Raw genomic sequence first — 144,179 nt, forward strand, 5'->3', positions numbered from 1 at the left:
CTGTGCTTTGGCACTTTATCTTTATCCAACCATTGTGCCAAATGCTTGTGATTGTCAAAAAGAATCCATTTTTCATCACACGTAACAATACAGTGAGAAATGGTTCACCTTTATGTTGTGACAGCAAAGAAAGGCAAGCTTGGAGATGATTTCTCTTCTGACATGCATTTAATTCATGTGGAACCCATCTGTCCAGATTCTTTACCTTGCCAATTTGTTTCAAATGGTCCAATATTGTTGGAATAGTAACATCAAACCTTGCTGCTACTTCATATGCAGGCTGAGGTGGATTCAGCCCATCATTATCCACCTTGGTCTCAGGCTGTCCAGGTGGCTCATTTTCAAGATTAAAATCACCAGAACAGAACTTCTCAAACCATCCACACACTGTGTGTTCATTAGCCACATTGTTCCCAAACACTTTGTTGAGACTTTGAGCTATCTGTGCCTAACTGGCTCCACAATGGAACTCATATTCAAAAATAACACGATTTTGGACTTATCCATGGTTTCACGAAAATTGCTCTAAAAACATTCTGAAAGACAATCACAAGCCAACACATGCATTTGAAAGACTGAGGATGCACCTTCACAATAAAAATAAAACAAGATGTGTCAAAGTGAAATGTCAGAGAGATCAACTCTCAAACTTAATACTTAAGGAAACTGGTCACTTCATATTTAATAACTTTTATAAATTCTGAGAAGTGACAGAAAGTGTAGGAAAATGAAGTTTTGATAGGGGAAATACTTACTTAAATAGAGGAACACAGTAGATAGAAACAACCAAAATAATAGCCGGATTATTGAAATATTAAATAATAAATCATCACCGGTTTTGGAATGATTATCTCTTATAATAAGAAAATTTTTACTGCATAGTAGTAAAATAACTAAAGCAAATAATTATTGAACATCCACTTTGCCACAAAGTAGGTGATAGCCTATTGCTGCAGGTGCTGGAAATGTAGCAGTGAAAAGATAAAAGTCCCTGCAGTCTCGAATCTCCCATTCTAACTTCATGCACAGACATACATACACACACACACACACACACACACACACACGGGGCACAATGTGGCTGAGTTTCAGAAAGATGCTGCATTCAAAGGAGGACATTCCAACAACAAAAATTAACTAACCTGGGTCTGTACTTTCAGATTTCCCATAATCCTTTTTAAAGTCCCGGTTTTTCTCCTTCACAATCCTCTTGAACTCAACACTGTTCTAGTCTCTCATTCCTTGACACCTTCTCTCCATTCTGTACGCCAACTCATCCCATTTTTCCAGCATGGGTGAATTTTTTATTTCCTTCTTCTCTTATCCTTTATTCCAGCTCTTCTCTGGAATAATGAATGCACCGTTTTCGTAGAAGTGATATAATATCACATCTTCTGCATTCTTGAGATTCTCATTTTGATTCAACTATTGCTTGACTGGAGGATTTGTGAGAATGCTGAGCAGGAGATACACTTCCTGAGCTGTTTCATATTTCGGGATGTGCCTTTATATGTGAGAAACTGGCTGCCTATAATATCTGATGACCACCCACCTGTTCCTCAAGAATTTATACCCATTCACTTGTGCAGTGTTTGCTGAGCATGCAGGACGCGCCCGCCTGCCGTGTGCAGCGGGAACGAGGCACGTCTGGCTCTTGCTGTCGGGGTCCTGGGTGCCCTTTGCGGGCAGAGCTCGGTGCTCACCGCGCTGATGGTTACCATGGAGCTGTCTGAGATCAAATAGATTCTTCCTCTTTTGAATTTCTTGCTTTATTCAGATTAAATGCCTGAATAATTGCATTTTCATTCTTATAAAATTCCACAGTTTTACTGAAATAAGATTTAGTATATGACTTTTCAACTTTCAGATTTATCATTTCTTCATTTCAGGGAAATTTTTCTGCACCGTTACATTTAATATTTTCTGCATTTATGTGGGTTATCTATTTCCAAGACACTAATTCTTTTTAGGCCAGATTACCTCGCCTGTCTTCCCTAAAATGGTCTCTTTTTGCTTTAATCTTCTTAATATTTTCCTTCTGCCTTTACTGCAGTTATCTCCATCTTTTCTTCTATTTCAACAATTTAGTGCTTGGCGGGGCTGTTCTCCTCTTTGGGGTCCCATTTGTTTCATAGGTTGCTATTTTGGCAGCGTAGTATTTTGCTGGATTATTTCTTGTTATATTATATTGCTCAGGCATAACTTGGAAGGCTCTGCTCAGAATCTCTAATTATTTTTTTATAAAGTATGGCAGAACTTTACATTTTATGAGGTTCCATTTCTAGACTGAGAACTGCTGGTCTTCTCTGGCTACAGAGTTTGAGGGCTTAGCCCTAGGTTATATTCATCTGGAGAGAAAGGGGGAGCTGAACCAAAGCTCCTTGGTTACTGTTGGTGATTGTTGCTCACTGCACCCGGTGAAAGGTACATCCTGTTTCCAGGATGGAGGAGACCCTTCAGTTTGTGGCGCTCCTTTCTTATTCATCTCAGAAGCTAACGTTTCTGTGTAAAATGCCAGCTCTACTTTTGTACAAAAGGGCAGCCCACTTTACATGAGTCCTTTTCACTTATCTCTGTAAAACTCACATTTCCACCAACAAACAAAAGAGAAATTATATGTGCATAAGCTTGCCTCTTTTCAAAGTTGAAAACATTATTGGAAGTTCTTACATCAATCATCACAACTGCCTGGTGCAGGAGAGGTAGTTTCTGTAACTACCTCCCCCATAAATGCCCTAGATCATGAATTAATACTTTTATATAAGTTAAGACCTTTAGCAATGAAAACAGAAAACTCTAAAAACAAGAAAAGAATTGAAAACTTAGACCTACATATATATAGATATATATGGTAACTTCCCACCAAGTTGTAACTTTGTAGATGTATACCGTAACTTCCTACCAAGTTGTAACTTTGTAGATATACATGGTAATTCCTGCCAAGTTGTAACTCTATAGATATATATGGTAATTTCTGCCAAGTTGTAACTTTGTAGATGTATATGGTAACTTCCTACCAAGTTGTAACCTTGTAGATGTATATGGTAATTCCTGCCAAGTTGTAACTTTGTAGATATACATGGTAATTCCTGCCAAGTTGTAACTTTGTAGATATACATGGTAATTCCTGCCAAGTTGTAACTTTGTAGATATATATGGTAACTTCCTACCAAGTTGTAACTTTGTAGATGTATATAGTAACTTCCTACTAAGTTGTAACTTCGTAGATGTATATGGTAATTCCTACCAAGTTGTAACTTTGTAGATGTATATGGTAACTTCCTACCAAGTTGTAACTTTGTAGATGTATATGGTAATTCCTGCCAAGTTGTAAATTTGTAGATGTATATGGTAATTCCTGCCAAGTTGTAACTTTGTAGATATACATGGTAATTCCTGCCAAGTTGTAACTTTGTAGATGTACATGGTAATTTCTGCCAAGTTGTAACTTTGTAGATATATATGGTAACTTCCTGCCAAGTTATAACTTTGTAGATGTATATGGTAACTTCCTACCAAGTTGTAACTTTGTAGATGTATATGGTAATTCCTGCCAAGTTGTGACTTTGTAGATGTTTCGGTAACTTCATTAGGAGCGGGAAGTCAGTGTGTCTAGGGTCTGTGTTATGGTTCAGGGTCAACAACACAACTGTGGAGAGACACAGTCAGTACGTCCTTTCAGTTGTACATGGAGTTTTGAATGAACAGCACTGGGGAGCTTGCCAAGTTTTTACCACGTCCTCCAAGTTCTACAGAGACAATATGAGGGGCTGCTTTAGTCACTTAGATGCTGCTAGAAAGTATGAAAGACCAGAAGCACCAACTCAACACAGAGCAGCTGCTGGGAGCTGTCACGACTGCCGAGCAGGACTGTCCCCGAGAGCTGCTGCTCTCTCAGCAGACTCCGTAGCTGAGGGAAAAGCCACAGCCAGGATTTGCAACAGTTGTTAACAGACAGTCTTCCAGCCAGGAGCTCTCAAAGATGGCAGGCTCAGGGTCAGCTGACGCAACATCACCCCGTGATGGATTAAGATATGATATCAGGATAGAGAGTATGTATCATTGATTTTTTTCTCTCCTTATCTGGAGAGAAAATAAGATGTTTCCTCAAGGACATTTTGTGGGTTCCAAGGCTTCGTGACTCTGGGTACGGTTTCAACCAAACTATGGAGAGTTTGATTTTAATCTCTTCCATCACATCCTAATATAGAACATTGACTAGGAAAATAAAGATACGTTAAACAAAGGAGCCAACTAAGTAAATCTGCAGCCTGTCGTGGAGTCTGTCTCTGAGTCCACATGAAAGAGATGTTGGCAGGTGAAGCAGGTCGGCCCCCTCAGCCTTCAAAGCAAGGTGTCACCTCTGCTCCTGTCCATCCGGAAGTTGTACCACAGGGAGCTTCCACAGTCCGCAGGGAGCAAGCGCTGCACGCGGGCGCCTGTCGGAGGATCCGGCCACAGACCGACCACAGGGTCGCCCTCGCCCAGGCACAGTCTAGGGACACATTAGCACTTTGGTCCTCCAGTTTCTCCAAACACCTTCCCTGTTTGTATCGAGGCAAACATCAGCTTACACAAGGGAAAACCATCTGGACCAGATTCCCTGTAATTCCCTGTAGAAAGAATTGTAGCGAGCTAAGATTTTAATGTTATTGTCTCTATCTTATTCAGAGTCATAACTGAAGGAACTCCAAAATTAAAAAGAATTACTTTCCATCTTATAGGACTGAATTGAAAAGGTAAGATAACTTTGATTAAAACATTCACAATCCATTTTTCATAGACTTTGAGGCCGATAACATGCTTGTTTCTCTAACTCAGGTTCCACGATGCCGTACGCCATGGCAGGAGCCTGCTGGCCAGGGGCTTAGACGGCAGCCCCTCTGCCGATGGGCACTGTGATGCCGGCACGGAAATCAGGCCAGCCGCAGCGCTGGCCTCCTGGGATGAGGGGTCAACAAGTCCATTCACATGAGGAGCCGGGGTGACCGGCACACAGAGAGGAATCACAGAAGGGCAGGGGACGTGACCGTGACTTGCACTCGAGGGGCAGAGCTGAGAGATGCAAGAGGTAACGTGGACAGGGCTGGGCATGGAACTAGACGTGGAACGTGCAGAGGAAGGATTTCTGCGCAGCACCGAGGTCAGGGCTCACACAACTGGCAGGGACATGGTCCCGTTCCTGGAGACACTGCTCTGGAAGAGAATCACACCGTGGGAGATGAGATCCTGACTCAGTTTAGACGTGTTGGGTTTGAGTGTTTCTGAAATAGCCGGTTGCTGGCCTCCTTCGCAGACCTGGATCATGAAGCCACCTGACCCAGCCACACGCACGTGGGAGGAGCAGTTCCAGAGGACGGAGGACAGGGAGGAGTTTCAAGGGAACATGGACCTAGGCCTGAGGCCCGAGGCCTCCTTGTGACACTATCCCTGCCAGACGCTGATCCGTCCTTGGGTACAAGCTAACACATCCACCCCACACCTGCGTAGGTCAGCTCTTAAAAATCCACGTTACCAGGATGCGAGGATTGGAACCGAATCTGAAGCACACAGACGCATGGGGCATACGTTCAAACCAGTGTCGATCAGTTTGAATTATCTTAGTTGCTGTTATTTATTGCAGATGTAAGTATACTCTGAAAATTTCATAGCTGGGCAAAAGTAAAATGCTGGATAACTAATTTCCCAGCTATAAGGGCAATACAGACAGAACAGGGCAAGGTCAGAGGGATGGTGAAGCCGTTAGCTTGTATCCATACGAAACTATGCATCATTACGCAGCAATTTCACCACTGACTCACATGCTTCCGCCGCGCAGCGAGAGAAACGCGAGACCTGCTGCCAGGACCCTCCGTCCGCCGCCTTCAGGCTGCATCTTGGCTCCATCCGTCTCCTCTTTCCAACTGCCTTTCAAATGTATTTCCACCTACGTGTACTTTAAAGTTAGAATTAATGTTTATTGTATTCATTGTTTCCTTAAAATGCTGGATGAGAGGGAAGTGAGATGTGCTCGGGGCCCAGTAATCCCTTTGAAATCACCTGCGTGGTCTCTGCGCAGGGCGGCGAGGCCGGAACGTGGGCAGGGTCAGCACACTGGGGTGGGGCAAGTCAGGCGGTTTGAAAGTTGGACAGGAAAAAAGCAGACGTCCAAAGAAAGCCTGGAGACTAGTAATACTCTTTCACAATGTATCAGAGCCAGCGTTTCCATCACTTGTTCCCCAAGCTAACGACAGCTTCTAAATTTTATAACAATGACATAAAAGACCGAAAGCTAAATATTCACTGGAAACCAATTACCACTCATCGAAGCATAAAAGGCTTCAATTTATTCATAGACCACCTTTTTCTTGGATAAGTTGATACTGCTTGTTTGTTCTGGTAAAATAGAAGACATTACTGCAATTCAAATTATAAATCTTTGGGAGGTAATTATGTTTTTTTCTGTTTTCCGCCTCCTGAGCCAGATTTAACAAGGGACATCAAAGGTTTCCCAAGAGCAAGTCTTGTTCCCACTGTCACTAAACAAAAGTTAGCAAATGTTTTGATAACTGTATTAAGTAAAAGTTATTTTCAATGTCACACCTGGTTATAGTTCTTCAACATCTAAATGAAGATGTGATTTAGTGTTTCTTTTAAAAAGTAACTTTTAACCTTATAAAGAATAAAATTAGCCATTTGATGCTTTTAGAGATTTTTCTATATTGCAGAACTAAATTTGGTATTTGAAGCTTCCTGCCAAATCTACAGCAGTGATAGAAACCAAATAAAAGAGACCATGATCTTTTAAAACATTGAACAGAATTGGAATCTGGTACTGGGATGTGCTAAAATTACTTCTAGGTAGCAGAAGCGCAGCCGACACAGGCGCGGGACATCGGAGGGCTTCGTGAATGCAATCACTGCCGCTCATCCACCTCTTGACTTGTCTGGCACAGCTATGTCAAGTCAGGATCTCTTCAATAAACTAGAGTGATTTTCAGAATTGATTTTTAAAAATAATTTAATAAAATCAAGTGAGAACAGTTATTTTCTGTGCATAGTCAGCGAGAAAGATGAGAGTTAGAACTTCGGCAAACAAAAAGACAACCAATCTATTGATGTAGGGGTTGAAAATAATTTACAAACTTAATTTAATGAAGTGGAACAGTAACAAATATTAACAAAACAACAACGAAGCTGTCTGTATTTTCATTTAACAACACATTTAAGGCAAATGTTGTATTAATATAAAAATAATATGCAGTAAACTGATATCTGACATGAGATACAATAAAAGTGAATGTTCACGGCGAAGACCTAAGTCACGACATCTCTGAGTGCTGCAAACACCTTCCCTGACTTCTCGGCGGTGCTGGGCACACTCGCCGGGGCCTGAGCAGATGGCAATCGGGACATCCGGAATCTTCCTCAGCACAGGGTACTGCAAGTGCCCGACCAGACCAGGGAAAATAATTTAACATATTTATTTTAACAGAAGGCCCACAGTAACTCCAAACTACAGTTTGCTTTTTAGTTTCTAGTACTAATTCTGGTTTTCAAAGATAACTATCATTGTTATTCTAATTCTCATGCTGTTCCTGGGGAAAAAAAAAATGTTCATCCTGAAGGTTTTTCTGTTAAGTCACCCCTAAAATCGACTTTACGTGGAAAAGTTTCATCATAAAAAAATCTATTTATATACTCTGAGATTGATTCTACTACGTTCTGTAGAACAAGCACAGACTTTGCTATCAGACAAACTGGGTTTCAATGTCTAACTGTGACCCTGGGGAAGTTAAGATAACGTCTCTGAGCCTCAGTTCCTGAACTATGGCATGAGAACATCGTGACAGTGCTGAGGCTGGCCTGGAGGGTACAGAGCCCATGCACACGCCTCGCACATGGCTGGGGGGCGCAGACCATGACAGGGTCCATGTGTTTCTTCTCCTCACTTCCTCACTCCTGACACATTTTGACTCATTGGAGATTAGTGGAAACATATGGAAGAAGCTACTGGAATACAACAGCTTCACGGACAGGCTCATGGACGTTGCAGGCAGCAGTGACACTTTCCAAAGTAACATTCAGTAAGATCAAAACATTGGTTTTAAAAATGTATTTACATTTCACAATTTATATGCAAGGAAAGATTTTTTCAGAGCAACAATGAGAGAAGAAACAAATAAGCTACATCTGTCTGTATAGTTTACTTTCGTAAAAACGAAGACTAGACCCAGTTATATTAAATGTGGAATGTTCATGGACAGGTAACAGAATCTGCATCTACATCCAAAAATACCAAAACAGTTTCCTTAAAGGGAAGAACCCTTCTTTATGGGACTGATAATAAGCAGAGGTTCCCATCACTCGTCCATGAAACCTAGGAAGGTGCCGTCTGGAATGGGATTCTACCAGAACCTGGCACAGAATTTCTACTTTCAACCACTCATTATTTTTCATCCCTTGCAGCCTCCCTCACTCAGACAATCTCACACATACACACATTAACATGAAAAGTACACAAGCCTTGAAAGCAGAAAATCCATCCAGAACTGACATTGTCTACAACAAAACCGGGTCACCATACTTGTATCCAATGTCTCAGTCGTGGATATGGGTGTTCCTCACCGGCTGTTAATTAGCACACACGGTCATGCTCCACCTCCCAGCGGGTGTCTCCAGGACTTGCTGGGCCCCGTGCAAGTGTTCTAAGGCATCGTAAGTGGCTGCTCCGCAGGACAAGTGCTGCTCCTGCAATGACACACTCTTGATACATTAACGGGTCTCCAGGTTTCAAGTGCCGCCAGCCAGACATGGCAGACATTCACTGTCTACAGGTGGTTGGCTCAAAGGTCAAAAACTTGTTTAAAAAAAAGTGTATGGAATAGCACCGTAGGAAGTCTTTCAGACACAAATCTTTTTTCCAACTTTGCATTTTTTTTTAAACTGAATCCCCGGGGGGAAAAAAAGAGAGAGATCTTTCAATTTTCACAAGGTCTACTTCCACTTGATTTCATTTTTAAAAAATACATTAACTGTGACAACATCCACAATAATAACAGATCAACAACCAGAGGAAAACACAAGGATAACAGCAGCAGCAGTGACATGCGTGAGAACCACCCATCAGTCGTTCGGAAGAATCCTGCCCTCACCTCCTGGGAGCGTCCTCGTAGGCTCCATGAGACCTCACGGGCTTCCTGGACTGGGTGTGAAAACACAGCACTTCCACAGCAAGAACTGAGCTCACCAGTTAAACGGGCATTTTCCAGTACTTAAATAAATGACGTCTAGAGTTTAACTGCAAAAATAGACACTATTGACATTTCAAACTCATCACAAAGTAAGTACAAAGAAGTGGTGTCAAGATCGTTTGTGTTTCCGAGAGGTTAAACAGCCTGCAAGTGAAAGTAACGAAGCTGAAATATTCCAGTTTCCAAACACCAGACACACACGCACACGTTCCAAGCACAAAACGCCCTCCATGGTTCCCGTTTCAACCCCCTCTGGGTCTGAGACACGCAGTCAGAGCAGTTACCCAGGACACAAGGAGAGGGCTTTCCAGCTTATGACCTGCAGTATCATTTCCTGCCCCCAAATCTTGAAAAATTGTCAAAAGGATCCCTCTGCAGGATCACAGCTCCCAAACTGCCCTGTCTGAATTGCGAGGCATCCATTCCAGGCTGTGAACCAAAGCTCGCTGCGTCTTCCGGAAGCGTGTGACGCTTTCACCAGCACCACCAACGCTGTCAGGCAGGGCGCTCACATGTCCCTGCGACGCTGACCAGGGTGGGCTGGGAACTCCCCTCTCCGTGGAGAGAGAATTCTGGCCTTGCACTTGTCTTGTGTTCAAACCCACTAGACAAAACATTTGTGCCGACACCTTCATTCTAAAAAAAATATGTCTTCTCTGCATTACGCACATTGCTTCATGTTCCCACAGAGGTCCTGGTGTTATTTTTTGGTATGCGTGGTATCTGGATATCTTACGCTTTTGTATCTTATATGAAATCCCTTCTTGTTGATTGTGTCATCAGTGTGAAAATGGATTAAAACTGCATCCCCAATGGAATAGATCTCTTCTGGTGGCTGAAGGGACAAAAAAAAAAAAAAAAAAAAAAGTAAATAAACATCAGAATGAATCACTTTTTCTTCAATGCAATGCATGTTTGGGAATATTTTTCTCTGGAACGTAACTCAATCCTCCCGACAACCTTGAACAGTAGATATAATTGACTCCTTCATTTCACAGGTGAGAAAATGAGACTCAGAGAAGAAAGTGACGCTAGTGATCGCACGGCTCGTCCGTGATGACGCCGGGGTCTGAACACACACCAGTCTGTTTCCAAGTGCTGGCACTTTCCTCGCTAAGAACTTGGTGTCTCCCCCAACCCTTACGCCAAGTTCTCTAGATTTACAAATAGGTAGAGTGAGCTGCAAAGAGGGTAAAAAGATAGTAAATTTGTTTCAGAAGCTGCTCTGAGGCAGAGCCTCTTCCAGAATCCAAACTTCCATTATTTGTTGTTTTAATAATCTCAGCACCAAGAAGCTTTTTTGTTTGGCCTCAGTTGCTGTTTGGGCGGAGTCCAGTGGTATTATTTAGGCAACAGACACCAGTGGACATCTGGAAAATTGAGAATAATGTCTTCAGAGCAAATTATGTGTTCACAAAACTATTCAGTATTAACACAATGAGTCCTGGGAAAAAGCATTGAGAAAACCTTAAGTTTTTCTTCTCTGGTTTCTCACGGTGACCTCTAGCTTGCACCTGGCACCTGCACCTGCACGGTGACACTCTGCAATGGGACGGCATTCCCGCAACACTGGCTGAGCCCACGTACCCGTGGGTGACCCAGCCACCCCCACCAACTACACATGCTGAGAAGGGAACGTGAACTAGAATGGTGTGAGTATTTTTTTCCCTTTATGCTTTAATTTAGGAAGGTGACAAAATGTTTACGAGAATGTGTCTAAATATATTGATTTTATATTAATAAGCATTAAATATTCATTGCACAATAGAATGTTAGAATGTGGAAACGGATTATAACTGCTGAATTCATCTGATTCCTCTGACGCTACCAGGCAAACTAATTAGGGGCGGAGAAGGGGAGGGGTACGGAAAGAGCGAGGTGTTACATTGTGTCAAGCCATTAATAAAACTATGTCACTTTTTTTTGCAAAAGCTTTGCCAGCTTGTAAATGCTACACCGATCGATGGATGAAGGATCGATAGGCATTTGGAATCACGCACGATGTCCTGTCCGCGGCGTACTTACCCCAGAGCCGCAGAATCGACCGAGCCCCACGGCGGTCGGGTCGAGGCCGTCGAAGAGCTGCAGGTAGTCGTAGCCGCAGTCGGCCTCCTCCTCCACCTCGAAGGTCTGGAAGGACAGCGCCAGGCGGGCGCCCGGCTCCGACAGCAGCAGCCACTCGCAGTCGGCCTGTCCCGGGTAGTTGTTGTCGCCGAACTGGGCGTGGGAGTACAGGTCCCTGGGCTTCGGCTCCGCCCTCAGTCGGCCGCCACACTCTGCGCAGGGCGGAAAGAGGAACGAGTGAGCTCAGCGAGCTGCGGAGGGTCCACCCGCAGTTTCAGCGCAGCCCGACCCCCCGCGGCCGCCTGTCCCTCTCCAAGACACCCGCCTCTTCTGGCTGAGCCGACGTGCCCCTTCCACGCACTGACACGATCTCACCCGCAGTTCCTGCCCTGAAATGCGTCAAATCAAGCCGCAGCCGGACTGTCTCGGGATCACTTACACACACAGCCTCTTGGTGTTGTGTCTTCCCGGGCTGCGGTCAGTCATGTCGGCTCAGGATAAACCTCTTTCAATTATTTTACAGTTTGGGTTTTCCCCATTAACAATAGAATATGCAGAGCAATACCATTTTACTTAGGTAGAAATATTTAGCTAACTTGATCAGGAAAAATAGACACACAGCTTTGATTATAATTATCTTTGTAATTCCAGAACCTACCCAATTGTAGTATGTGTGGTTTGTTATAATTAAAAATTTTAAATGCTCTTTATCTCATATATTGATAAGCATGTGCCCTGCCAGTTATTGCAGGGAAAAAACTTACTGCTAGTATAATTTAGATAATAAAGAGTTTCAAAAAAATTTCTCAGGAACCCTTTGTGGTCAGAACCCCCAGATTGTAACTGACTGGATATTCAAAAGACAGAGAGAGCTGAGCGGAGCCGAGCCACGCCCACGGGGAGAGCCGACCACGCCCACGGGGAGAGCCACGCCCATGGGGAGAGCCGACCACGCCCATGGGGAGAGCCGACCACGCCCACGGGGAGAGCCCACCACGCCCAAGGGGATAGTCACGCCCACGGGGAGAGCCGGTCACGCCCACGGGGAGAGCCACGCCCACGGGGACAGCCGGTCACGCCCTCCTGCAAGTCCAGGGTAAAGAATGGGACGTGGAGAGTGTCAGGAGAGAGTCAGTTTCTTTCTGTCGCTGTCTGCCGAGGACTCGTGGTCTCCTGGGAAGAGGAATTTCAGGGCTAAAATGAAGAAGTCCCAGGGACACGCCAGTGTGGTAAGAGCTGGGGAAGCACAGCTGTGACACTGTCACTGTCGTCTGTGAGCCACAGTCCTTAGTGAATGAAGGTGGTTAGGCAGCGAGGCTCTCACTGGGATTTTTCAGGTTTGTGTACGGTTTACCTGTAATGCGGCTTGGTGATTTTAAATAACACTATTTCTGAATTCCCAGGCCTGGAGCCCCATTCAGGCGCGTAGGAACACACGTGGGCTCAGCCAAACCCACAGGCTTGTCAGGGACAAGCGCACGTGCGCAGACCCTTGTGCAGACCGACACACGCACGAGCTTCCACTCAGGTTCCAACCACAAGGACGGCCTCCCGCAGGGCTGTGCCACACGGCGAACCTCAGCGTGCCCTGGTAGGTGGGAATCTCACAAGCTCCTGGCACAGGTGACACTGTTTCCACGGCGCACACATGGGGACACACCCCCAAAGCCGGAAATAGCGACTTGCGATTTCGTCTCCCAAGTCCCACAGACTGGACGCCGAGCATCCTTTCCCACACGGCACTTGTCTCATCCCTGCAACTCCAAGAATCACCGCCCTCTCTCTGCGACAGACCCGAGTCCAGCTCTGCTCTTCCCCAGCTGGAGGACTCAGTCCCACAACTTCGTCTCTAGAATGCGAATCGCACCAGTGCTCACATTACGGGGTCTGGATGAAGCGCAGGCAAAACGTCGACGGGTGCCAGCACAGCAAACGCCACCTAAGTTTAAGCTGCTGTTATTGCTGCTACTACTGAGAACATCCAAATCCATCACCTGCACTCTGTGATCCGCTCAGGTGTGAAACGAAAACACCAGGAAACTTGAACAACAATTTAAAATACTATTAATCTGCTTGCGGCAGGGAAAGCTCTGTTTTTGAAGGCCAGTAAAATATTTTGTGAAAAATATTTCTGAATTCAATATATAAATATGGAAACCTGTGTCATCTCATTTACAGATTTTAAAAAGTTCTGCCTGTTCTCAGAGTCTGAGAATCAGCCGATCTGTTTCATTTCCTGCCGTCTGCGTGCCTGTGTCACAGGGACAAGGACCCGGAGACGGTGGCCTCTGCCAGCCCCGGAGCAAGCGTCAGGGGACTGAAGCTAAAAGAGGAAGAGAGACTCACAGAGGCTTTGGGAATCTGACAGTCTCAGAAAGGTGTCATTATTTTATTTTATTAAAAACTTCTAGAAATGTAGCCTACAAGTAAGAACAAATGCCTTAAACTGTGCATAAGGACAAACTGCCGCACAAAGTTCCGTCTTCGCTGACCAGCTTTGGGGCACACCCTGTTCCCACGATCAGGGCTCAAACCAATAAATCTAGACTCATGCTCCAACCATGAAAGAAACACAAGAGAATTTAGCCCACAGGATGAATTTTCGGAGGATGAACCTTTGAACATTATATGCACAAAAGATGTGATTTTAATATGCCCTGGGAGAAGTTCCAGGAGTGTAAAATCACAGGCAGCCAGAGGGCAGGTGTTTCCGGGTGTTTCTGAGAACCCTCAGGGCCATTTGAACCGTGTCACTTACAGGTCACTTGGACACATTATTTTGTGCTTCCTTTCCTCATCATGTCTGTGGGACTCATCCGGGGTGTTGTGTTCAACAACAGTTACATTTTCTCACTGCTCTGTAATAGCAGTGTGGTATTTCCAGTGTATGTTATATCCCAAGGTATATTCCTGTATAAATATATCACAATTTTCTTTATCCATTCTCTTGTTGGTGGACATTTAAATTGATGCTAATTTGGGGCTATTATGAATAAAGCTTCCATGAACAACAGCAAAAAATAAAATACAATAAACTGGAAAAAAAAGATGACTTTTAAATAAAGACATTTTCAGCAAATATGCCTATTCATCTATGAAGTCAGAAAAACATAAAGCCAGTTACATAGTGTGTCCCCAACACTGTGGTTCGTCAGCTGTCTGAGGCCCTGCATCGGGGGCCAGGCAGCTCACGCGAGTCGGGGATGGTAAAGTGAGGCTGAACCAGACAGACGGCGGGAGGGGAGAAGCCTGGAGTGGTCTCTGCCGTGATTCAGAAAGACGCGTTTGTTTGTTTGTTTCCTGGTAAAGTATTAAGTTCCAGGAGAGCTCCTGCAATTGGAACTATAAATGCTTTTAGCAGGGCATTCAAGTTTAATTGATTTAGATCAAAACAATTTCCTGTCTGAGAGTTTAATAATATATTATCTGATTATTAAATGTCACTGACAAATAGCAGGTTGCTTCCCACTCCAGAACAGCAGGCCTGAGGCCAAGGGATGACGTCATGGTTTTAAATTATTTTCTCTCCGTGTTTCTCCTTTCTGTCTGCTTTATAGCCACATCCTCTGGGAGCAGACACAGGGTTTTTACTAAAAGATTTGCTTCCTTCACTTAATTTATTTAAGGCAGGAGTAATATTATTTGTTACCTGATTAAAATACATTTGGATTTAGAATTTGGACCAACTGTCAGAAGAACAAAAGGACTCTTTCCAATAAAATCCACTTTCCGGAACTTGGAGAGTATTGCAAAAAACAGCCATAAATCCATGGCAGCAATATTTCTCATCAGCTGGTTTTAAAATTCACAGCATTAGAAATTTTTCTTATGGATAAATTTGAAGCTGTATACAGAAATATAAATTTACTTAAGCAAACTAAGGTGTGTACTTGAGGGCCTGTCAAAGATGGTCGCCCACATTCTAGAATAAACGCTCTGTGGGTGCAGTGACAGCTGGCAGGCTGGGCTGTGGACTGGGCTGTCTCGTCAGCAGAAACTGAAAGATGAACTGAAAATCGGAAGTTTAACTTGCGGAGTGTAAGCTGCCAACAGGCAGGACTTCCTTCTATTGTCCCATAATTTCCACAAATTCACGCTGTCTACCCAAGCAGACGCCAAATAATTATTTGATGAAAGGCTGTAGAATAAGTGAACTTGTTAGAGAGAATGCTTTGGAGACAAACAGCAGACGGTGGCTGGGAATATTCCAGCGTGTATGGCCACTATCACAGAAAGTGACAGTAGAAAATAAATCTACCCATAAAAATTCCAAAATAGCTGACTAAGTGAGAGCAAAAATTTGTATTAATACATAACAGAAAAAACAAACAAATAATGTAAAAAATATTCACAAGAGGAAAGCCAGGCCTCTAATTTTAACTGTCACTAACTTCTTGTGCTACTTTGGTTGCCATTGAAGTTTTTAGCTCAATTTCCTCACATCAGGATGGAATTAAACAACATCCAAAGTGCAAGTTGCCTAATAAAATGGGACTGGGGCTCTCACGCGGGTCTGTGAGTGGATGTGAACTGAACGGGGAAATGAAATGAGTCTCATCAGCTATATGTTTTGAACAGAAGATTTGCTTAAGACTTACATGAGGAAGCAATGCAGCTTTGCCTGCTCCTCCCAGTGGTGATACAGGTTTGCACTGGTTTTCCTCCCAAAGGTTGTACATTGAGAAAATATACTATAGTGGAAAGTACATTAGCTGTGGAGACAGAATTAGGATAAAATCCAGGCTTTGACACTATTTTAGAAAACGTCACAAATGAAGATGAAAATATCTGTCTCATACAGTTCTCCTGAGGATTCAGTGTATGTAAAGAGTATGTGTGCGTGTGTGTGTGTGTGTGTGTGTGCTCGCACACCTGAAACCCGAGTGCCATCTGTACCACTGGACCTCAACACAACGTAACTACGACATAATTAGATCCTAGCGACGGAATCTTCATCAAAATATAAACCCTGAAAATGGGGTGCATGGGGGGAAGTCAACCACATTAGGGAGCCGTGGAGTTTTACAGCTGTGAGTCACCTTGATATTATTATTTCACAGGTGAGAAAACTGAGATCCAAAGGAAAGTCTTCTCCAGGGTTCCCTGCCAGGTAAGGCACACCTACTCGTGCCAGGAACCCAGATGGACTGGCACACGGCACATACTCTCAGTCCTCCCACTTACAAAGGACAAAAAGAGACATTACAGAAGTACATTTTTATAAAACTAAAAAAGAAAAAATTAGAGGTAGGTAATTTTAGAATACTATATCATCAGCTATTTGAAAAGTTCTGACAGCACATTTCACACGGCATTCTTGGAACCTGTGATAGCCCGAATAGTAAACAAATATGCCGTGAATTCTGTGCTATCAGAAAATACTGATGAAGTCATAGGATTTGATTTTTCCACCCCTCCAATGTTTGAAAAGTCATCAGGCAAACATTTAAATAGTAAATGACAAATGTCTGAAAAAAGTCTCTCATTAGTATGAAATTTTTATGGTCCATGCAAGATTTTTCTCAAACTGTAATATTTATGTTCATATTGATTGTGAGAAACAATTAATGTGTATAATTTATAGAAGTACAGGCATTACTAGTAAAAATCAGATCACTATCCTGACAATTACTATCTACTTTCTCACAGACTTTGATATAAATCTAATGCCCATAATAAAATATACTAGAGTGAAAAATAATATTGGACAATCGGTTACTTAAAATTCTGATCTCCATAACAAAGTCAAAGAAAAAAACCAAAACAATCAGCAGGAAACCACGACAAAAAACATACACTGTAACTATTTCATGGGTGGATTTGCAAGACACCCTCAGTCTAGCAAGTGTCTGTGCATCACTAAGGCCACCAGGTGTCACCATAAGCTAAATGACTTGAGCAAACAGCTACAATTAGCTGATTTTTTTTTTAGCTGAATGAAAAATGGACATTCTCTAAACATTATATGGAACATATCATTAAATTGGCTCCAAATTATAAATAATTTTATTCTGCATTTTGTCCTAAAATGTTTTATATTTTTCTAAATTAAATTTTGCTTCTTAAATATTCTCAGAACAGGTGAAATCTATGGAAGAAAAATTAGAGATTAGGATTGGGGAAAAAAATACTTATTGCATACCAAATAAAAGTAAGAAAAAAAAATCCGGTTCTCTCAAACAGATAAATCCCAGACTTATTTACAAATATATATTACTACAAAAGTTAACTGACCAGGTAGGTTGTTAGATGAAACGTAAGTTTTTAGTACCGAGCTAGAGATTTCTGCATGAGACGTATGGCGTGTGAGTCAAACTGCCAAAGCTGGCATGACCTGCGGTCACACCAACACGTAGGGACGGTTTTCCCTGACTGCACTGCACCCATCCCAAGTCAGACTACGACTACCGGGTCTTTCCTAAACGCCCAGGGGTGCAGGGTGTTAGGCAGGATGCCATGTGGCTCTGCAGGTGCTTCCCGCAGTGCTTCAGGGAGATTTCACCTGCCAGCCTCGGGGATTTATTTACAATCCTGTTACGGAACCAGATACCTTCACCAGAAGAGAGACCTGGATTTTAGTCAGAAAAGAGAAGCGTGACCCTCACGTGCTGACCTGTGGAATGTGTGGCTTGGAAGCCTTTTCTCTGAACAGAGGCGTCGGAAACAAACCGCACAAACATTCTGTTTCCGGAAGCCACCAGAGGGTCCGGGATCTTGCTGCCGCACAGCCGTCCAAGAATTGGCGACTTCTCTGTTTCTCCATCAAACACTTCCAAGTGGTCATAGGCGCACTCCTGGTGCTGCTCGATCTCAAACTCACTAAAAGCCTGTTTTAAAAAAAGAAAGAAAAAGTTAAAAACCACAAATCACTCAAAATGCATTCCTTTCTTTGGGGCAGAAATGTACATAAATAAAATGTGTTCAGGGCTTCAAATGGTCTAATCCATACACTGCAGTACCGAGAGGGGCGTGAAATCTGTAGAATGTGTCATCTCCGGAAAAAATATGACGAGGAAAACAATGTAAAAGCTTCACCTGAAATTCTACTATTCGGCTATTGCAACTGATGCTACTATTGCAACTAAGTCTATACAGAATTTGAACATTATAATAACAAAACGGTATCTTATTTTGAATTGAACCCAAAGGATCCATCAGAATATCTTCAGCAATCAAATGACACGGCTGATTCTTTGTGGGCTTGACGATGATGAACTACAGATCACCATCCTACCTTGGGCACGCAGACTAAGAAGAAAACTTCACAAAGTGATTATTGCATTTCCACAAAACTTAAATGCAATCGATCCTCATAGAGTAACTAAAACAGAAATGATTTTCACTGTAGATTTATTTATTTAGCTCTTATGAACCACTTGATTAGAAAATACTAGTATGAAGTGAGGCTAGAGTGTTTTTAATTTACTTTTCAGCTAGAGAGTGGGCTCACTTTACTATTCGCCGCCTTGGAAAGTTTGGCTGCTGTGCTCTTGTTTACGCCATTTAGAAATCATGCTAATTTACCTGTGTGGTAATTTTTATGTGTGAGTCTCAGCAAATTTAAAATAAAAATTTGTTAAATATGTAACAAATTAAAGATCACAAAGGAAAGTTTAATTGAGATGAACTGAAAATAACATTGTTCAACTATTACTAATTCCAGAAATTACAGGTCATTGACTCTAGCCAATTAAGTCTCTTTTCTTTTCCCAGAAAAGTTATCATGCACTGAAAGAAAGGGAAAGCTCTTTCCTTTCCGCAGAAAAACTATTGTACATGACATTCCTACTTAAGTCTACAGAGCTAAAGAATTATAAAGAAAGTAAATATGAAGAAATGTGGAGGGCTCGGTGGATGAATCTGTCCGTGCGTCTGCCCGACCCCCTCTCTCCTGCTACCACCACCCTCAAGTATGAAATGCCACGGACGTGGTCGACCAAACTTCTCACTTTCACCTCCCGTGAGATGCAGCTTTTGTTGCCCACTGTGTACACACACATTCCTAATATCAGCTACAATGGATAAGAAACCACTAAGAGAACATTGGTTTAACTGCACACAGAGTTCTTTATTAAATATGAAACCAAGTTTCTGAATTACAATAATAATTTTATTTCAAAAGGAAAAATACCGTTTCAGTAAAATAATATCTGAGAACCACTGTGTGTGGAGTAACTACCTCTGTTGACTGTGATTCACAGTCCACATCTATAGACATGAAGAGCAGGAAACCTACTGTGTGGAAGAGGAAATTCTAAGAAAGAAGGGGGTACAATGATGTTCTAAAGTATTAGGTCATTAAATATGAGATGTCCAACTTCGAATCAAAAGTGTAGTTTATTATATCTCAAACAAGAAGCAGAAATTAAAGTGTGCGCCTAAGCTATCAACACAGTGTTGCCATCTTAACAGTAACTTATTTATACCAGCAGCGAAGAAGCCTGGAGAGCGAGTAGCAATGAAATTGCAAAAGGTGTTTTCCAAAGCTTGTTGAGAATTGAATATTTTTCCTTGCAAGAAGTGGTCCAAAGCCTGGAAGAAGTGGTAGTCAGTTGGTACAAGGTCTGGTGAATATGGGGGGTGACAGAGTTTCCAAGTCCAGCCTCTGTAGTTTGGGCAGGATTGTTTGTGCGACATGGGGTTGAGCATTTTCTTGCAAGAGGATTGACCTGTCTCTGTTGACCAATCTCAGCAGCTTAATCTCAAGCATCCTCATCATTTCATCCAGTTGGCTGCAGTAGACATCGCTGTCATGGATTGACCAGGTTTCAGGAAGCTGTAGAGGATCCCAGCACTGGACCACCAGACAGACACCATTGGGTCTTTTTTTGTTAATATTTGGTTTTGGACTGTGCTTCAACACTCCATAGAAAAAGAATCATTACTTACACAGAAATAAAGATAAGATTTACATCAGAATTATAAGAATCTATAAAAGGCAGAAAGCAGCAGAGTCAGGTGTTTCAAATGCAGAAAGAGAATTCCATCCTAGAATTCTGTGTACATGAAAATGTCTTTCAAAAGTGCTGACAGACCTACGCTGGACACATTACAGAAGGAAGTTCTTCAGAGATAAGGAACATGATACCAAACAGATTTCTGATCTGCACAAAGAAATGTCCTCACTGAAACCTGTTTTCCCAGCTCCCCTGGCCGCCTGCACTGCCGACCACAACGGAACGTGGCTCCACGCTGCAGCCGCGGGCTCAGGGCAGCGCTGACCTTTGCTCAGCCCGGACCCCAGACAGGACTGTGACCGGCGCTGTCCTCTCGCATCTCGGCAGTGGCCGACGTGAGTGACGTCTCTGCCTGGAACGTCTCTCGCAAGTCTGACGGCTGCAGGCAGCTCCGTGCTGGGAACAGGAATGGCCTGGCGGCTGTCTCTGATTTTATTATAAAGCTGTGTAGCGACAAGACCTCTTTGTTGACCAAAAAGAAAAGATTCACTGGAGATGAGGGTCCAAACAGAAAATTTTAAAAATAGCTTCACGGCTGGACTGGTCCCAAGAGCGGCCCTGAGCCGGAACCAGACTCTCACCCTGCAGAGGACGTCACCCTTCGCCGAGAGCTGCGGGTCCGGGCCTGGCAGCCGCTTTGCTTCCTGCTGCTGAGCACAGCACACTGCAGCCGACTGTTAGAAAGTCTGCAGTCCTGCATCGTTTCCTTAGATCATACTCTCCGAGCACCCTGTAGCCCGGAATGAGATTTGACACTCGCGATCAAACGACCAGGCCACCGGGCAGGACTCAGAACGCGGGCGGATGGCCCACGTCACGCTCACACGGGAGTCACTCGTGCAAAGCGAAACGTGGGGCACCTGAGGACACCGGAGTCCCTCTGCAGAGGGCAACGCGTCACACAAAACACGAATGATATTCCACAAACCACAGGCCAAGATGGATTTTGTTATGAGAAACATGCATGCTCTGTGTCTGAGGCACACAGACCTGGTGCCCCCAGCAGAATATACGCTGCTGTGTTTAACACACCGTCTACCACAAGGGAAAAACATTTTTTGCGTGGGGCCACCGTGTGTTATTACAAAAATAGAATAAAAACTTCAAAAACAAAATGATCCTTTCTAATTTAATGAAAAAATTGTTATTTTTTATTGTTTTCTGTGTGTTATATGCAACTTGAAAGATGATTCATGCAGCTCCCAAGGTGAAGAGACATGTCAGTTACATACACTTCATGAGGCCCCGGGCCAAAACTAGCGTGAGTTAAATACAACTCACATGGCAGTTAATGTGTTAAGTGAATTATTATTCTATTACTGTCTAGCTAAATTTCCGATTTTTCTTTTGTTACTTCATTTATTTTCCACATTTGGAAACATCATTACCAGTAACATGCTGGGAGGTACAGCCTCCTGTTTGCAGTGACTTTGCTAACTCCTTTCAAAGCATCCAGGATCTGCCTGGCGTGGTGGCTCATGCTGGGAGCCCCAGCACTTGGGGAGATCAAGGTGGGAAGATCGCTTGAGCCCAGGAGTTCAAGACTAGCCTGAGCAAGAGCGAGACCCCGTCTCTACTAAAAATAGCTACTCAGGAGGCCGAGGCAGGAGGATGGCTTGAGCCCAGGACTTTGAGGCTGCAGTGAGCTGTGATGACACCATTGCGCTGCACCTGGGCCCACAGAATGAGACATTGTCTCAGAAGAACACAAAAAGGGCTCCAGGATGAGAAAATCAGGAGGGCAGTGCAGTGTCACCTCGACCCAGGAAACCAAGGGTCTGTTTGGTGTGGGCAGGACAGATAGCACGAGAGGGAAACCTCCTCCAGCCATCTGCCGGCTCAAGTCAACTGAACAAACACTCCTTTTCTAATATTTCTGAGTGCACGACAGATGGGCAGTCAGCTCAAGGGACGGGAGAGGCCGCGCTCACGTACCAGTCTGACGCGGTGGCCAGGGGTGGCGCTGAGGTCCCAGGTGCACTCCTTCCTGCTCGGGTACTTGTCCGGCCAGTTGGGGCTGGTGATGAGGCCACTGGGGCTGTGGATCCTCTGCTCACACTCAGCTGCGCCAAGAACCAGGACACAGTCAGTGCAGACCCACGCGGGGCCAGGCCAGGGGCACGCAGCCCGTGTGCCCCTGTCCCCCGAAAGATCCCCCAACACCAGCGATCATCACCCCGTCTCTGCCACCATGTTTTTGCACTTGGGAAACACTCGGCTGACCATCACCAAGCTACGTCTGTGGCTGCCCCACCTGAAATTTAGTGTCTACCACGAATCAGATAAACGCCTGAAGGAAAATGAGCTCCTGCTTCACACTGCAGGATCTGTGGCTCAGACTCTAGCAGAGCAATGTATACTGACAACCAAGAATGTCAGCACTGGGTATGTGCGAAGTGTTTAATGGAATGCCATAAAAAAAAGAAAAAATCAGTGGGCCATGCCATTTTCAGTTCTTTTTTATTCCTATTCACGGAAACATCATTTACAGCTAATTAACACCATTAAGGAACTCTATGAATCATGTATCTACATTTGCTGTCTCCCTTAGCTAAGTATACATTTGAATACATCAGTCACAATTTTAGCTGCTAAGACAAACTAGCCCTAATTTCATTAAAGCAAAAGGTAGCACTAAAGGAAAAATAAGCGAACAGCTACTAGCCTTCGGGGTAGCTTCTGAACTAACTTCAAAGAATATCTCACTCAGTTAGCATAAGTTTTTTAGTTTCTTTCACAACTAAAATAACCTCATTTTAGACAAGACCATTCCACATTGTTAATATCAGATTTCAAAAATATTTAATATCCTCAGGCTGTGTTCATTCCATATACCTTAAGAAGCTACACCCTATACATCCCTATTTATACTGGGATTATTTGTTACATATTATGTATTCTAAAGCACATTTGTACTTTTCTAAGGTTTTCCAAGCAATCTACTGGGGACAGTACACCTGTCACCCTGCTGCGAACACGCAGCTGCTGCTGCCACTGCTGCTGTCCTTAACACTGGCTCTGCCTCAGCTGTGCCGGGTTTGCAGAGAGGTGTGAATTTGCCACAGGGGAATACAAAAGAGAGGAAGGTGAAACTCAGCTCCTGTCAAACAATCTAGGATTGCATAGCAAGAGGACAGCCTTAACAGTCTGATTCCAGTGATGACAAGGGTTTTCTGAATCCCCTGCCCCTGCCCCTGCCGTGCCACGTGCCACGTGCCACGTGCCACGTGAAGTCTGCGGAGTCTGAGGAACAGCCCGAGAGAAAGGTCAGAGGCTGCCGCCAAGCGTACAGAAGCACGTGTCAACATTGCAGCGCAGGTGAAAGATGGCCCAGCCCGTTCCCCAGCGACAGGAATGACCTTTATTCAGGGGTCGCCTGGATGTCATCACTTCTAGAAGAAAGTTTCCTATAAAATCATTTATGGAAAAGATCTGCTTCTGTAACGGTCAGAGATGTCTTTGCTACCTGTGGGCCATGGTCTACGTATAGAATCTGCAAATGCTGTCTCATTTTTCTTTTCTCTGAATTACCTTCCATGTTTGCAAAAAAACAAAATGAACCAACAAAAAAAAGCCCCAAAACCTGGACCTAGTGCCCAACCTATTGATTTAACAGCACATCTTACTAAGTTACAAATATCCTGCTCATGCACGAAGGTAGAGACAGAAAAAATTCTGCTTGCCTGTGATTCTGCACAACGCCATTATCTCAATGAAAACAGAGAAAAGATCACGAACGTGACCACAGTCGAGTGGAACAAGGGCCAACTCAGAATATTCTCTAATTATTTGATTATTAGAATATTATATTCATTAGAATATCATTCTAATCTGTACACAAAAAGCTGTTATCTAACTGTGGTTCTATATGCTGATGACTAAGGTTATAAAATTTGCCTTTGCGATTCTCCTTTCAAAAGAGGTATAAACCAAATTTAAGTAGAAAATTCAAGAGCAGACCCTCAAAGGAAGAAATAAGAACTGAATACGTGTTTTTTGTTTCCATCTAGCGCACACTGGCTGAGGGGGTTAAGATAGTTGTTTTTAAGAAACCCTGGAATTTTGCAAGGCCTTGGGGACACAATCTGGCAGGCACCCTTGTGCTACCAGCGCACATTTGTGGGCCAAGACCATGACTTAAAACTTTAAATGGCAGAGCAGCTACATTTTCAAATGTCTCTCTGCAGGCATTTGAGTGTGATGCTCTTGGTATTTAAAGGGACGCTGCTCATGCAGCACGTGTACAGGGTATTTTGGGGAGGGACATTACACGGAACGCGAAGCATTTAGCAGAAGTTCGGTTTGCACACGGATGGTGTTGCAAGGTCTGCTCGACAAAGACCTGGGCACAATGTGCAACCTTTCTGGGGACCAGACGGCACCGCAACAACGTCTGTGTCTGTCATGCAAGCTGCTCTGATGCCACCTACGCGGGCAGTGCCCATCCAACAGCACGCCCTGGATCTCTGAGCACTGCACAGAGGTTTTTTTTTTGACATTTTGAATAGTCAGCCATGGTATCACTCATGGAAACAATTAACTTTACTTAGAAGCCGTGCGTTACCCAAAGCACATGACATTCCACGTGTCATACCTTCCTTGCAATCGTGCCTGTTTTCGTGCAGCACAAATCCATTGCGACACTGGCACACGTAGCTTCCCATGGTGTTGACACACTCGTGCTGACACCCGCCGTTGTCCTTGGAGCACTCGTCCTTGTCTAGCAAAGAGATAAACCCCAGGCTTTAGCAAGTAGCTTTAAAAACAAAGGACATCAAAGGAGAGTCATTAGTGGTGGTTAACAACGGCAAAGGGTAAACCAAGTCACAGCTTTTCCTGTTCCCAACAACAAAAATTTGTGATTTCTTAGTTTTACCCTTTCCTTGTTTAGCTTGAAGCCTCGTGCCACGGCTTGAGTGTCCACGACACCTGTGCTACTCTGACAGACCGCAATCCTCTCCCACCCTACGCTGCAGGAGAAGTTTTGAACAGAAGAAAAGGGACATCAACAGATAATTTTCAAATTAAATCTAAGCGTTTACTGCTAGTTTTGAAAAAGAAATTTAAAATGGGGGTAGTTTGAATAAAGGCGAGGGATAGGACTTAAGTAGAGAGAGATCATCCAATATATCAACCACGGTGTATAGACAGAAGCTAAACAAGGTTCCAAGATTTGTATGTCATCACTTTAAAAAATCACTCACGTAACTACTGTAGTTGATCTTTTTTTCATTGACTTTGCAGTTGTGCTTAGCATTAGTGAATCTGGACATTTCACAACATTCCAAGACAGAAAAAAGCATCCTTAGGCTATTCTAAAGAAGAAACTTCTATACGTCAAACACATCTACTCTGGAAGACCAGCTTATTAATAAGTGATCCCCTAAAGGGCTTCAGTCTGCTGGAAGTGGGGGTTAGGGTGGGACCTGAGCTGTGACAAGTAGCCGACAACATCGCTACAGGGAAAATGCCAAGCGAGATCAGCGAGCGTCACCCAGCGCAGGCATCATCTGTCACTACATGTCACCCCGCTGTCATTCCCCCCGTGGCCGGCTTGTCCACTGGAGTCAAACCTGGCAGGCTGCTCCCGACACGCACTTGTGACGGCACGTCACCCAGACGCCCGTCACTCCCACATGGAGAGCAAAAAGGACAATTCCCAGTCCCAGAAGGTAGGCTGAATTCAAATTTTACCCTCAGCTTTTGTGCCCAGTGGGCGCTGGTGACTCACGGTGGCACACAGAGCGTGCTGTTCTTGCTTTTTTATCAAATCCATATTCATTCTATGGAAATAGGTGTAGGGAAGATATTTTTATCAAAGAATCTGATATTAGTTTTTAAAGATGCACCTATTTTTCCACTTTGGGAGACATGACATAGCACAGACGTGCTTTAAGGAGATATTCACACATTGGCTCTAGTAGAACGTTTTAAGTACATAAGGGCGATCTCAATTTTTAAAGAATAAATCAGTATCAGTATATTTGTGATTTATGTGTTCTCTGCCTATCCCTGAGATTTCCACCACTCTCTCAACACATACTATGGAGACTAAGCAAAAAACAAACAAACAAAAAACATAAAAAAGTAGAATAAAGAAAATTATTCTTTAAAAGAGCATCAAACACCAAAATGTATAAAAATCAGAAGTTAATAGAGAATTAGCTTTCTAAAATTAGTTTTAGATCAATTTATCACGATTTCGAACCTGTATTCCCTCAACTGTATCAGCAGTGAGACCAGCAGTCTATAAACCATGAGGGGCCCACACAGAACGGGTGGGTGGAACCCGCAGTTCTCCCACCTGCATGTTCTAATTCTGACAGTTAAGCAGTAAATTATTTGAATTTACCATTTTACTATAACTTTTCAAAGACTATTTACTTAAGAAGCGTCTGAGAAATGCTTCCTCGTGAGTGAATGTAGAAATACCCCTCATCTTTGTTAAATGAAAAGAGCCAATTAAAAAAATTCTGGCACCAGAATTACTGTGAGGCAGACCCATGCTCCCTGCGAAATGCTCCCACGATGGTGGTTCTGTGTACTTAAGGTGAGACCCGACAGCACGGCTTTAGCTGTGTTCCAGCTCAACCAGGGTTTTGAGAGCTGCTTGGAAACCTAGCAAGTGTAGGCAACGCAGCTTAGGGAAGATTGGTCACCTCTGCCACTTCTGGTAAACAGGTGGCTGCTCAGAGCAGCCCGTGAGGCAGAGGCCGCCTGAGTCACCCTGGTCTCGGTGGCTGTGGAAACTGCCTCGCGTGAGAGACACAGAAGTGTGAAGACACAAACATGGACACACGCACTAGTCAACAGCACATGCATCACTGCTGGGTGTTTAAATGCACGATCTTTCTATAGTGAAAAATTTCCCCAAACATAAAATACTCCTCACATCTGAACTTCATTCCAGTGGGAATATTGAGTCCCCAGCTTATACTTCCAAGTTCAATTAGTTTCAAGGTTTGATAGAACATGAACTGACCTATGGTAAGGCCACTAAGAGGAATAAAATCTAAAGGAAAACCAATCCTATGTGGCCAATTATTCATAGGTTTGGCTTTATTGTCACATAAGGTAAATAATTATTGTTAATGTAATAACAAATTTTATTCAGTCCAGGAAAATAACAGCAATATACTGTTGGATGATATTATCTTCTAGAAAATGCCTAGGTCACTACAGTATTAATTAGTTAAAAGAAGAAATAGACAAAATGTTCAAATAGTCCTATGTTGATATTTCTTATCTCTTTATTTGCTGTACTATTATTTGCTTTAATATTACTTTTATATATTTTCTTCTGTCAAATCCAATAACCTCCCAATTTTCAAGCTATGGCATCTTTATGACTAATTCATGATATTCAATCAGAATTGATGTATGAGAGTTTCTTAATTTTATGAACACGGAAGTAATAGAAATCACTGATGTTAATTATTCTGCTAATAAGTTCTTAGAGTATCCTTTCAATTCCATTTCTTAAATCTCAAAAAATGCTTATTTAAAAATCTGAGACTATGTGCAAGAACAGCAAAAATCTCTTATGTGATTATTGTATTAGATATTGTTATATAGGAAATAATACTACAAATGCATTATTTCACTGTATATATTGAGATTTAAATATATTTCTTTACCTTTTTTACTGCTATATCACTTAACTGCATGAAACCTAGAATTTATTTTTAAATAGCTTTCCTTTCTAAATAATATGAAATCACTTATTAGCAAATGTTTTTCATTATTATTGAATTTCTTGAAAATTGTTAGATGCTCTTGGAAAAAGCATGTGGAAAACAATAACTGAACCTGTCATATTCCTTGTTAAGTTTTTATAAAGCCAAAACTACTGAAATTTTTAGAACACTGGCTATAAACATAAGCATTTAAAACTGTCTTCATAAATTATCTCTTGACTAATGTATATAATACATTAACATATTTATTTGATTGTCTGTAATAAGATAATTGGAAACTTAATTCAATATTTTATTAAAATTACCTTATGTTAATATTTATCAACTAATGAATAAATAGATGGATTTAAAAATCCCTTTGTTTGCAAAGAAGAGCAAAGTCTATCAGGCAATGTTTGCAAACTAGAAATACTTTATTTAGGCAACAGATAGGAGGAATATGATGTAAGTGTTTTTCTTCTGACGTTATTTCTATATTTAGATCAGAGGAAAACTCTTTGGCAAAGGTTGGAGAAACCAGGAGGCACCGTCTTTGCGGGAGCGTCTTCGTGTTCTTACAGAGCAACTCCCAGGTGTGCTCCCCGACACGCTCACCTGTACGCACAGCGCACAGAGAGTTTACACCTAGATTTCCACTAATATTCCGTCATATACAACTTTTTACGCCATGGAATCACTGACCCGTCTTTATGGTGCAGGAGAGTCCACAGAGGGCATTTGCTGTGAGTTATTTACAATTTTCCTACTGTCCTGACATTAGGTTGCACCAAATTTCTGTCACTGCCACATAATACTGAAATCCTTCTTCCAGATTCTGAAATGTTGCTTTATGCCAGAGTCCCAAGAATGGGATTTCTGAGGCAAATGGAATCGTCACTTTAGTGACTCTTGATTCCTATGCTAAATTTCTTTCAAAAGAGTTTGTGACAATAAACCCAGTAACGTGCCATATCCAATCCCCAGTGGTGAGTTTTGACATTAAAAAGTATCCTTCTGCTTTGTTTATGAAGCCCAATTTGACTGTGATTTCCACACTTATTTTCTAACCAATACAGTTACAGAGAAATACCTGGCTTGTAGCACACGCTTGTACAGGATGATGCTGAAAGCATGATCAGAACTCGGCAACGGCACTTTCAGTGCCAACAGACATCTACTAACATGGATAATGGCCTGTAGATTATGACTTTGTACAGTCATCGTACTCAGGACATTTAGCCACCAAGTCCGTACCTGCTGCCATCTCTTGGTAATACTACCACAATTTATCACAAATACAATGTTTTTCCTTCTCGTTTCCTGAGCAAACACCTTTCCCACTAACAGAAACTCCCAGGAAATTAAATGTGAAATAGATTTAACTACTCTTCCAAAACCACAGTATTTTAAATATGAATCTGACAAACTGCCAAGCTGGTTCCATGCATCAAAAAGGGAACACAGAAAGTTTATCCTTAATGACAATTGTCTCTGACTTTACAGAAAAATAATCTAATAAAGACGTGAAAAGCTATTTGCTGTTGTTTTTCAGGTTGTCAGGATGCTGGAGGTTACACGTAACCAGCATCATTGCAAAGGCCGTGATGAGCTCTCATGGCTAAGACAGCGTCTGTGCACCAAGGCAAACTAAGGGTTAAGTGCTTTGTGTCCCTGAGCATCTTAACTGCTCAGCTGCCTCATCTGTCAGATAAACGTATATAAATGAATATAACCACATAATATGGAAGTCTGGGGTTTAATGTACCCTTGAACTTCAGTTGAGTTAACTACCTACACTCCACCAAACCATCTAGGCTAGACATTTTTTAAATGAAATGTTGCCATGTAATTGGTTTATGTATTTATTTAAACGCACTGATAAATACTAAAAGCAGAGATGATGTCTGGAGATGAATATATCAGTGAACGCGATTTACAGCAAATCAGCTGTTACAAGCTCAAGAACTACCAAGGTGCTCGGTCGAGTTTAGGGAGCACAGCCACGGGGAGACAGAGGAATAGAGAGCACACACGCTCACTCGGGGGGGCACACACGCTCAGGTGGGGAGCACACACGCTCTCTGGGGGGGGGGCACACACGCTCACGTGGGGAGCACAGCTCTTTCCACACGCGCTTCCGCACCCGTGTGGTGAGAACTAAAGACGCACAGCTTATGTTTCAACAGTGCTGTTCCAAACACACAAATACATAACCTGTCTTTAAGATCTGGAAATTTTTTCCTGGCCAAAAATATTAGAAAGTGAATTTTAAATGTTTTGAGTAACTAAATTTAATCACACTTTCTAGCCAGTATTTATAGCCTGTATTTTTTTTTAAAAATTTTAAATGAAATATATGACTGAGGTCACATGAAAAGGATCCTGAATACTTTGAATATTATGACAGAATTAATTTACTTCATAATTTTCGTGTTTAAAATAAATATTTAGATGACTCTAAGATAAGTATCCTTGTCTCTACCCAACTACTGGATTGCTTAAACTTCGAAAAATACATGACATATATAAAATAGTGAAGTTTAAAAAGTCTTCCTTTCATTAAAATAGGTTATTAAAATTGTAGTTTGAATAATATAGATCTTAAATGAATGCCTGAAAAGAATTTTTAAAAGGTAATTAAATCTGGGAGAAAGAAGGGAACAAGAACAAGGAGCTGAAATCCATTGTGTTTGGAGGCACTTTTGTGTGAACTGGAACTCAATGGAGCTCGTGAACCATTAACTTCAATTACTCTGAAAACCCCAAACAAACCCTGGACATGGTAAATCTCATTAATTTTAAACACATGGGGACAAGAATAAATGGATTTTGAATTAACTCAATCCAAATTACCTAATATTAAAACATAATTGGAATTCAGTGGCTTTAAGTTGTTTGCCAGTTGCAAAGGCAGAATGTATTGCTACATTAAGGTTTATTACAATTTTATCTAGTTTTGAAGTCTCAGAATAATGTTCTTTTTTTAAATTTTTCTTTATTTAAATTTCAGAACATTATGGGGGTACAAACATGTTGGTTACATTTATTGGTTTTGCATCACCCAAGCCAGAGCTGCAAACGTGCCCATCCCCCAGAGCGTGCACCACAGCCATGAGTTACGAATTTGCCCATCCCCTCCACCCCCTCCATTCTGAGATCGAGAAAATAAGGACATTTCACTGATGTTTTCATATAGCTTCATAAAATCTGGGAAGCTGTTATCAAATTTCAGCTTTTTAAGAGAGAAATTTACTTCGAGTTGGTTAAACTAAATGTTAAATTCCAAACACAGACATGCAAGCCATTAAATATACCTGATGATATATTATCCTTAGTAAAATTATAATTTCCATATTTCCAAGTCTCTTACTGCAATCATTTTTATAGCGATGAGGCAAAGCATGATTTAGTTTTTTATAGTGATGAGGCAAAGCATGATTTAGTATTAGCCTAATAATAATGAAAATATAAAATAAGAGGACATATGTTGCTAAATCATAGGAATAAAAAGTATGTTGCTCAAATAAGACCACATTTTCCAAAAACGAAGAAAAATTAGGTTGAGAAATTAACCATTGTTTGAAGTCTGGGATTGTTATTGCCATTCACTTGTAGAGAGTAGTCACCGTATGAAAATATTGCTATGCTTATTTTTGTGTTATTTGTATCAGCCTTTGTAATGTTTAATTAGATTTTCTATAAGATCTAATTGTTTGAGGGCAACATGTCATTCATTAATATTAGAATATTCTAATTTCAAGTACATATTTGCTAAACCTAGGGTCAATGGCCACGTATTCTTTGTACCTCCAAGTTGCATTTATAGAAAACTGTGACAAATAGAAAACATACAATTTAAGCCAATACATGCTGAAAATCTGTCACACACACACACAACACATGAATGCTTATACCTGAGAAGAAATGTGCTTTGAAGCCCTTCTTGGACACGGTGTTGTCGGACTTGAACTCGATCCTCACGTTGTTGAACTGCGAGGTGACCACCTCGGGCACGTCGGCCCCGCAGAACCTGCCGTGCAGCTTCGCCTCGGAGGAGAGCCCGCTCCAGATCTCCACGTAGTCGTACTTGCAGACCTGGAAAAAGCGTGGTTGTCACGGTCACCAGCTCTGGCAACGCCAGACAACTGACAGTTAGTTTTGAAAAATGTATCATGTTTGTCTGTCTTTACTTCCGGGCAGTCAAACTGGAATTAACATGTAGAGAAAAAAAATCAAGAAAAGGATTCAGCTATGAGGCAGAGGCTTGAAAGAAAGACAGATTGGAGAAGAATTTTGCTCTGAATACCTGAGACAGGTGTATACAAACGCATGCTTGCCTGCACGTGTTGATAGTACACATCCTTCCAGAACACAAAGAGAGAAGGAGAACTGAGGTGAATATTTGTTGAGATAATGGTGCTGATGGTCACAAGAGCAACAATTGCCACCTTTTTAAAAAAATAGTTTAAATTGTCCGTGGGAACTATGAAAATACTTATCATTACTGTCGTATTCAGCACGGACAACAATTCCACGGAATTGGCACATCGGGCCTATGAAACAATCACTGGCGAGAGAAATAATCCTTTCCACTGTAGAGATGAAAAATCTGAGGTTCACAAAGTTTTATATAATGTGTCCAAAATTACACTTGTACATGGCACTGCGGTAACAGCATGGAATTTGGCTTAGTCCAGTTCTATCTCCCAGAAACACCGCATTCTAATCAGAACACCACCTTTAGTAACTTCCAAAGTGGAAGGCAGATACTTAGTGTATAAGAAAAAAGACCCTTTACCTTTCAGACTTGTTAAAAGGACTGACACTTAATTTCCTTGAGTTGCTAGGTGCTGTGACTTTGCAGGATTGCTGTGGGACCGCAAACACGTGGGACTATTCCGGGGATGGAGGCAGGAATCAACACTGAAATGAGCTCGGCTCATTCTGATCTATGTGTGATACACTAACAGCGCCGTAATGGAAGAAGCTAAATGAATGCCAGGTATTCTTAAGCAATTTTATGGCCACAGACAGATGTTTCCATCATAGGCCTTTACACAGTTCCAGAGGACACGTGCTAGAGAACACGTCTTGCAGGAATGACCTCATTACGTAAAGGTGTGATTAATTAGCAGGCTTTAACAACCCATATGACTGAACCCCGGGGCATGATCTGTCCTTTGAAGTACGTCACCTTAAATCACTGGTTCTTGTGATATTAATTAGCTGGTAAATAAGCAGAATGCTGCTGGGAAATGAAGTAACTTGCTATCCACTTTGTGACAACTGCCATTCGGTTGAGAGAGGGCACCAAGGCAACATAAAAGGACGATTCTAAGGCTAACGTCTTTTGCGATTCACTTTCCGTCAGGATATCAATGTAATAAATAATGAAGTTTTAAACTCATTAACTCATCATTCTGTAAATCACATTTGCTTAGGACTTTTATTTTAAACACCCAAGATACCAAACTATGAAAATACACAGAATTCTGCATCAGCTTTTCCCACGGTAACACCATTATAAATTAAAGAATTCTGGGCTGTATTAACAAAGTTTGTAAAGAGCCTTCTATGAATGAAGACTATTACTACAGCCTTTCAGAACACAGCACCCCATCTGTGTAAAACCGTCCGCCCTCCTCCTCCTGCATTCAAACCTCCAGCCTGCTTAGAAATATCTATCGATGAACGAATTGCAATGACACACCCAGTTTCAGAGAAAACTACAGGAGTGGAAGTCATACAACATGAAGTTCATATCAAATCACAGAACTGGTAGGGAAATTACCATTTTCAAAACCAGTGGCTCATATAAAAGTTTTTCTAGAAATATTATAGAAAGCATTATTTTCATTTCAATATTTCCTTAAAACTTGAAGTAATTATTAAAGAAAAATGATATTTCCTGTTGATAAATTATGTTAAAAGGATAAATTACCGCCTTTACCACCATAAAACTTACACATAATGTTAACAACAAAAAAACTCAAGAGGCCCATTGAGTTCTAAGATGCTACAATTCTCTGAAGTATGTAAGTTCATCACATTTCAGACTTTAATTTCCTTTAAGGGAACACAAAAGTCAGCTACCATTTTTTTAACCTCAAAGCCACCAGTAAAGATTTTTAAAAAATAACAGAAGTGCCTTGGCTACTACAGGCAGAATTAAGGAAAAAAATGTAATTAAAAGGAAAGAAAGAAACGTAGACAGAAAATCAGCAGGAGAAAGCAAAATTATGGCATAAAACCCACAAATATTACCAAAAATCGTTGCCCTGGGGGCACAGGTATATTACATTTCTGTTCTCACACTTCTTTGCAAGTGTTCAACAGATATACATCAAAGGTAAATAATTTTGAGTTAATTGTATCATATATAGAAGGGTTGAATCATGCTCATTTTAAAGTACACACAGAAAAAAAGTTGTTGGAGAAAGGATGCAAAATAAGTTAGTAAAATAAAAGAAAGTACAGAGGATTAAATAAAACAAATGTTTGTAGCCTTTTCTCTGGAATTAAACCAATGTCGACCAATCATACAAGGGACATTTTTCTAAAAGTTCTCATCTCAGGCTTGGCATTGCATTTGAACTTGGTGTGTGGACTAGTATACACGAATTTTCAAATAAATGATTTCCCTTGTTTAGATATGGCTACCTGACAGAAACTGTACCCTCAGCACAGTACAGTAAACATCTATACTAAGCTACCTTTTGTAAAGGAAAAATAACTTCAGCTAAATGCATCCTTTATTGAAGTTAAAAAAATTAATCTTTCTTTATGAACATGAGCATAATAAAAAACTACTTATCTAATGAAAATATACCCATTTCCACACGTAAAATATCCCAGGTTACCCCAAATGGATATTTTTGTTATGACTCAGCCAGTGGATTTTGGTTTATTTTTTCTAGAAAAGTCTATGTGTCATGAAGCTGACCCTAAATACTCCACAGTTCTTTAATAAATCAAGAAAGTGGCACATGTTAAATACCCTGAGTAAAAACTCCCCCTGGGTAATTTCCAGTCTCCCAAAAACACTCAGCTGTCACCTGACCCCACGAGAGCCACAGGCAGTGCTGGGGTCAGAAGAACAAGGGGCCGTCTGCACTGTCTCACTGAGCTCTTTCCTTGTTGTTCTCTTCTTACTCAGTTTGCCAGTCTGCCTCAGGGACTTCCTAAACATGACAAAAATTGCGCTTATTCTCTACTTACTTCATTGCCTTCCAATTCAAAAAACTCAAACTTCACAGAGATGCGGTATTGGGCCGGGGCCACCACCTGCCACACGCAGTTCTTGTTGGGCGGGTACTCCTTGGGCCAGCCTGGCGTGGTGACCGTGCCGTTGAGCTTGGTGAGCAGCCCACCACACGCAGCTGGGAGGAGAGGAAGAAAACGGTGGGTGCTGTTAACAAAGTCACCCCCTCTTAGCACCAAACCCCTCAGCATTTAATCTCAGCCACCTTCTGGATTTCAAAGTCTAGAAACTGCAGTCTCGTTCCTCATTCTTTACACATTATTTTAATAACCAAATCCCATTTATAAAGTGTGAGTCTGTAGCTTCAGAACCAAGTATATCATGGCTGTGCGACACTTTAGGTCGCGGTACAGCTGGGTAAGCAACAGGAAGAAAACTGGGTCTCAGTCTTCTCATCTTTTAAATGGGTATAATAACATCTTGCAGTTCCTGGCAACTACAGAATTAAGGGAAAAATAAATTTGTGAGACTTGATCGTAGTTTTGTGAGAATTAAGGAAAAGACACATGTAAAGCACAGTATAGTCTGATACAGTGAGAACAAAATTATTTTCTTTTTATTTCCTCAAACTCTTTTTCTTCCCGGACAAGGAACACTGTTACCAGCAGGCAAAATAAATTACGGTGAACAGAATGTATTTGTTATTCCTTACTCTAGTGAGGGAGACGCACCCACAGCCTGTGTCAGGAAGGCACAGACAGGTGAAGGGTGGAGGGAGGGATAAAGATCTAGATCTAGACAGAGAAATAGACATAGATATTTCAATATATACAAACACAGTGGCCTGGTACCATGGATGGATGAGTGGACGGATCTAGATCTAGACGGAGACAGAGGTAGAAGCAGATATGGACACATTAGTAGACTGATCTATCGATTTATCTGTCTGTCTGTCTTTCTATCTGTCTATCTATCTATCTGTCTGTCTGTCTGTCTTTCTGTCTATCTATCTATCTGTCTGTCTTTCTATCTGTCTGTCTGTCTATCTATCTGTCTATCTGTCTGTCTGTCTTTCTATCTGTCTGTCTGTCTTTCTATCTGTCTGTCTATCTGTCTGTCTGTCTTTCTATCTGTCTGTCTGTCTTTCTGTCTATCTATCTGTCTGTCTTCCTATCTATCTGTCTATCTCTCTGTCTGTCTGTCTTTCTATCTGTCTATCTATCTGTCTGTCTGTCTTTCTATCTGTCTATCTATCTGTCTGTCTGTCTATCTATCTGTCTATCTGTCTGTCTGTCTTTCTATCTGTCTATCTATCTGTCTGTCTGTCTTTCTGTCTGTCTATCTGTCTGTCTGTCTTTCTATCTGTCTATCTATCTGTCTGTGTACCTATCTGTCAATGTCTAAGCCAGGCGGCCTGGTGACCAGGGGAGGACAGGGCTGACTCTGCGACAAGGACCCGGGGAGGCTTCCCATGGGCTGTGACTGTGAGTTGAGCTCCCCGGCCGAGGAGAAGGTCACTGTTCCCGGGAGGGAAAGGGAGATGGAGCAGAGGATGTGTAGAAGGGGGGGCTGGGGCCCAGGCAGCGGGGGCCCTACCTTCGCAGCTCCTCCTGTCGGGGCCCAGCTCGTAGCCCGGCTCGCAGGCGCACTGGTAGCTGCCCAGCGTGTTCAGGCAGTGCTGCTCACAGCCCCCGCGGTCCGGCTTGGCGCACTCGTCTTCCTCTGTGAGAAGGGCGACAGTTACAGAAAAGCCATTTGGCTTTTGTACACAAGCCCATCAATCTTTTTTTTCTAAATATGATGCTTAATGGCTGTGGACACAATGGAGACAATTCACAGCTTCAGCAAAAGAGCAGGAGCGATGCGTAAGCCCCTGGTGAATACGCAGGAATTCACGTTGCTGCAGCCGCAGAACAGGGGGACCGAGAGGCAGACAGAAACCTGCAGGGGATGGACTGGAGGTCGCCTGTCTCAGACACGAGCCTGCTTCTCGTGAATCTGAGGTCAAATGGGGACAACTGGAGCCTAGAGATTTGTCAGAAATGACATAAAAACACTTACTGAAAAAGCATAATTTCACCTGATTTCACAGTATGGTCTTCCAGATATATCCCAAAAATGCTTTTTAAGAAATATCATTATTAAGAAATAGATTATAGTGAATAAAACTAAAAAGAAATAAAATGCAGAAATTAACTGGACCTCTTTAAATTGAAAACATTGTTTCTTATATAGACATTTTGGTCCATAAAATATAATAATCTCCTATTTTCATAAATGGCATATGTACTATATAATTGCATATGAAAACATGAAAATATATAAAATATATATTAAAATATATACTACTTTTAAAAATTTTATGATTTTTGTCATATGTCAAAAATATTATGTCATATAAGTTTATGATTGCAATTTATATGACAGTATACTCCATAGTCTCGCTTTTCAGGGATAAGCTAAGGTGAGTTAGGTAAGTAGTAAACACCTCTGGAGACATCATGCATCCGCAAAACACTGAGCATTGTTGATAATTAAATATACAAATATCACATGAAGAAGCTGGCCAGCATGTTTCTTCTACTGTGAAATACGACATATATAGCAAATGTTAACACGAGTTAACATACAACTCAATACATGTAGTGAAAGTGCCAAGTTCTTCCACCTCTCAGTTTCTGTGGTGAATAACTAAGCAACTGCCAGGGAGACACAATAGAGTGTTATTTGTTACATCAGGGAAATACGTGGACATCTGTCACTCTGAATTTTGACACCCACAATTGAATCCTTTATCCTATACCATTTATTCTATAAAAATCAGTATCAAGGAAAATTTTGTTTTTTCTTCCTACAGAAAAATTTTATTGTATAATAGTATACAAGTGCCTATGAATTTCCTACATACATAGTTGATACTACTGTTTGCACTAAAATTGCTTTCCTTTGCCTTCAGTAATACACACGAAATACGGGACATGAGAATAAACTAAAATATAATTATGAAATTGAAAATTAAAGCTAATCGGTAATAATTCTTTGTCAAAAAGACATTTTGGATACCATGTGTAGATACTCTGCTAAGGGGGTCACAGATTATGTCCAGTGTGGGTGAACCCTGGGCTGCCGGCTGGTCCCAGCCTGTGGTGGAAAAATTGTCTTCCATGAAACCGGTCCCTGGGGCCAAAAAGGTTGGGGACCGGTGAGGGATAGTTAGAAATGCTGGCACCTGGAAATAATTTGATGAACTACATAGTTTCTTCCAGTCTGTACAACCCTTTCTTGGTTTTGCTATTTTGACCATTTCATTTAAAAAAAAAAACAAAAAAACCAGATGGTAGAGTGTCCTCATGCAGTTCCTACCCTGTGCTACCAAGTTCCAAATTCTAGTATTTTACTAATAACTTTCCCATCAAAACCCACCAAAATATCCTTGTGCAAACTTCAACTTTCAGTAGAACTTTCTCTAGTTCTCCCTTAACTCAAAGATAGAAACTGCTTTATTCCTGACAAAGAAAATCTCACATTTATAAATTATCTCAAATCACCTTTGAAAAAGTTAGCAGCAAACCCCGCCTTGTTCACGGTCCCGTCGGAAACAAACTTCATCCACAAGGTGTTGGAGGTGGATCTTATGTCCCCAGGTCTGTCATAGCCACAGAAACGCCCTATCAAAGGGCTGTTGTCCCCGGCCCCGTCTCGAACTTCCAGGTAGTCGTAGGCACAGCTGTCGTGTCTTTCAATCTGCAATGGCAAAAACGTGTGAACGTGAATCTCGTTCACGAGTAAAACAATTTCCGCAGGGAGACACACGTGTTCTCAGCGACGCACTGCTGGCACTTAGTTTTTGCTGCCTTATTTACAAATAAAAGCTTATTCTTCGTGGAAAAAAAAAAAAAAAAAAAAAAAAAACCTGGGCCAGCTAGGCGACAAGCAAGGTATAATTGCTCTGAAACATAGTTATAAAAATTGCTCATAGTCTGGATAAAACCATCGTTTTATTCATAGAAAAGCTGGAGTCAAATTCTCTTGATAAATGCAGTACTGTTTTAGGTTATAAATCTCTTTTTGAAAGGGACACATGATAACATGGGGTTACAATTCCTCCTAGTCTGTGAAATTCTTTACACGTGACGTGCTCATCTGCACGGAGGAAGACTACAGTATCGCCGCATCCGCACCGGGCTTACCTCTCTCACGGTAGCGCGGCTTTGTCTGGATGAGACGTGTACCTCGACACGGTCTTCCCAACCTGTATAACCTGGGAAAACTCAACCTCTTTCCTTAATAACTAAATGCAAATATTAGGTCAGGCTATGAACCTAGGAAACTTTATGAAGAGCTACATGCTCATGGACCTATGTTTTGGCCCTGAACTTATTTTTAAAAAACACAATTGATAAATTCCTTTAAAAATTTTAAGGTAATTTTTAAAGAAAATTCTTGTTTCTTACATTTTCACAGAAGTTGAGCCCTAGCCCTAATGGCGTGATAGAGTCAACTGGCTGTGTATTAGATATTTAAAGCTAGAAATCACAGACAACCACAATCAAACACCATGAAAAGGATCACATCTTCGCAAGTATCATTCAACATACAAGTTCTTAATTTAAGGAATTTTCCTGTTACTGACGTTAAAAGACACATGGGTGTCATGGAATGTCAGAGAATGTCCATGGAACTACACAACCTGAATGCAGGAAACTGCTGGAGTAGTTGGTTGAAAAATCTGTTTCCTTATTTATTAATATACTGATGAGGATAATCTTTAAATTGGGTAGCATAAGGACAAACAGAAAAATAAAAATAGATTTTGAAGCACAGATTTCATGAAAACTAAGTATGACATTTGCTTCTTCCTTTTCCCCAACCACAGAATGGAGAACAGACCCCTCTGTTGTAACAAGCATGGTGAACGTATCTTGCTCTTGCTCTGGCTGTGCCTGTGATCCCAGCACTCTGGGAGGCTGAGGCGGGAAGTTTGCTTGAGCTCAGGAGTTTTGGACCAGCCTGGGCAAGAGTGAGATCCCGTCTCTACTAAAAATAGAAAAATTGGCCGGGTGTGGTGGTGCACACCTGCAGTTCCAGCTACTCCGGAGGCTGAGGCAAGAGGACTGCTTGAGCCCAGGAGTTGGAGGCTGCCGTGAGCTATGGTGATGCTACTGTGCTCCAGCTGGGGTGACAGAGCAAGACTCTGTCTCAAAAAAAAAAAAACAAGAAAGAAATGGGATAATTTATGTTGCTTGGTCCATAAAACTCACTCTGTTATTTTAACAGATACACATCACTTTAAATTTCATTTCACAATATATTCACTGGCTATTTACTAAAAATTGGAGGTTTAAATATTTTATAAGATACAAAAAGTGTAAATATTTCATGGGTAAAAATAACTAATTTTAGGATGAATTCCACTAGTACCTCTTTATCAATTACATATATTTATATATTAAATATTATCCACCTGCTATCGAACTCATGATACTCAGAAATACATGATCCCTTCACTACAGGAATCCTACGCATCTTGTCAAGGACCTGAACGGTCTTGGGTTACATATTTTTCAGTTTAATCTTATGTGCAAGGCCTGCACAATGAATCTTCTCTATTGATGCTAATTACAACTATCAAGTATAGTTAATTATAACTGTTTCATCAACTACATCTACAGTAAGCAGAAATGAAAGTTTGAGTTATTTTATTTGTCTCATTTTCTCCCACTATATCAAATTACTTCATCAGTTAACATATGGAAGGGATAGAAATAAATATGGTTGAAGCTAAAACGTGAATCAGGCCCACTGATGTTATGCCAGTAACCTTATGCTCCATGAGAAAAAGGACACCAAAGCCAATGGCTTTAAGAAAAAAAGAAAAGGAAGGAAGGAAGAAAAGAGGGAAAGAAAGAAAGAGGAGTTTCTTCCTGAGTTAAAGCAGGGACTCAGTTCAAAGGGCTGGGAGCTAAACACGATGTCATGCACAATTACACATAATAAATATGTTTTGATAATGACGATGCTGATTTATCACAGACTTTAAGGTAATTAGAGCATGAACCGTAAATGAATGTGGCAAGTTTGTCATGACATAAACAGAACTGATACGTACAGAGAGAATATGGTCAAAGTGACAGTCAGCTCTGGACATTTTTCAGAAAACTGATATTTAAATGGTACTGGAAGTAGATCCAAATACACGGAGAAGCAAGAATGAGTACAGAGATCGCCTGAGGGATTAGCATTACATTTCATTACTAAGTGAGGGCTCACATCTTTAATTGCAGGGTGGACAGGAACCATCGGAAGTGAATGATTTCTATTTAAAAGAACTAAAATAAATTAAATTTAACCAAATGTGGTCAACCTCTCACTCTGAAACTGCCCCCCGGGGCAGAGCGTATGGTGAGTGCACGCGGGGAGCGTTAGCACCGAGGGAGACCCGTCCGGGGAACACACAGGCCTCAGGACCCGGGCACACGCTGTGCCTCAGTTTATAACCAAATTTCCAAATAAATACAGCATTGCACAAACATCTATTGCAGTGCCAAATTATTTATAAAGAGCTCTCAAAACTCCAAAATTTCTAGATAATAGGTTCAGTGAAAGCTGTCCCACGCTCCCTGAAAAATTAAAAAGAGAATTACAATAGCACATGACCCAGCAACACCACCTCTGGGTAAACACCCAAAAGAAATGGAAGCGTAGTCTGGCAGAGACAGTTGTACACCTGTGCTCACGGCGGCATCACTCCCAATAGCCAAAAGGTGGGAGCACCCCAGGTGTTCTTGACAGATGAAAGGATAAACAAGATGCAGTGTATACATACAATAAAATACTTTTCAGCCTTAACGGAAGGGAATTTTGATATACGCTACAACATGGGTGAAGCTGGAAGGCATTATGCTAAGGAAATAAGCCAGTCATAAAAAGGATAAATCCTGCATGATTCACTTAATATGAGGGACCCAGGAGTAGTTGAATTTGTAGAGACAAAGAATGACGGTTGCCAGACACCGGGGAGAGAGGGTGGGGCCTTGCTGTTCAGTCGGTGTGGAATTTCAGCTCTGCAAGACGGAAAGGCGGTCTGGAGACCGGCTGCTCGACCGTGGACGTACTAAACTCTACTGAGCTGTACACTTAAAAAACCGTTAAGATGGTAAATTTTACGTTATGCACATTTTACTATAATAAAAAAGTACCCCCATGACTGCTACAATGTAGTTTTAAAATATAATTTATGCAATCAGATATGATTAATGCTATCAAATTGATACAACTTTCGTAGCTAATATTTAAAACGATAGACACTTGGAACAATGTTAAAGCAAAGATTTTTGCTTTTGGGGAAAATGTTAAAGAAAACTATGATGAATGAAAAAAATCTAGTAAAGTCTAATGCTATGAACAAAAGAAATTTTGAATAAAAAAGGGAAAAGTTTAATACATAGATAATTATCTTTAATTTTATATTTAATTATTTCACAATATTATTATTAGTAACAGTTAATATTAAACTAAGTATAGTAATACATAGATAATTATAACTAAAAAATAGGGAGAAAAATATGTTCAAACATGTTAAAATCAACAGCATAAGTCTTGCTTAGGTTTATTTTCACGTGAATCATTTATTTAAATGCTGTCACTTCATTTTTTTTCCTCCATGACACAAGTACATTGCATTTACTCATGAATTCAATGATTTATTGAAAACTTGCTACGGTGAGATAATATGCACATACTATCAAGTGCATATTATCTGGCCATAGTATGTAAACAGTGGTGAATAAACAGACACATCCCTGACTGACTGACACACACGACTAACACACAATGTACACGTGGAGAGAGTTATGAAAGGGAAGAGTCAAATGCCATGATAAAACACCAACGCCTCTCTTTGCTAGCAGGACCTGGTGACATAAATGCACAGACCCTGCCTTGGTTTCAATCACAGCGCTACCAGTTATGTGATCTTGGGCAAGTTTATTTAAACTAACAAGTGCTAATCTTTCGGATACAATTATAGCCTAAACCATAATTCACAAAGAGCTACTTAACTCTTTTGTTATAGTCATTACCAATACTCTTAGCTGAGTACCCCAAAATAGTACACAGCTAGCAGAAAATCGTTAACTAATTAAAACCTCCTTATCTCAACTTCTTAGTTCATTCACAAAGACTAGTCTACTTATTGTAAACTAATAAAAAATATTTAAGGGATTTAAAGGATTACTTTCAGACAGGCAATCTACCAAGTACCCAGATAAAAACTTAAGCGCACAGTTCAGAAAGTCACAGCTTGCAGCGGCAGCAGCTGAGGCTGCTAAACATCTCTGGGTTTCATAAAGAAAGTATCGCCAGGTCAGAATGTGCAGCAATGTTGACATGGACCTCAAACTTAATCCTACTTGAATTAACGTATGTGGGGATTTGAATTTAAACAAAAGTAAGCTCCAGATTTATTTCACTTCTTTTCTGCTTTATTGACATTTCTTTGAAGTTGTTACTATAAACATTTCCAGTCTCCCATTTTCTCGTCTGCATTTCTGCATGCTGAAAGTTCTCAAATAAAATAGGAGTACTAGGCCGGGCGCAGGGGCTCACGCCTGTAATCCTAGCCCTCTGGGAGGCCGAGGCGGGTGGATCGCTCGAGGTCAGGAGTTCGAGACCAGCCTGAGCAAGAGTGAGACCCCGTCTCTACTAAAAATAGAAAGAAATTATCTGGCCAACTAAAATATATATAGAAAAAATTAGCCGGGCATGGTGGTGCATGCCTGTAGTCCCAGCTTCTCGGGAGGCTGAGGCAGTAGGATCGCTTAAGCCCAGGAGTTTGAGGTTGCTGTGAGCTAGGCTGACGCCATGGCACTCATTCTAGCCCGGGCAACAAAAGCGAGACTCTGTCTCAGAAAAAAAAAAAAAAAAAAATAGGAGTACTAGAAGCTTCCTTACAAATGACCCTGCTGCCGAACACATGACGGCTTTCCAAGTTCACTCCGGAGGGGCTCCAGACTTATATACAAACTCAACTACACTGTATCGGTCTTACGAAACAATGTATCCCGCAACACCTAGGGAAGGGAAAGCTTCCTGTCTCGGCCCATTCCAGATGGGGTAAGAAAACCCCATAGACAGGCAGCTTACAAACAACAGAAACATATCTCTCACGTCCTGGAGGCTGGGAAGTCCAAGACAAGGCACGGGCACCTTCGGTGTCTCCCGAAGGCCCCTTCGCGGTCGGTGCCTTCTCGCCGTGCCTCACAAGGCAGGAGCTCCTGCACCTGCTCGGTAAGGGCACTAGCCCCACTCATGAGGGCCCCACCCGCACGACCTGATCACTCCCCAAAGGCCCCACCGCCCACTATCATCACCTTAGGGGTTAAGATGTCAATATACACATTTTGGAGCGACACAAACATTCAGACTGTGGCACTTCCCAGACAGCGTAATAACAGAAGTACCAGCGTCCCATGACCCTCCAAGCAGCACCCCTCCCTGCTCAGAGATGCCCGGGCATCACCAGCAAGGCACTAACTCACTCTTTCTTTCTGCACCTAACGTTATAACCCAAGGAGCACCAGGAAGGGCAAAGCTGTGACACAAACTGACGTGAAGGTACGAATGATGGACAGCAAGTAAATTCTTTCCAGTAGATTGCAAAGAATGGTGGTCAAGTTTACCTCAATGGCAACACAGAGATAAAAAACAAAAATATAAACAGTTTTTGAAAAAAGGCAAAGGCTAGAATCAGTGAATAAAAACTGCTTTGTCATACAAAACCACAGAGCATTGAGAATGAGGACATTTCCTTTAATTATATATTTTCAACATTAAATATAAAATCTGCATATTGAAAACATTATGTAAATAAAAATAAATTGATATAAACAGATAACTGACCAAATTAAACCACCTAAGGACTAGTAGAACAAATAAGAAAATATTAAAATATGCAGCTGATTCTTAAGTTCACAGTAGTTATGTTCTGTAGCGTCACTGAAACCTTGAACTAGCAAACACTGAGTCACCACCCCCAGGATTAAGGTTTCTGCAAGATCACAGTCATAAAATTTTGTTTACCAATCAATACGTAACCTTGCTTTATGCATGTTTCTGTTTAAAGACATAATAATATAAATTGTCGATTCACTCTCACTGAGCTCGTGCCCGACGGCACTACAGCTCGTGCCTGAATGAAGCCCCTCCGACAGGCACTTTGTCTGGAAGGCACTTTCTCCGGAAGGCACGGCACAGCTGGGATGGGCATGGCGGTGACGCAGACGTGCCCCTCTGTGCCTGCCCCAGAAAGCGCCACGGGCACTCACTCATTTCAGGCTTACGAAAATCAAAGGAGGCAAATTTGCAGATAAGATCAGAACCAACTGTACCTGGATTCTAGTGCTGGTTATCACACACCTGTCTGGGACTAGGTCAGCGGCATGAGCTCAGTTTCCTCATACGGAAGATTTAGGGGGCATATTAGGTAGGACACTGCTAAATCCTTGTCACTTCCGAATCTCCTGGAACCCAGGATCTCTCGTCCATCCAGTCACACAGCACACCAGGTCCCCCATCACCCACTCCCTCCTACCTGCCCGGGCTGGCTTCTCTTTGTACGGAAGCTCACACACCTTTAGTAAAGAAAGGGAATGTTAATTTTCATCCAGTGACCATCACACATTCACATATAACCCATCCGTCCATTCATCTCTTCTACGATCAAGTATTAATCACGCGGCCAACTGGTGCTGGTGACGGAGTGATCGGTAACACAGTGAGGAGACCTGTCTGCTCACCCGGCTCCCAATGCACAGACCGACTCTGATTTAAACACACTCTGGAGTCCCTCACAAATGCCCCCACTTGGCCTCTAAGCCCTAACTCGGCTCCTCTCGTCCACAGAAGTGATCCATTAGCCACCTGGAAGTTTGGGACCTGACTTTGATCTGAAATCCTGACTGGCCTTTGCTTCTCCGGCCCTTTCATTCAATCGCACAGTCGCACCGCCGATCCCGGCCAGTATCTCTGAGGGGGGTGAAAGCTCCTAAGAATACTTGAATCCCCATTTTTGATATAAAGAATTATCTGCGTAATTATAAACGAGGTGAAAATGGATTATTCTCCTGACAAGAGATTGTCTCCTTCTGGCCTCTGAGTTCAGAGGAGAAGTAAAGGCTCCGTTATTCAACGGACCCTCCGAGCAGCCTTGTAAAACGACCCAGTGCATTTATTTGTCAAAACACACTGTTGTCAGGACTTCAAACATTCTAATCACACAGCACAGATCACGTAAACTCACTTTAATCTTCCTGAAAACGTCTGTGACAAGAGGGAAGGAAAAAATCCTTTCTCCCTTGATGTCACATTTTATAGGATCCTTTGCTGCTCGGCTGATTGAAGGCTGGCTCTCCGCCTCCTTGCCAGTTTAATGAGGGCCCCCTCAAGTGCCACCATCATTTATGGAGCACACGCTTCGCAGACGGCCTCAAAGACTTTACCTCAAAGGCCTGGAAGGTCAGCCCCACGTGGTAGCCCTCGGACACGGTTATCCTCCACACGCACTCCTTCATGGGGCGGTAGTCATCGGGGTAGTTAGGAGACTGGATCTGCCCCTCCTGTTTGCGGATCTCACCCCCGCAGACGGCTGAGGAAAGCAGAAACGAGCAAACAGGTGAACCGGACACCCCGCAGCGCGTTCGTGTGTGAGTTCAGTTCCCGCGTCCGAGCACACAGGCCGGTCATCACACTCGGAGCACCTCCTTACCCCGGGCAAACGCTCGGAGGGTAAAATCCTGGCCACTTGTCTGTAAATGCTAGACAACATCAGCCAAGGAAAATACAGTTTTTAATTATCGTTGTATCACGTCTTGACAAAAATGTATTTTAGTATTTTTTTTAACTGCTAAAAACCTTTAGCAATTTTGTAAATTTGTTCTTCGTGAATTTATTCTGTGATTCCCTAAAATGTCTCGCTTGGTAATTTGACGGCAGGTGAGGAGAAGCTTCACCCCAGAGGGACCTCACTGGGTCTCTGTCACGAGCTCAGGGGCTGTGCCTCCCGCCCGTCACCTCCTCGCTGCTCCGCAGGTCATCTTCAGAACAAAATGCCTCCGTTCACTTAAACGTTCAAGGGCAGCAGAAATCTGTCCCCGAAATCACCTAAACTCCCACAGGAGGATGGGCCCCTCCACCCACAAGCTGCCAAGAAAGTAGCTTTCTGAAAGCCAGGAAGCACACGCCGCTCCGCTGCTCAGAGAGGTGTGAACAAAGCACTGAGGAAGTTCCTCCTCGAATGCTGACTCCCTCACTCAGACAAGGGATGCTCCAGAAACGTGCACAGTTACTGTCTCTGCGGTTTCTCACAATGGAGTATTTCAGAAACACAGGGTCCAAACAGACACAAAGTCAGCACAGAGGACAATGATAATCTCTCATGATATTTTAACACCATCATGAAACGAAGTTTCAGAACTCTCGTGCCATCTGTGTTTTCCCACACAGCCCTGAGCACATTTACTAATAGACGTTATTACATCACTGATTGCAGAATATAGGTTGTCCTTGCAACTTAGATTTACTGGCTATTTTTATTAAAATCATCCTTGTTAATATTATAATGCAGGTTCAGAAAATTTCGTAATTTTAAAATACGGTTACAATACCATTGTAATGAAATTGAAAGGAAGGACCTTTCTGTTATGAGATCTAAGATGAACTGATTTCTAAAATTCAAGGGGACTTGCCTTCGTAGACAGCTGCGAAGCCTTTTCCTACCCAGTTACTGCTGCTGCGAAACTCGATCCACATTCTGCTGTCTGTAGAGGTGAGAACTTCAGGCACTTTGTCCCCACAGAATCTACCTAAAAGAAATAAAAAATAAAAAGAGATTCCTAAATATGACTCTATATACTAATTGCTTTTCATACTAGCTAAAAATAATATACATAAACAATGATTGGGTTCATATTTCTATCATGTGATTAGAGCCATAACTGAGCCACAATACTTAATAATGGCAGATAAATAAAACAGTCTCTCCATATCTATTTGTAAAGAATTTGGCTGACTGAGGTCAGGATCCTTACGCTACGTGGAACCCACAAAGCATGTTTGTAAAGGGTCACGTCCAGGTGGGGAATGCTATTCCACAGGGAATGGGAGACGCAAGTCACCCTGAGAAATGGCTTCACTCCAGCCTGGCCACTAGCAGGGGAGACACTCGGTTACGGACGCACTCTCAGCTCAGAGTAGAGTTCCTGTCTAGCCAGGTTCAAGGGTGACGCCTCAGGAAAACCCCAAGCTACCCCAAGTCTCCAAGTGTCTTATGTTATTGAACACGCTCCGTCTCATGCTTAACGGCATAACCTGCATGGTACAGGCAGGAAAGCAACATACCAGGGGATGTGTGTGTGAGCTCCGATTCTTTCTGCGTCTGCGTCCACAGGCACATGTCGGAGCCGCTGAGTGTGACAACATGCCACCCTCTCCTCTCCTCCTCACCCTTCCAAAAGTATCTTTCGCTTATTATTATGCGTGCTGCTTCTATGCTCGAGCTTTCACATGACAAGGTGGTTAAATACGACAATACACGTGGATAATCCCACAAACACGTTGCACATCACCATTTCTGCGTGCCCCTGGGCATGACACACACAGCTCTAGTACACAGACATGGCAGCCGACTTGCATAGAGCACGCTGATCCTCACGGCTGAAGGGTGGAGAAATACCCTCCTCAGGTGCCAGGTGAATCAGAGGCAGGCTGCAGTGCGCAGCTCAATTTCCAGGAAAACTATTAACGTGCAGTCTCTAACTCAGAGAGCCTGGAGTGGGGCCAAGTTTCCACAACTCTAACCACTGTCCCGGCGATTCTGGTGCTGCCAGTCTGAGGCTACACTTTCAGAGCAAGGTCCTAGAAGAAACAGCGGGAAGGGCTTTCTGCCGCGACAGCATGGAGTCACTTTGGGAGACCACCGTACAGTAAGGTGTGCGACTCTCGCAGTGCTCCAGGAGAAAGCGCTTTCCAAAACGTTGGCTTTAGATTTCATTCTCTAACGAGCTTAATGAGATATTTCCTTTGGACTGCACATACACATAGCAAATTGCTCCATCTCAGCTAAGAAACTACATGTCGAAGACAATGTTTTCCTCAACCCGACCTGAGGTTGTTTTCCTCAACCTTACATTAATTCAGTTCTTCATTTTTTCCTTATTTTTAAACATTTCTACAGAGTTCTCGGATTTACTAAGGCTTCTGTCACTTTCAGTACAATAGTGTCCATTCAGCAGGTTTTAGATGTTAAAAAAAAAAAGATCGGTACAGCACACAAACACAACTGAGCAAAGCAACTTCTGAAAATAAAGCCACAATCGCAAAAAGAGGATCAATACGGAGTAGATGCTCAGCGCTCACAGCAGCTCTCACCTCTGAGCGGAACAGAGGGCAACAGCGGGCCGCTTTGCGTAAGCCAACAGCAGACCTTCCTGAGCACCGAATCTGAGCCGCAATTTATGACACAAACTGCAAATGCCTCTTCTGAGCCACAGAAACTCTCCGAGAAGCACAACTGTGATGTCGGTAGCAGGAGCTGACATGCTGGGCTTGGAAAGGCAGCCACCAACCGCGCACTTGACAGCTCACACGCCACTGCCTCACGGAAGACTCCGACCACGCCAACACACACACACACACACAACATAAGCACGCACAATTCATTTGGATTTTTTAAAATCAAAACTGCAATTCCTAAGTTAAAACTACAGCAGCATTGTGAGGCGTGGTCCCAGTGGACGGGACAGAAGGCAGGTTCGGCCGCACGGGGGAGGGCAAAGGGCCCTACCGAGGAGGGGCGACTTCCTCCAGTAGCCGTCCCTGACTTCGATGTAGTCGTACCAGCACAGGCTGCTCTTGTACAGGTCCACGGTGGTGAAGTTCAGCACGATCTGCAAGGGGAGGAGACACCGCTCAGAGCAGCATGGGCTGCGACACGCGTGACCCGCTCCCGGGGACGGGAGCCCAGGTGCACAGCGACCACACATTCACAGCTAGTTACCTGCCCATAGTCGCGGAGCCCTAACATTTGTTCTTAACAAACATTTCAAAATCGCATTTTCTCACTCTCTTTAACGTTTAACAGTGTCAGTGGATGCACAACGTTAACAGTTGAACAAACTAAGCATTTTACCGATTAACCCTGAGTTTCTGCGAAGTTAATTTGAACAATTGTAAAGCAAACAAAAATCTTGATTCAAACACTTCGTTCTGAATTTTCTTAAAATAAACCTGATTTGAACCACGAAGAATTCCAATTTTCCCATGAATGTCTTTTTCTTAATAATTTATTTAAAGGACGACCAGACGTCTATAATTATGTCAAAAATAACCACTGTGTGGCATATTCCCAGAACATAATATCATTGTGTATGTCGACATGTTTTAAATACAGCCCTAGAATTCAAACTTATCCATCCAACGATAATCAAAGGCAGATGCCCCTGTGCCTCTCTGGACCCAAGGATATACATTCAAAGACCTTTCAAGTTAGATGATTTTGTACATAACCTTTTACTCCATACTTTGTTTGGGAATGATGCTGTTTTTGTAAAAATAATTCCAGAACAATTCCAGGAAAGACAACTTTCTTAATGTTTTATGAAAGGACTCCATTTTTCAAATAATTAAGTCTTTCTTTAACTTGATTACACTGGAAGGAGAGCCAAACTAACATGAGAAATGCACTTCTCTGATGCAGTGAGATCCTTCTGGAATTTTTTTAATATTCAAAAATTCATTCTATAGGTATACACCCATCCCCTCCCCCCCCCCACGTCTGTCTGACACCTATAGGTGCACTGTCTGGGGAATGGACACGTTGAAGCTCTGACTCGGGGTGATGGGGGAGGGGGCATGGGGAATACACATAACCTGAACTTTTGTACCCCCATAATAAGCCGAAACAAACAAACAAAAATAGTATATACTCATAGGGAAAAAAAAATTCATTCTAACTCTATCTCATCCTTCAAATATCTGAGATACCTGAAGCTCATCGTGAACCTGTTTGTTACTCTAAAAACTGAAATGGACTTTGGCCAAAAGCAACAGATTATGTGCATCTGAAATGCTCTTGCTATAAAACCACAGTTGGTAGCAATATCCAAAGAACCCTTTTGTGACAATACAAAAGCTGAACCCAAGACAACTCTCAGGGAATGACAAAGGCAGGGAGGGAGGGAACAGGCACATCATCATTCAATCCTAAATCCCTATCCCAGGAAGGTGTCACCAGTTCTGTGCTGGAAAACATGCTTCCGCCCCTTCCCACGCGCCACGGCTAACAGAAAGGTCAGCACCCGGTGCGGCAAATGGACGCCACACCGGCTGAACCTTCCCGAAATGCAGATGCAGCGTGAGCGTACGTACTTCCCCGGGCACCTTGCATCAGGCCCCGAGTGACCACTGATCAAACGGTCACCAAAGCTGGCTTCGGATGTGTCTATGATAGATGAACGTATACTTTCCTGGTGACACAGAGACGAAAGCCAGGAATGATAAGAAAGTACACTGGTTTTTAAATGTAACACACTAAGTTGTGGCATAATTTCGTTTCGTTTAATAGAATTGTCCACTTATTTTTGTCTTCCTGGTTTGCAGTTTTTTTCCTTGTTTTTCCTTCCATTCACCTAATTTTCGTGTTCTAAGTACTTTCAAAAACTGTTTGCAAAAGTTTGCAAAACATTGCTCTATTCAAGGGCAAAGAACTGTTCTTTTCTTTCATACTCCTCAACACTTGATTATCAAAATGCCTTAGTACCTAAGTTATTTTTATGACATTCCTTAAACATTTTCTTCTCCATCTTTGAATACCAATCCAACATTAAATTATATGTAGGATATATTCTGGCCTTTCCCTTTGACTTTGTGTTTACTTTAAGTCTGCTACAAATGGAGAATGCTACAGCCTGATATTACGTTTCATTCTGCATTTTATGTTTCCCCATAGCAACCACCAGGCTTTCAACTTTGTTTGATCATATATGAACTGGTTTATTACAGCAGAGACAGCAAAACTAGAACCCAGACACAAACAGAGACCCCAAGGTTCATTTTTGTGGCTTCCCTCTTAAGGGGAGTTTTATAATGATGTGCAAATAGTTTCAACTTCTTCCTTGATGAGGAAAAAAAATCAGCTAAATTAGAAGTATGTGTATTATCAAATTTCATCCAAAACTGAAAGCAATATGGTTGGATTGCTAACAAATAGTTAATATTTTAAGTCTTGAAGTATACACGTGCATGCACACGCACAAGCAGAAAGTTTTTCTGTGTTGTTTTTAATCTTCGAGTTTAAACACCAAGCACCATGGAGGAGCACAACTGCCCTGACACTAATATAAAACACAGAGTCCTTTAGAAGCAGAAAACACAATAAAGATAGGTTTTCTAAAATTAAATCTTAGTATGCCGACTATAGAAGGAAAATCCTGGCCCTTGACTAAGGTTGCCAGCAGAATCCACACTTGAATTACAAATCAAAAGCACTTGGAAAATATTTAGTTGTTGTACATTATGCTATTTTATGTAAGCACATTGCATCTTCTCCCAAAGTGGGATAAAATGAAAACTACGTAACCTAATTCGATAAATATTTTATTCGTGATGGTAAGTATAAGCACCAATTCAAACTTAATCATCGCTCCCCTGGAACATGGAAGGGAGAGACCTGCAAGATTTCCCGTGACCTGTTGGGAGTCTTAGTTGTAACATGAAATCGGTGCAGCTGCTGCCAAGTTTGCTCATTAAAGACTTTGTTTTACGATGCTGCAGGGTGAAGAGCCTTGAAGAAAGGTGGGTCCACAGTCCAAGGGGCTGGCTGTCTGCAAGTCTCCAGAGAAAGAATCAGTGAAGCTGCTTCAGCACAAGACACCACTGGCTACCGAAGTCCCTGAGCACCGCGGGAAGGCCAGTTAGAACAGCATCTGCACCTCACCGTGCTTAGCAGAGCGAACTTCGCCAATTAGCCTGACAGTACGGAACGGCTCTTCAGAGAGAGATGGAAAATCTAAAGCAGCAAGATAAAACAGACTGCTGGTCTCCAAGAAGCCTGGACAAGCCTAGTAAATTCTCTAGAGCGACTGCGGTTTCTCAGCAGTAAAGCTGAGAGAGTAGATCAGGGATCCGTGAACCGCAGCCCGCGGGCCGATCCACTGCAGCTTGTCTGTGTAAACGAAGTTCTGCAGGTTCTGCGCCTTCATGGCACTGTGTGCTTCTGCTCTGCAGTGTCAGAAACGAGCACTGGTGACAGGTAAGTACCGTGCAGCCTGCAAAGGCAAAGACATCTACCCTATGTCTTTTCCAGAAAAACTTGCCAGTCCCTGGAATAATTGATCATTAAGGTGTTGTTCAGCTCTGAAACTGTATTATGTTAAAGGAAAAAAAATTACAACTTTCCAACATCTGTAAGCTGCTCTTGACTGGGAGCCAGAGGCTTGGGTTCAAGTTCACCTTCTCAGTTTGCTGGTTCACCGACAGGTCCTGCGGCTGAATGGATATTTTCACTGTCAATGGAAAAGTTACCGTCTGGGGCTAATCTCACCAGAATTGAACCGCGAGAATGTAACTGGATGATGTGCAGACAAAGCCTCGGGCAATCCTCGAGCACTGTTAAGACTCTCATGTATTGTTATTTCCATGGTATAGACTCAGACATTTCTCATAACACAAACCCTGAGAAAATATGTACAAGAAGTGAAAGTATTAATCCAATTTCCTTAATCCATCTGTGCTGGGGAACATAAAAATATCAATTTGATTTTAAAGTTTCATGGGAAAATCAACATGTGACAGTAAGACCGGGCAGAACTCGGGGCCTTGGTCCATCTTACGACAGACAAGTGCGTGACCTCACCTGGACCCTAATTTCCATCAGGAATTAACTACGACAGCTGAAAAACAAGAGTTGGATCACGCTATTAAAATAATTTTTCCACTTAAACCTGTGTGATAATATCTGGATTTTGGAGCTTTGATGTGTCATGGCCTACCATTCACTAGAACTTTTTTTTATACTACTTGCTGTGGTTTGAATGTGTGTGTCCCTCCAAAATGCGTATGTTGGAATTTAAACCTAGGCTGATGCTGTTAGGAGGTGTTCGCTGGGAGGCGATTAGTCCATTAGTCTAGTCCCCTCATGGGTGGGATTCGTGCTCTGATAAAAGGGCTGGAGGGAGCAAGTTCAACCCCTTGTCCGTTTGTCCCTTCTGCCCCTTTGGCCACACGAGAATGCCACAAGGTGCCACCCTGGAGGCAGGACGCAAGCTCTCACCAGACACGAGTCCACCCGCACCTTGATCTTGGAATTCCCAGACTTTAGAACTGTGAAAAATAAATTCCTACTGCTTATAAATTACCCAGTCTAAGGTGTTTTGTTGCAGCAGCCTGAATGGGCTGAGCTATCTCTTTCCTTAATTCCCACTCACCCCGTATCCAGTTAGTCACTAACTTCCACAGGTGACATTCTGCAATATCCCCATACATGCCCCCTTCTCATCGTCAAGGCTGCTTCTCTGGATACCCTGCGGTCCTTCAAAAGATGCCTTCAGTTTTGCCTTCCCCGGTCCTCCTACGCTCTGTGGCCATGTCAGTGAAGTCTGCTTCCCTGCAAGGCCCGGGCATCGGAGCCTCAGGACTCACCGAGCCCCCTCGTCTCTTGTTACCTCAACACGCAAGCCCCCCCACACCCCTCACTCCTTGCTGCTGAGCCCTGACAAAGCAGCCCCATCTCAGCATCCGTCTCTTGGCTCAATTCTACCTGGGTTCCACTTTCCCCTTCCCTGTTCCCTGAAACTCTTCACACCTTCCAGTCCACATCAAACCCTGCCCTCTCTGCGGTCAAGCCTGGATCTCCCAGCAAGATCTAAGCTTCCTCAAGACCCACGACAAGCTGTGCCTGCTTTCTTCAGCCATTTTTCCGATCTGGCCATTATACCGCAGGGCTCTAGGTTTGTAAGATTCTTGACAGCAAGGATTTATCTCAAGCATCAGAAGACACATCTATTATAACAGCGTCAGAAGTCTGTCTACATAGTAATTGTTAAATTTAAGCAGTGCATACACACTCATGTGAGTTGACTTTGTATGTGTAAAGCATAGGTGAGTGGTTAAAAAGAAATGTTTGCAAAAGAAAAAATCGAATGACATCTTTTAAACGGGTTGTATAGGTAAAGAGAAATCATTAAGTCCATTCAAGACATAAGCACCTGCCCTTGCTCAGAGGTCAGTTCTGAGAGAGTGAAGGATCGACGCCTTGTGCATCCACCAGCTCACACGGCGACGCCCTCCTCGACCGCGGCAGCACGAGCCGCACGGCGGCGAGAACAGCCGTAGATGGGACGTAAATCTCCCTTCACCTCGGGACGCTCAATCCAAGAAAGGCACACACAGGAACTGACAGCCTAATTTTATATAATAATTGTGGCAAAATAGACATAACATCAAATTTACCATTTTAACCATTTTTAAGTGTACACTTTCTGTGCATTATTGTGCAACAATGGCCTTATATTTTTAAAAAGCATATTTTTCCTGCATGAAAATAATATATGCTTATTGTAGAAAATAAAAGAAGAAGAAACAAAATCTATTTGTAAACCCATCAGGTAGAAATAAGCTTTGTTTTGCTGTGTATATTATGTCTTCCATCAATTTGCCTTGAATAGATGTAATTTAAAAATTGGACCTTTTATGCCTATGACTTTTAACCTTCTTTTCAATTTTCACAATATATTGCAAACGTTTCTCAAATCAGTGTTTTCTTTTAGTTTTCAAAATTTATTTTGTTGCCAATTTTTCATTATTATAAATAGCTATCTTTGCACACGCCCAGATAATTGCTCTAGAATAAATTTCTGGGTAAAAGTGCAGGCACATTTTTTAAAATGTGATACAGATTACCAAATGTCCTTCAGAAAGGTCACTTCAATTTTCACTTTGAGAAGCTATCTATCTTCGCGATCGCTTGATGGAAAGTTATCATTCTGTTCTGCCTTTGCCAGCTCGATAGGTGACGTGTGACAAATCATCGCGGGTTCAAATAGAGTTTCTCTGACAAAGAGTGAGGATAAACAATTTTTTTCTTATCCTGTCGAATTTCTCCTTGCGTTAATCCTTCATTAAGTCTTCTGTTCCTCACTCATTTCTGCGGTGGCGTCGGCCTGTCCTGCTGTTTGTGACAGTTCTCTGTGCGTGAACAGCACCCACGCGCTCTCAGCCCGCGTGCTGGGAAGGCCTCCACTTTGATTTTCATTTGTGCCTTTTGTATTTTTGATGAAAATGATTTATGTAAATAGTCTGAAAAAACTGTTATTTTACATTTTCTGATTTTTGATTCCCATACTCAAAATCTTTTTCAGAATAAAAAACAAAACACTTATATATCTTCTTAAGAAAAATATGTAATAAAGTAAAAGTGTAATTTTTTCACAAATCCTCAGAAATGGTGTCAGCATTACTCATTGAAAACATTTCCTTTTCCCAGTTTATTTGAGAAATGAGTGTATGACGGAAGTCTTCCAGGCCCGCAGGCGTAACTCTGGCCTTTTCACTTTGCTGTAACCACAGAGTTTGAGCTACTGAAGCTCCTGATATTTTTCTACCACCTTATAATGCAACCCACTCCCCCATTAACACCATCACGGTTACGCAAACCCTCTTATTTTCACAATAAATTCTAGAAAAATTTGGTCTGGGTATAAAACAAACATCTGTTGGAAATTTATTTGGGATTATTATACACGAATTTGGGAAAAACTGACAATTTATAATACTGTATCTTTATCCCTGGGTATGCGATATGTCATTCTCTTTATTCCAGTCCCTCAGTAAATTGTTCAGTTTTCTAAAGTCTGTTAGATTTGAATATTTTTTATTTGAACACCTGTAGTCCCGCTTATTTTTCAGTTGATTCTTTTGGACTTTTGAGAAAAGAAAACATTATCTATAACTAAAGGAAAATGTAAGATCAGCCCTTCCGAATGCCCGCGGGGTGACGGTAGGCAGGTTGCCCAGTCCCTGCTGGAGCTCAGCTCGCTCACTGCGGAGCGGGGCGCGTGTGGTGCTCGGCCCAGGGGTGCCGGGTGTGTTGCAGAAGCTTAGCACAGCACCTCCGACAGTGCACACTGCCAGCACCCAATACATACTCATTCTTCCTACTTACTGGATTGTAAAAAAAATCTTTCTACTCTTAATCCACAGATTTATTTATCATTAAGTATGTATATTGGATTCTTGTGCTTCCAGAATTTATGAAAATTTTGAGATATTAATAGTTTATTTTCATTTTGACCTATTATGTTAAAAATTCACATATTTTATAATACTTAAGTACTCTCATTGAAATCAAAAGATTTTGTACTGGCCACATGATTTATGAATTATACAGCTTGATTTAATTGGATTATTTACATAACATCCACGTGTTTATATTCATATATAAAGCTGTTTAAAGTTTTAGTTTTTGCATTGTATGAGGTATGCCCATCAGAATTTTACTTGTTTATAAAATAGAGGCTTTGAATTGTTTTATAATGTACTTAAAATACATTTTATTACATGAGAGGTATGTAAGTTTTTAGAATTTTTAAAAAGCGCCAAGAGAAATCACCTTCAAGCAACAGCATTTTGAATAATTTTTTGTCTATTTATTTTACATGGATATTATTTAAATTTTTAGGCCAGGCACAGTGGCTTAAGCCTATAACCCTAGCACTCTGGGAGGCTGAAGCAGGAGGATCGCTGAGGTCAGGAGTTCAAAACCAAACTGAGCAACATAGACAGACCTTGTCTCTATAAAAAAAAAAAAAAAAAAAAAAAAGAGGCAGGTGTGGTGGCAGGTGACTGTAGTCCCCCTAGGCTGAGGCAGGGTGATCAGCTGAGCCCAGGAGTTGGAGGCTGCAGTGAGCTATATCGATTACACCACTGCACTCCAGCCCAGGCAACAGTTAGACCCTGTCTCAAAAAAAAATTTAGTGTTCATTAAATCACTTTCAAACTTTAATTTCCAGGAATCTGTATTAAGAAATATTTGAAACGAAGTTTTCAAACATGTAAGTTTTCATTTACAACAAAGTTGAAGGTGTAGCCAACTATACCCAGTGAAATTATGTTTTTATAAATTCAAGTAAAAAGTATACACATTTTCAAACAGAAAAAAGCCACCAAAAAGTCTAATTTAAAAAAGTCTAGAACATAAACGACAAGAAGGACCACAATGAGCCATGATGAAGTCTGAGATGTGAGAAGGAATGTTGAATAAAAACATTTAGTAAATATTTAACTTTAACACTTTAACAAATAGTGTTGCGAAAAGAAAGCATTCATGCAAAAGAATGAATCTGTACCTTTAACTTACACCATTTAAAAAAATTAACAAAGACCCACTCCTAGAAGGAAACACAGGGCAAAGCTTTGTGGCACTGAATGTCGCCACGATTTACTGAATATGACACTAAACCATAGGCAACAAAACTAAAAATAGACAAATAAGATGATATCAAACTTAAAAACTTTTGTGCATCAAAAGACACAATCAACAAAGTGGAAAGGCAATCTACGAAATGGGAGAAAATATTTGCAAATCATCTCTCTGATAAGTGCTCAATAGCCAGAATATATAAAGAACTCTTACCATTCAACAACAACAAAAATATCAAATAACATGATTTAAACATGAGCAAAGGACTTGAATAAACATTTCTCCAGAGATGGTAAGCAAATGGCCAGCAAGCATATGAAAAGATGCCCAACTAACCCTAAACCGTGCTCACTAATAATCAGAAAAATGTAAATCAAAACCACAATGAGATATCACCCACCTCACGCCCAGCAGGATGGCTGTTATCAAAACAGTAGAAAACAACAAGTGTGGTGAGGAAGAAGAGAAATTAAAATCCTTCACACTCCTGGTGAGATTTTAAAACGATGCAACCACTATGAAAAAAAGGTTTGGAGGTTCCTCAAAAAATTAACAATAGAGTTGCCATATGACTGGCAATCCCACTTCCAGGCGAACGTCCGAAAGCACTGAAGCGGGTCTCTGAGAAGTACCTGCCCAGTGCGTCCGTGGCGGCATCATTCACAACAGCCAGGAGGCTGAGGTGGCCCGGATGCCCATCGGCAGGTAAAGGGATAAACAAATATTCCATGCATACGGCGGAATATTACTCAGCTTTATAAAGTGAGAAATTCTGCCGCATCTTACAATCTTGAAGATATCATGTTAAGTGAAATAAGCCAGTCACAAAAGAACGAATACTGCACGATTCTAATTATATGAGACGTCTCAGATTCATAGAAACAGAACGTAGATGATGGTTTCCGGGTGCTGGGGAGGGGACGAAGGGAAGCGGTTGTTTAACGAGTATTGAGTTTCAGTTTTACAAGATGAAAAAGTTCTGGAGACCCGTTCACTGCTGTAACACATTTTGTATGAACATACCTAACACTACTGAGTTGTACTAAAAAGGGTTAAGATGGTAAACTTTATGATTTTTTACCACAATAATTTAGTAAATATTTGTACATCATAAACCAGAAGTTAAGGGCAAAAGATAATAATAATGTCTCATTTGTGTGATAAAAAAAACAGGCATGAACAAAAATATAAAACAATAACATATAAAATGGAGTTAACCTTATATAAATGTTAATATTAGTGTCCCTTTCTAATTATCTGATAGATCAAGCAGACCAAAAAATATATAGAGAATATGTTAACAGCACAATCAAAAAGTCTAGGGCACAGATAGATCTTTGCACTCGGCCACTGCACAAAACACATTTTTAAAGCAAAGACGACTTTTATGGAGTTGGTGACTCCCAAGGCCATGCCAGCCCAGGCTGCCCCCAAGACTGACGTCACACAGACTGCCACACGGCGGAGAAGAGTGAGAAAAGGATGATTGAAAAAATAACCTACATTTACAAAAAAGAAAAACATGTTTCTGAAAAAATATGTGGGTTAAAAAGAAACAATAAAAGAAAAAAATAATTAGAATTGAAAAATAACAAAAATACTACATGTCAAGCTGGTGAAACTCAGGTAGAGTAGTTCTTGGAGGAAGATTACAGCCTAAATGCTTGTATCGAGAAAATAAAAAAGATGTTTGAAACTAATGAGTTAAATTTCCAACTTAAAAAGTAAAAAAAATAAAAACAAAAACAAACAACAAAAAATAAAACCCAGCAGAATGAACCCAAATATTAGAAGGAAGACAATATAACAAAGATACAAAGAATGAAAACAAGTAAGTATTATTCATTGGCCATTTAAAACAATCCAATTTATTTATTAATCATAAATAATATGAAAAATAAAAGAAAAGACGAAATATTTGTTGTTTTCTTCTTATTGGCAACATTTTGGAAAATGGCCTTATCCACAGTTTTTAAGTTATTGGCTTAATGTTCAAAATATTATTTGATGCTCATTTTGGTGTCTAAAGCACCTTTGGTTATAATAAGTTTTTCCCAAATATGAGATAATTGAGCCTTATCTTTTATAATTATTCATCTTCCTGATCTCTTTTCATCTATTTCCCTATTTTAAGTCAATAAAAATTATCAACTCTGTTCATATATTCTATCATATTTTATTTTCATGTTAGTAATTTTATCTTTTATTATTTCTCTCTTTAAATATTCCTGTATTTTATTTTTTTTTCTAACTTCTTTATATGAATGTCTACTCTAGCTCATTAGCTTGAGACTTTTCCTATTGTCCAATGTAAGCACTGAAGTCTGTGAATTTCTAACTACTGCTTTAGTTGCATTTTACAGGCTTGGTATTTAGCATTTTTCTTACATTATATTTGAAAATAGTTTCTAACTTTCCTTATAATTTCTTCTTGTTTGAATTGGACTTTTAGCTGTGTATTTTTTAATCTTAAGATGTGTGGGAATTTTTCTACTTATCTTTAGCCTAATTTCATTGTATCTGAGAATATAAGTTGTATTATTTCAACCCTTCTGTAGCATTTCACAATTTTTAAAAATTGTATTTTTCAACAAATTCCTGGAGCTTGAGCCATTTCCACTACAAATTTTCAGAGCTCTTTAGTCTCTTAATTGAAGAATCACACAAGAATCAGAGACAAAGCGAGCTGTAGCTGAAAGATAGTGAACGTCTGCACTTCCGTGAGACTGAAACAGAACCATGGACGGCGCGAGCTACCTTCTCCCCGGGGGTCACGGAGACTCTCCAGACGCAGTGCGTGTAGGAGGGGTAGCCGTTGGGGAACCCTGGAGAGGAGAGGTTGCCGTTGGAGTCTTGCAGGGTCTCTCCACACACTGCAAGGAAAAAAGATACAAGATCATTCTTTAATTTTCTTATAGGACATGGACATCTCAAATAAACCCTTGAGTTTCTGGTGCCAGACAAGAGTATATGTTTATATTTCACATAAGACTTTTCCTTTCCAGGTAAATTTCTTTTTGTATGTCTCTTACCAGAATTTCAGTATACTTAATGGCATCACAGGGCTACCCTTAAAACGAGATTATAAAATAAATAATCTGCCATCCACAAGGTTCCCCACGGAAGCCATTCCCGTTCATTCCCACGGAGCCAGGAGCCCACTGAAAGCACAACCTCACTCAGGTTCGGGACCCCGATACCCCGGGACGGGGTTCTGTGATCACACGGAACATTCCATCACTGCACTCCATGTGCACTGAGGCTGGGTTTAGCAGTAAATGCCATATCAAGGTTAAAGTATTAAATAATAACTAATACACAGTCCATAAAGGTAGTACCAAAACGTTAAACACAATGAAGATTTTTTTTTAAATAAGAAAAAAAAAAATCCCCTAAAAGATAAAAACATCATGGAAGATTCAAACTTTCCCAAAAAGATGAAGACATTCATTTACTGTTTCTTTTCTGCCTATCATAAGTAGAAACTGCTGGAAAGGCAGTTAGTATATTTTCCTCTGACTAGGCCTGTCTGGTTCCTTGGAGCCGTTCGGCAGCCGTCCGAGACTAGCGGCACCAGGGCCCTGTGCAGCCAGGGCTAGTGGTCGGCACCTTCTGGAACGCGACGCTCCACCCCCCCGCCCCCTGCCCCCCCCCCCCCGCCGTGGCTTTGCAAGGTGTGCTATGCGCCACCTGCACAGAGGCTGCTGGAAACATCCTTAACCTGAGGACGATTCCTCCACTGCAGCCAGTCCCTGCTGCAACCTTCACTCACAACAGGGACGGCCGCTCCCGCCCTCCGCGGAGCCTGCAATCAAAGCTGGGCTGTCCCCGCGTCACAGCCACAGCCACCAGCAGGTGAGCACGTCTCATCAAGCCCTCCATGAATTATAAATGGCTCTGCATACCTTGTGCCAGAGCAAGAAGGATAATGAACTGAAAACATAAAATAGTCTCTAAAAATAGTCTGATATAAATATTTATTCGGACAAATAGACATTATGTTTGCACAACAAAATCGGTTTAAAGTAGGAGTGAGCAATGTGTACGCTGATGAACAGGCCTATAAATGCACTTTAGAACAGAATGAAAATGCTCAAGGTCAAAAATGCAGCATTCAGCACTGTTCTAGGAATCGACTGGGGCACCTGATGGATGTTACACTATCAGTCCAAGAAAAATGAAAGTTTATCAAGATTTCATTAATGCAAACAATGTGCTGCTAAGTGGGATCAGTTTAGATGCTAAATAATGATCTTGAGAATTCAGCTTGTTTCAATGAAAAAACCTAAAATTCACAGGAGTTTATAAATAAATTCTGTAAAGATTTTAAGTTCTGCTAAGCCACAGAGATTGCTGGCGCTGAATTTCCTGAAGTGGATTGAAAACAATTAAATATATTTAATCCACAAACATATGCAAACAATACGGTCCTGATTAAAAAAATAATACTCTCTAAACAAAATAGGAAACAAAACACAACATATAACTTAAATAGAGTTAGTCGGTCCGTAACAGGCTCACACCGCAAGAAGTTGGCACCCCCGTGGGCAAGCTGTGCTCATCGTCTGCGCATTTCTTCCATCAACGCGGCTGTGTCCGGCCACCGGGCCGCTGTGACACGAGAGGTCTTGGCATCATTGCAGGCCATTTGTTGATTTATTATCAGATATAAAAAACAGACTTTATTTTTCAAAGAACCGGAAGAAAATTCACAAGGAAACAACGGCACCCACAGTCTGTCCCTGGACAGCAAAGCATGGGGAGCAGAGCCACGTTCATGGACGGGGCTGCCACTCGCTGTGCCCCACAGGCGAACCTTGACGCGTCACCCCAGTTCCCTCTTCTGCAAAACGCTGTCTACGGAATACACACTTCCTAAGGTGCTTCTGCAGGTCAGAGGTCACGCCCTAGTCGTCGTCCTGACCCCCAGTCCCTCCCCAGCGGGCACGGAGACTCTGCGTGTGGGCGTGAGACTGCGTCTGCCCTCAAAACCGTCTCAGGGATATCCAGGAAAACAAAAGCATAAGGAATTATAAAGAGGCACATCATTGTGATCAACAGTCTAATCAAAAGCACTTTAAAACAAAGCAGAGTTCAGAAGTTAAACTTACAAAAATCTTTATCCTATGACCTATCTCACTTGCAATTATGTAACCACACGCGTAGTCCTCCTCCCGCAGAGACGGCTGAGCCTGCACCGTGCACACACCGTCAGGTTCTGTGCTGCGGGGACTGTCACAGACTCCCGGCCTTCTGATGCCACCACAGTGGGTGGCACATCCACCCACAAGCCTTTTTCCTGCCCAACGTCTATAGCAGCCACCTAAGAGCAAAGGTTGTGAACGTCCCCTTCCCCAGTCTGCAGGGACACAGTCATAATTTTACTAAGGTTAATGGAAACACAGATAGACATACAATAATTTGTATCCAATAAATCTCTAAACAAATAAACTCTAGGGTAAGGGAAGAAATAAAAATATGTCTAATCAACTTAACAGTACCTAATGTAGATTATTCATAAATCCCTGGCCCCTTTAAATTTTTAAATATCATAACACAATTTTGGTTTAAGATGATTTTCAAATAAGGAAATATGGAGAGATAAATTATTGGAGATTTTAAAATGCATTTCTGTGGTGACTGCATAGCCAAGCCCAACAGGTCCCTTAAGAGGAAGCTCCAACATCAACCCCGAGAAGCCTTCATGGAGCAGGGGGCCTGGGTCAGACGCTCCCCCCGCAGACTGCGTCAGCGCCGTCACCGAGTGGAGCCACCTCCTCCCGTGCTGCGGGGCTGCGTGGCCCCTGATGCTGCGTGCCTGTGAGGAGCCCGAGTGTTCCTCCCTGCACCTGTCGCCACCTGCACGCCTGTGCACGGTGCCTCTGCATGTGAACCTGCCTCTTTCATTCATGCAGCAATATTGACTGAGCTCCTGATTTATATCGCCAGATTCCAGACGCCATGAAGCAAAGCCTAACTCCAGCCCTCCCTGAGCTTGTCATTCTAGTGCAGAAAATGTCAAGTGAACCGAAATGATAGAAGTAAGACTCGAAGTCAAAGATGGGATTGACCCCGTGGGAACCCCCTCAAGACCAGGGCGCTGCTAAGCAGGAGGAGCTAACCAGGCAGCAGCTGCGGGGGCCCCAGCTGCAGAACCAGGCGGGGGCAGGTGACGCGGGTTCCAGGGGCTGGGGACAGTGGGGGGAGCCCAGGCTGCAGGGAACATGCCTAGGGGAGAGGCCAAGGGAGGAGACCCGGGACCAGTTCCAAAGGAGACATCTTGGAAAGGAACTTTTGACCTTTATCCTAAAGACACAGGGAGCAAGATTTGCATTTTAAAGGTCACTTGGATGGTGGGCAACAGCTGGAAGCCTGACGGGACGCTCACGCACAGGCTAGAGGCCGGGGAGGCGCGTGAGCAGTGGTGGTGCTTGGACTGGGAAATGCACTGCGGGAATCTGAGACACGGGGAAGGACAAGGAAACAAACCCAGCCAGGGACTGGCCAGGTAGGAGAAGGGAGGGCCACCTGCCCCCAGAGTCCCGGATTAGGCTGCGATGGCTTTTCTAGCACCCAGGGAACGAGGCAGGGAATGCTTGACAGGGAGATGAACAAGCAGATCCATGAATAAACGGGAAAAATGGTTAAATACATTTCTGCATGTTGGCAACATATTAACATTTTAACCAAGAATCATATACATAAAAGCATTTCCAGAAAGGATATCCTATGTGGAATCTCAGAGAATTAGATCAAAAGAGGTAACTATAGTTCAGATAACTGAAAAGAAGCCGTTATACATTTTAAAGATAAATTAAATGAAGTGTTGAAAACAATTTAAAAGTCCCCAGCACTCGGGCTGCATGCTGTTGAGGCTGGCCTGCACCCTGAGCCTCCACATACATGTGCGTCCATGGACACGTGTGTGCCATTGCTTGTGCACCAGCACCGGAAACACGGCCACTTGTGAACAGGCTGCGTGTCCCTGTGTGGTACACATACGCTTCAGAGATTCTAATCCTCAAAACACCCTGTCTTTTTAGATATAAGTTTATTTTATATAATACATTTCTTAATTTTGCTACGTTACTTGCCATAAGTAAGAAGACTTACTGAGAGAGTATTAGGGTTTGTGGTTGGTCTGAGTATTAAGCAGTCACAAGTGACAAGGTCACGGGATTACAGAGAAGAGGTTATACTAAGATTAACGTGGAGGAGAATATATTTAGGAAATGAGAATCACAAGAAAACAGAGGCCCAAAAAGTGAGAGAGAGAGAACAGGTTAACCATGTGTGAAGAGAGACACCCTCCAGCTCACATGCCCTAGAAATCACCTTCTTCACAAGAAAGCTACTAATGGTTGGTTAAAAGGAAGATGAAGAACTGCGACAATGACCTGTCCCCCACGCCCACGTGGACACTGCCTGACGGTATGTGACATCCGCGCGTCACGAGGACAAGCAGGGCTCATCACCAGGAGTCCTCTCCGAGGCCTCAATCCGGAAGGGCTGGGAGCTGGTGGAGGACACGGGGTGGCCGCGTGGCAGCAGTGTCCAGGCACCTGCTCGACCCCCACGCCGGCAGCCCTGCCCTCCCGCCCACGCGCCGTGGGGCTGTGGCCCTGCGGGGGACGAGTGCGTCCCACCAGCGAGTGCCAAGGCTATGCGGGGCCACCTCTCTCCCATGTGACAGTGCCCACGGGGACTTTTCCTGCCTGTCTCTAAAACTAGAGCAAGCAATGGCAACAAGAACAATTCTAAACTAAAAGAAACTTACTCTCATACCATCACCTTCAAAATCTAATTTTGTTTCTCTTTTGAGCTTTTTCATGATGAGTAAGCACTGACTGTACAAGAAGTAACTGCGGTTTCGTATACCAGCCTAACCTATATTTTGGCACATGCAAGGAGGTAAATATGTTATAACAATAGATGACAAGGTATCAGCTATAAAGCCCCATAAAATAATTGTTAATATTTTTAATCCTGTCCATCTTCTGAAACATTTGAGAAAAACATTTTCTGTATCATTTAAGAAAGACCAACAGCATTTGCAGCCTATTAGAAACCTGCCCTCTTGGACTCAGGACTTATCACAGACCATAAAAGCCACAGCCTTGTGATTCTATTACTATATGCTCCACCAGATCAGTATTCCTTCCAAGATTCAACTCTAAGCCACAGCTCTATAAAATGCAGATCCAACAGAGCTTTCAGCATAAACCAAGTAAAAAAGGTGGCAAAAAAGTAGCCAATTATATCATATTGCCTCCATTTACCAGGAATTTCTAACAAAAGACTAAGAAAAACTCCAAGGAGTATGTAGTTTTATGTAACCCCCTCTTCTCTGCAGTAAAACCCAAACCAGCCAGATCTCACTTTATAAATTCTTTCTCTCTTCACGGGTGATTCTCAGGTAAGTCTCCTATCGAGATCTCTGTGCAGTCACGGATCTGTGACATCATCCCATGGGCGGATCTGGAGTTACCGGTAACCGACCGCATCAGGGCGGTTTCACGTCACTGGGCCTGTGACAAGCACATTCATGGCAATGTCCTCGTCCTTATCCAGACAGACTGACAGTGCCCCTCATTTAAGGAACAAAGAGCCTTAAACATAGGACCATATGCCGGGCGCAAAGCTAACTACTTCAAAAGGAGAGAGGAAGAGGCACACACAGCATATATGTACATAAACTAAAATACACACACACACACACACCTTACTCCACATAATTCATAAGCTGTAATACAGTGAATGTTTTCATACTGTTTTAGAAATAAAAAAACATCTTTCTCACAGATCATAGAGCTTTCATGAATGTGGTTTTACAGCATTAAACAAAATGTATACTTTAATTATTTCTGTAGTTCAAGTAGGAAAACGGCCCATTTGTGTACTTTACACAATTACAATCTCAAGTAGAAACTATACTTCCAATTATCTTCCTATCAGTAACAGAAATATTTTAGAGTCTCAGGCTGAAAATTTAATTACAGTATCGTATGCTTATTTTTTTGTTTTTACTGACTTTTCTGTAATTCAGTGTGCAAATGCATCTTCAATGTGCTTTGTAAGTGTAATGTGCACATACATACATATAGAGAGACCATCAAATGGTTTTATATACAAAGTGTCCACTTCTTTAGCTGTTATTAATGACGTAATCTTTTCCTTCTTAAAAGTTAAAAAGTACATGTCCAATGTTGCTAGAAATTAATCAAGGATCATTCATGTTCCTTTTCCTATGGAAATTTGAATTTTAAAAAATTAAAGCAGTATCACACAGACGTGTATTTTATGTATAGATAATGTTTAAAGGCATTTAGATAAATGTGAATCAACTTAAGTAAATACCCATGAAGTAAATAAATTGATGAATATTAAGGAGAACTATCTTTAAATACATGAAAAAATTAGATGGGCAGATTGCTAGATATAGATACGTTTATATACAAAAGAAAACATTTGAAAGCTTACCTGCAATATCGAATCATTAAGATGTAAAAGGTTTTAAACACAGCTTTAAATTTCAAAAATCTCAACTGCCCTTCTAAAAACTTAATAAGAAAACTAACCATTACAATAAAATTGAAAAAAAAACATAATATGTTAGATTTTTCCTTTGCAAACCTGATATAAATGGTGAGGAAACCCCTTCTCTCAGCAAAAATTTGAACAAAATTCAAAGTGAGGATGGTTAATGGTGGCAAAAATATAGTTAGGTAATTTGACAGAATGAACAACATCTGATAGCATAACAAAGTGACTATAATCAACAACAAGTTAGCATATACTTTAAAGTAACTAAAACAGTGGAATCGGAAATGTCCCTAACAGAAGAAAACGATAAATGCCTGAGGTGACGGACACCCCAGTTACCCTGACATGATTAATTCACGCTGCACGCCTGCATCAGAACAGCACATGTGCCTTGTAAACACACACGACCATTATGTGCCCATAACTAAAAATTAAAAAATAAAAGAAATTTGAACAAACTCCATCTGGTTGAATAAAAAAATAAATACCACCACCCATACCGAATCATGAACTTCGTAGCTATCAACCAACTCACTTTTTCTTGCTTGTACTTGAGTCCTTATCTGTTGAACAAAAGGTTCTATACCATGAGGCAACAAGCACATATTAAAGTTTTGCGAAGGAATCAGCTAGCTCTCTACTATATCCTAAAGGGAAAGTTTCCTGGACTGACACCAGAAGTCATAATAAACTTAATTAATACAAGAACTCCCCAACAATTTGATATATAAATAAGCTTTAAACAATTATCTATGTAAAACTTCAGTGATTAATATACCTATTATATCCCTGATTTTCTGCAGAAGTTATTAGAATAGCAGCCAATTTTATATTTATTTTTCCATCTGTAACCTTAAATATCTAGAAAAATATTTTCAGAAATGAATTCTACCAGTAAGTATTGGGTAACAGGAAGTTTCCTTGGACAAGTAATTTGGGAAAAGCTATGTTAAGCAAAATAAAACATGTTTCTTTGATGTAGGATATTTCAAAGATTGTGAGTATACAGGAGGTGCTTAGAGTCTACAGTATTTCCAGTTTACAACAGAGAATCTTTTCTTTCCTGTACCATTAAGGCATAGTGTTCCCTTGGAACATTCTTATTAAGTCCTTTGATTAATCTTGTTTTCACAATTTTATTTAGTAGCAAAACATACAACAGCTCACTTGCAACATGGTTAGGACGTTGTTTTGCAACACAGTTATAAATTCCTACTGATAAAATTTTAATTCATATACCATTAATGATGCTACCTGCAAGAAAAGATCATTCAGGATCCAATTCTGAAGTTTATTTTTTATTTTATTTTATTTTTTTTGAGACAGAGTTTCGCTCTGTTGCCCAGGCTAGAGTGAGTGCCGTGGCGTCAGCCTAGCTCACAGCAACCTCAAACTCCTGGGCTCAAGCGATCCTCCTGCCTCAGCCTCCCGAGTAGCTGGGACTACAGGCATGCGCCACCATGCCCGGCTAATTTTTTCTATATATATATATTTTTTTTTAGCTGTCCAAATCATTTGTTTCTATTTTTAGTAGAGACGGGGTCTCGCTCTTGCTCAGGCTGGTCTCGAACTCCTGACCTTGAACAATCCACCCGCCTCGGCCTCCAGAGTGCTAGGATTACAGGCGTGAGCCACTGCGCCCGGCCCAATTCTGAAGTTTAAATAGAGGATAGATATTCTTTTTATTTTGGCAAAGAAACTTAGCATTTGGCTATGAAATCATACGACTACTTAATAACTACCAGACGGTCATTGCATTTTGCCCTTTTACTCATTAAATTAAAAGAAGTAGAGCATACTGTCCTTGTGCTTCAAACTCGATTCCTAGCAACTTGTTTTGACTGTAGCAAAGGGCGCTCAGAGCTCTCTCCCACCTCGCCTTACGACTGCCGACGTGGACCTGTCCCTGCACCTGCCAGCAGGGAGTGAGCCCAGAGAACCGCCCAGCCCAGCGAATCGCGGCGTATGCGTCTGGAAGAGCACAGTCAAGAACGATCGCGCGTCTGTCTGCGCGGTGCAATACCTGGACATCTATACAGCTTTCTTGCCTGTGCAATGTCTCCTTTGCTTAAACGCGTCCGCTGGCCGATGGCTGGGCGGATGCCGTTGTCATCGCGGGAGGGGAGGATGGTGTCCAGAAACATCCCCCTGAAAAAAACAGAAGCAAACCGCACCCGGTCACTACATTAAAACTCACGTGTTCCTTATGAATATACGGTTATTGTTTTCAAACTCAAGTCAATTAACGGGGAAATATACCAGTGTGAGCTTAAAGCACTGTGTCAGGCTTTCAAAACACTTTCATCAAATTAGAAAAAAAAAAAAAAAGTGTATGTTAAATGAGTGCCTAACAAAGTCAACCATGACACTCACTTTTTCCTTAGAAATGTAAATTGTATGTTTTAAGAAATATGGAACACTTTATACTCCCCCACAAAGTACACCGTGATTTTTATCTCGTTCTACCAAGCAGATCTTGGAATCCCTTAGATTACCAGGTTGTAAGACAATTATTCCTCATAGAGGTCTATTTTATTAACAGCAACCTATAACAAATAATTTTGAGGTTACTGAAATTTTAAGAATCAAATGAAATATACATAAGTCAATTTTTTAAACTACTAATTTAACCTAAGTATTCTTAGAAATCCAAGTATTACAGCATATGTTATGACAACAAAGAAAAACAGAATGCAAAAATTTAGACAGAAGAGTATAAAGCAAATATGTTTTCTTAAATATATATATATATATAAATTTTTCAATGTTTCATGTCAAAATCAATAAACAAAAAAACTTGATCAATGTCCTAATAATTCTAAGCTATAAATATGGAGTTGTTTTGGACTCAAGATTGTGGTAGAAGACATGCTAATTTTCCCTATTAATAATGTGCGTGACCTAAAATTCTGAATACAGTGCACTAAAGACACACTGATTTCGCGACGCATAACAAACATTTACGGCTCTAAGTACCGAGCTTCAAAGTTGAACGGACAGGGAGGCCATCCCAAAAGCTTGTGAAGTATGGAATGTGTACACGTAGCTTTTCAAAAAAAGAAAAAACAAAAGGAGGTTTTTATAAAAATAGTTTAAATTAAGTAATGAAATTGAAAAATATATTTTAAATTAAGACGAATGATGGAGCACTCCTTTCCAAAATTTATAAATAATATGTTGCACTGAAGCGGCAGATCAAAAGAACAGCACCTTCAGCTCCACTTACTCTTCCCATCAGGAGACGTTTGCTACGCGCTGTTCTAGCTACAGCAGTGAATAAACAACAGAAATCCCTCCCTTTGCGATTCTAACATCCCGCTGTGGGAGAAAGACATCAGACTAGAGACTGATAACTGGGTAATGACAGGTAACACGGAGGAAGGTAAAGGTGGGAAGATGAGTGTCGAGTGTGCAGTGATGGTATCTTATAAATAGATCAAAGGAAAACGCACTCAGAAGTTGACATTTTAGTCAAACCCGAAGGGAGTGAAGCTCAGAGAAACAAGGGTAGCTGGAGTACAGAGCTACCAGACAGAAAGGACAAGAAATAAAACAGCTCGGAGCTGAGAAGGACCCGTAATGTGCTTGGGCACCAGCCAGAGAATTTAACCTTCCCCGGAGGACAAGGGCTCATCTGCAGGGAAATGGCAAACTGACGAGTGCTGCGATCTGTGAGTGGTGTCAGACTCCCCCACTTCTCCGGGAGGGGAAGGATTGTGGTCTCGAGATGCCACCAACTCAGACAGGGAGACCAGAGCTCAGTAAAGCCAGATCTGAGCATCTACAGAGCTCCTACGTACACTGCCTGAGATGAGGGCAGAGAAGACGAATTTGCACATATTTAACAAGATGCAACGCCAGGCAGGCCAATGCGATTGAAAGGGAAACTGAGTCATAAAGTAGCATTGAGAAAAGCCACTCCTCAACAATGCCCCATGAATCAACAGACACATTAAGTAGGTAAACTCAAATTAATTATTACATTTCTGTAGTACTTCGGTACTAACAAAGTATTCACTATTTTCTATTTCTATTTCTAAAAACAAATGTGTGGCATATGAGACTTTTTGTTTTTTTTTTTTTATAGCTTTCAAAAGAGATTCAACTTAAAAAGGTCAATAACATCTTAAAGGGGATATATTCAATTTCGGACAACAGAATGATGAATTTTCTTTCTCTCTGCCTACTAAGGCAACCTCTCTTCCATTGCAAGGGAGTCAGTCGCTCATTCTTTTCTCCTTTCTTTGTGGTCAGCAAGGTACCATCCTCTTCCTCACGGCCTGGGGATTCAGCAACGCAGGCCCTAGGACCTCCTCAGGGAGGCGCTAGAGGACAGAACATGTTACGGTCCACTTACCAATCTCCATCCTGCATTGGTTTTAACTGTGTTTAAAGAAGCAAACTAGCTACGCTTTTTAAGAAAATTTGTAAAGTTTTACAGCTCTTTTTTTAATGAAAAGTGAGCATCCCTCAGTTCAAAGGCATCTACTTTACAAAATATTCATGCCTGTAAAGGCCCCGTAGATCCAGCCCTATTCTTGCCATAAGTGATTCCCTAAATATACTGATGGCTCACAATCATGAGAACAACTGGAATTTTTGCAGACTCTGTGGGCTCAGAACAATAAAAACTAAAAAAACCTTCAAATACCTATATTAACAGAATGAAGGACAAAAACCATAGGATCATCTCAGTTGATGCAGAAAAAGCATCTAACAGATTCAACACCCTCTCATGATAAACACTCAGCAAACCAGTAATGGAAGGAAACTGCATTGAGGTAATAAAGACCGTGTATGAAAATCCCACAGCTAACATCACACTGAATGATGAAAAACTGAAACGTTTTCTTCTCAGACCAAAAGCAAGGTGAGGATGTCCACTCTCACCACTCCCACGCAACATAGCACTGAAGTGCTGGCCAGAGCAATGAGGCAAGAAAAAGAAATAAAAGGCATCCAAATTGGAAAGGAACAAGTAAAACTATCTCTGTTCACAGGTGACTTGATCTTATACACAGAAAACCCTAAAGATGCCACACACACAAAAAAACTCTGTTAGAACCAGTAAATGAATTCAGCAAAGTTGCAGGATATAAAATCAACATGTAAAACTCAGCTGTATTTCTATGCATTTACAACAAACAATTTAAAAAGGAAATTAATGCCACTTATGATAGCATCAGAAAGAATAAAATACGTGAAATAAAGCAGGTGAAAAACTTACAAAACTGAAAACTAAAAAACATTGCTGAAAGAAATTAGACATGAAAGGAAAGATTCCTTCGACTGATACTGTTAAGATGCTAACACTACCCAAAGTGATCTACAGATTTAATGTAATCCCTATCAAAATCCCAGCAGCATTTTTTACATAAATAGAAATATTTATCTTAAAAATTGTATCTAATCTCAAGAGGTAACAAATAGCCAAAACAATTTTGAAAAAGAAGAACAATGTTGGAAAATCCACACTCCAACTTTGGAGGACTGATTTCAAAACACATTACAGAGCAACAGTAATAAAAACAGTGTGGTTCTGGCATAAAGACAGACTTACAGACCAGGAAAATAAGATGGAGAGGACAGAAAAACTGTCTTTGACAAGGGTGCCAAGACCCCTCAATGAGGAAAGGATAGTCTTCAACAAATGATGCTGGGAAAATGGATATCCACATGCAAGAGAATAAACTTGAATGCTTTTCTTACAACACTGAAAAAATTAACATAAAATAGATTAAATATCTAAACATAAGACCCAAAACTATAACACTCCTAGAATAAAACACAAAGGAAAAGCTTCATGGCATTGAATGTGACCATGAATTCTTGGATATGACACCAAAAGCACAGGCAATGAAACCAAAAACAGACAAACAGGATGACTTTGAAGATAAAAACTTTCTGTGCATCAAAGGACACAACAGCATGGAAAAGCAGCCTATGGAATGGCAGAAATATCTGCAAATCATGTATCAGATAAGTGGTTAATCAGCAAAATACATAAAGAACTTCTACAACTCAAGAACAAAAAAAATCAAATAACTTGATTAAAAGATGGGCACAGGACTCGAATAAGCACTGCTACAAAGACGATATAGAAATGTCCACTGAGCATATGAAAAGAGGATTGCTAATCATGAGAGAAATGTAAATCAAAACCACAGTGAGATACCACCTCACACCCAGGAGGATGGCTACTATCAAAACAACAGAAAAAAACAAGTATGATAAGGAGGTGGAGAAAAAATTGGAACTCTCGTGCATTTCTGACAGAATTCTAAAATGGTGCAACCACTATGGAAAAGAGCATGGAGGTTCTTCAAAAAATTAACAATAGAATTGCCATATGACCAGCAATCCCACTGCCAGGTGCACGTCTGAAAGAACTGAAGCGGGTCTTCTGAGAGGTAACTGCACAGCGTGTTCACAGCAGCATCATTCACAACAGCCGGGAGGTGGGAGCAACCCGGATGTCCGTTGGCAGATGAAGGGATAAAGAAAGGTAGTGTGTGCATACGGTGGAATATTATCCATCTTTACTAAGTGCTAAGCGGAATGAGCCAGTCACTAAACAACAAACACTGCATGATTTCAATTATATGAAATATCTCAGATTCATGGACACAGAGCGCAACGGTGACTGCCAGGGGCTGGAGGAAGGGGGGAGAGGGGAAGTTATTATTTATTGGGTACAGAGTTTCAGTTTTGCAAGATGAAAAAGTTCTGGAGGTCTGTTTCACAGTAATGTCAATATGCTTAACAGGACTGAACCACGCTCTTAAAAATAATTAGGATGGTGAGTTTTATGGTATATGTTTTTTCCACAATTAACAAAAAGAAACTTCAAGTACTTTGGGCAGAGGGGATGAGAATTGTGCCAAAAGTTTCATTTCCTGAAAGCAATCATTTCAATATGAGTTTAAGAAAAGCAGCTTCTTTAAAGGTGTAAAAAATCTTTAAAAAATCTGAACTGGAGCAATCAGACTACTACATAGGATCCCTTGTGCTGCAGAAATGCAAATGTATTTATGAAAAATGAACAGAATAGTTTTGAACAAGACAGAGTAACAGGTCGAGACTGGCCGGCGAGCAGCCCACAGGCAGGTGTCGGGAGACAGAGTCTCAGCAGCAAGACCACTTGGTTTGTGGGGAAATCAGCAATTTAACACATAAAAGAGCATTGAATAAGGAGGAAATAGGTATTTAAAACTTCAGTAAAGATCTACCACCTATGAAGGACAGAAAGAATAAATTCTCCAGGCCTCCTCTGTCCCGGAGAACCAGAACCCAGGCTAGTCCTGAGTGACGTGGTCCCGCAGCGAGAGGGGCGTTGGTGGAACAGGAGCCCAGCCCCCTTCGCTGCATGTTTCTACGGAAACCTCAATTCCATGCACTGACCTCAAAATAAAATTTCATAACTCTTTATGATTAATTCCAGGCCAAATTTATGGGTGTATTTCTACTGAACCTTAAATTCAATTATGGGAACAATAAGCATTAGGATAGTTACTATATTTGAACACATACACATATATATAATATGCCTTAGAAGAGAATAATTTTTTAAATGGAGTGAACACTGAAGTTTTCTAATAATAAAGTTTGCTTTTGGAAAAAGGGAAATTTTAAAATGTGTCCTAGTATGAACAGCTCATGTGCACATCCTACTCTACTTTTTACTAAGAATTGTTTATAAAAACACGAAAATAAACTTGATTTTTCCCCTTCAAAGTAGATATTAATGAACTGTGAAATAGACGTCACTGGGAAGAACAAGCTGAAAGGAACAGATGAGTGTAAAAAGGGCATAAATGGGGCCAGGGATGAGTCCGAGGATTCGACAGTTCCAAATTCCTTACCTGGGAGCTATTTGCTGGACGGCATCGTCTTTAGAATGAAGTAGATCAAAACCCAAATTTATTGCACTCTTGAAAAATAGCATTCGGTCATTAATGGAGTAATTTTAAAGTTAATAAATGGTGAGACATAATTCTAAATTGTATGAGGTAATATGTTTTCCTAGGGTGTTCTTTCACAATTCATTAAGTGACAGCAGTTTTTGGCCATACGCGGTATTTGAGCAACAGAAAACACACACTATGAAACAGTCACACAGAGCGTGACATTACGCCTGACAGCAGAGTGACCTATTTAACTTGCGAGTTCCTGATTTCCATTAAATGATGCTTTGCCAGTTTTACATGCTGATTGGTTTGGTAATCATTTTAATTGGACTTTTTATAGTTTAGGAATATAAAACAGTTTAAATGATTTATATCATCTTAATTATTACTTTGAAATTAGATACTGGGAAGAAAATGTAAAAACCTTTTTAAAATCTCTTTTAAGGGCCTGGTATTGGCTATGGATGTTAATCAACTATTTTCCTACTTTACTTCTGCGGCGGGGCAGCAGTATTTGGAGGCGGTTCTAGCGCCAACACCAAGCACAGCTTTGCGAGGAGCCGCACGGAGGAAAGGAATTAGAAGTCAAGAGGTATAACCTGCGACTCCAACCTTGAGAAGGTGTTCCTGGCGTAGTGCATGATGCTGTCGAAGTCGTATCTCTCGCCCAGGGAGTTCACCTCGCCAGGCTCCATCTTCAGAAAGTTGTACTCTTGACCTGAGGACCAGGGATAGAAACGTCTCAGAAATGAGGACAGAACAGCCCCTGGCAGACCCGCATCTACCCTCAACTAAGTTCCCGATCTTCTTGCTGCTGCATCGTATTTGCACGTTCGCACACAACACCAGCACGTGCGGAGGCAGCCCCTGCCCGCTGCCAAGCTGAAAGAGCGATATTGCGCTGAACGATGTGTTATGCGCAAACCGTGGACTGCCAGAGCACAACTCTGGGTTTGTTTTCCATGCATACTCTTTTACCACCTCATAATATCTGTTTCTTTAAAATCCTACTGCTTTTTACGGTTAAAAAGAAACCAAACTTATCTTTTTATCTAATCAGCTTCCCACTTTTCTCTTATGACTACATTTTCCAGGTGCAACAAAAGTCATACTCCTAAAGCAACAATGCCGAAAAGCACAGAAACCGTCAGAACACACAGGGCTCTGCAGGCTTTGGCCACGCGACTGCATCTCCCAGGTCAGACTGCCGCCGTAAACCCCCACTGTCACGCTAAAATGAAACAAGGTTCTCCTCGATAAAAAGAAGGTTTTATTTTGAGATCAAGAATAATTATTATTTTTTTAAATTTCCACATCTGTTATTTTAACTTCTGGATGTCTTCAGTCATAACAGGTGTTTCAACTGCCTGTTTGTATCTGTATTGTAACATGTTTCTTGAAATTTGAAAAGAATGCAGACTTAAATATGTAGATCCAGACGGTTCCAGAAACAAAGTATTTCTTCAGAGTTTATGTTCCGGTGACTCAGCTTTCACAATCTAAGCAGCCAAAGGGTGCAAGCCCTGTCACTTACGTAACTTAGAAAGCTCTGAAACATCAAAAAATCAAGGTGAGCTATTTGAATCCCAAATTCGTGCTTGGAGCTCAAAATGGCACTGTTATGCCACTCGTCTAACTGGCTTCTTATTACAACTGCTATACTTCAATTAAATATGTTTTAAACATGTCATAGTAATAAAGGCTTTTCCAAAAAGGCGCAAAAAGGAGTGAGGCCACAGAAGATACTGTCTCCTCTGCATGTGATGAGGAAATCCAGTATCCTCGTTTGAGCATTAAGTCTGAGAAGTTACAAAACCCAAGACCCAAATCAAAGTGTTTTGGTCCATCTTTTAACAAATTCACACAATAAATAAATGGAAATTAACTAACCAGCTGTCATAGTGGGATGTGTGCTCTACAGATCTCTGATGTGTCAACGCCACTGTAGCTGTTCTCAGGAAACACCCAACAGAGACGACAGCTGTTGAAACTCTTAACTTCATCAGGATTTTAAGTATAATACAATGTATCCAATTCAAGGTCAGATTTTCAAAAATCTATGGACCTGACTTTATAGTTATTAACCCACTAATATTGCAATTTAGAGCATAATATGGGAGCAGATTCTTTAACCAAAGCAAAATACTCCATAAAAATTTCTGAAACCAGAGCATTAAGCAACTGCAGCAATATGTTTCAACACGTGTAACTGAGCACTTAACATGTCCATGACACAGTATTTTTTATTAGTTAAAAAGAACGTGGCCAATTATCTTAAGTGAAGTAACTCAGGAATGGAAAACCAAATACTGCATGTTCTCACTTAAAAGTGGGGTCTAAGCTACGGTACGCAGGGGAGTACAGTGTACAGTGGAGTAATGGACACTGGGGACTGGGGTGGGGGAGTAGATGGGGGTGAGTTACCTACTGGGGTACAGTGTACACTACTCGGGTTGACAGGTGCACTCACTAAAAGCCAAGACTCATCACTATACAAATTCATCCATGTGACCAAAAACTACTTGTTCTCCTAAATCTACTGGAACAAAAATAAGTAAATAAATAAATAAGTAAATAAATAAATAAATAAATAAATAAAAAGAACATGGCCATATGAGTCCAAATAAAAGACAATTAGACTGACTCCATGAAGGAAGGGAAGGGGATCAGAGATGCGGAGCACCAGGGGAAACCACACTTCAGAATAAAAAGAAATGACAAGCTCATTCTCTGAAAGCCTGTTCTAACGTGGATCAAAGTAATCCAGTCCTTATACCAATTGGGTTCCTGTCATAGTCACCTATTTTGCATATAAATGTGAAGCCGAAGTTTGCACTTGTTAGACATCGCCCTTGAATCACACTTGATCTTGAGTTTCTGAGCCAGGGCGAGTCGTCAGTTTGTTGAAGATTAATCTCCAACATAAACACTTGCATACTGGAGTCCCTCTGCTCTAGAAGTGCCAATTGCTCAGGAAATCTCACTAAATAAATATTTTTTTTGTAGGCCTGAAGGTTTAGTCAAAAAAATATGAATAGCCATAATTTGCCTCGTACTGTTTTAGGATTTTACATCTATTTATGCTACTTATACACTTGCTCCTTGTTTTAGGAACATACTTATGTTGAACCAGAATCCTATCTTTAAGAGTGAGAATGATTTTTGAAAGTTATATCCTGTATAAATTTTTTTGCCCACCTAATAAAATGTTTGGCAAACAGAGGAAAGTTATTTGGTAGAGTAATTTTCAGAATTACTATTTCCTCTTTATCTCCCTCCTTATGACGTAAGGTACAAGGTGAGCCCTGGCAGCTGGCTGGGGCGCTAGATGCATCTACACAGCACAGCATAAACCTGCTTTGCTTCTTTTCGACACAACTCTGCAGATTACTCCATCATTCCTGACGTGACTTCTTCCCTTGGCTTCCAGGACATCACAGCCCAGTACCTGTTCTATTGCCTCTTAGACAACACCTGCTCAGTCTGGGAGATGCTGCACTGAATACTGTTCTCCATTTTCTACCCTCCACTTTTCTTGCTTCTCCCTCCAGCGTCTCCCCGGACAGTCGACTCCACACCACGTTTTTATCTTTAGATACATCCTAAAGTCCAGGCTCACCCAAATGAGGCTCATCCAAAGGCTTTTCAATTCAAACACATGCTAAATGAAATCATTGTTTCTTTTTCCCTTTCTCAAAAACATGCTACTTTATTAATGTTCCACTACATCGAATGTTTCATGTCATGGTATCACCATTCATCTTCTTGCCAAGAAATGAATCCCTGAAGGTTTCACATCCCATGACAATGTTCCTCTCAAAGTGGCTTTGAAAGACTCTGTCCTCTCCTCCTGTTGATGGACCCACCCTGACTGGGAGCCGGTCTCCAGCATGTGCTACTTATCTGGGCTCCTCGTAAGTTTCCTCAACCCCAGGTGCCTCCTCCCCACACCTAGTCAGAGACTCCTGCCGCTGACGCACAGAGCTCTCGTTTTCTGTAATCTGAACTTCCTCTGTCTATAATCCTTTGTAGCTAGAGAATAAAACCTACATCTCCCACACTTACACAGAATATTCTCTATGATCTAAACTCCCAGGTTATTTCCAACTAAGCTGCTTGTGACTTACATGTAACCACATGGGCAGACAAAAATGATTCCATTTTCTTTCATTTTAGCTTTGAGCACAATGTTTTTGCAGCCTAGAAATTTCATCACTCACCTGTCCATCGGGGACATTCCCGCTTTACTTCTAAATTTCAGTTCCTTGTAGCGTCTCCCTTGACTGAGCAGAGTGCGTGTCCTCACACTTTGCCTGGACTCGGCAGTGCGCTCAGGATGTGACCATTGTCACTCTCTGCACCCACGTGCCGTCACTCGTGTGTCTGACACACCCCACACTAAGTGTATGTCTTTCATGACAGTGTCTCCAAAGCCTAATATTGCCTCAACAAATAATTGGCACCAAGTGTACGATGATCGGTGCTGGTAATTACAGAAGATTCTAAGGAATTCAATGTTTAAGTAACATTGGCCATGAATAAGAAAATAAGAACACATTTTTGCTTTGCTTATGCTTAAAATACAAACTTACAAGAAAATTCCGAAAGAGATTTTTCTGTTCTACAACTGAAATGCACTGATCTTTATGAATGTAAAAGTTAAACAAATAAAAAGCCTTACAATGAGGCCATTATCAAACATCAACTATCAGAGAAAATTATGCTCTAATTAGAAATCACATTTCCATCACTGAAAACATTCTTAAGAATTTGTCTACAGTGCAGGCAAGCTTAAGAGGCAAATCTCAAAAAACCGTTTAGACTATCCTGGAAACGGGATTTTCTCCAGGAATTGCAGCTGGCGTTAACATAGATCCCTGTGGTTGCAGCGCATCTCATGGCAAACCCTGGACCCTTTTTAAATCCCTATGACATCAGTTATAGAGAACTAAGTACAGAAAGTACTTATGTAAAAAAGAAAGATTTAATAATGCTAATTTATGGTTCACTAGCTTGGAAAGCACAGACATTTAGAAATAAAACAGCTAAATCTTCAAAAAGAAAACAAGTCTAAAAAACACATGCAATCATTCAGTCTCTAGGAAAAAAGTTTAAAATATAAAATCATCATGGGTAATTTTTATTCAAGCAAAATGTTGATTCTACCACATCAAAAAATAAGTGTGCATTTTTTAAAGTTAGACGTAAACTGCATAAGTACAGCCCGAGGATGTTCAGTCAGCCTTGAACCCTCACAGCCTCTCACCTGGCTGGATGTTTTCTCTGATGATGGTCACGTGGTTGTCCCGGTCCGGCCGCGTGTGTTCATGCCAGAAGCCTATCACGTGGCCCAGTTCGTGCACAACGATGCCAAATTTGTCACAGTTCTTGCCGATAGAGATGGCCTGAGGTCCGTTTCCCCGCCGGCCTACGTAGGAGCAGCACCTGGAATGAGGCAGAACATGGAGGCTGAGTCGGAAAGGGGGGCGCGGGGGAACGTGGGGAGATGCGGGGTGACGTGGGGTGACGTGGGGTGACGTGGGGTGAGCTGCAACACAGTGCAACCTTGTGAGGAACTGTGGTGACCTGAACCGTCCAACACAGCCAGAGGCAGAATAGCCCTTCATTAATAAATGTGGCTAATTTCTGGTGTCCTTTTAAATTTACGCATAACAAAAGTTTCCAAATAATCAGTTCAAGTGCTTTTGCAATTATCTGCACATTAGAAGACATGCCCTAAATCAATTTTAGAAGTATTAAGGAGATACATCAGAAAATAAGATAGTTATGACAATGACTAATGTGCTATTAGTTAAGACATTAATGATATACAATAGTTTAATAAATCAATGTGCATTGACTTGTAATATAAATTTTATCCTCACAATTCCTATTAATTATTTAGGTAACTATTTTATCGATGTGATTATCTCGAAATAATCCAACATTACTTCAGTATTAAAAGGTTCATTTTTCTCTTTGAAAAAACAATTAAATATAGTCATGAAGGATATTGGTTAATCATAAAAGATATTATTTTTCCTACTCACAGAAGAATTGTTTTTTACAAAAGGAGAAAACTTTTAAGAGAAGTTAATCAAAGAAAGTTATTTTCAAAAGGTGAATTACCTGAGGTTAATGGTTCCCGGTGCTAGAGACGGAATGTTTAGGTGCCCCCCAAATTCTCATTTTTGAAGCCTAACCCCTGAGGCAACGGTGTTTGGGGGTGACAGGGCCTTCGGGGGCTCCATCCTCGTGGACGGCACTGATGTCAGCGCACGTAGGAAGGGGCGCCTTCCCCTTGGGGGAAAGGCCCCTCCACCCACCCTGTGAAGACGCAGCAGGGGCACTTCTCGCGCCTGTCGGGCATGGGCCCTCATGCCCCCAGACTGAGAGACGGACATCGGCTGTTCGCAAGCGGCCAGTCTGGGCCTCCGTCACGGCAGCACGGCGGGTGGAGGGACATCAGAGCTGACTCGTCATAGTTCAAAGAATCATGAAACTCACGTGATCTGTGCCACATGCTCAGCCTAATGACTCGGTGTGGTTTTTATTTCACCCTCTGAGAGACTCTCGTGGACGGGCCAGCACCGTGTGAAACATCCGGGAATATCATTCTGCAAACTCTCCTCAATTTATTGATACGCACACATCTCCAGCGATGGGTGCATCTCCAGCCCACCCTTTCCCAGTATTGTCCCACAGTCTTTAAATGCTTAAGCATTTTAGCCCATCCTCCGCCAGTTAGATGAACTGATTCGTACTCACTATTTATGAATACGTGTCAGTTAATCAAACTGACTAAACCAGCAATAGAAAGAAGAAAGAGGTAATTGGTGGGAGGGGGAGGAGAAAGTGAATTGTGTTTTTGCCCCCAGGTAGTTTATTTTTTTAAATAATATGGTTTAATCCACACCTAGACACTTATTATACACTCCAATAGTTATTTATTACATGCCCAAAAAGTATTAGATGCAGAAAACTATAAAACTTGCTAATTTAGGGGAGATTTAACATGAAATATTTGCTACTTTGAATCACTAGTAATGAAACAGAAATATCGGATAATTATATAGCAACTAAATTACCCACACTGAGTCATTCTTGCTGGTCGCATTCAGAGAAGGAAGTACTGTGGAAATCAAAGTCTGGGAGACAGTAAAGCAATGTGGTCAATTTCTTTAATCTAAAACACCATTTTTAGCATAATTGTACCCATAGCAATTTCCTATGAAATAGAGTTTCATAATGGAAAGGAAAAATAGACTCCACATTCCCTTATTCATGGAGCTGTTATTTTACAGTGTCCTGCGAAAGAAGAAAAATGTTGTTCTGGTCCCTGACTAACCGACAGTCTTAGGGACAGAAAGATTCTAGACTCTCAGATTAAAAAATAATTATAGATGTGCTGAGACGAATATTCGGTATGGAATGACAGGGCAGCACCATTTATAACAACTTGACTTAAACATGACAAAATGGTATCTTAGTTTGATGCTATTTTCTGTATATGGCTCTTAAATTTTTGTTTCTGATTTGTCTGCCCCTTTCAAAGCATGACCAGCATAGGGTCTATGTGCTCTCTCAAGAAAAACTGCCACACCTACGTAGGAAAGCCCCACGCTCCCTAAATCACAGACGGCAATCGGGTCAACCGAAATCCGAGACTCCTCACTTTCGCCTGGGCTGGGAGACCAGATGAACCTCAGGAACTTTCCATAAGTTGGAATCGTTCTACCTTTTCATTGGCTATATTTCCAATTACTTAGGTTAATCATCATGTGCTTTTTCACTAAAATGACTCAATTCCTGTTTTGTTTTGAGTTTTTTTATAACAAACTCTTTAAAAGTGGCCGTTCACATTTAGATGTCACCGCTGTAAGACGCAGGAGGACGGTGACCTCTGCCTCTTGGTCGCTGCAGCCACTCGGGGCAGGCTGCCCCCCAGCGGGCTTCGCTACCCGGCCCCTCTCGCCCTGGCCACTCGGATAAATCACAGACCTTAATATCTCAGTTAGCATGTCCCCGGTCTTCCCCTCCAGAACCTGCTCCTGCCCAGTCTCCCGGGACGCTTTTCTGCAGCAGTTTCCATCTATCCCAGAACGACCCACTCCCCGGCTCCCCCCTGCTGGCCCAGCAACAATCTGCCACCGTCCCCGGCTCTGTCCGTGCCCTCAGCAGTGTCTTCCCAGCACTGGGGTGATTTCTGAGACGTCCCGTACCTTTCTCTAGCAGATAATCACACTCCCTGCCCCACCAACGCGGGGTCTGGTCCCATGACCTGCTCTGGACAATGTCACAGAAGCACAGACAGTGAAAATTTTGGAGGGAATCTTTAAAAGCCAACACGCGATGGCCACACCGTCCTACTCCACCCGCACAAGAACTCACAGGCTCCGGGGGGCTTCTCCGTGGGGCGGACACCAGAGCCAGCCACCCAGGACGACACGCGGGTGGGTGAGGGACAGCACTTGCTGCTCTGCACCCCGAGTTCAGGGGTCAGCTGCCACCATGGCGTGAATGCGCTAAGCTGGCTGACACAGGCGCCCTGAAGTCCTAACAGAAAACCATGAGACCCTAAACGACACTCACACACGTCTCCCCACACAGAGCTCTTCCCCCACCACTGTCCCTGTCCCTCCCCCCTCGCTGGGCGGCAGGACCTTGCTCCACGTTCGGTCTGCTCCCCCTGCCGGAGCCTGTTCCCCCGATGCCCACCCGGCCCACTTCACCCTCCTGAAGTCCTTGCACTAGCGCTGCCCTGCTCCACTCATTTTGCTTCCCTTTTTCCTTTAGAATTTATAGTAAATTGTACATTTTATATTTCAGTCATTGCTTTTCATCTCTTTTCTGCCTCCCCCCACAATGGGAGCTGTCTGCAGCACAGGGCTCCCCTGCTTTGCTCAGGCTGCACCTTCGGCCCTTAGAACACAGCCTGGCATGCAGTGGAACTCTCTAGAAAGCAGATCGCAGAAGTGCAGGAGACAGGAGACCCTGTGGCACAGGGATCTTCCAACGCAGCGGTGGTGCCAGGTACAGTGAGGGTTCAACGCATGCCCCTGAGACGCAGCCCTCACCCTGGCCCCCCACCGCCCCGGTGTTCCCGTTACTGTGACTATAAACTGTCTAGTAACTTCCCAATAACTCACTTTCTCTGCCTGACTCAGCCCATCTCTGCTGTCTGCAGACAAGACCCCTGGCTGGTGCACCCCTCAGCCTCACTGCACAAGCTCCTCCCGGACAGAAAACACTCGGTGTTCAGCTTTGTGTTCCCAAGTTAGTGCACAAGTGGCACAAACGAGAATTCAATCAGCATAGGATCAACCAGTGACTATTAATATAATCTGAATAACCAAATAGACCAATGTTAAATACCACTTAAAACACACAATTTAGAAATTAAGTAGGTTAACTCTATTTCTTTCTTTCTTTCTTTTTGTTTTTGGTTTGGTTGGTTGCTTTTTGGCAATCATTAAAGATTCATAGATTTAAAAAATGTAAAAGTGTTAAATATCTAATAGAAAAACAGAGGTAGTATAAACAGAAGATATTTAGTTAAATAAGGTTATGTAATAGACTAAGATAATACCTTTGGTTACATAAATCTCTCACAAAGAATAAAATCAACCTCTGCCATAAAATAATCTCACATTTTGCTCATAAGCATTTTACAAGAAGAATAAATGCTATTGATGACAATAGCTAGTCACTGAAAACTACGCGTAGCTCAGTTCGAACCTTTCCCATCAGAGGGCAGGGGTCAAGGTGCTCGTCCTACTGCAGGCGGATCGAAGAGACCAAACCTTTGCACACGTGCTGGGGCTCGGAAACAACACCCCGAGCGAGGGCTTCAGCGGCAGCCTCAGAAGCAACCGTTCCTCTGACCTCCTCCCATGCTCCTGCCTCAGTCCCGCTCCGCCCCGAGGCTGGCCACAGAAACCAGAGCCCTTTCCCCAAGCCAGCCGTGGCCCTGAAACTATTGCTCCAACATCCCGCCACCTTTCTGTGTAAAAACTGGCCATAAAGAAACTACCTGACATGCCTTGTTTGACCGTGGGTCGTAAGACCCCCATTCCAGAAGGCCCTGCCACACCCAGAGGAAGGACGCTGCTCAGAGAGACCAAGAAGAGTCTAGACAGACAGGGCTACCTCGGTTTCCCCACTCAGTCTGTCAGCACTAGAACATACCCTTCTTGTCTGGCCACATTTCTACACAGCTGCACACACTTTGTTGAACCTGAGAATAAAAATGGACAATTTCCCTGCACTTTTTGGTCTTCATTCTGAAAGCTTAAGTTAAATATTTAATAATACACATATTTACACAGTAAATAAATTTGCATGCCTTTACTCCTATTAATCTGCACCTTTTCAGTAATTTCAGTGACTCTTTGGAAGTTCAAGGGGGTTCCCCTGAACCCTGCACAAGCATGTACACATATATACAAACATACATGTAGATAAATATAAACATATATGTCCAGTTATAACACAATTTAAAAACAGGAAATGCACTGGAGCTAAATGTTCTAACCTCTACCTTTTGTTTATTATATTTTTTTATTTTCCCACCTACTAAAGCCCCGACATGGAAAAGGCACCAATAAATATTAACTGAATAAAAGCTGGCTGTAGCAGATCAGTGTGGGAAATATAATATTCTAAAACACGCAAGTGGTTCCATATTTAATAGTCCCTCCTGTAAATATGAAAATTATTTTAGCTCTTATTTTAAAAGATTACAAGAGCTACAAGTTGCCTGATTCAGTGGGTTAGCTCAACAGAAGTGACAAGAGTGATATTAAATAGTAAGATGTGTCCCTCCCAGATTAAAGTTGGAAACAGAACTGATCCATCTGCCCTCAGCGCCACCATGCAGGCTGTGCGTGTTCCGTGGAGTGACACCAGATGTTGTAAACGCCACACACTTACTGACACAGCTCCAAGAGACAAAAGATCCAATCCTGAAGTCCAATAGGAGCGTTAAGTGTTGGATCTGACAAATATCTTACTCTAGTTGACCCTAAGTATTTTGTGCAATATCAGCTTCCAAACTCTTTAATAATTTACAAGACTTTTCAGGAGATTTAAGTACAGCATTATCATAGAAAAAATAATGAAATAATTGTTTTATTAAATTGTGGTCGATAACGATAATTCTAAATGAAATTCAGAATTCACAAGAGGATGAGAATGGTCACTGGGCCAGTGATCAACTCCTATATAAGGTCTCCTCCTTTCTATCACTGAAAAAAATAATACAGGCAAACAAATCGCCAAATTGCAACATCACTGCTACGGAAGTCGGAAGTGCACGTATACATTAGTGCTCCAGGGTCCAACTTCAGGAGTGCAGCCGCAGATCTAAGCAGCTCTGGGCAAGGACGACTTCAGTTTCACATCTCTAACATGACTGAAGTACATGTTCCTAACTGTCCCTTTCAATTCTTACATCCTTCTCATGTAAAAGACAACGTCTTACATTCTTTTGGTGCACGTACAGACTGTCACAATGTGCGCAGATGATGTGCAAACGATCGGTACCTTCTTGATCGCCTGCATGGACAGCAGGCTCCGGGTGTCATGAGGGACACAGCGGTAAGTGACCGCCCCATCACTGGGGAGGACAGAATTTGAACACGCTGTGGGAGAATAACGTGACAGTCACGGGCAGGGCGAGACCCCGCTGTGGGCAGGTCAGAAACGGGTGTGGAGGAGGAGGTGCGAGAGACCCACTGGTAAACAGGAAGAGGCATCCCAAGCGGCAAGAACGTCGTGAGCAAGAACATGAGACACGGCAGTGAGCAGGAAAAAGACAATCGGGCAGGATAAAGCAAGCGAAGTGGCAAACTTTGAAAAGGAAGGAAGTTAGTGTAAATATGAATTTACTGCAAACACAAACTGAGCAATAAAATAATACGTGATCAATGCTTCGGATGTGTTTGTGTTTCCGAACAGAAAGGTGGGAAGGAGGAAAAGACGTATTGATCGGAATACAGTACGTGTCTAGAAATACGTAAGCTGAGCTGTATCCACCCCTATATTACACAGCCAGACGGAAGGAAGGATCGTCTAGATTTGGACCTTTTAAATATTAAATAGATATAAAGAACTAGGAGGCATTTTAAATGTAACCAAAACTTATCAAGCCAAATTTAGAGTAATTTAGAAGGAAACATTGCTTAATAAGGCATGACTATTTGTGGCACTATCCAAAAATATCTAGAGAGGTAATGATATATAATTTTCCTTAATGTCACTTGGATAGGGCTAAAATTAAATACATTACTTTAAGTTAAACTAAGTGTTCTAAGAAAATATGGTAAAACAAAGATGATATCATGCTCCCCCTCCAAGATCTACTGAAATTATATACTTTTCCCCCCAAAAGTACATGTCATTAGGGCAAGAATTATTTTCTCTCAAAGAATTAAGCATTTATATTGAGTTCTTTTTATGAACTGCTCTATGGGGTATTCAAATAGCCTAGCACTTTAGAGGAAAGTCTTTCTTTATAGAAGAATTCCAGATAATCAGTGTGGAAGGAATTTTAAAAAGAACAGCATTGGAAAGGCACTATTTTGAAAGGATGGGGACCTGTGCCCAGCTGCCACCACTGGGCGCATGGATCACGCACGGCAGTGGCCACTGAAGCGGCAGGTCCAGGCACACGCGTCCGCAGGCGGGTTGCGATGTACGTAGCAGCACAGCCCGCACCTGCCAGGCACTCTCAGCAAAAGAAGTGAAGCTGAGTTCAATCACATCTTCAGATACAACCTCCACTTAAGTGGAAATACAGGGGAGAGAAGTTTGAAAACGTCCACAGTAAAGCCTGCTGGAGTGCACAAGGTTGCTCGGAGAGCGGCTATCACGGTATCTCGGTTGGATTGTGGGCTTTCCGGGGGCTGAAACAGAAGCTACGCTAAGTTCGTGGCATCCCTCAGATGTGAGATCAAGGAATTCAGGCCTTGTTTCAGGATGGCATTTCCCAGAACGTTCTGGGATATTGATGCAAAAGGAAGAGGTGGGTGTTCCTTCTTTAAACAAGCTTAGAAAACATATTTCTTTCAATTAATTGAATATTAACAATGTTCATTAGCACACTGTTGTAGAAATACTTCCTGAAATTTCATGCAGCATTTTCACAACTCAAAGAATATATTCTTCTTTTGAAGAAAGTATTTGTCATCACCCTGTCTAGAAAACACCCCTGTGGGAGGAAACAGCAGGAATCTCAGACAGCGTGGCCCCTCGCTCTGGCCAGTGCATCCCAGAGATAACCCCAGAGGCAGAGGACGGCGGGTCAGACGGGGAGGGGGTGGAGCAGGCCAGGTGTGTGATGACGGGGACATGACTGGCTCGGGACGCAGGTGGGAACCAAGAGGTCACGGTGACTATCGACAGACACTCACTCCTCAGACCTTGGAGGCAGCACGACAGGGTCACTGGGCAGCAACGCCGAGGCTCCCAACTCAGGAGGAAGGGGCGCTGGGGATACCAACGTTACAAGGTGGAGCAGCTGAGGCAGCAGAGGAGCACGCGTGCGGCAGACGCACAGAGGTCGCGGCCAGAGCACGTGTGCACACATAACATGCAACATTCTCCTACGCAAAACTCAGACTCTCTACGAACAAAATACTAAGCAAATGACTCCTATCACGGATTCTTAATTTTTTTTCCCTCTAAACGTGACGCAAGTCATTCCCTGGTTCTACTTACCCACAAGGCCTGTAGGTGAACACAATGTAACTCTCCTCGTCGCTCCTCTCCATGAAGGTCACACACGTGTGCTTTTCCCAGTGTCTCATGGCCTGCTTGAACATGGCTCGCTGGCTGCCTGGAAGAAATGCGCAACGTGAATCCCACGAGAGCCGCCCAGGAGGAGCGCGGCTCACGGGGTCCTGTCCCGGCTGGCTGGGAGCTGGGAATGTCACCACTGTCACCAGCCAGAGGACGCTGGCTCCAGCACCGTGGTGGGTCACTGTGGAGAACGCACACTGGCTTTGTACTCAGGAGGCCCAAGCGCCTTCTCTACGAGGACGGGGGACGGGGCTCTGCGAGAGGCCCGCACTCCCCCCCAGGTGAGGGCGGAGCCGCTCCCAGGCTCAGGTCTGACGGCACATGTGAAACTCAGCCTAAAGCCAGAGCAGTCCTGCAGACCCTTAGAGCATAAGACTAAGGACACTTTTTTCAGTTTCAAAGTCATTCTAGGCCGGGCGCAGTGGCTCACGCCTGTAATCCTAGCACTCTGGGAGGCCGAGGCGGGTGGATCGCTCGAGGTCAGGAGTTCGAGACCAGCCTCAGCAAGAGTGAGACCCCGTCTCTACTAAAAATAGAAAGAAATTATCTGGCCAACTAAAAATATATATAGAAAAAAATTAGCCGGGCATGGTGGCGCATGCCTGTAGTCCCAGCTACTCGGGAGGCTGAGGCAGTAGGATCACTTAAGCCCAGGAGTTTGAGGTTGCTGTGAGCTAGGCTGACGCCACGGCACTCACTCCAACCTGGGCAACAGAGCGAGACTCTGTCTCAAAAAACAAAACAAAAAAAAAAAAAAAACAAAGTCATTCTAAACTAATAACCTAGGTTAACGGAGTATTTTTCCAAGTTTGACTTAATAATGTTACATAGAATGTTAATACTCTGTAAAATCACACACTGAACCTGTGTGACAGTGTGCACGTCTTTGTCCAGACCGGCGCCCCGGGAGCATCTCACCAGTGAAGTTGCCGCCTATGACGTAGGGGATGACGCCCCCGGGCCACACTCTCTCTGTGCGGGACGTGGCGGCTCTGGGAACCCGGTTTTTCTCACTCTGCACTGAGGGCAGCAGAGACGGTTTTCCCTGGGCTGTGCTGTTGTGCTCCAGGCCTGCAGCGACATTTGACACAGGCTGTGAAATGCAAGCTCTCGGTCGGGGAGTCGCTCACCTCTTAAAGGACAAAACTTGAAATGTCTCATTTACATATTTGTATGAATATGCCTGAAGTCAAAACGCACTAAAGGAAAACTTCGGTTATGTTGCATACTTGAAAAAAGCCTTAAAATATTTGAGTGTTTCATGTCAAAATACTGTCTCTTAATGCTCTATGAGCGAATTTTGATGAATTTCCACAATAGTCTAAAGCAGATAGAAGTCAGGCGTGCTTACAGGCCACAGAAGAATTGCTCTATGTTTTCTAACTGACTAGCTCACTACCAACCTACCAGCGGATGGTAAAACAGACACTGTCTAACACGGTCCCGCGATAGTCAAGACTCTTCTTGCTCCTGCTAACTCCGTAATCCCCTTTAAATCAGAATTGATGCACCACAGTACAGCCTAAAATCCCGAATATTACACTGTACAGACAAATAAAATAACTAAGAGGGACGTGGTCCAGGTCACTGGGACACTGGGCCACCTCCATCCCAGCTCCCTCTCGAGTCACCCCAAGGTGCGAGGCAGGATTTGGAGGCCAGTGCACAGCACCGGCCGGCAACACGAGACGAACTCTATTCTAGAGCCGCTTTCGAGTCTGCAGTCTCTCAGTTTTCTTGGCGACCTTTCGTAATGTTTTTGTTACTGTTTTTCCTAAATTTGCATGATTATTCTTTCTTATTCATCTGTCACTGTCAGTACCGATTTCCTACCACTAGTACTGACTCAGACACAAAAGCATTAAATGTCTCAACCCTGTGCCTGTGTCCCTAGTGTGTGTCTCTTCCAGATCCTGGAGCAAAGCACCTTTGCTTGGAAAATTATTCCTTGAAAGTATGTACCGTGAATATTCAATTAATAAGCCATCAACTCAAGAAATGTTAGGGTATGAGCTATGAATAGAGGAATTTAAAAAAATTCTAAAATCTACAAATAGTTGTTAATAACTTCAACACTATAAATATTAACTAATTATGAAACCAGAGGCAGTTTTTCTGAATGTTTATAAATAAAATTTTTTTGAATGGTCAAAAACATTTTAACTATTTTTTAATTTAATAAATCAGTTTGTCAATTTAATTTAAGTGGATTTTATTTCAAAACAAAGACCATATTTTGTCATTTGACTAAAATTGATGAAGCGCCAGGCTTTATAAAAGTACCTTGGTATGATACCAAATTAACTGGAAGTTAAGTATCAACAATAAAAGAAACACCTGGCACATTTTTAATAAGGAGACTCTTAAGTTAAAGGAACATTTTGAATTATTCCAAGTTCTAAAAAACTTACATCAAATGAGAGCTAACAAAATACAAATTTCTCAACAAATATCCTTTAAATACTTCACATCCCATGGCACACGGATTTTAATAAACTGAACTGCTATGAGTATAACATTCACTGCACATCAAGTCAAGCGTCTGCAACACTTTAAACACTGATATACCAGAGCCAATTCTTCTTATCCTATCGATAAGCCGGGAGAGGGCTCCTCGCTTCTTGGACATACCATGGTCTCCAAGTCCTCCTTAAAGAATAAAAAAAAACAATTAAGTTAAACTTAAAGTCCATTAAAATTCTTGCAAATAAACAACAGCATAAGGCGACATTGATTTCTCTTTGGACGTATTTTTTGTGTGGTCTTAAATCATTAGAGTCACGAATATCTGTGAATCTTTCAAGAGGGTAAAAACTCTACCACAACCAATGTTGGAGGCTAAAAACAAGGGGTGGGGGAGACTCGGCCATCTACATGGCTTTATTTGGGCATGGTGACAGTTGAGTCATGTATTGATAATTTGAAACATTTTTCCTCACTGTGACCTTGACATCACATGGTGCCCCTGCTGACTGCACCCCAGCTATTTTCCCAACGCAAACTGAATATTTTCAGATGCCAAATCAGCAAATGGAAATAAAAACATCAGAAGAGCAAATGTGCAGTGCAAGTTTTGCTCCAAAGCTTCCATCAATTTTGAAAACTTTTTAAAAGCATATCATATTTTATACTAGATTCAACTAAATATGGGAAATTGGCTTCTCTAGTTTATAAAAACCAATGGCACATAATTAGAAAAAGGCCACAAGGTAAAACTCCAAATGAATGTTTAGCCACAAAATATATTCTGTTACACGATGTGACTTGAAAAGTTTATAAAAATAGAGTGTAAAGAATTTTATGGTGCACAAGAGCAGGAAGGGATAGGAATAAGGGAAAATGTCTCCTTGCAATTTTACCAGCGAAGACCGGAGAAGGTGGATCCCTGCACTAAGGCGAGGAAGCACAGCATTCGGCAAAAAATCAGTCCCCTGACTCCATCCCAGGGCTTTCATGCAATGCCGCTCCCAGTGTTGTCCCCTAGTCTCTCTTCCTCGAATGCTTTTAGTCAATAGGAAAGTGTTATCACTGCGCAAACAGCCAACATGACCACGCACGACATCAGACCAAGAGCAGGTGGATTTGCAGCGCTGCAGACGTCTGTGGCTCACAGCCTTCGAGCTGAGCCAGCAAAGACCACAGACCACCGTCAGATCACCTGAACTATTTCTTTCCAATATCTATTTCCCCTTTAAAATTAATACTGAAGCTTAATTACCTAGATTGAAACTAAAACAAAAGAAAAAAAACAGAAATGGTAATAAAATCTATTGCCATATAAGCCTCTTAAAAGAAAAATCAAGTCAGTCCTTATAAGGCAAGTAGGTTAGAGCTCTTGTTTGCTGATAATAATCTGCTTAATTATTTGCATTGCTGGTCACATTTTTGCTGTGCATCTTGAGAGAAATTTTTGAAATTTTTTCATTGAGCATTTTAGAAAGATGAGGTAATACTTAAATGTTTTCATTCCTAAGCAGTTACAAGAAACATTTTTAAAGTGTGGCATTTATGTGCATGAAATGACCACTATGTAGCAACTATATTTGTATTAAATAGGCCAGAAACACATCTGAGTAGATTTATAAGGTGGCTAATTATGAGATAGAAGAAATGTCTTTATTAATATTAAGGTAATTTAAGGATATAGTAATTATAAAATTGGGAAAACTACCTTTGGTAGTTCCTAAACTACCAAAGGCAACATGTTTTTAATAATATTTTTAGTAAATTTGAATAATTTCATAGCAATTGAAATAAAATTCCATGTAGGCAGTTCATTGGAATAGAAAAAAAGGGAAGGTGGTTATTTCTCACATTTTATAATACCATGAAAATATACAAATTAACTAAGTATTATGGCAAAGATGATATATTTTGAAATTAGGAAATGAGAAATACAGTCAAAGCAGTACAAACAACTTACAAGAAATGTAAAAGAGAAAAAATATGTAAGATACTTTTACATTGTTTGAAATGCAACTGAATAGTGCAAGTTACTACTGAACTTTTAAATGTGTGGACCTTTCCCATAAACATTTAGAATAAATGCTTTTATTATATAATCTGTTTTATTCTATATATCTGAAATAACATTTTTTCTTCCAACTATTACTATCTCAGAGTTTAAACAATAAATGAAATAAATGTAAATAATATTAAAAATTTTTAAATCACAGAAGATTAATGGCTTCAAAATAATGGGGGAGAGAGGTTAAAGAAATGACCTAAATAAGACTTGAAGCTAATGAAAACGCTAATAAAAGCTGAAAATGCAACTTAAAATAAATCTAGGATTTTGCAGAGTTGCATCATTGCTCCACTGTTCAGGACACGTTGTCTTCACGGCAGCGTCACATGTGAGACAGCAACTGGAGTCTCTACCCGGGAACACGTTCCACGGGAATGTACTGCGTGTGATTATGCTGCAAAGCAGGATCTCGCCCTTACGTTGGCACGTTTCAGAAAAGATTGTCAGGCCATATAACAAAGGCCAAAGGATACTAGTATTAAGTAGTATGTGCTATTATCCTAAAAAATTCCTTATGTTTTATCTTATAAACTTCTATTTTTAAATAAATGTCTTAGATGTTATAATGCTATTTTGATTACATGGAATAATGACTACCTAATATTAGCATGCTGTATTCTCAGGAATTGATTTCAAAATGCAATTTTATATGCACTTTTGCATACATGCAAACACAGCAAATATGGTAATAAAACACAAGTGCTCCTTGTACTAGCCTACCAATTTTGTCATATGTTTGAAATTAGTCATAGTAAAAAGTTGCAAAAAAAAGTAACTTGGGCAAAGAGATGATTCCAGTAAAAAGTCTTCAGTCTATAATATATATTATATTACGTTTTGCTAGATACCAGAAAGAAACTACATATTTTATTTTCATGGACTAGAAGAGGAAAATAAAAAATAGTAAAAAGGGGAAATGCAATGAGATCAAAAAGTATGACATCAATTAAATTTTTTAGCTGTAACTAAAAAAAGAAATTTTATCTTTCTAACCTTGCAAATTTTCTCTAAAATAATACAGAGTAGAAATTTTACCAAGTCAATGCAGTGCTCGAGAGCAGGAAATTCGGCCTTCCTCAGAATCCAATGCCGGCTCTAACCTGGCCACTTCCAGACCGTGCTACGATAAAAAGCTATTAATATATAACTTTCTACACCTCAGTTCCTCGCCTTGTAAATCACAGTACTAGTACCTGCCCTCACTGGGTTGTTATGAGAATTCCAGGTTCATATCCGCAAAGCACTCAGACCAGCCTGGGACACAGCAAACACTGCAACATGTTGGTCAAACTAATTAATAAAATGAAAACCATGAATAAAACCTAAATTTCTAAATATGTTCATCTGGGTGCAGGAAATCGAAGTTGATCAGTGGGATACTGAAAATGACTCAGAGAGTACCGGTAACATTTCAAGAGTATATTTTCTCCAAAATGAATATAACATTAATCAAACAATCAACCGTACCTGTGGTATGTCCCAAGCTTCCAAAGGGGTTCTGTGTAAGGTCAATCGTCCTGTCTATCTGGAAGATATTCAAGTCTTCATCATCTAAGGCAATGTCGCCCCAAAACACAGCTAAAAAAAGAAAAGTTGAATTAAAATGGAAAGCGTTTCAGAGTGCAGTCAATGCTAACAAAGCTGTTCACAATGAGGAAAACACTGGTCAGAGGACGGAAACGTAGCTGGAACAGGGACAGACATCGCAGAAAGTCACCGCAACTGGACGTACTGGACCTGCCACAGTGTCAACGTCGGTCACCTGTGACAGGGCAGGACCCAGGTTTCACTCTGGTGTCTGTGGGGGGAGGAACAGCAGTTTCCTTGAATAAGATGTCCCTGATTTGGGGGGGTTCTAAAGTCAGAGAAACAAGCAATGGCGAGCTAACCTGCGAGTATGTGAATGTGTGTAAGAAGGCCGCGTTTCCTGTGGACGCTTGTGACCAGGACCTGCAGCCGGTCCTCACAGACAGGCGGGCGGAGAGGTAACAGCAACTAAGCCGTGTGCCATGATAGTTTATTATACAGTAACGGCAGGCAGGACAAAAGCACATGGTCCTGGCACAGCGATTCCTCACACGCCACACAATTTACGACAGTTTCTCTAAAGCCGACCTTGTCTCTGAGTCTCCACGAAGTGGGTCCCTAACTACCGAGGAAACACTCACGGCAACGCTGACCTTGGCAATGCTAGAGCCAGGTCTTTGATCTCTGATGACAAGTAAGACATGGTCCATAGTTTCAGGAGCCTCCAAATCATTACCCTAAAACCTGGAAACACTCTGATTCCATCTTTTATACCCAGTGTTTTACGCTACTTCATCAAGCAAAGCTCTATAAACCACTGTGAATAACGGGAGTTCATTTATAACCAGCAGGTGCGTTTCTCTGTTAAGGTTGGAAATGTGCATTAGCATCACAATAAAATGGCCTCTTTGTCTATCTGAGTCCAAACTAGGCAAACTATTGATGAATTTTAGCACTATCAAGAACCAGTTAATAAAATTAGCTAATCTATGAAATTTAAACTTCAATCCTAAAAGCTATGCAGTGCTTTAGGCTTTGAACAAAGGTTTATCATATAAAATTATTTACCCAATTTAGTTCCCTCATACAAAACTGACATGAGATAAGAAGAGGTTAGATTTATATATATGTACATTTAATATCTAGAAAGGAGGAAAATAGAAATGAGTTCAAGGTGGGTTATCAGTTCGACATCCGGAAAAATCTTCATGACAGTCAGATCTGTCTCCTCAACCCCCTGCTGGGCCCTGTTTCCAGTGGAAAGGCAGTGGGTAGAAGTAAACAGAGGCTTACTTTCCTACTGTCGCAGAAACACAGTCACAAAGGGTCTGGGGAACAGTTTGCAGCCCCAGCTGAGAGGGTGGTTTGCTGCCTGAAACTGAATCCAGAGTCTAATCAGCTTCATATACACACAGCAGGAAAACCAACACTCCTGGGTCCCTGAAGCCAGACGTCCTGAGAACTGGATGACCTAAATCAAACACTGAGCCAAGTACAGTATGGGTCCTGTCGGTTTTCATAACAACAAATTTTACAGCTTTTTTGAGCTTTTAAGGTAAATCCAAGTTTGCTAGTTCTTTAAAGCTTCCACCACACGTGTTTACCACGCAAATCACCGTGGGCAGCGACTGGGCCAGACCCCCCGCCCGTCCCTCCTTTCTTCAGTGCCGCTACGTGTGGACCCCAGCCTGCTCCGGCTCAGCCTGCACAGGAGCGGCGGGGTCTGGTTCCCACGCAGCTCTGATCGGGCAGGTCTGGAGAGGGGCTCGCAGTCCACGTTGTTAACAAGCTCCCGGTCACTGCAAAGAGTGATCACTGTCATCACCTTTATCAGTAGCAATTGTTTTCTACAAGAATAAATTCCCTTCTTTGAGTCAGCTGGTTGACCTGAAAACCGGGGCGCTCAACCCAACATGATGGAGTTTCAGTCCCAGATTTAAATAAAAGCAGCACAAGCACAATAAAACTCAAACGTGGCTTAGGTTTTTATTCTCCTGTAATGGCCTTTCCGGGCAGGAGGATTCCTGTCTTGATGGACTGTGGCCAACACAGAGCAGCAGGCCAAGGACAAGTCACTTCGCAGAAGCAAAAGCATCACTTTTGGGAAAGGCGTGAGGCGGCCGACACTTACAGAGAGAGAAAACGGTCTGGAGTACAGAAACCCGTTTTATTTCTCGCCTTTCCTCCTGAACTACCAGCTTCAGAACAGCTTGGCAGTTCTGAATACGCCACAAATTGCTTCAGGAGAAAACCAGGTATTTCTTTGAGAGTGAGCAGCAGTGAGTGCCAAGCCAACCCACTTACGCACTGTCAGCCAGACACATCTTTATGTCTTGGTATTATCAACAGAAAAAAAATAGATATTTTAGAATTTTCAACCTATCACATAGTTTAGAAGACATGGTTTCCTTCTTCATATTGTGTACATCTGAAGTTTCCCTTAATTCATCTTCTGTTTAAATCTAAACATCTTATTTCTGTACACTACAATATTTCACTTATGCATTGGTATAGGAAGGTGGACCATGACGACTCATATTAACGTGTTTAGAATTTGCATTATAATCTAATATATATGAGATATTCGAGTGCAACGAGATACATAAAATTCTCAAATCCACATTGATATTTTTTGTTTTCTGTTTTATACCGTATTTTCCATTTATTTTGCATCAAAAGACAAAAGTTGGACAGAAACAGTTTTAAAAGTATGAATTATCATTCATTTGATCCATTTAAGATCTAATCCATTTGAGATTAATGAGATCAGAACTAAAAGTAATATGGGAAACTGGTCGTAGAAGACAATACCAGGGAAATGTCCAAGTGCAATTAGAATATTTACTATTGGTTTGGAATTCTGTTTGGATTCCAATGGTCAGAAAGGGGGTTGAAGCCAACCAATAGACCAAAATTAAATGTCAGGAAGAACAATTTTGAAACTACATGGAAAACCGCAGGTTTTGTTTTTCTCCTAAAGGTTATTTGCCTTCAGTGTACTACAGAAATTTTCTTTTTAATCAGAGACTGAAAAAGACAGAGTGCTTTTGCTGCAGATGCCAAATAAGTGCACTTTATAAAACAGCATATGGTGAGGATGAGCATCCGAGACTGCGATTCCTGCACCCTGACTTTAAAAGACGTCTCTTCCACCCACTTTCCAATTCCCCAGTGGTCTTCTTTGTGATGCTGGGGTCCAGCGATCAGCGTTAAGAAGACTCCAAGTTTATGATTTCTGAACACCCGTGTGCAGAAATACGTATGAGTCTATAAGCACCAACAACACACATCTTTCTGGAGAGAAGCCACAGTGGATTGCCAGAAGGGATCCCACAAAGGAGAGAAGTACGACTTTGCCAGCGGCAAAGCCTGTCAGTCCACGCGGGAGAAAACACTTGCAAACTAAACACCCTCAAGGAAACGAATATATTTACTTGAATTAACACTGAGACGCCTGACAGCGGGTCACCGCTGCAGAGCACGCTGCACCGCACGGCCAGGAAGTTGGTGACACTGGGGACGCTGCCTGCAGAAGCCTCCCGAGAAACCCGCCCCCGCTGACCCAGGCAGGTATCTGCTCCATGTCCTGACTGTGCTTCCGCCAACAACAGGGATTTCATAATGACGTTCTCAGTCATAATTATGTTCTGAGTCCTCAATCTAATTTTGAAAATACAACAGAAAGCCTGCACTGCTCCCCTGTAAATCCTCAATGCTAGATTCTTAAATTAAATACTACTTCAAGTACCCCAAAATTCATATTGTGGGGCACAAAACTGTGAGGTGGAACACACCATGAACTGGGGCATCGGCTGTGTAACAAGATGAGCCCAGGTGTGCTTCTCACCTGGCAGATTTGCCTACAACCAAAGTGCTGGACATTTCACCACTTCCCAGAACGAGTGCTCCCAGCTCTCCAGTCCGGAGTGGATCACTGCCGTGCACTTTGTCTAAAAAACAGTGAAAGGGTGGCTGCCTTTCTTTCTCATCCTATTGGTGTACATGATCAGATGCAGTTATGGGAAATTAGTCCTTCCCTCTGAACACCACACTGACACGCTCAGGAAACGCAGGACTGAGCCAGAAGATCAGTCATCTCGAGATTCACGGCTCTGGGGAGACAGTTCAAAGACTCCACGACAGCCGGGAGCGTGTGCCCATCACACGTTCCCCGTGTGCGGTGCCTCTTCGACGCTGCATTTCGGGCGAAGAATGACGCCACGCGAAGGTCTGAGCAGCTGCTTTGACTGCTCAGGGAGGCCCCACAAAAATCTCCTCAGACACCGGCAGCGAAGGCGTGAAAGTCAACTATTTCTACGTGATTGACAGCCACTAAGCAAACTCCTGGGAAAAGTAAGATTTGACAAAAGTTCTAGAAAGTTCTAATACATATGCTTTAGACAATGTTACTCTACTTAAAAGACAAAATGATTTTCTGGTGGCATTTCATACGCACAGAATAAATTTCCCCCTAAAATGACACCCATGAAAGTTATAAATTCCAAATCTGAGAAACAATTATCTAAAATTTTAAAATCTGTTGATATAATACAAAAGTAAAAATGTATCTTATGTAGATTCTCAGAAACACTCTTCAAAAAAGATAAGATTTTTTTCCATGTGGTATGTGTCTTTCTTAAATTTCTAATAATAAAAAAGAAAATATTTCCAGTCCCGCAATTTTAGCTGTGCATAAGAAAGCACTCCATGCAATGTTTGACTTAAAATATTTTATAGTTTTTTTTTCCAAGACTCTGCATTTCCATTTCTATCATACACTACTACATAAACTCAACAAAACCATCTAACCTACAACTAAGATGTGCATGTAGTGAACACTGAGTTAAGTCACCCTTTCCTCGTGCCCTGGTTTGGAAGGCCACCTAGGAGCACGACTTCACCTGGTCACTTCAAAATAAGACGTCTTCACCTGCCAAGAGTAGATTTTTTGCAGGGTGGTAGGAGGACCATATAAAAAAAACTAGACTCTAGATGATTGTTTATGGGGGAAAAAAGAAAGAAATTGTCCAAACATGCTGCAAATTTAGAAGTTCCTTCAAAGAACACAGCCCTGCTACTCGAGTTAAACACTGCCTTCTTTAATTATTTATTAAATCAGGAAATCTCAACACAAAATCAGAAGTTCAATCTGAAATGCAAAACAAACGAATATATACAGATGCAGATGATACCTCCTGCCAGAGCCAGGAACATGCCTCCGGAATACGGAAATGCTGGTGACAAAGGCAGTTTTCACGACATGTGTCAGGTTCAAGGTGAATCTAGCTTGATCAATCCACTCTGAACACAGCACACAAGCACCAAGCTGTCTGTGTCAAACCTTTTTTTTTTCCTCTAGATATAATTTCACATTATGGGTATGATTAAATGCTGAATTTCCAAATAGACATATCTTTCTATTTAGGTTAGAAAACAAGATTTTTCCCATAACCAAAGACCCCCTGAAACACGCACCCATCTGCACGCAGCCCACTGAGCCTCCAGAGAGGGTTCTCCCGACATGTTTAAAATGCCCCCGTACCACAAATATGCGTTTTAAACTCCTCGTCTCAGAAGAAGAAACAGTGACAGGAAAGTACTTTGATCCAGAAACATGCAAATAAATACCAAGGCTTTTTTGGGTCTGGCCTAATATTTTCTCTTGTGATCTTTAAGGAAATAAATGATTGTAGTTCACAGTTTTTAAAAACTGCCATTCTTATGTTGCTCAAATATTAAATATATAATAAGCCACTAGCAAGATTTGGTTTATTTATATTTCCCACGTCATAAATCTCGTAAGGATGGCGCAAACATTTATTTTTTCTTCCCTGACGCCCATAATTATTTACACTTGTGGCCAGTGTAGGAATAAACCCTGATACTTCTTTTTGAATTAAGTTTCTTTATTTTCTAAATATTGACACTAGCTCATGGAGTAAATCTTGACCTCTTTCTGGCAGTAAGACTGTTCATGCAAATTTGCTCTTTTGTGTAGTTTAGCTACGTTTTAACCACTGGCAGGTCACCTCTTCACATAAACAGAAGAATCTTTTTTCCTACATTTCTCCATTTTTATTTAGTCTAGTTTTATGACAGGACAAGAGAAACTGTTGCATTCCAACCTTTCTGGTTATTATCATCGTTGTAATAATTATTATTATAAAATATTATTATCATTGTAATCTTTTGTGAAATATTTCCTTTGGGGCACAAGTCAAAGGTCAGCATCCTTTTTCTTAGGTTAGTATCTCCCACTGCACAGCCGTAAAACATGCGCTCAGTGAAATAAAATTCCCAAAATTTAAAAACTCATTGACATCCTGAAACTTGACTCTACATACTGATTTCTATTTCTCTTCATAGTCTTAGACACCTTAAACAATTGGGAAGATAATTAGAGAGAATTTTATTTACTCCAAAACAAGTAAAAAATTGAAAGATCTATGAAATATCCCTCTCAATATTACTTCAATGTTTAATGCTTTACTTTAAAAGTTCCATTAAGTCATAAAGTGGCAGTAATGTGTACCACCATTAAATGAGTGGTATCTATACTCATAAGGCACCCTCACCGATAGGATTCCATCTGAGCATTAGAAAATTGTGTGATATTGACTAATACCACTAACTTGCTAATAGAATTTACTTTTTAAAAATTTTACCATTCTCTTATTGCCTGTAATTTTATGACGCCTACTGTTTAGTTGACGAGCAGAGTCTGTTAGCCCTGGGGCCAGATCACCCTCTGGGGTTACACTAGGCCTAGTTGGAAGCACCGTCTGGCTACAAGCTTCCCTGGAGGTCACGCTGGTGGACCCGTCTCCACCGTACGGGCCACGAAGAAACAGGTGGCTCCTCCCCTTTCAGATTTGCAGAAACAAGGACGTTACCTGCACTGCCGCACGGAGGTGACAAACCTTACTGAAAAACGGGAGCAGAGCACAAAGGAGGCAACCACTAGAGGAAAGTGGACTTCATCCCAGGCTACACCTGCGTTTCAGGTGTGATGTCAGTGGAGCTGAGTGCTCTGCTAGTCCTGCTTCAGGGCTTGTCAGAGATAAAAAAGGAAAAGAAAATGAATGGTGAAATTGAAAGATATACATGCATACTAAGTATTAATAAACAGAATCCTCACAAATACCAGGAAATTATAGTTCTTAATATGTCATTTTTCAATTTAAATATTTAGAACTGATGCTAAGTTTTAGCAGGTAGATATGAGCTGGATATTTGCCCCATCCAACCCTCCAGTCTCCTCGCAATATCACTGATTAATTTTAGATGCATACTTTGACTCAAAGCTTGTCAGCTCTTTAAATCTTTGGACCCGAGACAGAACTGTAATTTTCCACTTAAATTATGCACAGAAAACCTTGTCAAAGGAATACTTTCATATAATAATTTTTTGAAAACAAATAAAAAGTCCACAGATTTGTATGCATTTTATTTTGGTAGTAACAATATAACATCCAAAATATTTCAAGTAATCACTATCTATTGAGGGGGATTTAGTGTCATGATTTAGTGAAATATCTGATGAACTGAAAGATAATCTCCTTTTTAGGAAAACTAGATGGGTCAAGGAAAAACAAAACTATAGAGAATGAAGGCAAGTATCATCTGCTTCTGTGGTTATTTGAGCTGCAGATAATTATGTTGGTTACCTTTTTTTCTTTTTTTTAGATATTGCCAAGATTTTGATTTGGTGGTAGTTGCAGTAGCAATAGCAACATAATAATGAAATATTCTCTAATCCTGCTGTCAAAACACAGAACCACCAAGGTAACTGAACCAAGACCCATGGATAATACGTAGCATAGAACTAGGTTACAAAGTATCCCCCAAAAGCCCCAAATACAAGTGGATGGGAACAAACCATTTTACAGCTCTTCCTCCATGAGAACAGCTACAAGAACCACATAGTATCAGCACATCATAAGGAAAAAGGAAGGAAGGTGACTAGGTTTCTGATGGGGCTGGAAATAGAAGAATGTCAAAAATAGCTGAGAGATACTCATTGGAAGTAAACACAGCCAACATGAGAACACATAAAATTGGGAGAGGGGTTTGCAGAATCCAATTTACGACTTAATGCAAAGAAACAAATGAAGCTATGTACATATTTAGTGGCACAGCCACACAGAGGGAAACTATTCTGAGTTCTTTGAGGGGAAAAAAACAAAACAGTGACTTGATTATATATCCCTACTGAAATATACTGTAGAAGCAAAGATTTTTTAAAGGTAACAAACTATTGAATCATATTGGTGGTGGTGATAGTGATGGTGATGCGGCTATTCTGAGATTGTGTGCGTGTTGTTAGATAAAGTGCAAAGAGCAAAAACTGCTATCTTTTTTCTTTTTTTAATAAGAGAAGGGTTTATTTACCATGTGCATGTGGAAAATGGGAGAATGATTTCTCAATATCCCAATGGGATCCAGATATTTTTATATACATTTTTGAGAGAGGAGGGGGGAAGATAAGGAGTACAGGTAATTCTGTTTAGGGGCATAAATAGTTGCTTGGGGAGGATAAATGGATGGGGGAAACAGATTGACTTGTATATTAACCAAAGAGAAAAACTGCTATCTTTGAGAACCCTTCTATTCAATGTGGTGGAAGGATGTTGACTCTGAGGTTGAGGAGGTTAATTAAAAGCTTTGAACCCCAAATTTGAATTGGAGTTATCAATATAACCTTATGATGCATTTCACAGCTAAAATTATATACACACATATTTCCTAGTTCTGAGCAATAAAAAACCCTGTAAACAACGAATGGCCAACACAGCGGTAATAAACACCACTAGAGCCCAGTAAAACTCCCCAATTTAAAAAAAAAATCAGAGTGTTTTTGGGAAAGAAAAACAACTGATTCCAGATCTGAGGCATAAAAGTGGGTAAAATGAGCCTTGGGTATATTATAATACCAGAAAGTAATAAAGCTACCAAAGATTAAAGCATTATGTCAAAAGATTTAAGAACAATTGTCTGTGCTTCCACTGGCCAAAATTGGGACAATCGGAGCATAAATAAAGATAATAATTGATTGGACTGAAACACAGTATCAAATATATTTAAATCCATTAGTTCATGATAACGCTGAAATTACAATTGGGCATCTTTGGAGGATGCTAAGAAATAAACTCATTTATTTTGCAAACATATGTATAATGAGAAATAGATTTTGAACAACACATTGTCTCACAAGCAGTGAGACTGACTGAGTACTTGCATGTGTGTTTGGGGGAGGCCTCCTCTTCGTGAACGGTCTGTACCCTGTCTCTGGAGCGCTTTTCTCTGCGTGGTTTGTCTTATGTGTATTGACTGAAGGTGCTTCTTACATACTATAGATACCAATTTTCTCTCATTTCAGAAGCTTTCCTCAGGGTAGATTTTGTTTTATACTGGGTAGACTTTATTTAGTGTGCTCATTTAAATAAGTGTATTTAATTTTAACACAAAAATTGTGTAACTATTTTCTTTTATACTTTGTGCTTCTGAGTCCTATTTAAGCAACACATCTCTTTCTGAGATGACAAAAGTAGTTTCCTACATTTCCTAATAATTCCAAACTCTAACCTTAACATTTTCATCTTTAGTCCATATTAATCTACTTCATTTGTGATAAAGATTCTGTATCTTTTCATCCACATGGACAACTGACTCTCCCAGCCCCATGTAAGGAAGGGCTGTCCGTTTCCCAGATATTTGTATGTGTCATGTGTCTAAGCTCCTATTCTGTTTCATTGACATGTCAGTTTTTAATACCCTACTGTATTGGCAACCATCGCTTTATGATGAATCTACCTAACAGGATTAGTCCCTACCTATGTTTTCAAAATTTTCCCAGTTGTTCTTAGTAACATCATTTCCCATAATTTTAGAAGCAGAGAGTCAAGCTACAAAAAAACTCCTACTGGGATCTTGATTAGAATTGCATTGTCTCAAAAACTAATACAGGAATAATTGTCATTTTAAAGGTATTTAGTTTTCATACCCATAATCGTAGTTCAACTTATTTTGGTTTTATTTTCCTCTTCCCATAAAGGTATTATGTACTTTTTCTTTCTAATGATCTTATGTATACCTTATTAAATTTATTTCTAGGTAAACTTTCAGATTTTGTTGCTCTAATAAATATTAATACTTTTAATTGTGTTTTCTAAGTCTTCCTTGTATGTAAGAAAAAGAATTATTATTATTATTATTTTTTTTTTTTTTTTGAGACAGAGTCTCACTTTGTTACCCGGGCTAGAGTGAGTGCCGTGGCATCAGCCTAGCTCACAGCAACCTCAAACTCCTGGGCTTAAGCGATCCTACTGCCTCAGCCTCCCGAGTAGCTGGGACTACAGGCATGAGCCACCATGCCCGGCTAATTTTTTTGTATATATATTTTTAGTTGGCCAGATAATTTCTTTCTATTTTTAGTAGAGACGAGGTCTCACTCTTGCTCAGGCTGGTCTCGAACTCCTGACCTCGAGCGATCCACTCGCCTCGGCCTCCCAGAGCTAGGATTACAGACGTGAGCCACCGCGCCCGGCCTAGAATTGTTATATTTTGATCTTGTAGTCATCAGATATTCTGAACATTTCCATTGGCTCCAATAGGACTCCTGCATTTTCTATGAAGACAATTTTACCCTCTGAATGTTCTGTTCATCCTTCTCAATTACTCTATGCATATGTGTGTTTGTGTAAACTTTTTTTGTTTTACACAATTCCTAAAACCTTGATATTAAATATAAGTAGTGATCACAGAATGTTTGCCTTGTAACTTTAAAGAGCCTTCCAGTATTTTGCTACTGACTCTGCTTGCAGCTAACGGGTTCTGGTAGACACTGTGGGGTCCCAGAGGCCCCTACCACCTATTTTGGACGTCAGCATTTAGCTTCATATGAGACTTGCCTGTAATATTTGTTCTCTTATTTCCACTGTCTAGTTTTGGAATCAAGGCTATACCAGTCTCATAAAATGAACTGGCAGACATTATTTCTTTTCTAGTCACTCAAACAATTTGTATAAGAATGGGATTATTTTTTCCTTAAATAGCTGGCAGAAATGACTTGCAAATTGTCTAGGCACAGTATCACACTTCAGGGCGGATTCCCCCTCCTAACCGTGTCCTAGATACTCCTGCCTCCACTGACCCTGGAAACACGGAGCCGGGTGGGGAGGGGCACCACTGCTATTAGAAGATGCTGTGATGGTCTGCCCAGATCCAACCTCAGGATGGAAGAGTTTATTCCCAGATGCTGGAAAGGCTGTTGACTGAAATCCTTCAGCTGTCAGCCCCCTTGGCTGAAAAGCGGCCCTCGCCCTAGCCAAGGCCACTTCCTGTGGGCAGCCAGCGTCCAGTGTGGGCGGTTAACTCAGAACTCCTGAGTCTGAAGGAGGGGCCCACAGCCCGTGCTGATGGGCACTAAGACTGTCCCTTGTCTGAAGACGGTGCAATGTCCTGTCTCCTGAAGGACAGCACGCCCCACCCCCATCTGCCCTTACTCCCCCGTTCTGGCCACTAAATAGGGTTAAATCACAAGACAACCTGACCAGAATGAACTGGGCCTAAAACAGGACACAAAGGGCTGTGCCCAAAATGACCTAAGAACTTTGCCAGTTTGTCCCTGCAGGAGCCCAGAGAGTCCTGCAGGCTCAGTTCTGAGGTGGAGCGTGAAGCTGTCTGAGAGTTTACGCACCGGGCGGCAGGTCCCGGGACGTGGGATGTGACGCTCTTACAAAGACACCAGAAGAGGAGGCAAACATGCTACCAGGACAGCTCCCAGCAGAAGAGATAAAACGCTGACCTACGTCACATGAGAGGAACGCCAGCATGGTCACGTCGGGAGATCAAAGGCGCAGAGAAGTGAGTGGACGTGGGTGACACACTATGCTTGGCCAGAACACCACACGGACGTCACGCTGCCGAGAGGACACCACTGGCAGCGGCCGTGAGGAGCCACTGGTGAAAGGAGGCCAGCGCCGCTGCGGGGGTCAGAGTTAGCGCTTCTCTGACGGCCGAGACGGCGTTATAGGAATGGACCACGGACCACAGAGACGACAGAACCCTGAACAAAAGACGACACAGGGCGATATCCAACCATACGCCGGGTGGAGGCGACAGCCACGCGGTGAGGCTGCGTGGCACGCGGGCACCGGCCTCAGAGTGCTGAGACAGTCAGCGAGCGCTAGTCAAGGGGCAGAGACGGCGGCCGGCCAGAGGATCATCCACCATGCATGTCAGGAAGGGACGGAGCTGGGCAATAGAAATGGAGGCGGTCACTTCCCACCCAGGGAAATACCTCCCCGAGCTTCAGAACGAGCCGTTTCCGGACCCGGACCCCACACACTGCAGGAGTGACCAGGTTTCCCGCAGGAACAGCCCTGTAACGTCATGAGAAGAGCGTGCAATGACGGTTCCAAAGCCTCCCCCACACAGGCCTGCGGCCGTGCCCTGGGCAGCCACAGGCGACGTCTCAGGGACGCGGAAACGGGGTCACTGGCACTGACGGGGGCACCCGGAGAGCTGCCCAGGCCTTCGGTGAGGGCAGGGCTGCAGAGAAACAGCCAGCCGGGTCTGGCCCGGGTTTGACTCAGCCTGCCCACTGGGCCAGGACCCACCCGTGGCCATTTCCAGGTGACTCAGTGTGTAGCAGGGCTGAGTAAGTAGCCGGCACAGCTCCAGACTGGCTCCTTGGCTCACAGGAGCTGCCCAAGGAGGGAAGCCTCTTAAACCACAATCCACATCCCCACCCTGGGCCAGATACCACCCCAAAAACAATCATTTCGATGGTTCTACTTATGCACAGGACATGAAAAGCTGGAAGAGAATGTTGCTCCTGCTCTAACCATGTAAATAAAAACCAAAAAACAGGTAACTGACAAAACTGTCATTTTTCTGGACCCCAGAGAGCCGACGTTGCAAAGAAGAACTGAATTCCATCGAGTGGCAAGTCCCTCTGAAAAGAGCCGGGACACCCAACTGTCTCACTCCCAGATCGTGGGAGGCGGAGGTAACCCCTCGGGCGCAGGGAAGAAGAAACCACCTAAAATCTTACCAAGGTCTCAGCAGTGGAATGTGAGCTCACATCACATCAGAAAGCCCAGGGAGGCGGCTCTCCGGGGACCCACTGGCAAATCCGGGCTTCTCGTCCCCCGAAGCCCCAAGCACCGATCTCTGAGCATTCAGAGATCCTGGTTCACAAAAAAGAGCTTTTCTGCCCAGATCCACGGCAAGAGGCCAATGAACTTAAGCTACAGCCACTGCCTGGGCACACTGGGCTCCTTGTGCCGACAGGCCAGCAGGCAAGGTCAGGAGTCACCATCCTGCAGGACAATTGAACCCGGTTCCCAGAGGTGCCGGGGTCGCTGCTACACCACCTGGGGGTGAAGGATTGTGTTTGGCATCTGGTAAAGCCCTGGGGCTCTCATGATGCTCCCTGGGCCAGTTCTGACTGCACATGCAGCTTGGTGAGCAGGGCTCAGCGTCCTGGGGACGGGCTGTGGGACACGGCTGGGTAGGCCCCTCACCTGGCCAGGGGACTCTAACACCGCGACCCACACGGGGGACCCTGAGGGACCCTCATGATCCTGGGTCCCGTCGCATGCAACAGATGACAGATCACCAGTGCACCAATTCCGTCCCACATATACTACGTGCTCTTCAAGGCAGAATAATTAAAGTCACTAGAATGTGTCATTTACATCCTTAAGCAGCAGACTCCAAAAGAGGAAATTTGAAAAGGAAAAAAAAAAACTAAAGGCAAATATTCTGAGTCCAGTCCCACCTGGCCAAAGAATAAGGTCTGTTCTACACGTCAGATTCTCGCGCCTCGTATGAAGGGGAAAGACTGGAACCCAACCTCCTCCTACAGCTCTACTTGCCAGGAAAGAGTAAACACTGAGCATGGAAAAAAATATTCCCTAATATTATTTAAATATCTCAAAGAATACACCTGCTTAAGAATGTTATATTTAGCCATATTTCAGTTAAAACGTGGTGGATCCCCCTGGATAATCCCCGAGCCACTGTGCGTGTGTGTTTGTATTCCATCTCTCACACGCAGACACCAAAGCAGCAGGCTCCTTCGGGAAACAGCCACATTTTAAAAATATGTTTAAAACAGAATAGAGCATCTCTAAGTACAAAAGCAGAGAATAAAATATAAATATAATCTGAATAATTATAAAATGAATAGGCAAAAGCAAAGACTAAAAAACTTTGAATTTTTTAATTCAAAAAAGTTGTCTCATGTGGCCTTAGAACACTCGTTAAAAGTTCAATGTTTACATCTTTTACAGTAACGAGACCTATTTAACGTCCTCTGTGGCCGTGTACTTGATGGTAACGAGTTCCCTTGGAGCCACACAGGGTGCGGATCTGTGTGGCAGCTGCAGACCCTACAAAATCACACATATGACCTACACAGTGAGACCCAGCTGGGAGTAACGACTCCTCCTAAACTTCCTATGACGAGCTCGTGACAAAGTGATGACATATACAAACAGGATTCTTGAAAGGATCCATTAATGTTTATCAATATTTCAAAAACAAAAGCCTATTCATGTACATGACTAATAGCTCCGAACTTGTGCTCCATTGTTTATTTTCATGACATTGAGAATGCCACACGTCCCTCAGGGGAGAAGAGGCAGACCCTGAGTGATCTGTGTTAGGTTACCTCCGAAATTAGGATGAACAAACAAAGAGTACAGCCAATTTACGACACTTTCTGCTATCATAACTTATATCCATCTGAGGAAAGAGAGGGTATTTTCCATATATTAATATTTTCCTCAGAAGTTGGTTTGGAGCTGGAACTGTTGACTTTGGAGCACACTTGAACATACAACATGTAAGCAGCATTTTAACAAAATGTGTGTACATATAAATACACATGACATTTTACACACCACCTATGCCAATGAAAGCTACAGTCAATCTGATGTTAAGGGCTTAGGTCCTGAGCTCTTTCTAACTGAAGGTCACTGGAACACAGAAAGGTCAAACTACATATGTGATGACAACATAGACATGTTTCATCATAATTAGACATAAACATACAGGAAGGAATCTGGCCAACCACCAAGGAACGAATTAAAAATTTTAGACTGAACTCAGCCTTTCTGGACTAGAACACAATTTAATATTGGCAAGACAAAATTTCCAGGTTCAAAGAAAAAGGTCCCACGGTTATCAGAAATCTCTCATCAAATATTGGAAATGAATCAGAAACAAAAATAATATCACTTAAAATACCCAGAGGTAAAAACTTAAGGGAGAAAGCAGTTTTCAAAATATGTTTTGAGTTTTGCTAAACACAAACCATCTCAATGTGAAATTTAATTTTGCCAAGCGTAAAACACTTCCAGGCTCTCCAAGTCTTAACACATCCACATTTACATTCTTTCTTGCTCTACTCAGGCAGCAGTGAAAGGCGCTTTCCAAAACCACAATCAATATTCCTTTGACCCAAGGTGGCACAGTTCTGTATGTAGGCCATTTTAACTATTGCTATGAGCATACGGAGGAAGAAACTCTGTCATTTAATTTAAAAGATGAACTACTATAGCAATTCCTATCTCATGGACTGAAAAAAAGAATGACTTATTGATAGAAAACACTACAATTGAAGTCTTTTTCCTTAAAAAGAAATTGACAAGACAAAATGCATCTCCCTTTCTCCCCTTTTAGGCCACGAATATGGTTAAACTGACTTAGGTTTTTCCCTGGGAGAGCATCAGTACCTCCATGCTCATTTTAATATTCATGTATCTAACAAAACTATTGTGGCAAAAATGGCCCTTAGCCCAAAGAGAGTAAAGACGGCACCTGAAACTGATAACCTTCCCCCAGTAGCAGAAAAGCAGTGTTTTCAGCTGTCCACTTGCCAGGCCATGTTCCTATGCAGAGAACTGATGAATTAGCTATTGGGGTAAGAACTCCAGCCTGGAACTGAGCACAGAAAGGGGCACTGTGCAAGGCTGTGGCCTAGAAGCAGTTTGTTTGCTATTAACAAGAACGTCAGTCCTTCAGGTGTGCCCTATGGCAGTGCCTAATACAATATTTGGACAAAACCATCACAACAATCCCAGAAATTTAGATTCATGCTTCTTGTGTAGAAATTCTGTGCTGAGAGGAAAAAAGACCTGTAAAAACAATCAAAACTCTTGCTCTGCGAACAGCCTTCAAGACCAAAGACAAGCGAAGCCCTGGTGGAAAGTCTTCCCTTCCCTGGTGTCTGCAGAGACAGGAGGGAGGCGAAGGCGCTGTCTGCACGGCTTTCACTGGACAGCTCCGAGGCTGGTCCACCCCTCACAGATAAGATCACGGCAGCTCAGGGAGGTGAAGAAACTTGTCTCAGAAAGGGGCGGAACTAAAGCTCGGGCATTTTATCATTATGTTGCATTAACTCCCAAATAATCAGCTTAATTACGACCAGATGAAGGGTAAACCCCACAGAAGCCCTGTCCACGGCCCTCAGAACCGTCTTCCTCACTCGCAGCATCTGAGAGCCTGGCACGGTCACGCCCGTCCTCCTCCGTCCCTTGGCTGAGTCACCACGTCGCGCCCACTCTGCCCTCCACGCGCCCCTAGGAAGGAACTGCTCTGCCTCCCCGTTGCTGTCAGGAGCCCCACACTCTCTCGTCACCTCCGCTGGGCTAATTAGTGGCCTCTGGCATGCGGCTCCAGCAGATTAACGATCTTTCTGGAATGCGTTTAACATCACTCTACGCAAAATCCCCGACCAACGTCTCCGTCTTCCCTGGCCCCACTTCTCCCAGTGTGAGCATTAAAAGTAACAGGGGAGCTGGAAAAACGCCGCTGCCTGAGCCTAACTGCCAGTGGCCACCGGGACGCGCTCCACGGAGGCGGAACCCGCAAACCTGGACTCGCACCAGCCCTCCGTGACCCCCAGAAGCCTGAGGCTGACCCCAGCTGCGCCCCGGGTCCCGCCTGAGCCTCAGCCGCGTCCTGTCCGCCCCCCACCGTCCCGCGGCCACGGGCTCCGTCCCGCTTTGTCCGCACGCGCCGTGGCCGCTGCTCTCTCCGCGCCAGCCTGGGACTTTCTAGATCCAAACCCGCCCTTCCCGCCGCCCGAAACGCCCGGCGCCGCGGCCAACGCGGCGGCGGCAACTGGAGCGAAATGCAAGACACACACTTGTCCCCGCGCACGGGGACGGCCGGCGTTCCTTCTCGGTGACCACAGCGGGCCGTGTGGACACGGACGCCGGAACCTGCAGGAACACGCACCTGCCTCGACACCAAGGCCGCATCTCCCCGCGACCGCGTGGGGTCCCCGAAGGCACCCGCCTTCGTCAGTCGCTTCCTAGTTCTCAGAGTCCACGCGATGGGGGCCAGCGAAGCTGGTAAGCTGGCTTATCAAAATGCTGCGCTGACAAAGAATCAGTCAGGCTCTGCCAGAAATTCCAAGAAATAAAGCGCCCAGCTTAACACAGGGTTTGCCTGGTGGATTCGTGCCGGATGCCGGAGCGCTTTGTTTGCTTCAGGCCCCGGCGCTTTGCTCTCAGGGTTGGAACAGCTCTGACTCTGACCTTGGAGTAACTGAGTGCTGATATAAAACCTTTTATGAAGACGTTTAGCTGCGTACGGTTTTTTAAAAAAGTAAATATAATCTAATCAAAAATTATCCAAACGTTTCTACAAAAAAAAAAAAAAAAAGCATGCCTTTTTGGAGTCTAAATACTGTCCCTACATGATAATCTTATATTACAATTTTGATCATTCTAATATAAATGAGAAATGAAGTCATGAACAGAGTAAAAATGTAATTTTAGAAATCTAAATGACCTGAACATAACAACCAGATAACATGAATCACATAATTTCACATATTAAAAGTGAAAGATATAAATCCTCCCAATTACGCACGGGTAATTGAGACAGATGGATTTACATCTTTTTGATTGCACTTTCAGAGGGCATCTTGCACACCCACACAACCCCTGGAGGCAGGAGTTACAACACATGGAGACTAAAATAGGACAGATTGAGTGACTCACCAGAGTCAGGCCAGAACCGGAGCCCAGATCTGTGCCGTGACTTAAAGTCAAAGCTCTTTGGTGCACTGTGTGCAAACACACACGTAGCACAGACACACTCTCAGACACACACACTCTCAGACACACTCACAAACACACTCACAAACACATTCACAGACACACTCTCTCAGACACACACACTCTCAGACACACACTCACAAACACACTGTCAGACACTCACAAACACACACGTTCACAGACACACTGTCAGACACACACTCTCAGACACACACAAACACACACGTTCACAGACACACTCTCAGACACACACTCTCAGACACACACAAACACACACGTTCACAGACACACTCTCAGACACACACTCTCAGACACACACACACAGACACACTGTCAGACACAAACACACACGTTCACAGACACACACACTGTCAGACACACATTCCCAGACACACACTCACAGACACACACGTTCACAGACACACTCTCAGACACACACTCTCAGACACACACACACAGACACACTGTCAGACACAAACACACATGTTCACAGACACACACACTGTCAGACACACATGTTCACAGACACACTCTCAGACACACACTCTCAGACACACACAAACACACACGTTCACAGACACACACACTGTCAGACACACATTCCCAGACACACACTCACAGACACACATGTTCACAGACACACTCTCAGACACACTGTCACACACACACACACACACACAGAGTTTAACGTCTGGACACCTTGCAGCTTGTCCATCGTGATGCTCCTCTCCTAATATTCACACACAGTCACCCTAGTAAGTAACTTACCAAAAGCACCAGAGTCAGTACGGTGCAAGTCCTTTTACACAACAGCCTGCTAAGTAGTCCAGTTGTTTGCCCCAGATTTTGAAAAACTGGGGAAGAAACTGAGCGTCAGGTAAACCCAGCCGGCAAACCGCAGAGCGGAGTCGACCCCAGTCTGACTCCAGAGCCCAAAGGTTACACCCTGATCGCTTCTCTGTCTCTTTCTTTCACAGCACTTAACTGATTTACAGCGTGCGCCAAGACCTGTCTCCCCATGAGGTGGTAAATCTTAACGGGACCCTGCCACATTTACTTAAAATCTCGAGGTTCTCGTATGCCCTGTGGCACAGAGAAGATGCACGGGCACTGAGGACGCACGACTCCAGCAGGATGCCTCCAACACGTCACTCAGCCATCGCTGCTGTGTCTGTCGCTCGCTACGTGCTGCGCTGGGCCTTCCATTCTTCCATCTCCCCCAGCCTGACTGCGACGTCGTCTGGCCCTCACGGACGCCAGCCACAGCCGCTGCGAATCCGGAACCTGCACGGCCTCCGAGACGCCCTCCCCACCAGGTGAGGATGGTGCTGCATCCCCCGAGCTCACCCGCAGCCTCGCAGCTCACAGGAGATTGTGTCCTCCCGTCTCCAACCACCCTCTTTCCTTCACCTGCACTGTCTTCTCCTGTTAATCTGTCATTCTTCAGTCTCCACTGTGGAAGCCTTTCAACTACAGAATTTACAGTCAGCCTTCTCTGTAAGGAAAACATAACTTCCCTCACTTACCCTGACAAAGACGGAACACGGGGTCCGTCACATACTCACCGCAGTGACAGCACCACGATAACCAGATACCGCAATCCGAACGTGTGTGTTTCCGTCTCTGCCTGGAACATCGAATCTCAGAAACCCGAGTCCCAGACGCAGCCTAGCACCGTGCCTCGCTGGGTTCCCAGTGCTATTGTTAAGTTTGTGGTTTGTCTTTCCGTGAGTCCATCAATAGTTTCCAGAACATTAAAAAATAATCTTCCCTTTCGGGAACCCACTTGCTCCTTCTAAGGTCTTTCCCCTTCCCCTCCTCTCGACCGCAAGGTCTGCTGAGCATTTCAGATAAACCGTCAGTCTCGCCCCAAACGTTCTGAACTCCCCTCACCCACACCCGCTGGCACCCACGTCACGGCTGGGCGATGCCATGTAGCTCTCGGCAACGTTCCGGCGCAAACCCGATTAGCGAGTATTGGAAAGAAACCAGCCGTTATTTGAGCAGTTAAATAAAGATCTCAAAAAAGACATAATAAAAATAAATCTTGAGTTTAAAGTTAGAAACAGTAAGACAGTATCCAAATTAGGAACTCTAGCCACCAGATAAAGTTTGAAATAGAAAAATAAATGAGACGAGCACAGTGTTTGGTACTTCCAGGCAAGTAAAAACACAACAAAATACTGTGACTTATTACAAGAGGCTGCCACAGGACGCCACTGAGGCCGGGAGCCTCAGGATCCTCCAGCGGATTAATCTCCAGTATTAGATTCTAGCGTTCACATCACTCCAGACTTCAGAAACACCTTCTCCCTAATAAAAGTTGCAAAAAGAGATTTCAGGGAAATGATGCTCTACTGCTGAACAACGAGAAGTGTGCAGACGGCTCTCTGTCCTTGAGACAGAGTGAAATTCGCTCTCGTCCTCTGTACACAAAGTATGACACACAGCAAACAGATGACCTGTCTCAAAGGTGGTTTTTTAAACGAAGAAGCACCGCCGCTGCAGCGGACGTCTCTGCAGGTGGAAGGCAGCCAGGCCCGAGCCAGCTGGGCGCTGCGGCAGGAGGTGGCGTATAAATAGCTGCCCGTGACGACCACAGCCGGAGGCAGGTGGGGACGAGCCTGGCGCAGCGCTGCCAGCGCCCGCGGGCTCCAGGCGGAGGAGGGGAGCGGGGCGCGGGGCCCGGAGCGCAGCGTCCATCTGGCCCGACCCCGCGGAGCCCGCGAACGGCCGGCCGGGCGAGAGCCTGAGCAGGACCATAAACACCAAAGGACAGACACTGCGCACAGGCGCTGGGCCGGCCACGCAGGGCCCCAGCCACGGCCCGGTGTCAAGAAGCCACCCGTCCTCGCACCACGGCACTGCGCCCTCGCAAGACGGCGGCTGCTTCTACCGTGACGTCTTGTGTGACCTTCATCGTGACTGACGTCTCTAGACAGCTTATGCCCGTTTGAAAGACCTTCCCCCGAAAAGACAGAATCTACCAGCGTAATAATTAAATAATCATAAATGAGTGAAGCTGGAAATTAAAGCAAAAATGTCTGCAATGAAATCTATATAATACCTCGAGTTTTCCTTTTCTTTTTATACTCATTCTTGCTTTTTAGTGGGGGACATTTTGTCTACTATAATTTGGAAGAAAAAAAATATCGTTTTTTCCTTTAAATTTTTAGATATTTTTGCCTTCTGAAAAAATTGATCCCCCCCATAGTATGAATTGTAAAGAGGTAACTGGCGTTTTAGCAGAGTCAATTCTACGACGCCTTCCGCCGACTAGTAACATATTAAAACCATGAAAACAGTAACCATGTGTCTCCTCAGAAGGAACCTGGTGCCCTGGGACTACAATCATTTGTTTTTTCATTGACTTATATTTTCAAGCCCTTAAATCCATTCATTCCCACCAATCTTCATAAGAAACCTGTGAGATGCATGGGTCAGTGTTAAGTGAGGAGTAACAGGTCATAAACTGATGGCTGACATCAAAAACCCAGGCTTTTAATTTCCTGCCCACTTCACCCCATATTTATTCAAATCGTTGTTAAAAATATTCAAGTTAATGCAGAACTTAGAATTCACTGCCAAGTGAGTTTTACTCAAAACCAGAATACAGTATCATTTAAATGTTCCAAATACTTTCTAGAGATTGCACAAAAAATGTTTAAAGTTACACCTGATCCATAAGATTTCGCAATTATAATAGGCCAAGAATATGGACAAGTAATTATAAAGCATTATAGTAATTAAGTATAAGCCTCTAGTATTTTTCATATTTAGAAGAGCATCATTTCACATTTCGTTGACTTGGCCAAAGTTGTAGAGTTCATTAGAATAATGTGTTGAGCAGGAAATTCTCAATTCTGAATCATACGGGAGATATTTGTACTACAGGTACTGTTTGTAATTTCAAAAAGTCAACCTTTTATTTCTGCTTCTTCAGAGCTACCTAGACGTAAATATAACAGAGCAGTTGTTCGATTTATAACAAAAGTATGAAAATAAGGAAATGCTACACAAAATATGTGCAAAGTAGATTAGCAGTGCTCTAGCATCCTTTTATTTTCAACTTACTAAATATACTGTATGTGCTCTTTTAAGATCAACGGCATTGCTGTAAAAAGAAGGAAAATGTATCAACAACTGAAAGGTTAATTTGGTGGAAATGAGCCAGTGATTACAGGAGAGTTCTGGAGAACAGCAAGTGCTTACGTTTGTCCCCTCACTATGGCTGAGAGCGCAGGGCTAAGGGGAGGTGTGAGGCTGCCAGCCCCACCCAACCTGAAGTCACAGCGATCTGGCCAAAATTCTCCTCCACCCCTGCCCCGCTGCCCACCCTGCTGCCCTAGGCAGCGCCTGCAACACAGTCCTCCATCTCACCATGCCAGGCGGTCCTCCGGAGGTGCCTTTTCTCCAAGATCACCCAGATGGCATTGGCTGTCTGCGTGGGAAGTGTCACCTGGCATTACCTGTCCCTGGGCCAGGTGTGACCCAGGCCACCCTCCCATCAGGGGCTCGGGTCCATCCTGCCAACAGGCTCAGCCGGGGCCCCCTGGTTTGAGCACACGGTCCCCCCAGGCCTGACCTGCCTGTTACTCTGCGCTCTGACGCCCGGCCCCAAATCCCATCCCGCTGGCCCCTGGAGTTTTCTCTCTCAGAAAGATTTTAACCAGTAACTTGTCATCCTTGATAGATGTAGACTCAGGTTGCTACTTTCTCTTGGATGAGCTTTGGTAGTTTGCATCTTTCAAAGAATCTGTCCATTTCATCCAAGCTGTCAAACTTACAGAACTTCCGTAGTTTTCCAGTTTAGTGATTCTGGGATCAGTCATCACATCCCTTTTCTCATTCCCGATTTTCACAATCTGTGCATTCGTTCTTTTTCACTTGGTCAATCTCACTAGAAGTTCATCAATTGTATTGATTTTTTTTCCAAAGAACCAGCTTTTGGTTTTATTGATTTTTCTCCATTTGTCTCTGTTAAACCTAAATAAATGACTTTTGCTCTGATCTTTATGATTTTCTTCTGTCTTCTTGATTTAGGTTTTTTCCTTCTTTTTCTAGATTCTGAAGGTAGAAGCTAAAATTATTGATCTGAGAATTTTTAAATATAAGCATTTAATGCTATAAATTCTACCCCAAAAATTGTTTTGGCAAGATCACAAATATTTTGATGTTGCATATTTGTTTTAAATTCAAAATATTTCTTAATTTCCTTTTATATTTCCTTATTGGTACATTTAAATTATTTAGTGTTTCCAAATACTTGGGATTTTCAATGTATCCTTCTGTTATCAATTTCTACTTTCATTCTATTTTAATTTTTTGGTTTTGTGAAATTTGTTTTATGACTCACAATGTGATCTATCTTGCTGAATGTTCCAGGTACACTTGAAAAGAATGTGCATTCTGCTTGTTATGGGGCAAAACGTTCTATAAAAGTCAACTGGGTCAAGGTGATTGATGATGTTGCTCAAGTTTTCTGTATATATTTGCTCATTTTCTGTCTATTTGCTCTGCCAATCAATGACAAAGGGCTAAAGTTTCCAAATATAATTGTGGATTTCTCTAATTCTCTTTTTTCCTTTCAGTTCTTGCTTTACCTATTGTGAAGATTTGTTATTTAAAAATAAAACTACCTAATCTATGAATGGATGGATGGATTCACAGGTTATCACAGGAGTGGGACTGGTGGCTTTGCGAGAAGAAGAGAGACCTTCTAGCACGCTCAGCCCACCTGCCGTGGGGTGCCCTGCACCCCCTCTGGGCTCTGCAGAGGCCAAGAAGGCCTCCCCAGATGCAGCCCCTCGACCTTGGACTTCTGAGCCTCCCTAACTGTAAGAAACAAAGTCCTTTACTTTATACATGACCTAGTTTCCCACCCCAAACGTGCAGCCCCGACACCAGAATGACACATCTTCAGAAATTTTTATTTTCTCTCAATCCATATCTCTTTATTCCACTAACTGCCACCACGAGAGTCCAAATCACCCTCTTCCTCCCTCGACACCGTGTGAGTCCCCTAATGGGGTCCCCAGTTTTACTCTCGTCCGTTCAAAGCCAGCCTCCGAGAACAGCAAATTCGAGCTCCTTAAAATTCAGACCTGTCACCTCCTGCTTAAAACCCTGCAATGATTTATCTTTACACTGTGAACGAAATCCAATTTTTTAAAAAATATGTGGTCTTCCAGTCCCTGCTAGTGTCCATAACCTCATCTCACACCACCCAGCATGCTCCAGCCACATGTCCTTCCTCAGTTCCAAGAACACATCATGCTCCTCCTGTTCAGGAACTTTGCACAAGCTGTTCTCTGTGAGTGAAGAAATATACCATTGATCATTCGTTCTTTCTTGTTCTCACCTTGCTTGAGTATTTAGAATGTGCTGATTACTGTGTCAGATGCAAAGGCTGCTGTTAAAAAGTACAGATAAATTGCAGGTCTTCAAGTTCTACCATTTATTGTAGAGAAACAAATAATTAAAAACATACAATAAGTACAATTCTATACATGTGCAATCAAGTAAATAAACAATCTCACGGCAGACAACGGGGAGGAAGGAGCCGTTTGGGTGGATGGAAAAGCCTCTGTGAAAACGAAACGTCTAAGCTGAGGCCTGAACAGCGAGAGTGAGACCACTGAGGAAATGCGCAGTGACTGTTCAAGGCACAGAGAAGGAAGGGCACGTGCAAAGGCCCTGTGTCCACCAAGGGCCAGTGTTGGAAGAACTGAGGTACTGAATTAAGCTGTGCAGACCTAAGGATTTCGAGTCGCAGGAGAAGGTCTGCCCTGAAGTCAGAGGGCAGGTAAAGTCCCAGCCAGGCAGGGCCTTGAGAGACCAGATGAGGACTCTGGATTCTATTATAAGTACACTGGACACATTTTAGAGTTTTCAAGCAAAGGAGTGATAAAATTTTATGTATAAAGATAATTTTAATGCAGTACATTTTTTAAAAACTCCCCACAGGACACAGCCTGAAATCGACTGTTGAGATCGCCAATAATAAGAGCACCTTCAAATACTAGACGTGCCTCCACAGACGTATTTTATCCTTTTGTTATGAAGATGCACCGGAAGACAGCTTACTCTCAGAGAGCTGAGTCCATAAGGGCTGAAACGAAGATTTATTTGAAACTACTAAAAATATGTATGCAAAAGCACGAAGAAGTCACTCCCACCAAAAACGGTGGAATAGCTAAGCCAATAATATGATGGGCCGAAGCCAATACATATTGTGTACACGCAGCCCCAGTAAAAACTTCTGACTATAAATATGTAACTCCCAATAAAACACACAGCACAGAGTCAGGAATAAAAAATAACTCCAACCTCCTTTAGCAGCTTTATTTTTATAGTGCATGCATTTCTTTTTCATGGCTTTAAACGATGAGGTCAGTAATAAGAATTTTGCTTCACATTTTCCAAAAAGTACATGTGGCTTAGGAAGACTACAGTAAACAGTTTCCAAATAACCACAGCTGGAACTCAGACTCCTGGTTCCTTAATACCTCCTGGCGTGAGTATTTTAAAGGTTCAACTTTTATGGAGACAAGGAGTTTTGTCTTAAAGAAGCATTCTTTATTAATGCATTTAATCTATTCTTAAGAAAAATCATATTTAGGAGTATGAAAAAGAAAGAAAAAATGCAAAGTACTACCAAGAGAGTAGAACTTCTGATCTTTTAACATTTGGACCTCCCAAGTTCCCTAAGATGATTTCCAAAAGCATAAATAAAATTAAAATCATGGTACATACAACTAATAAAAAACATTTTTCTTTCTTATCATAGGGATAACTTCTAAGAAACCAAACATTCTGCTTTTTTGTATGAAAGCTTAAAATTTGTTTTTTCGAATATAGGTTTTTAAACTCCTAAATAATTAGACTGCAAAGAAGAAAAGTCCACCTAAGCAATTACTATATTTGAACGAGCCAGCAATCCTGACTTCTATGCTGAGTACAGTAAACGAATGATGGAGTTAATGTTGCAGTGTAGTCAACTTTGCTTGAAGGTACCCAGGTAAATACCACAAATTTAAAGAGGAATAAAAGGAACTTGAATGTCCTTTTCACCTTTGATAACTGAGGAGGCTTTTCTCTGCTCTTTCCAACAATTAAATGAAATAGTGAAAATATCTTTCCAGCATGACAATAAAAAATGCTCAAGATCCAGCACCAGTAACAAACTGCACATCTTGGTTTCCTGAGAAAGTCTATGCATGTGAATAACCTAGCACTGCGGTCCCCAAGCCCCGCGTGGGGACCAGCACCGGCGGCCTGTTAGGAACGGGCTGCACCGCCCCTCCCCGTCCTGTGGAAACACCGTCTTCCATGAAACTTGGGAACCGGCGCACAGCACAGGCGAGGGGCAGCACAGTGGCGAAGCTTCATCTATTTACAGCCACTCCCCATGGCTGGCATCACCGCGTGAGCTCCACACCCCCCCAACCCTCCGTGGAAAAATCATCTTCGGTGAAGCCGGTCCCAGGTGCCAAAATGGTTGGGGACCACGGATCTAACACAGTAATCACAGAAACATCTCTCTCCTATGTCACTTACTGAGTACGCTTCCCATGACATGCACGCACTTTATAATAGATTATCTCAACTCTCACAGTTACCCCACGAGGACAGAAATAGCATTGCACTTATTTCTACAACGGAAGACGCAGACGTTAAAAGAAATAACTGGGTCAAACTTCGCAGCTTACAATTCACAATCGTTACGTTGGTGCATAGGCATCTGCACACGTACATCCGTGCATAGGTATGTACACATCTATCCGCACACGTCTGCCCTCAGCGACTGCCCCACTGCCCACACTCGACGGTGCTCAGCAGGGCAGGTTCTGGGGACAGAGACAGACAGGACGTCCCTTCCGCCCCAGCCAGCCAGGGATAAAGACAAGACACCAGCTACGGTGCAGGGTGAAAGGAAAAACACACCATGGTGGGAGACAGAGTAGGAGGCAGAGCGAGGGACGGGTGTCAGGTGGGGTCTCAGGCGAGGACGAGAGGAGGAGTGAGGAAGGGGTGGGAAGCACCCGGAGGACGGTGCATGGTAGAGCCACACACATGTGCAGTGGCCACACATCCCTCAGCAACCACAAGGCCACCAACGCTGTGGGGAGCGTAGGGCTTCGGGGAGAAACGGCAGCAAGCGAAGCCAGAAAGGCAGCAGGTGTTCCTGATGACAAAACTGCACCTCAGTGCTCTTGGGAAAGTGACTTAACCTTCTCGGAGCCCCTGTTTTCATCTGGAAAATGGGTTAATAAAAATATTTACAGTTTTGGGGAGGAATAAATGAGTTAATAACTAAAAATTAAAACAGAAGAACCACCAGGACATGGTACACACCTAACGCATGGTCGCTATATCACTAGGTGACCTGGTCCCCACACGCAGCCAGACCCACACTCAGGCTGGAGGATCCTCACCCACTGGTGCCGACACTGTCTGACGTCTGGAGGTCTAAGAGATACAACAATTGTCTTTTATGATCTCAAAAAATAAAAGCCAATAACATTGGCTACTGGTCATAGTGTTTACTCCCTGTGAGTGGGGGTGCTTTGTGTAGACATTCCCCACTTTTAGATTAAGTTCTTTTTTTCACATGGATATGCTTCAAACTTACATACATTTTTAGGCTGATATGGGCTTTAAAAATCCCAACAATGTGTTAAAGGTTAATGCTAAGTTAGAGCAATTGTTAAATCTCAGCAACCATGAATTATTAAAATATGTCTTAACCTTACATTCATTCATTAAGCAAACTTAAGCAGGTGTGGTGGCTCACGTCTATAGTCCCAGCTACTTGAGAGGCTGAGGCAGGAGCATCATTTGAGCCCAGAAGTTCGAGGCCAGCCTGGGCAACACAGCAAGACCCCATCTCTAAAAAAAAGGTTGAAAATTAACCAAAAAAAAAAAAAAAGAAAGAAAAGAAAACATCATCCTCTGTTTGAAACCCTCCTCATAAACTCTGAGCTGCACTACACAGCTTGCACTGTGGATTCGTCTGTTCATCATATATGTTCTCTTTATGCTTTAACACGATTCCTTCACTTTACTCTGCTTGTCCCTAAAATGGGATTCTTACCTCATCATTAGAACAAACCTCATCATTAGAATAAGCCCAGACATCAGAATTTCCCTTCTCCAAGGAAACTAGAACAAGAGTCACAAACCAAAAACATCACCTCTTCCAAACTGAAGTACTGAGAAGGCATCCATATTAAATTTTTTATAAGCTTGACATAAGGACAAAGACCCACAGATACAGAAAATATATCTTTCTCCAATCTAAATGATGCAAAGTGATCACTAAATATCTGATATAAAAAATCATGTGAAATTCTGAGTTATTATGTACGTAGAATTAATAAAATAAGCAATTCTAAAGAACAGGATTGAGCAAATATATGACATTTCCAGCCAAATGGTGGGACGTAGAACACCAGGAAGAAATAACCCACAAATGGTGAAAGCTTACACAACGCCAGCAAGTCTGGCCCTGCCCAAGACTGAGCCAGGTCTAGAAATTAGGTAACAAAGGTCAACCACGTGTATTCTGCTCCCTGATGATACAGATGTGTAAGGTTAAGTATGTCACACCTAGTGATAATACGGATGGAACATCTAGGAGGGCAAAAATCACATGGCATTTTGTTTGGAACAATTTCTACTTTGCCCATGTGCATATTAATGATATATCTTATTTTCTTGAGCAAATTAAGAAATTATTTTCTCCTTTTTACACAACAAATTCAGCAATCATAAAATTACCAATTTTGGGATGACTTATGCCTACTAGAGATATACATATAGACATATATACATGCACACATATATATATAGTATGTGTACTGAATGGATATATATATATACACACACACACATTTTTAAAGTTCTTAGATTCCAACTCACATCAGTTTCATTAAATTTACACTCAGCAGATTTCTTTAGTACACATATGTGTGAGGTATACCTCTTATTAGTATAAAGGGAAAAAACAGCTCAAATTGGATGCAAGCAGCAGGAATGGAAAGAAACCATTAAGTGCAACACATACAATTTTGAAGACAGAACCAAATGGATTGATTTAACTGCCAGTTAAACACTCGGGCTATACTTAAAGGTAATTCCAAAATGCCAGGCCTGGCTGCACAGGAAAACTGTGGTGTCATGAAAATGGAAAGTGAAAGGAGAAGCTGGTTTGGCAAGGAAGACACCTCTGATTTTATTACTCGAGTTTTATATGCCTGGGTAGAAAATGTACAGAAAGAGGACAGTTACGTGGAATTGCAGTTCGGTGAGAGCTAGACATGATAGTAGAATGATCACTGACAGGAAGATACAGAGAGATAATGATAAAAATCTGGATTATCTGAATGATATCCATGTGTAAAAGGTTATATGGATGAAAAATGGCCCAGAAAAACAGACAAGAGAGGAAGGAAAATTTAAGAGAACAGAGTAATGAAAACCATGAAGATCCAAGGAAAGGAAGTCTCGCAGGAACAGTGCATTGATTGTGTCAAATGCTACAAAAGACTGCAGTTTATGTAAAAGAAGTACCCAAGAATATTTAAGGAAATAGCTGTAGGCTTCTTATTTCAACATTGATGTGAAAAGATGTTTCCATTCCCTTCTACTCTCACAAACCTCCCTGAGGCAATAAATGGAACAAAACCCAAAATCTAGACATCACCCGGAATGAGCCTAAGAAACGTCTGCAGCCCAAACCACAGGTACACAGCGGGATAAGTGACTTAGCAGAGAGGAAGGAGGACAAACCTTGCAGGGATGACGAGGAACAAGCCAATCTGCCCGTGGAACCAACCCCAGGAAGGCCCAGCGGCGGGGCCTCCACATAGGACAGACAGCTGAGATGAGGACGGGACTGAAAGCAGGTGGATCATTTGGAAACCTGTTGAAAGAACAGCGGGGTCCCCAGACTGTCCCCCTCCAGAAGTGTCAGCTACAAGAAAGAGAAGCATTTTAGATTCTGGAGAAAATGAACCAGTCAGATGCAAGACATGGGGACACTGAGTTCAGCAGCCCCAGGAGGAGGCTCAAGAGTCACAAGAGCGGTAAGGGAAGCTCTGCCTGGTTTTCAGTGAGGTCCGCAGGCCCTTTTCCTGCCCCAAATCCCTGAGACTAGCAGCGTACACGATCAGGAAGGACACTGTCAGCTTTTTCCCCAGAGGTAGCAAACCACACGAAGAAAACCCTGCGGATCACGTGGGATCACCAGTGAACGCCAAGCTAGTCATCCGGTCACTCTTCAGCCTGAGTTTGCCAGATCCGCGCTGCACACAGGCTTCCCATCCGCCTTTCAGCACCTCACCGCGTAGCTGCACAGTGAGGGACCGTCAGACACCCGAGAAACGCACCCAACTTGGAGAAAAAGAGCAAAACAAAGACGAAAAAGAACTCCGAGGAAACAGAAAAAACTTCCAGGAAATCATGATTAATATCCACAGAGATATGAAATGACATTGCAACCATGAAACAAGAACAGACACTAGGAAAATTTTACATAAAACTTAGAGTAAAATGCTTACTAGAAGGGTAGTTAGAAAAGCTATCCACAGGTTGAGAAAACCTGCTGAGAGAAGAACAAAGGACAGGGAACTTAAGGGGAAACTCCGGGAACAGAAAACAGAGTGGTCGCCAGGAGTGAGGGCAGGGACAGGGCTGGCTGCAAAGGGCACAAGGAGTTTCTGGGATGACCGTGGGCGTGTCAGCCCAAATGACGTACAGCCCAAATGACATGCCCCATTTCTCCACCCGGGTGACAGCTACAGGGGTGTTCAGCTGACAACTCACTAAGCCACGTTTGTTCTGTCTAGAGTCCCACATCTGAGTTTGGGCTCGCACTACTAAGGACTAACGTGGCTGAACACAGATCCCGTGCGTGAAGCTAGTGCACTGAATTTACACACGGCGGGAGCAGGAGAGGTCGGTGTCAGGCAGGTGTATTTACGCTTCCGGCAAAACCTCCCCAGTGTGTTCCTACGGTAACTAAGCGCTAAACGTTTTCTCACAAGATTTTCTGTCACAAAGGTATTTCTAGCATGATTTATTTACTGAAGCTTAATAGCTTGAACAGGCATGGGTGCCGACCTCAGATGGGCCCAAATTTTAATCCCAAATTTTTAGTTTTGTGAGTTAGCCTTTCTGACTTTTAGTTTCCTTACCTGGAAAATGGGAGAAAGTACTGAATATTGTTGTTTATAAATTTGGAAATATCTTATATAAAGTGTCTAGACACACAGTTCAGGGACTCAAGAAATATTATCTGCTATTTTGGTTACAGAAATTCCTTTTATAACTCTAATATTCACTTTAACAAAACAACCCCAAAATACTGACTCTTGCCAACAGTATAACAAAGCAAACACCAGGTCTTCAGTTCAGATTAATTAATCTTAACATTTTTACTCCATCTTCCATGACTGTTTCACAGGTATTTTGAACCAAAAAAAAAATACTACAGTTATCTTTTCATTACGGAGTCTGTGGCCACTGTGACAGACGTGAAAATGAACCAGATTCCTGGAGCCACTGACAGGGGACGGGGCCACCAGGAGATGACGGCTAAAGGTGACCCAGGGAGTCTTGGAATGAAGCCAACCCAGGTGCTGAAGGAAGCACCATGTGCGGAACAGGGAGAATCTGTTCCTCCCCCTCTGGCCTTTCCTTTCCAGCAGCCTCTTCCTCCCGCTCTGAGCACCCTGGGCTCTCCCCAGCTGGACGAGAGTCTGGTCTGATCCGCAAGCATCACTCTCCGTAGTTTTTAAAAGGCGTTTGCGTCACTGGCACTCACAGAAGCCTCATCCTCCAACTTCCAGTTGCCGAGGTTAATGCAGCCAGTTTGAGTCACATCTCTGAGGTTATAGAACAGTATTTGAAAACATCTTTGGTTTTTTGTTAAATTTCCTCTGTCTCAGAGAGTGTTTCCCAGCAGGCATTCTGGGCTTGAAAAGGGAGACGAATGCCATGTGAGAGGGCCGTGGACGTGACCTGTGGGAATTTCCATAAGGGAGAAAGAGGAAATGGAAGGAGATCGCAGCAACTGGAGGATAAAGGGAGCAGCAGGGGAGTCTGGCAGGAGCGTCTGGGCTGCCACAGCTCGTGTGGGAGCAGCAAAGGGCACAGAGACAGGACGCCTGGACACGCCGGAAGCGCAGCTGAAGGCAGAGTGCACTTGTGGATCCGGGGGGGCCCTGCAGCCACGTGGCACAGCCACGTCAGAACACAACACCACCGTGCCAGCGAGGAAGGGATCAGGCTAGTGCTCCCCACCCTCTCCAGCTTCCAGGAGGCAAGGGTGGCGTTGGCGATGCTTCCCCAAGCCCCGTGCCACGTGCCGTGGGCGCTGACGGGGCTGGACGGAGTCTCCAGGGGTCACTGCGACAGGTGCCTCTGAAGTTAAGAGCTGAGGGGCAGACGGCCGGGATGAAACGGACCGCAGACCTCGGGCTGTGCAGCAGCAGTGACAGCCCGTGGAGTCTGGCTCAGCAGGGGCACGAGGCCGTCACCCCTGACGTCCCCAGTGGACAGCAGTGGCATGAGACCAGAACCGTCACCCCAAGCAGAAGCCGGAGAGAAACCAGGGTGACACTCAGACCTGAGACTTCCTCTCCCCCAGGATCATGACATCATCACACAACACCCCTCCGTGCACCCCGACAACATCCCAGGGGGCAGGTGGGGGGACCGATCAGACGGGGAGGTGACCTCACTGAGCAGCTGTGCACACTGGGGGCAGAGGAGGTTGCCGGAGCTGCGGGTGCCGTCCCCACACTGAGCACCGTCCCCACACTGAGCACCAGCCGCGCGGGCGAAGGACGCGGGCGCAGCGTCTGCTTTACACACACCGCACAGATAAAGCTGTGAAATCTCTGCAGGAATATTCCCAGAAAGTTCACATATTTAAAGCTGCTTTAACGTTCTAACCGCAGTGGGAGACGTGCCAGGTGACACAGGTGTGGCTGTGCAGTGGGGGCAGTGGTGTCACGTCCCATGACACTCACGCCACAGCTTGACAGCTTCTCCACACGTCGGGCGATTCAGCACCGCAACCTGCTGCGCAGTGCGCACGGCCGGCCACCTCGGGGACGTGTAAACTGTCACATCAACGCACTCGAAACCGAAGGCTCTTTTGCACCTCAAGGGAACAAGGAACACTATTGATTTCAACCGTTGTTTTAAAGTATTTTTCTGATAAGCAATTCTAAATCTCTTTTATAACAACAGATTATAAACAAATTCTGAAGAAAGAAGAAGGAAGTCCAAAGTTTAAATGTCAGACCATCCAATTAAAAGCACTGACGTCCCTTCTCAATCTTCACTTGTAGCCTCGTCACGGAGCTCAGTAACGATGGGCATTGCAAGGCAGAAGGTCTAGAAGTCACCGTTACCTGTTAATCTGCCCCTTTGCTGGATGTGAGCAGCCGTGCAGACAGGACCTCACAGTCGCTGTGCTGGTCCGGGACGGGGAGCACCTTCTGTTAGCAATACTCACTTTCTACCTGCAAAAATGTTTTAAAATCAACGGCGCATCTCCCAGGATGAAGAAACAGTCTGTTAGAGACGGTGGTGTAAGCAACAAGGTAAACGGCATTTTCAGAGCTAGCACGTGGTGACGCGCCACCCAGCTGAACAGCGGAGCTGCAGGTTCAGAGAGGGGAGGGACTCTCGCAAGTGCCGGTAACTAGGGGATTTCGGACGCGAATGTCTCTGGTGGCGTATTTTGCCTTCATTTCTCGCCACGTCTCACTGTGTCCGTTGTGCTCCCCACGACGGGCTCCAGAGCAGGCGAGGACAGCGGTGGGACCTGCTGGCTGCAGACACCTCCCCCCACCTGCTCCCAACGTCCGACCACCCTCTGGTTTCACGCAAAGGGATCCCACCCGGTGCCTCTGCTCAGGGCCACACCCTGTCCCCGCCTGGCTTCTCGCTGACCAGTCGGCACAGCGTCCGCCTCACTGCTAACGGCCACACAGGTCGCTGGCCCATCACCTGCCACCTGCGAAGGACGTGGCCTTCGCCTCGGGCCGTCCCCTGCAGCACCTGCTGAACGGAGAAGCCCCCCCCCGCGCACGACACGGAGCCCCCGCCGCGATCCCCAACCAAACTCGAGTTTTGTGACTCTAAAGGAGGAGAAAAGCAAACCTGAAGGAAACCTAACTGTACAAAAAAATTGAATTAAGCGCAGAGGAAGCCTCAGAAAATGAAACTAAGGTCAGAACTGAAACTATCAGATTACTCTCCAAGCTAACTCTCCGTATCGCGTTAAAACTGTTCTCGGTCATTAACGCTTCAGGCCCGGGACCAGCCAGGGCCGTGGCTTCGCGATCTCAGGAAACACGACCTTCATCTGTATCAACAGTGGACCCAGGAAGTAAATTACAGATCATATTTCATTAGCTGTTTTTCTTACGAACCCAGTTCTCCGGCTGTATTTACAACAGCAAAAAAGCTCATTTATGAACAAGGCTAATGATTGTCTTACTTCGAAAGGTTCCTGAGAAAGGACGTGTGCAAGTCCTCGCAACAGGCCTGGCGAACGCCGAGCACCCGCGGCTGTCGCTGTCGCTGTCGCAGTCCGTGTCCCCGCACGGCGGGTCCCGACGGCCCAGTCAGGACACTGCGCCTGCGCACACGCTCTTCCCCGCAGCCCTGACAGGGCGTGAGAAACGTTTCCTTTTACATATTATTTAAACAGCTGCATTTTAAAAGAATTTCTCAAACATTATACAGCAAACACGATGCAAAGAAAGTGTTTGGCGTTACCACCTTTTCAAATGAAAAGAATTTCGTTTGTCCAGGTGAATAACGGCCCTGAGAGAACTGATCTAAGTCGCAGAAATTAGTTTCTGTTTAAAAAAGGCATTTCCTCAACGCAGGGGTCAGGGAGCCTCTTCTGCAAAGAGCCAGATGACAGACGTTTTACGTTCGTCTCCGAGGGCCATAAACCCCGCGGCGACGACCCGGCTCGGGCCCCACGTCAGGCGCGGCGCGGCCCGGCAGCACGTTAGCGCCTGCGCACTGAGGCCGCTCGGGTGACCGATCGTCTAGAGGGCGAAATCTACGGGGTGACAGGGAACGTAAGCTTGTCACCTGTTACGTAATGGACTGTCTCTAAGAACTCAGGGTATTACTCTTTTACTTCTCACACGCCAGGCTCGCGGTTGCGCGCGCGCTGACTCCTCCCCGCCGCGGCCGGCCTCGAACCCGCGCACTCCCCGCCCGCTCCCACCCGCTGAGGAAACGCGGAGCCGCCGCCTTCGGGGAGGACGCGCCAGGCCCGGGCCGCTGACCGCGCCCCCGGCTCCGTCCAGACCGGAAACCCGGCGCCGGCTCGGCCCCAGCCGCGTCCGCGCCCTCCCGGACGCCTGCGGGGTTCAGTGAGGTGGTGACAGGTTCACACGGAATAACCGTGAACCTGACCTCCTAGTAGGGAGCAAAGAGGCGTCCAGATGTCAGACGACCTAGAACTTGACCGTACAAACGGGGAATGAACTGACATCAGGGGCAGAACGTGCTTCCCGTGTCACAGAACCTCTTTCCGCTCACGCGCTGCGGGCGTCGCTGCGTGAGTCCGAGCACCGGGCGGCAGGTGTCACCCGATTTGTCCCTAGAAAGAGACGCTCAGACGTCAGGCAATAAGCGGTGGCGGAAAGCGAGCCGCTGGTCTGGGAGCGGGAGACACACTTCCCGGGCGTCCGTGAGGCCGCTGGGGCGCCCGCTACCCGCCGGCCTGTGCCCGAGGATCGCGATGAGAGCGACGGGCGACCCCGCCCCGACTCCGGGTCCCGGAAGGTCGGACTGGAGGCGAAGCTCAGACGGAACCATCCGCTCCTCGCAGACGAGTCGGAGCCGGCGGGTCCCGCCGTGATGGAGGCGCCCGCGCGTGCGGTGCGCCGGGGACGGGCGGGAGGGTAAACGCGTTCCGCACGGCTCTGAGGTTCTTTGCAGGTTTTCGGCGCGTTACGGCAGTGCGAGAGGGGTGCTGTTCAGCCATCGCCGTCACAGGACGTGCCACAGCTGTCCTCGTCTCCCGCAATCCCCCGCGGCGGCAGGTCGGGCCGTGCCACCTCCCGAGCCCCTGCGGGGCGTCCCCACCCTCCCGTCACGGACCGCGACGGTCCCGCCCCGCCGGCTCCGGGGCGTCGCTCACGCGGCATTCGAGTCGCCGCGGCGTGTGGTCGCTTCTGCGCACGCGCCATCGTCTCCCGGCGAGTCCCGGGCTCGGGGCTCAGGAACTGCGCCCTCTGTGTCACTTCAGTCTCAGCCCCGGCACGCGTGGGACACAGCAGCCCAGTCGGGTGAATCGGGGACTCTGCCCAGTCACTCTGACTTTGCTGGGCTAGACGAAACCTTAAACCTCATTTAATTGTGATTTTTAGAGATAAACGAAATAGTGGGTGACACGTCCGAGGTCACAGCTGCAACGCGTGACTCCTGACTCCCCGCCACTCCGCGCAGTGCCACAGCCGGAGAAAGCTCACGGACAAGATGACGTTTAGGGCACAGCAGAGAGCCACCGGCTCACCTGCACACCGAGTGGCACGCGCCTGTCCGAGCGCGAGGAACGGAGACGAGGAGGGACAGCGAGGGCTGGCGAGGAGCCGCGCTGTCCTCACGCCGCCATCGGGCTTCTCAGCCTCAGCCCGGGGGACATTTCGGGCGACATAGTTCTCTGCTGTGGGACCTCCCCGTGCACCACACGTGCTCATGGGGCACCTCCCACTGCCACCAGCCAGACAGCCCAGACACTGCCCTGTGTCCCCAGGGCAGAGCCGCCTGGCTGAGAGCCACTGCCCGGGTGACCCGTCTCAGAGGTCACCGTCTACGTCACCGCAAGCAAAGCGCCGTCAATTAGCATCGGAGCACACTGGCTTCCAACCAGTATTCTCGTGTTAAGCGCAGCAGTTAGAACCTGAAATGCTTAATCCTCTTACATTTTTATTAATCCATTTTATTAAAAACAATGTTGTCACTTGGTCTATGGCTGCTAAAGCAACAGCTCGAGGGAATAAGAAAATCAGCTGTGACTTCCACTTCTAAAGGAAATTAAACACACTTCACAAGTCCTACAGATAGGCTTAATAATTTTCATTTTCCCTTTACTGTAAATTTGCTTATATTTCCTTCCTCAATATCAAAAATAAGAATCACAAATTCAATATTACTGCATAAGGCAGTCTAAGGAAATAAAAATTCGTAAAAAAGTAACCAAATACCTTTCACTTGATTTTAGTATGTATCTTCTAAAAGCCACTTCTTCTTTTATGGCATGCCAAGGTTTCTGACTAAAATTTACATTCCTACTTCTCCATTTTAGAGACTTGGGATTTCTGTTTCAATCCTTAAAGCTACCTCCAGCGCACAGAGTTCTGTTCTAGGCTCTAAACACACAGCACAACAGCACGCTCCTATTCCAAGACCAACTCAGGAGCATGAACAGTCAACGGCCGGAGCTATTCCTTCTTATTTTTCATAAATCAGCTGTGATTGATCAAAAAAAAAAAGAAAGAAGTAATACGAAGCTAGTATGTTCCATTCATCTAGTGCAGTAAAACCTCATCACGACAGTGGGCAGAGTCCAGAATTGCAGCTGTTCCGCTGCACAAGCCAGGAGGTTCCACTACCTCGGAGCCAGTGAAACGGGAGAGCAGCCCGCAAAGCCCCTGGCGGGAGCTCCAGCAAAGCTTTCCAGCTCCGGCTCTGCGGTGGCACCGCCGGCTAGCAGCGTCCCTCTGGCTTCAATGTCAGTGAGGACAGTGCCTGGCACCACCGCCGTCTTCGAAGTCCAGGACGACAGCAGGGATCCACGAAACTCAGGCGATCTCATCACCAGGTAGACACATGGCCCAAGAGTCACTCAAGACTGGAGGACTCGCCCCCGGCCCCGTCCTCCCCACACCAGCTCCCCTGTGGTGCTCCCTTCCCACAAGATAAGAATGTTAACCAGAGGATGAGAACACGTGGCAAATCACGCCACACCCAAATTCCAGTTCTCATGGGGGTTTTAAGGCAGGCACTCATTTTTAAATGCATTTAAGAAAAATATCACAACTTCAAGTGTGCAGCTTTAACCAGAAATATTCCCAGCCCTGGTTGCTCCCTCCTCAGTACGGTTTCAAACCTGAATTCATGTGTCCAAAAAAAAAAAAAAAGATAGACAGTTATATAGATGCACATATTTGGTATAATACTTCTGTTTCAGTACACAGACTCCCAAGTTGTCTAAGAATCTGGGATGATACCAAGGCTTGCAAATCATAATGACTGTCACCTACTCTTTGACTCACGCTAGTATCCAAAATTTTAATCTTTCATTTAAATTGCCGTATTTTCTTAGCCCAAAACCTCATTAAATACCATAGAAATGATTCTTATACAGGCGCACCTCAGAGAAATTACAGGTTTAGTTCCACATCACCCAATAAGGCGAATTATCACAATAAAGTGAGTCCTGTGAACTTTTTGGCTTCCCAGTTCATATAAAAGTTTTATTTACACTACACTGTAGTCTATTAAGTGTGCAATAGCATTATGTCTAAGAAAGTACATGCCTTAGTTTAAAAACACTTGCTGCTAAATTGCTAACAATCACCTGAGCCTTCGGCAAGCAGCAATCTATTTACTGGCAAGGGTCCCGCCTCGGTGCTAAGGGTGCTGACTGATCAGGGCATTGGATACCTAAGGCTGGGGTGGCTGTGCCATTTCTTAAAATAAGACAATAATGAAGTTTGCTGCATCAGTTGACTATCCCCTCACAAAAGAATTCTCTGTAGAACGCAACACTGGTTGACAGCAATTTACTCACAGAAAAACTTCTTTCAAAATTGGAGTCCATCCTCTCAAATCTGCGACTGCTTCATCAACTAAGTTTACGGAATATCATAAACCTTTTCTTTTCATTTCCACGAAGTTCACAGCATCTTCACCAGGAGCAGATTCCATCCCAACAAACCATTTCTTTGCTCCTCCCTAAGAAGCAACTCCTCACCTGTTCTAGTTCCGTCCTGAGACTGTAGCAGCTCAGTCCCATTTCCAGGCCCCGCTCCTAACTGTCGTTAATAACTCTCATGATTTTTCTTTTCTTTTTAATTCTTTGTAGAGACGGGGTCTCAATATGTAGCCCAGGCTGCTCTCCAACTCCTGGCCTCAAGCGATCCTCCCACTCTGGCCTCCCAAAGAACTGGGATTACAGGCGTGAGCCACTGCGCCTGGCCAACACTCAGGATTTTTCTGATATTCTTGTGAAGAAATCTTGAGCAAATGCTGAAATTAAAATGTCAAGACTAGCAACAAAACCAGCTCTCTGGGCTTTTTGGTGCTAGTTCCTACTCCCATTCTCCCTCAGCCTCACTTTCCTTATTATAATACAAAATGAGAGGGTTAACCTAGATTGATGAGTTTTTCTCCTAATAATTTATTTAAAAATTTTTCAAACATGCAGCAAACTTGAAAGAGTCATACGACAAGCCCCCGTCTACGCTTTACCTACATTCCCACAGGTGACTCACCTGTGCTCCCCTCCTGTATCCACCCACAGGCCCACCCTATTTGGGGGCCATTTCAGACCAATTTGCAGACATCAGTACACCAATTTCCAAATATTTCAACATGCTATAATTAAGTTCAGTAATTGTTTAGTCTTTTTACATAAAATCCAAATATATAAAACTTACAAATCTTCAGTGTGCACTCAGTTGTAATAAATTTATGCATCTGACTCCTATCAAAATACAAACTGCTATACTGGTGTGTTTTAAAATTTGTTTTCTAAATAAGAGAAGCCAAGATACAAAACAGATAAAAGCAAACCAGCTTTATCAGAAATAAGTAAGAGTGAGGATCGTCACCCTCAGTGGGTCCCGCCTCCGTGCCCCGGGGGCCAGGAGCTCACAGCTCCTCCAGAAAGAGAAAGTCATTGGATCAGATGCTCTGGAAGGTTCCTTCCAGCTCAGTGCAGCAGTGCCTCTGACCACAGCTGAAAGCAATTAACCCACTCTGCCTTTCACCAGACATGAAACAAGGCCAACTCTCAAAGCTTGGAAGTTTCACTGGTGAATTATAATTGGTTTAATTATTTGTTTATTGTGCTTAAGGCAACCCTGTGTTTGCATCTTAGATAATCATCTTTTTTAAGTGATTTTGAATGGCAATTAATATTTTTCTATACCAGGGCCAATCTCTAGTCACCGGCTGGAAGGAGCCGTCACACATGCTGGCCTTTTCCCAGGGACAGTGCCACCTCGAATGGGGACCTGCAGGGACAAGCGGGGTTCTCTGTGCACACAGGAACCGCGATTCCTGCTGAGCTCAGCCAGCCCTGGGAACACGCTCTCTGCGGCCTTAGTGCAAAGTGCCCCTTCTGAGCACAGAAACGCCCTGCAGGGGACGTGAGGGCCAGCCCTGCCCCCTCCACGTGTCACCTCAAGCCAGCCTCCCAGCGTTCCCGGGCCTGGTTCTCCAGCTGGTGACATTGAGGGAAGGTGACTAAATAATCCGCAGCATCAGTAACTTCAATCACATGGACAGTCAACAACATTCACTTCAAAAAAGCCATCTTCCTGCAGGCAGTTAAGTACCTGGAGAAGAAAGCTGCAAACCTGTAGTTCATTGGATCACTCACTCTTCAGGAACATTCCAGTCTAACCACGAGATCTAACTCCGACTGCGGAGACAGACTCAGTCCTGTCGGTATTTAGTTCTCTCCGATAGCTGATCCTTAGTTCCTGGCTTGTTTTCCTTCTTTCTTTTTCTTTCTTTTTTTTTTTTTTCAGACCATCTTCTTTAAAAACGTATTCCAGTTCTGGCTATGATGATTTAACATGTCTTCTAAAATTTCAGAAAAGCCAGTATTACTTACCGTATGGTACATTTGCATGGAAGAGGGCCTGGTCCATGATGAGCTCTCCTCTGTACCTCCAGTTGTTTATGCTTTAGCCAGACTACTGATCCCCAATACTGCCCATGGTGAAGATGATACAAAAAGATGCACTTCAAGATGAACTCAAGTAAACCAGAATTCGCAGACCCGGCAGACAATTCCGGTAGGAACGGTTTGAACCACGAGTGTATTCACTGCTCCGAGGGCTCTTGGGCTTCTGCACACCCCCCAGCAGAAGCCCTCTCATCCCGGCCTGGATCGTCTCTGTGAGGATTTCTGTATGGAGAACAGCCCAGCCTGACACACACAGGGCAGATTTATTTGCTGATCAGTATAATCTCTCTCTGGAGCAAAATTTGGACAGGTCTGCTTGCAGCCTAGCATAAAAGACTTCCCTAAGTTCAGAGTCCTAAGTTCAGTTGTGACAAGAATCTGCTACATTCATAGCGGCCACCTGGCCCACTGCATGTCACCCCCAGGGACCAGGGTGCAAGGAGAACTCACACAAACATGAAGTTTGCACTGTTTGCTGTGTCAGACATAAGAAAGGTCTTTGTCTCTGAACAAAGAGCTTGTTCCAGCATCTACAAAGCAGTGGCGGGCTCACAGGTCAAGTGTCACAGTTCTTTACGGACGTCACCGCTACCCACGCCTGCTGTCAGAGCACACCCCTCCCCTCCACGAGGGATCACGCAGTCCCCCTCAGGTTAACACTGAACTGGCCCACACATCTTGCCTTTCTGTAACTTTTCTGACAGCAGACAAATTGCATTTCACAGAATCAAAAAATTATGTTAATTTAGGGGAAAAAATAGGGAAAAATAACATGAGTAAGTTCAAGACTTCTCCAAATCCACAGAAACATAAGATTTTTAGTAGAGCCTATTGTTTATGGAAAAACAAACCCTAGGAACGCTTTGCACATGGCAATGGATAAAAAGCCAAACAGTAAATATTATCTAATGAAGGTAACGGATATAAAAGCTAAATAAACGTTCCCAGAAACTAGCGTTTAAGCGTCATTTCTTACGGGTGCTATAAGCAGCCACAGAAGGTGAAGGTGAGGGATTGCAAAGATTTATTGCATCGCCTTCTTGCAGTTCTGGAACTTTCCCCGTGGATGCTGCAAATAATTATAAATAAAATACAAGTGTTTTCCATAGTACCTCGCCTTAGACGGCTACTGTGAGCACTGATACTTTGCAGGACTGCAAACCAGGGTGAGGTCGGCACAGAAAGGCTCAGGGACAGGGACTTTGCCTTGGAGCATCGGCAAACTCTCAGCTGACTTTCACACCGCGCAGGGGCAGCTTGGCCCTGATCTCCCAGGTGAATGAGGTACGTACCATTTATCTGCTTTAAGCAGTTCTCTGTAATTAAGCCATAGTTCAAACAGTAATCTGCGTGTGCTGTCTCAGACAAATACCAGGAGGTGCTGAACAAAAACACTCAGCTCCGAAAAGCCTCTGTCTCCCAAGATGAAAACACACAACAGCAACATGAGGACACAAACTGTCTCTTTCTAGCTCCTGATGAAATTCCTAGAATTTCATACACACTGATTAAATATTCACTAAGTTAATTAACATGAATAACTTTATTTTCATTGAATAATCATAACAAACTTATCATGTACTAAAGGAGTTTATTTTTAATCAAGTGATGTAGATTTGTTTTTCAAATAAGTATCCACTAGGAAATTGGCTGAAATCCCTTATTTCAAAAACTGCTTGGAATAAACATGTAATTACTTCACAGTTAATGTGGCATGGTGAAGAGTCTTAAAAAATATTAGCTTGTAAACTCCAAGGCATGATTAAAGTAGTTTATATTTGATTAAAGAAGAAAAAAGAGAGAAAGAAAAGAACTGAACCTGAAAGCTTTTCTTTCCATTATATGATAAAATAAGCACCTCTGTGGGAAACATAATTTCAAGTGTCATTTACTGTGATGTGCTCACACAGCTGTACGTATAAACAGACACCTTTCTTTAGAGTTTAGAAGGCTTTCTTGTTGTCATTCTCTCACAATAGTTTCTAATCCAGGTGCCCCTGCAGGATCATGCCTAAGTCCCCAACGTCTCATATTCCTGGACCACGAACGAGGGGAAGCTCCGCTTGGCAACCACTCAGGTAAAGACATCACCTGGCGGGGATTCCAGCCGGCTGTGCGCGGAGGCTCTCTCTGACGCAGATCTCCTGGTCCTCATCCAAGCCCTGGTCGTGCACCGCCGATCTGTCCTGCGGACTCTGTCAGCTCACAGATTTCTCCGGGCGATTCTGAGAGCTGCTCACATGGGTCACAGAAGCGAGTAGGAAACCAGCCCAAGAAGGAGGCGAGAAAGGAGCGGTCAGACCCGGGAGGGTCCACGGCCGACGTCACGGCAGGAATGGAAGTCAGCGGCCGTGGCTGGGGACCGGAGGAAGGCAGTGGTGTCGGGACCAGGAGACAGACACGGGACTAGATTGTCAAACCAGGCAACAGTGCTTCCAACAGAAAGTCTGTTGTCTTATTTCTGGCTTCAGAGACAATATCTTTTTTAAGAACACCTTTGACTTAAATTTTTCTGTAGCAAAAAGAAATGCCGTCACATTAAACAGATCCATGAATTGCAAGACAGCTGTATGTCAGAAACATTAAAATTGGGGCAATGCATTTTATGACTGAGGGTATGAGGTAGGGCCACAGTGTGTGAGGCACAGGAAGGACATAACCAAGCAGACTCTAGTTTGTCTACTTTTTAAACTAAAATAAATCACAACTTTCCCACATCAAGGAAGGTGCACACCCTAAAAAGACTGAGAGAGCAGATGTGGTTAGGGATTAAGATTTCAGGCTTAGACTGTTCACCACAGCAAAGATATGGAAACAACCTCACCATCCCTCAACAGATAGTGGATAACGAAAATGAGGTACATACACACAATGGGGTATTATTCAGCCAGAAAAAAGAATGGAATCATGTCATTTGCAGCAACACGGATGGGGCTGGAGGCCATCGTGTTAAATGGAATCAGCCAGGCACAGAAAGGCAAATAGGCGTGTTCTCCCTCACACGTGGGAGCTGCCAGAACAGTCGATCTCACGGAGACGGTGAATGGAACAGCGGGCACCAGAGGCGGAGAAGGACGGGGGACAGGGAGGACGGGGGATGGGGAGGGACGGGGAGAGCTAAGTCAACACGCGCAAACACGCGGTGAGACAGAAGGAGCGAGACCTGACGCCCAGCAGTACAGTACGGTGGCTGCAGTTAGCAGCGATGTATTATGTATCCAAAGTAGCTGGGAGTGAGGGCTGGAAATGTCCCCAACACATCGAAGGGACAGATGCCAGAGGTGACAGATGCCCTGAATACCCTGCCTTGATCACTCCACATTCTGTGCATGTAACCAAGTATCACATGCACCCGTAGATATGTACAAATGTTCTGTGTCAATTAACAAAAGATTTTAGGCTTAGGGCTCCGGCATGGGTTCACTACTTGGCAGCCGTCCGATCTCGGGTACGTCACTTAATTCCAATAAGCCCCAGTGTTCTCATACGTGGAACTGGGTAATGGGTTATAATAACATTAACTACTTCAGTGACTGGAATGGTTATCTGAAATAGTGCACTGCTTGATTAAGTTACTCAGTACCTATCTGAATTACAATTTGAGCATTACAGCGTATCAGGGCATTTCAGTTACCTGATTTCCTTGAAAATGTTAGTACAAAGATTCTCTTCTATGTACTAGGTACGAAGGGGCCCCGTGTCTTGAGAGTTGTCACCCTTCCTAGGATTCCAGGATGCCGGAGTCGGGGTTGGTTGCAGGGACTCTTGCCAAAAGCCCTGATTTTGCAGAGGCAGAAACTGTCAATAAGACTCAGACACCAACAGCCATGAGCCGCGTCTCTCTGCCGTGTCTAGAAACCGCTCCACTGAATCTTGTCTCACCGTTTTTTCCATTTTCCCGTTTTCATTTTCTGACGGGACGAAGGAAAGTGGCGGGTGCTTGTCACAAACAATCCAAACACTAAAGGGAAAGTGAGCGGTCTTCCCCCCGGGTCACCCCTGCCTCTGTGTCCTCCCGGACCTTTCTCATGAGCTCACACGTCCTCCCTGCAGGACGGTCACCTGCTCGGCACACACAGCCTGGGCGACTGATCTAAGGATCCGGGAGGTTCCACGGCCAGGACTCGTATCCGAGTTCCCAACTCAGCCGGTGCTTTTCTGGCCATGCCGGGTTCCTCCTGCCCTCGCGGATCGGGCCCGTCTGCGTCCTGAGCATTCTGCTTTTCATTTCCCTTAACATCAGCTGCTTTTCCCTGCACTGCTCTGGCCTCTAACTGTTTCCTGCTTATCAAATGCATCGCTCTAGGAATTTATCCAGATCTTTGTCAGTAGGGACAACAGCAGGTTAATTTGGGGGAAAATCATACTACTATTATTTGTGAAACCACAAGTAATGCTTTCACCTTCTCTGGTCTTTTTCTTTATGTTAAAAATGAGGAAAATGACTCCCCCTTACTTATTTCTCACTCTGTTATTATGAGAACTAAGTAAACATTGCTTCCTCCAATAAATCAAAAATGTTGAGTCTCTACAGTGTCTTATGATGGATTTTCTTGAACAATTCAATGCCTACCGTACCGTGGGGCCCACAGCACGGCCTCGGGGAACCTCTCAGTGGCTTTGAAGTCATGTTCCAACATCCCTCAAAGCTCTCTCACACCCAGTGGCCTCGTTCCAGACAACTTTGAAGCAACTGCATTAGTGTCAGGCTCCTTACTGGTCTCCTCATCTTCAAGAATTCAAAACACTGAAACGTCCCAGAACTAAGTCCTTGGACCTGTTCTTGTCGTTATCTGCACCCATTCCCTAGTGATGTCGCCCGATCCACCGCTGTGAATACCACCTGCGTTCTACAATTTCCAAATCCGTGTCTCCACCCAAACCCCAAACACACATGGCCAACGGCCTTGCTGACACCACTGTTTGGGTGTCGAAGTTCTGACCTGCTCACTTCTGCATGGCCCGTCTCAGCCGACCACAATTTTATTCCTCCAGTTGCTCCAGTTTTAAACGGTGGAGCCGTCTTGACTCTTCCTCTTTAAGCAGCACATTCAGTTCATCAACAAATCCAGCTGGTGCTACCTTCAAAATGTGCCCAGAGTCTACACACCCTCCCTCCAGCTCCGTCACCAACACTCTGGTCTGTGCCTGGGTTGTTACAACGGTCTCCTCAGTCCCTCCCATCTCCGCCCCTGACCCCCCAGCCCAAGTGCGTCCCAGGCTAAGAGTCCAGTCCCTCCCGGCCTCCCAGCCTGACCTCCACCTCCTCACTGCGCCCACACGGACTGACGCTGGCTTTGCGCTCTCCACCCTTCTCTCTAGGAGGTTCTGCAACAAACCTGCTTAACAGACGGTTCCGAGTTGGAAGGCCTGCAGCATCTCCACCACTCACCAGTCACGTACAAAACCCATGTAACCCATCTAAACATCAAAGTATTTTTAACATGAGAATAACAATACCACTTGTTCATCAGGTTGTTATAAAATCAGATTAACCATATGAAAGTGCTTTGATAAAAATTTAGTATTCATTATAATCTGATCTTTCCCGTCTACTCCAAACCCAGCTCACGTACATTTGCGAAGCATGTCCAGTATGAACTAGGAGAATGTCTCCTCCTTCTCAGCCCCAGAGTCCTGAGCATATTTCAATGCTATATTTCCATACCATAACGTGTAACTTATCAGAAGTTTATAAAGTGTCTTATATGAAATTGATCTTACTCTGCATTTTTATTACAATCATCCGCGTGCTCGCTGTCCTGACTGGACGATCTCTTTGCAGGACAAGACACCTTCTACAAGATGCCCTTTAATTCCTCACGTGTTGCACGGATGCCTGGTAGAAGAAAACGCACACATTCTTCTGGCTGATGTGGGTATATGGGTGCAATGAGCAGGGAGGACTTTAACATCTGGTGAACCAAACTCTGCTTCCCGTACCGAAAGAAACATGTATCTTCTTTTCCATATTAAAGAAGACTATGGCTTGAGTCCAAAAAATGGATAAAGTTGTGGCATGATGGCCTTTTAATAAAAACATTACTATGACATACTCTTAACTATTAGTTCACGCTAAACTCCGGTCACAAGTGCAATATTTGCAAGGAGGAACTGTTACCATATTGCATGTTCATAATTTTTAAACTTCTTTGAAACCACTAATAGATGTGTGTCAAAAATCCGAACTGAAACAGTTTCAAGAAAAATAAGCTGGCTGTCAGAATCTCTTGAGCCTGTTTTGTTTCACATGTTTTAGTTGCAAACAATTACTGAAATAAATGTTTACTGATTTCTCTATTACAATGATGCAGAAAATATAAAACCGGTTTAAGAAAAATTCAAAGTTATGCAACTGAAATTTTGGAAATGACTCTGTTTCCTTGGTGGAACGGTTCCATGGATATAACACTGAACCAAAAAAAAGAAGAAAAACGGACAAAACGGAGCGATAAAGAGATTGACAAGTGGATCCTCCGCCTACCACCCTGTGAATCACTGTGCCGGAAATTGGCTGAATCAAAGAGCCAATTTACTCAAGATGAATAAAATCAAATTTCAGATATTGGCCAGTCACAATTCTTTCATGGATAAGCCTGAAGAAACTATAATCTAATTACACATACCTTCTTTCTTGTTATTTAAATAGAATATTCTCAGCCTTTTGCCTAACGTAGTTGGCTGTTCACCATTTTAAAAGATATTTTGTATTTCCTTTATTTCTTCAAACGGGCAGCGTATGAGACAGCTGCTCAGAGCCCAGACTTGGGAGCGTAGCCCCCCGAGTTAGAGTTCCAGCCCCGCAAGTCTCAGCTTGGTGACGAGAGGCAAACTGCTCGACCCTCTGTGACAGCCTCCTCGTCTGGGACACAGGTATTGCAACAGTACCTATCTCATAAGATGATAATCAGTATTGCAATTAATATTTTTACTCAATATATTAAAATAACCTGGCACAAAGAAAGTGCGATTAAGTATTTGCTGTTATGAATTTTAATTAACTATATGGGTTAGCAAAGGGACAGAAAATAAATATTTTACGCTTTTGAGGGGTCCATTCCGCCTTTCGTGGCTGAAACTACTCCCTCTGCTGTTGTAGCGTGAAGCAGCGTAGACAATACACGAGAGAATGCGCATGACTATCTTCCCATAAAATTTTTTTAATCAGACATTTATTTACAAAACGAGGCACTGGGCTTTAGCTTGCTGACTCCGGAACTGTGA

The 144,179-nt window shown here is 43.1% G+C and overlaps 1 protein-coding gene across 1 annotated transcript; it reads right to left on the reverse strand.

Annotated features, from left to right (window-relative positions):
* Positions 1-6,982: 6,982 nt before the first annotated feature.
* Positions 6,983-99,544, reverse strand: TLL1 (tolloid like 1). Its single transcript, XM_045552648.1, has 22 exons — positions 99,366-99,544; positions 97,581-97,705; positions 95,847-95,957; positions 92,420-92,500; positions 90,770-90,922; positions 89,771-89,888; positions 81,318-81,496; positions 76,664-76,769; positions 70,168-70,292; positions 61,359-61,474; positions 49,971-50,073; positions 47,875-47,991; positions 46,630-46,775; positions 38,680-38,875; positions 36,728-36,853; positions 35,149-35,309; positions 31,845-32,025; positions 24,849-24,974; positions 22,190-22,317; positions 17,911-18,124; positions 11,259-11,509; positions 6,983-10,068 (listed from the first exon to the last, which is right to left on the reverse strand). Exons 1-22 carry the CDS (start codon positions 99,542-99,544, stop codon positions 9,934-9,936), a joined length of 3,177 nt encoding a protein of 1,058 aa, XP_045408604.1. The 3' UTR covers positions 6,983-9,933.
* Between the last annotated feature and the right edge of the window lie 44,635 nt (positions 99,545-144,179).

This window comes from Lemur catta, chromosome 5, assembly GCF_020740605.2.
Source record: "Lemur catta isolate mLemCat1 chromosome 5, mLemCat1.pri, whole genome shotgun sequence".
In the NCBI taxonomy this organism is placed as follows: domain Eukaryota; kingdom Metazoa; phylum Chordata; class Mammalia; order Primates; family Lemuridae; genus Lemur; species Lemur catta.

What these genes read in the sequence shown, in the direction of transcription:
- TLL1 (XM_045552648.1), bottom strand. Translation starts at nt 99,544, where the DNA reads ATGACTGAGAACGTCATTATGAAATCCCTGTTGTTGGCGGAAGCACAG. An exon ending in CCGTGACCCCCGGGGAGAAG is followed by an intron (nt 50,074 to 61,358) that starts GTAGCTCGCGCC and finishes CTCCCCTTGCAG; the next exon opens with ATCGTGCTGAACTTCACCAC. An exon ending in CCAAGCCACACATTCCACAG is followed by an intron (nt 11,510 to 17,910) that starts GTCAGCACGTGA and finishes CGCCCTGCGCAG; the next exon opens with AGTGTGGCGGCCGACTGAGG.